Here is a 144,179-nt window from a genome sequence, read left to right on the forward strand (position 1 = left end):
AGATTTCTTAATTTAGATAAAAATGCTGGAAGATAAACAAATTTAGTAAAGTCTGAGGTTACAAAATCTGAACGCAAATCATTAGCATTTTTACACACTAATAACAATCAAGCTGAGAATCATATCAAAAACTCAATTCCATCTAAATAGCTGCATTAAAATAAAATAAAAACATCTTGGTCTACTTAGCCAAAGACAGGGAATTTCTCTACAAAAAGAAGTATAATTCCAGTATACTGGAAGAAGAAATTGTAGATGACACAGCAAATGCAAAAGCATCCCATGCTCATGAATCGGAAGAATAAATATCATATAAATGTCTTTACTTCCTAAAGCAATCTACAGAAATGCAATTCCTATTAAAAAACAATGTCATTTTTCAGAGAATTGGAAAAATCAACTCTAAAATTTGCACAGTATTCACAGCTTAATTTACAACAGCCAAAATGTGGAGAAGTCATTTTATATGAAAGGCACACACGCACACATCTATAAAACACACAGAACTCTACTCAGATATTTAAAAAAATAAAGAAACTGTCTTCTGCAGCAGGCTGGATAGAATTGGAGGACATTATTCTGAGTGAAATAACCCTTGAATAAAAAACCGAATATCAATTGTTCTCACTTATAAGTGGGAGGCAAGCAATGGGTATGCTTATACAGAATGACTTAGTGAATGCTGGACACTCAGAAAGGGGCAGGCAGCAGTGTGGGTTACCTCCTAAAATTACCTAAAGGGTACAGTTTACACTATTTAGGTGATGGATACATCAAAAACCTGTATTTCTCTACAATGCAATTCACAGATTTAACAACAACAACAACAAATTTTACCCCCTAAATCTATTTAAATAAAAAAGTGTTAGAAGTTTAATGTTATTACAGCTTGATAAGAAAAGTCAGAGCATGAAGTACACAGCTATGATTTAATAAAAAAAAGAAAAGAAAAGTCAGAACAGTATCAACTGGCCAGATTCAATTGGGGAAAGACATGGCAATGTGTCATTCTCTTCTTTAATGTAATTGTTATGACAGCCTAGAAGAAACAATATACAGATGATTTATTTTCAGGACTTGACCATGCCTCTAAAATCTTGTGCACATTTATAATGGTAGTGAGTGAAGAAGGGGAGGGATAGAAAGAAGAATATTGTTGGGCAGCGCCTGTGGCTCAAGGAGTAGGGTGTCGGCCCCATATACCAGGGGTGGTGGGTTCAAGCCTGGCCTTGGCCAAAACTGCAAAAAAAAAAATATATATATTGTTCTATATAGAAAATTTTTTAAATGTAGCAAATGGGCTATTTTATATATCCTCTTCTATTCAGTTGTACATGCCAACAAAATGGAAAGAATATGCTTCTGACCTGAAGCACTGTTTTCAGCACAAATTGGTAAATAACACCCTTGACATTTTCTTTAATTTCCTAACACAATTTTAAAGTTTCTCCAAATTATTTTAGCCTCTATATCTACAACTCAAAAATGAATTTGAAAATAAATAGAGTTATTTGGGTGGGTATTTTTTTTTTTTTTACCAAAAATTATGCCAAGTGTGGGAAACAAACCAGCCTACACAAAAATTGTAGAATGCTGCAATTTTGTACACTACATTTGATCTTATGCTTGATGAGAAAGTCTTAAAAATGTCTTCACTGGGGCAGCAACTATGGCTAAGTGAGTAGAGTGCCGGCCCCATATACCAAGGGTAGCTGGCTCAAACCCGGCCCAGCCAAACTGAAACAACCAAAAAAAAAAAAAGAAAAAAAATAGCCAGGCATTGGGCAGGAACCTGTAGTTCCAGCTCCACGGGAGGCTGAGGCAGGAGAATTGCCTAAGCTCAGAAGCTGTAGGTTGCTGTGAGCTGTGACACTACGGCCCTCTACCGAGGGTGATAAAGTGAGATTCTGTCCCTACAAAAAAAAAAAAAAAAATTTCTTCACTTTTTTTTCTTTGGTGCCAATACAAAGATTGGCAGGTAGGTCTCTAAAGTCTTTCACGTGAGTAACTTAATGAATAAATATTTCTTCAAAATAATAATGTAGATAATGCAAATCCACTGGATAAGAAAATGTTTAAATCAATGACAAATAACACCTATTAAATATGAACCTGAACATCTAATACTTAATCCATTGTTTTTTTGTTTGTTTGTTTTTGAAGTTTTTGGCCGGGGCTTGGGTTTGAACCCACCATCTCCGGCACATGGGACCAGTACCCCACACCTTGGAGTCACAGGCGTCGCCCCATTAACTACAAGTTGGGTGGTCCTTGTATCAATATTTCATTGCTGCTATAACAAATTACCACAAATTTTGTGACTTAAAACAACACAGATTTGTATTACAACTCTGGAGTTCAGAAGTCCTAAAAGAGTTACATCATCCTACCATCAAGATGTTATCAGGCATCTGAAAACTTTAGAGGGAAGTCCATTTCCTTACTTTTCCATTTTGAGAGATGGCCTACTGTCTGTGGCTCTTGGCCCTCTTCCAGGAATTGTATCATTTCAGCTTCTGCCCCTATGGTCACATCTCTTTCTCTTACTCTGAACTTCTTGCCTTTCTCTTATAACAACCCTTGTAATTACTTTTTAATGTGTTGGAAAATTCAGTATAATCTTTTCATCTCAATATTTAATTTAATCACCAGTGCAAAGCCCCTTTTGACCATGTGAGGGGATGCATCCACAGGTTCTGGAAATTGGAATGTGAACATCTTCCAGGTTTCATTACCCTCTATTAAATACCTTCTCTAAGACTTAGCGAGGGTGACCAACCAGCTTCTTAGGCCAGGTTTTACAAAATTAATGTCAAGAGTGACCATCCAACTCACTTTATCTAATTATAATATATTTTGGTTCCCAACTTCTGATGAGTGGCCCAGTAATTTAGACATAGTCTTGTACTGCTAATTCTGTTTTATCTTGATTTCTTATATGTTGGGGTTTTTATAGCTAACCAGGCACTAGAAGTATGACAAAATATCATCACATATCAGTGAATCTGTGCATAGATGTCAAAACGTAAACGTGAGACCGTATTGAGTCTATTCCGTATTGTAACCCAAAAAGATTCTAGAGAAGACAAAAGAGTCCTTGGAGGCTATTTGGTCTTTGGCTTATTTAGTGTACCTCTGATTCACTACTCTTCTCTGTCTAATCCCTCAGAGTGTCAGTCTGGCTCTATATCTTTGGTCTCCTTGATTATCATTGTCATACAGAAATATGTAGCAGATTTCAGTAAATAATCTTCCTTCCCCTGGCTGGGAACAGTGGCTTATGACTGTAATCTTAGCAAGCTGGAATGCCACGGTGAGAAGATCATTTGAGCTTAGAAGTTCAAGACTACCCTGAGAAAGAGGAAGATCCTGTCTCTACCAAAAATAGAAAAATTACCCAGGTGTTGTGACAGGTACCTGTAGACTCAACTACTTGTGAGGCTGAGACAGGAGGATTATTTGAGTCCAGGAATTTGAGGTTGCTTTGAGCAAGGCTGATGCCAAAATTCTATCCTTGGGTAACAAAGTGGGGTAACTAACTAAATAAATAAACAAACAAATAAACTACCTTCCCAGCATAGAGATAGCCATGGATCTGTAATGGCTGAAGGTTATGTTTACCCACCATTGCTTTTGTTATAAAATATATTAAGGCTGCTCTGCAGATGCTGCTTTATAAGAGTTCTCCTTCGACACTGAAACCCACCAGTGACAGTAAAGATGGCAAAAACTTTGACAGTCCATGTCCGTGCTCTGAATGACAAGTAAAACATCCACTTCCTTCAGTTATTTTTACTTTGCCAAAAAGCCTATACTTGCAGAGGAAGCCCTGGAAAGCTCCTGAAAGATTAGTGTTCAAATGTTTTAAGAATGTTTTTCTCCTGGAACAATCGAAAGTGGCTGTCTTAATGAACAATTTCGGGGGGGTGTCCACAGGAAGATAAAAATTGAGGAAAACTAAAGTCTGTACAACATGCAGGAGGGAAGATCTCATTAAAAAGAGAAGGGCAAAATCCTTTTTTTAGATTTTACAAGACATATAATCATATCAAAACTATCACATCGGCTAGGCACCTGTAGCTCAGTGGCTAAGGCGCTGGCCACATACACCTGGGTTGGCAGGTTCAAACCCAGCATGGGCCTGCCAAAACGACGACAAAGAAAAACAAACAAAACAAACAAACCAACAAACAAACAAACAAAAAATACTAATAGAACCTTTCCCAGAGAAGTTTACAGAAAACGAGGGACTGTGAAGCTTACACTCCATTAGTTTGACATAAATTTACCTTTCTGAATGTTTTTATCTATTGATTTTTTTTAATTCTCTGATTATTTGTCTACCATTTATAGACAGCTCCTTGCTTGCTTAGTACATAGTAGGAGTTGCTACATATTTACTGAGTATTTTCTGTTGTCTTCCTTCCTTTCCCTTTTTCCAGAGAACCCATCAATTGCACCTGCATGCCTTACTTCCTGAGTGTGATATTCCTTCATAGTGCTACCAGCAGCACAAGCAGTGTCTGCACTGGTCTTTTCCCAAAAGTTATATACTCCAACACAATCATCAGTGCCTGGCTGGGGTGGGGACCCTGCAACCTTGGAGCTATATGTGGCCTTCTGGATCTTTGGGTGAGGTCTTGTGACTGAATCCAAATTCTATAGAACAAGTTTGTATTTGGTTGAGAGGCTGCAACTGCGGATCTGGAGGGTCATGTACAGCCCTGAGGTTGCAGGTTCCCTGCCCCTACCGGGGCAGTTAGCGATTGGGAAGCTTTCTGGAAGGATTGATTGGTGCCTTCTCACCAACCTGCTTTAGTGTTGGCTGTAAAAAATGAGGATTAAAATGGATTAAGACATTAATGTAAAATGTTTTGAAGCAGTTTATTATATACTCATAATAAAATGAATATATACTTTTTAAAAATTGGTTTTCTGTGCATTTTAAAAAACATACTACAAAACACCTAGACATTTCAGATAACATATAATAAATATAATTTTGAACATATAGTTGTGAATGTAAGATAATAAAATAAATTCTGAAAGGAAAAAGAAAAGAGGAAAGGAAAGAAAACCAAACCACACAACTAGAAAATACTTTTTTTTTTTAAATTGGATGAGTTCCCATGTGTAAAATGGCTAAACTAAAGTAAGTTTAAAACTGAAAAAATTTAAATTGAAAGCAGCTGTGAAAGGAACTGTACTTTTAGGAACAGATTTTTTTTTTTTTCTGAAATCTATAATTTAAGATAAAGATTTCTAGTTTCTTTTAGGTTATCATTTCTTCTCTTTTATCTTTCTACCTTATAATTCTGAAGGTCTTTAAATGTAGTAATGATTATTATCACTTCTTGATTCCGGTTCTGTAGTTATTTTATAAAACCAGAAGACTCATCCCATTTACAAGACAATGGGAAATAGAAGAAAATGTCTGTATTAAGTAGGAAAGAAACATTTTTAAAAAACTGCTTCATATTTGGCTCTGCTCTACAATTAAATGCCACAGAACCTTTCAAAAGCAAAGGAAAATGATGATAAAATTGAGTCCACATGATTATGAGGACTTAGAGTGAAGAACAGGGATATTATTAAACTTTGAAAATTATCATATTCTTAACTGTTAAGTGGGGATAAAAAATGTTTACCTTGCCTCGCTCATAAAATTAATTTTGTATTTTGTAAATGAAGACATGAAAATATATGATGTTGAGTATAGTAAATAACTGTTAGGTAGCTAGTTAAATGTGAGCAGTGTGGATTACTTTGGACTGGTCTGGGTCAGGCTGACCTGCACTTTTTCGGAATGAGGCTGACCCTGTAGCTGGGTTGTTTTGAACTTTGCAGGTGGGCCATTCAGACAAAAGACTTAACAGTTGGTGTCTGGTGTTTCTCAATTTCCTTTGGCTCAAAATAATCCTTTTGCCAAAGTGTCAGTATTGGGCTGGCATGCTCCGCCCCCTTCACCACCTGAGAGCTTTGTTTTGTCCATGATGCCACAGGCAAAAAGATATACTACTTTGGAATAACAAAGATGGTCCTATATTTTCCATCTCTGAAGCACATTTGCATTTGAAAATGTTTTTATTCATACAAACACACACACATACATATATATTTTACACAAACGTCTGTGTGGTGTGTGTGTGTGTGTGTGTGTGTGAACAAAAGCATTTTCAAATGCAAATGTGCTTCAGAGATGGAAAATATAGGGAAAAAAATATATATATATATGTTTCTTTAGTGATTTCCTGTTAATATTTCAAAAATTCATCTGGGCCAGTTTTAAATGCCTGTTTTTTCTCGTGATTCTGGTTCTGGGTGAAGTCTAAAAATATTAACTTTAACAATTATTTTCTGTGATTCTGATAGCTGTATTCTGTGGACCATTCTCTGTAATGCTCTGAGAAAAATAAAGTCTTAGTTTATATTTGCTCTTCCCATAAATCAGCTGTTCTCAACCTGTGGGTCTCCTGCATATCAGATATTTACATTACAATTCATAACAGTAGCAAAATTAAAGTTATGAAGTAGCAACAAAAAAAATTTTATGGTTGAGAGTCACCACGACATGAGGAACTGTATGAAAGCATTGTGGCATTAGGAAGGTTGAGAACCATTGCCATAAATACAGGGTGGGTATGAGCTGGAGCTTCCTTCCTTGTCTTCTGCCAATTCATAGTCTGCTCCCATTCTTATGTGCTTTCAAAAAGTGTATATAAGGCCAGGCACGGTGGCTCGCCCCTATAATCCTAGCACTCTGGGAGGCCCGGGTTGGTGGATTGCTTGAGCTCAATAGTTACAGGACAGTCTAAGCAAGAGCAAGATCCCATCTCTACTAAAAATAGAAAAACTAGCTGGGTATGGTGGTGCTTGCCAGTAGTCCCAGCTATGTGAGAGGCTGAGGCAAGAGGATCTCTTGAGCTCAAGAGTTTGAGGTTGCTGTGAGATATGAGGACACCAAGGCACTGTACCCAAGGTGACAGAGTGAGACTCTGTCTCAAAAAAAAAAAAGTGTCTGTGAGCAGCACCTGTGGCTCAAGGAGTAGGGTGCTGGCCCCATATACCAGGGGTGGCGGGTTCAAGCCAGGCCCCAGTCAAAACTGCAAAAAAAAAGTGTCAAATATCTTTTTGAGGAACTTAGTAGGACAATGGGAATCAAAAGAGTGGGAAAAGAAGAAAGGAAGGAAAAAGGTATGCATAGTGTAATCACCTTTGGGATATGGGGGCTCTGTAGGCTATTCTGCTCTTCAGATAATATTTTGAATATTTACAACTGCATACTGACTCCTTTTATAATATACTTATGAAATGAAACATATTTGAAATATTCATTTTTATTAAAAGGGCACAAAACTACTGTCTGTCTACATGACTCTATTTTATATTAATAAAAATGTAGCACTTAGTATTCTGGTATGCCTGCCTTCAGATGAAATAGAGAGGTGTGGGAAGATGTATAATCACCACCCTAGAGGTTACTGATGGCAGCGCTAGATTACATTGGAAAATCAATGACAGAAGTAACGTCTTTGCTATTTCATTGGCTTTAATTGGTATAATCTCATAATTAGTCACCACTGTAATCTTTTAACTCCAATCAAATTATATTCATGGTAATTTCCAAAAGTCTCCTAAGTGTGGCATGTAATCAAATAGAAACATTCTAATCACCTAAAATAAATAGTTACTATACAACTTACAACTTGAATATTTTTAATACTTTATTATCAGGGGGACACCAAGTAAGTATATCCAAGGATCACAATAGGATGTGAATATTTTGTTTATATGTATTTTCTATTCCTTACAGGTAAGATTTAGTTAAAGCTTAATTTATTTCAGGTCCTAAAACATTAGGCAGTGTAAACGTAGATAATATATTTAGTTTCAAATGTCTGTATAAATTGACTATTACCACTTTAGCATGTTAGAATCATGTGCATGATTTCTCATAATTATCTTTTGATTGATTAAAATGAACTTAGGATAACAGGTGATAAGAAAAAGATTAGCAGTCAATTCCTGATCCATCCTGTTTCCTGGAAGCAACAAAAAAATAGAAGTAGTTAGGTAAAGACCAATCTTTTTGTTAATTGCTAGTCAACTACCAATTAACTAATAGAAAGATAATAGAAAGTCCTGATCTATGGAATGTTTTTTAGTATAGATTGAGATACATCTGGTTAGTCAAGGTTGCTGATGATTAACAAACAGAATTTAAAGAACATTGAAAATGTCTCACTAAGGAATATATAATCAGCTTTATAACTGGAGTATAAAATGTCTATATTTTATAACTGAAATATCTCTTGTTATGGAAATTACTTACTCCCTGATCATATCACTTAGAGATTTCACCCTTCAAATCTAGACCAGCCTATGTCCAATTTCTGGCAAAGGGAGAATCTGAAGGGCTTCACTCCTAGTCTCAGTTTATGTTACGCTTTGTTGGCTAATCTGTGGGTTTCACTTGAGTCTCACTATCTTTATTTCCCCTATTGATAATTTTTCTTATTTTTCTAAAAATTTCCCAACTGTTTCACCATAGACAAACAGGGTGTCTAATATGAAATGCATGTGCTTTTCCCTCTTTCTCAGTATATCTCTATTAGTTTATGTTCCATTATTTTTCACCTGACTATGGTGCTGCTTCATCAGTTCAACAACAACAAAAAAACTCATCAAACATTGAGAGTTAGAGTTATGACAAAAAAACAAACAACAACAACAACAAAACCACAGATTCTCTATCTGACAGTATGGGATTGCAGTCTAGAGAATAAACTAGGTACTAATGTCATATAATAATTTGTAAATTATTTACACTTTGTTAACCTCTAAGATAATGTAAGAAGTTATTAAAGTTTCTTAATGAAGTGTAATCTAAGGCAAGAGCTCTATATAGAACAAAGAGGGAAACAAGAGGCGGCTGAGTGTTATACATGAAGAGCAAAGGCCCTGAGGACATTTAAGAACCAAAGGAAGGTCTGTCAGAGCTGTCACCAAGGAAGCAGACCGGACAATGGATTATAAACTCTAAGCTTGCAGGAGGTGGGCCTTCCCATACCTGTCAGGGAAAAGGCCCCAAACAACCAGAGCAGCTGCTATTTATTGAGAAAATACGCCCCTCCCCGAGCCCTGCCCCCTTCACTGGAATGCCACAGCTGACCAATTTCCGACTGCCAAAGTTTGGTCATTAAAATCCAGTAACTGCCACTTTGTCTCTGCAAGCCTGCTGTCCCAGCTCCTAACACATCTTGCTGCATAGGTTTCTACATAGGTTGTTACATAGATGACTACATATGTTGTTACATAAGGGGCTACATATCCTATTACATAGGTTGCTACAAAGGCCACATGGATAAAGTTCAGGACAGGCTAGAGTGACAGTGGAGAGCCAGGTTGGTACTAGACACAGAAGGCCACGTAGCCCCTGTTCAACAACTATGGCCTTTAACCTAAGACAAATAGAATACTCTGGGTGCAGATTTGCATTGGTTTAGAATAAACAATGCAAATTAATAAATCCTTTTTTCTAGATTGAAAACATTACCTTTTTTGGTACTAATTCCCTTCCCTTACACTCGAGTTAACCATCAATCATCTCCTCTTTCACTCTCATCTTCACACCTTCTTGCCTATCAATTTCTTTCCCTCACAAATATCCCAATTGTACCGGGACCAAAGAACTGTTTTTCTTCAACATGGGTACAAATTCCCTTGTCTTTCATTGCCAAATGTCTTGAAACTATAATGGACCCTCTGCTACAGTACAACTGTTCTAAGAATTACACCTAGAAGACTCATGGATAAACCAAGTCACCCTACTATTTTATTTACGTAACATTTGTGTAGTAGTGTAAGAAGAGCTGAATGTATCTCTGAAGTGCCCCTGAAATGAAGGGTTTGGCTTCTTTGTGAATTAGCTATCCACTTCACAGTATTACCAAGATTAAACACATAATTAGCCCCTCAATAAATATCTATTGTGCAACTGTCAGGTGCAAGAATGGAAATACTGACAAGGTCTGTGCCCTTCCAGAAATACAGAGGTGATTGTGCTACAGGTAGAAAAAAGGCAATACCAATAAGAAATAAGACTTCTAATATATTCTATAGAAGTGATTTTAAATTATAAGATAGTTTCAATTATGACCATCACAATGGACCACTAGCAAGTCGACCATGAAGTTCATCTGGGCTGTACAGTGCCACCGCCTTCTCCCAGGTCACATGACACTGAGGCAATACCACCCTCTACACTGTGATACACCATCTCCCTGTGTGACTGCTGGGCGCTCCACTCTGCCGGGAGGGGAGAGGACGCACTGCCAAGTGGCACAGAGGATCCGCAGGGGTTACTCACAACCCTGCGGTACCAATCAGACAAAAGTAAAAGCCACAAACTGGAATTGTTACCTTTCAACTGAGAAATAGGACAACAAGCCATGGAAAATATTTGTTACATGTGACAAACAGCTCGTTTTCTGACTGCGTGAAGAACTCTCAAAACTCCTAATTGGGAGTATCATTTTGGGTTTTTTAAATGATTTTTTAAATTTTAGATTAATATGAGAGTACAAACAATTAGTTTATAATATTTGCATTTGGGGGGGAGTCCCTGTTGTAGTTGTGTCCTGCACCCAGAGTTGTTCCATGTACCCTTATATTGTGCCTATTATGGAAGCATAGCCAACCTCCTCCCTTCTCCCTTCTCCCCCTTCCCCATCTTGAGGTGAATTGAGTATTTCTCTTATGTGAGTGTGTATTAGATGGTAGTATTCATTTTGTTTATGGTGCTCTTCAATATATAAAAGTTACATTTTGCAAAAAAAAAAAAGATAGTTTCAATTCATTCATTCATTTATTCAACAAATATCTGTGTGCTATCTACTCTGAGAATTAACTGTATTGCATAAGCAAATGCCAGTAAGAGAGTGTCCTTTCTTTAAAGAGGTTGGATTCTCAGGAGGAATAAGTAAGTGACCCTTATAATGAGATGGGTGATAGAAAAGGGGTGGGAGCAAACTACTGGAGGACAGACTCAATGTACTTAAGAAAGGAGAGACAGGATTTTATAATGCAGATAAAATCTAGGACATTGAATTTTAAAGGATGAAGAAAAGGTTGTTAAAGATGGGCTGGGGTCTTCCATGATGAAGATTAGTATGAATAAATGGATAAATGAGGAAAAGAGTTTGATAAGTGACTGAGTCAGGTTTAAAGGCCGGGACAAAGAATGCACAAGTGCCGGGGAGAGAGGTCTGATAGATACAGGGGAAATGCACATGCTCTCACTCAGCCTCTCATTCCAAATTCATATTATTTATTATTAAATTTTATTAAGATTAAGATATTAGCCTTAATCTACCTATTCAACTCAGATAGTTTGAAAGACTGAATTAACTAGAGAAATTTATATAATAACTACTTATCCCCTTACCTTTCACAGTGAAATCAAGCCTACAATTAAACAACTAATTAAACAGGATTATTCATTTCAGGGGAGACAGAACCGTATTTTTCTTTCTCCTTGGAATGAATGAAATGTTCCATTCCATAATACACATTTCATCACCAAACTCTCAAATTCCCACTGGGCAGCAAGATATTAGCATTTGAATATTTGTGACAGTGCTGAAGAATAGTCACTGTCCGCCTTGTCTGTGATAAAAGTAATATTAGGAACAACCATTTCTTATGTATTATAAGTTTGCATCCTATTCCCAGCACCCTTAGGGGGGAAATTCCATTAAAACAAATCAAATTAATAGACATGCATCTTGCCACATGATCAGCATTTATCATTTTTAAATTATTATGTCGTTCACCTCTATGAGCGAAATGCAGTCATTTTTATAGATCATCATCACAAGATCCATGTTTCTGGCTTCAAAACTAGATGTCTCTTTGGGCTTCAAATTAATCCGCTAGCTGGAGTCTTGGTATTACTTCAGTGTATTAGTATGAAAATATGTCCATGAATATTCATTCATGAGCGTAGACTTCTTAATTTAGATAGTTAGCTTTTTAGTATAGTTTCTTTCATTTTCCTTGGGCAGCCACTATCCGTTATCACTTTGCATTTATGCAGAAGCTTTCCTCTAAGGAGCCTAAAGTGCTGTAGTTTAATTGTCCAAAAGAAACGGTGTCAGGGTAGAGGGGAGGGAAGTAGAAAAATGTGTTTCCTGATTGTCTTAGGGAATTGGGAGATACTTAATTCCAATTCTGGCTTTGAGCCCAGACAGTAAGACTGTGTCTACACCAAAGAGGTTGTGCATGAGACTTCTAAATTTTACTTCTATGAGAACAAGTACGTGGCTTTACATTTCAAGAAATTCACTGTTATTCTGTCTAAACCAGTGGTTCTCAACTTGGGGCAATTTTCTCCTTCCCTGCATCTGCCCCTTTCTAAAGCAAATGTAGCACTGTCCAGAAATATTGTGTGGGGGGGGAGGGGTTGTGATATGGCATCTAGTGCTTTCAGACAAAGGATCTGCTAAACATCTTACAGGGCAGGGAACAGCCTCCTACAAAAGAATTCCAAATGTCACTACTGCTGATATCAAGAGACTGATCTAAGCCTTAATACCAAACATTCAATTTCTCTGGTATTTACAGAAGATGTCTAATGCCCGATAATAGTGGTAGATGCCAAGTATAATTCTGATTCTAGTGAAACCTCATTAGCAATAAGGAGAATTCCCAGGTGTGGTATAACTTGTACTTTTAATTATAGAAAATAATCTTCTAAGAAATCATTGTCAAAAATAAAATCAATCTGGGCCCTAGGTTCCAACCACGAATCTAAAGTAGTAAAAGAATTCTTTTCTGGCTCAGCGCCTGTGGCTCAAGTGGCTAAGGTGCCAGCCACATACACCTGAGCTGGCAGGTTTGAATCCAGCCCTGGCCTGCCAAACAATAATGATGGCTGCAACCAAAAAATAGCCGGGGGTTGTGGCAGGCACCTGTAGTCCAAGCTCCTTGGGAGGCGGAGGCCGGAGAATAACTTGAGCCCAGGAGTTGGAGGTTGCTGTGAGCTGTGAGCTGTGATGTCAGCACTCTACCCAGGGTGACAGCTTGAGGCTCTGTCTAAAAAAAAAAAAAAAAAAAATTCTTTTCTAATTTCTACATTATCTGGAGTGTATGGTACCCACTCTTTCTGGAGTCAAGGTAAGTTTCTCCCTGAGGCTTCCATGTCAGGGTGGCAATCTGCTTTTGCTTTGGGGTATGCCTTTGGCAGAAGAGAGACCAGGAAAGTGTCAAATCCAACCTCCTGGTTCTGTTATCCTTTTACTCTGGCTCTGTAGGAGGTATCAAATCACTGGCAGGGTCAATACAACAGGGTGACCCCAGGAACAATCTCACAAAAGCAGATCTTTGTTGTAAGATGGACTGAGTCTGTCTCCAGGAGCAGGGAGAGATAGGCCCACTCCCTTATTTCCCGACCCTCTGAGGAGAGACAGACTCACTGCCTTATTCCCTGACACTCTGAGGCTGTTACCTTGCAATGGGTCAGTACAGGGAGGAGGGGCTTTTGGGAGGACTAGTTTGGTGCTAAACAGGTATCTTCAATTTAATCTCTATATAGGAGTTCCTAGGAAAGCCCACCCGGAGGCGGTGAAGGAAATTCCAGATTGATAAAGCACTCCTTCCTTTCTAGGGAGTAGCGAATGCTCAGGATAGGATTATGACAGAGTACCTGTCCTTATCCTCCTTCCCGGTTGGGGCAGTGGCTCCAAGCAGCACCAAGGCAGGGAACCCTTTCTCTCTAGAAAAGCTGGAGATCCTCGCTATTACCTAACAAGCTGAAAGCCATAAGTGGAAGAAAATTCATCTCAGCCTATGCATGCATTAGCACCAAGGTTTGACAGTATTGTTCCAAAGATAGTGGATTATTTGAAACAAATCTGTGCAGTAAAGAAACTGGGCAGAAGGTTCCTCATAAATTAAACAAGCGTCAGAAGAGCTTGTCTTGAAGCTTGCCTTTCTTTGCTGTCAAGACATAAAAGCAAACCATTTCTACACCACATTGTTAAGTTGTTGAAAAATGGATTGTTTGTGACAAGCACAAGCATTTGGCACAATGGTTGGATGTAGATGAAGTGCCAAAACACAGTCCCAAACTGAATATTCATCAAAAAGATAACAGCGCTGGTAGAGTGGTGCTGTTATTATCCACTACAGATTCATGAAACTCAGTCAGTTGGTTATATTGAACGTTTATTGACGCCGGTTGGAAAAAATGATGAGGATGCTGTGATTAAGTTGGTCAACAGAGACAGAGAATCCTTCTGCAAGACAGCATTCCACCGTGCGTCCCACGAACAACATAGCTCCGACTACGGAGGCTGGAGTTGGAAACTCTTCACCCGACCTTGTACCAATTGACTACCACTTTTTTCAGGCTTTGGATCACTTCTTGTAAGAAAATATATTCAATTCTCAACAAGCTGTGGAAAAAGCCCTTTGCAATTTCATCACCACTCACTCTCCGGTAGTCTTTGCTACTGGAATAAACAAGCTACCCTAAAGATTGCAAAATTATGTCTATAGTTTAGGTACATACTTTGATAATTTGCACTGCTTCTTGTTTAAGGTATAACAAACTAAGATTTTGACTCAAACAGGTCATTTTATACACCACACATGCACAATATGTGCTGCTCATGTATCTATACATATATACATTAATTCATGAATTGCTAGTCTTCTAGAAGGTTCTTATTGACATATGCTTCCTCCTAAAGACAAGACTTTTTTCATCTTATGGATTTAGCTTATGGTCCATAATTTTTCTTCTCTTATCTATATAATTTTAGAGTTAAAAGTCAAAATAAAGAAAACAGGTTGGCAGCAAATCCTAATCATTCCATAAATAAAATGCCTGGTTCCAAATATGACTGATTTTTTTCTTCTGTGTATTATATCTTATTCAAATGCATGCTTTTCCAGCCAGCTTTTATTTGAAGTCATTTTTTTTCAGAGAATAAATATTAAAACTATGTTTTTTAAAAATATCCATATGCTATGGATCAAACTGTGCCCCCCCACCCCCAATTTATATGTTGATGGTCTAACTCCCAATGTAACTATTTTTAGAGATAGGGTCTTTAAGGATATAATTATGATAAATAGAGTCATATAGGTGGGGTTCTAATCCAACAGGACTAGTGCCCTTGTTAGATGGAAACGACTCCATGGGTGTGCTCACACACAGGAGATCGGGTGAGAACTCAGTGAGAAGGAGTCTGTCTCCAAGCCAGAAAGAGAGGCCTTGCCAGAAAATGAACCCTGCTGCCACTGTGATCTTGGACTTCTGGCCTTTGAAACTGTGAAAAGGAAATTGCTATTGCTTAAGCTGCCCCTTCTATTATGGAAGCTGAGACAAAGTAATATGCTGTGGCAAGACTACTATTCTCTTTATCTTCAACTATATCCAAATGCTTACGCTTAATTGACTCTCAGAGAGAAAGGACGTACCTAGATGAAGATAATGGAGATTCAGCCAAAGAATATAGCCTATTTCCCTATAATAGCTAGCACAACACATCCATCAGGTGATCACCACTTTTCTTTTTTTTACAAAAAAGTACACTTGAATGTTAATGATTCTTTACCATCCCATTTTTTCACAATCCCTTTGCCATGGTTTTTAAATATTAACTTCACCTGATAAGTATAGTGTATTTTTTTTATAAGTATAGCATTATTTATCTGATATATTTCTCTAAATTGGCTTGTTCAATCAACTTTATGTGCACTTTATAACATTTAAGTTTTTTTTTTAATTGTCCTAGACAATTAACATTTTGGCAAAGCTATTGGATTCTAATAGAAACGTCTACCAGGACAATGATATCTGGCATATTTCTAAAATTATATATCTTTGGAATATGTAAGTAGATCAGTGCTTAAAATCTAACTTATTCATTTAATTATTTATTTTTAAAGGGAATACTTTACTGGGAAACTTTCTAGCATATACATTAGATCTCCATTATCTTTTCCCAGGGACAGCATTTCTCACAAATGAGTGAATTAGCTTAAGCATTTGGATTGTTCACTATCTTGCTATACAACATAGCTAATTCCTTTCTCTGGGAAAATATAGAGGCAGAAGGCTATTGTCAAATTTTTTAAGAGCAGAGAAAATTCTCTTTTTTAATTCAGGGTGGGAAAGAGCAAAAGAAAGGATTAAGGGAAAGCAAAAATGAAAAATAATCTCTCTTAGTATGATGCCCATAGCAATTGATGAAGCAGTTTTGCTAATGAGCTCCTTAGAGGTGGTGCGAATGAACCATATTAAACATTGTCAGAAGCAAACTAATCTTATGTCTTTGGCCAGAATTTCATTAGATTTTTTTTTTTGACAAGGTATAACAAATGTGTCTCTATTTGTGGTTGTGTAGACTTCAACTTCCATAGGTTTGGGCATCAGCAAGAGTAATGGAGTGAGGGATTTGTACAGTAACAATAATAATAGCTGCTATTAATTAAATGATTCGTAGGTGCCAGGTATTGTACTAGGCATTTTTATGAAATTATTTCATGAAATACTTTTACCACCCCTAGGAATTATAATACTTCTATTTTAAAGATAAATAAACCAAGGAAAAATAGGAAGTTAGTTACTGAGTTCGTTATTCCTTTTCCAATTCATTGAGGTTAACATTTGGTTGTTTCTTTAAGATCTTCTGAAGACTTAAGTAGAAAAGTCAGGATTTGAATTCACATTCACAATTCAGATTTCCAATCTGAAAATGACTTTAATTGATAGTAAGCATGTTGATCAACAACTCTAATTGAGGCTATATTTGTACACTTGTGAGCAAGTTAAAGTTCTTGGTTTCCAAAAACAATTTTCTAAATCAAAGTTTATTTCTCTAGAACTGAGAAAGTAATATTTTAAGGAATAAGAGAACTGTTGTCCTCTCTGAGTCAGAGCTATGAAAAACTTAAGGAATTCTTTGTGTCTGAAAGATAATTCTTCGTGTGTCATTGCCTCCATCATTCAGAAGGATGCTATTGAAATAATATTTAATTAGTTATTTATCTGGAATGACTCACTATTTGTCAATATCATATCTGATTTATTACATTTTTAGATTCTAGAGTTGGCCTCATAGTTAACTGAAAAAGGGAGCACAACCCTATTAAAATTGACTTAGTATGAAATCTATTTATGTCATGAAGGCCTTTTATAACTTGGAGTCTGTCTTATTATCTAACCTTATTTCCATTTATTCTCGCATAAATACCCTTTTATTCCTACAGAACTGAACTGCTTGGAGCTCCTCAAATATGCCATATTTTTTTATTATTCCTTTATTCCATACTCAATCTTCTCCCTTGTGCTGGGGCAAGCAACTCCCGTACATCAGCCTGGATACATCTCCAGCCTCATGTAATGATTTAGCTCCTATAGAACACCTTCCTTGATCCTTACACCTGCTTTGTGCTATTTTTGTTTAATTACCATCCTTGTGATCTTGCAAAACTGCATGCATACCTCTATCATAGAACAGACAGGCATGGAGTATCATTAACTTTTGCATCCTCCTCATTTAACTGTCAGATTTTAAAGGTTAACTATTGCCACGATAATGCTGCATTACAGACTATCCCCAAACTCAGGAACCTACAATAACATTTATTCTCCTGGCCAGAGATGTAGGTTATTTTGATTTTAATTTTTTTTTTTTTTTTTAGCCAAGTTTCATTCTGTTGACTAGGCTAGAGTGCTGTACCATCATTGCTCACAGCAACATCAAACTCCTAGACTCAGCAATCCTCTGGCATCAGCCTCCCCAGTATCTGGAACTGGAGGCACCTGCCACCTGGCTCACTCTATTTTTGGTAGAGATGGGGGTCTCATTATTGCTCAGGCTGGTCTCAAATTCCTGAACTCAAGTGATCCACCTGCCTTGACCTCCCAGAGTGCCATGATTACAGGCATGAGCCACCACGCTGGGCCCATTTTAACTTATTTATGAGAATCTCAGATGAACAGCCTAAGTCCAGGCAGCAATTTTGTATTTCAGGATCCTGAATTTGTTTTGGGTTCAGTTATTATATATATGTTTTCTTTTGGGTTTGAAGCTACAATAGCATATGCTACCTGAGTAGCAGAATTGGGAAATACTTATGTGGGAAGAAGTGAGACTAAAACTGAGGGGCTGAATCCCCATGGGGAGGACGAAGGTGCACAGAGGGTGGAGAAGCCATATGGCGCCTACAGTTTCAGTCAGGTCAGGTCTGTGGTAATAGGAAGCAACCCCAAGGGAATCAATAGCCTGTGCTTCATCCTCAGGAGGCTCCTAGTTCACTGGTGGCAGCAACTTTGGGGCTTGTGAGGGTAGAAGGGCTCTCCTGTAGCTGAGGACCCCAATGACTGCCAGAGATGTAGGGGAGGGAGAAATAAACCTCTCTTAAACAGTCTAGTGCCAGTGTCCTTATGTTAAAAGAATTTTTTTCTTTTCTTTCTGGGTAGATGCCCAGTTATGGGATTGAAAGATCAAATAGGAGGTATAGTTTGAGTTCTTTGAGGGTTCTCCATACTTTCTTCCAGAAAGGTATTAGTTTGCAGTCCCACCAGCAGTATAAAAGTGTTCCCTTCTCTCCACATCCATGCCAGCATCTGCAGTTTTTAGATTTTGTGATGAGCCATTTTCACTGGTGATATCTCAGTGTGGTTTTGATTTGCATTTCTCTAACGATTAGGGATGATGTATTTTTTTAATATGTTTGTTAGTCCTTCGTCTGTCTTCTTCAGAGAAGGTTCTGTTCATCTCTCTTGCCCAGGGATAGAAGGGACTGTTGGTTTTTTTCATGTTGATTAATTTGAATTTTATGTAGATCCTAGTTATTAAGCTTTTGTCCAATTCTAAATATGCAAATATCCTTTCCCATTGTGTAGGTTGTCTATGTGCTTTGTTGTTGTCTCCTTTGCTGTACAGAAGCTTTTCACTTTAACTAAGTCCCATTTGTTTATTTTTGTTTTTGTTGTAATTACCATGGAAGTCTTCTTCACAAAATCTTTCCCCAGGGCGATATCTTCAAGTGCTTTTCCCATGCTTTCTTTGAGGATTTTATCATGTCATGCCTTAAAATGTCTATACTTCCCAAAGCAATCTACAGAATCAATCCATCCGTATTAAAATACCAACATCATACCTTCAAGACTTTGAAAAGTAATTTTTCATTTTGTATGGAACTAAAAACAAAACTCTGTATAGCTAAGGCAATTCTTAGTTAAAAAAAAAAAAACAAAGTTGGGGGCATCAATACCAGACTTTAAGATGTACTACAATGCTATAGAGATCAAAACAGCATAGTACTGGCACAAAAAAGAGACATAGACATCTGGAACCAAACAGAAAACAAGGAGATGAAAATAGCATCTTACAGCCACCTAATCTTTGATAAACCAAACAAGAACATACATTGGGGAAAAGAATTCCTATTCAATAAATGGTGCTGGGAGAACTGGGTATCCACATGTAAAAGACTTAAACTGTACCTACACCTTTCTCCACTCACAAAAATTGATTCAAGATGGATATTTTGTATTTATTCTTAAGGGATGATTTTGCAGAATATATTTCAAAAGTTGTTTTCACCCACTATGGAGAAAATGTTTTCCTTCTCTCTCTGGTCAGCCACTGTGGGTTATAGACATTATTTTTTATGATTCTCAAAGGCCTTCTTCCTTCAAAATATTAAATACTAGGCTAGAGTTTATGCAATAACTAACTTTAAAAATTGCCTAACCCTTAGATAGACCTGTGAGGATATGTAAATTAAATAGTCCCTGCAATGTTTTTAATATTCTACAATGCATATGCCTCCATTTAAAATTTTGCAATATTTTAGATCGGAGCTATAGAGAAACTCAAAGTTATATTAAAATCCTCAAATTTATCAATATTGCTGAATGTTTAATTTTTTTACTCTGGATAATAAATGATAACATATTACTATTATTATAATGCTTTCATTTGTGCATTTATATACAAAAATGATTTAAGTTGGTGACTAAAATTAAAATATTGCAACACATTTTCAGATATATTGTTCCATTTTATTTTGGCAATGGTTCTATTCATTATAAAGCTGTGATGGATTGTATCTTTAAAAAATTGCAATACCTCCCACACAACATGTTCCTTTTACACAGTGACTTTGACAGTGGGGTTCATGTTCCCTCCTCATGAATTTGAGTGTGCTTGTGATCGTGAGAGATGTGACATTATATGATTTCTGAGGTTAGGACATGAATTCATTACAGCTTCTGCCTAGGTACCTGTGGATACTTTTTCTTGGATCCTAACCAGCATGCTGTGAGGAAGTTGAGCAGTCACATGGATAGGCAACATGTGGGCTGCTAAGACCCCAATAAAGTTTTCCGGGTGACATTCAATGTCAACCACCAGATTCAAGAGGGAGAGAGCCTTCAGATGCTTTCAGCAAGAGCTATTGTATCACTCCTAGCTTTTGATGTCCTGTAAAACAGAGATGAGCTGTTTTCACTGCACCTTCCCTTAATAGCAAAATAAATGTTTATTGTTTTAAATCACTAATTTGGGGGTAGTTTGTTCCACTGTCATAGATAACTAGAAGACTTGATATTTTACCAATTTAAACTCATACAGCCTGAATTTTAGAAAAATAAATTAATTGTCTTTTCAAATGTCACACAGAAACTGAGTAAAGATGTAGGACTCAAACTGTGATTACTATGTATGAAAGTTATTCCAGCCTTTTGTATATTAAAATTGTTTAAGTTCATATGGAACCCTAATCAGATACATACTGCTATTGTACCAGATTCACTGATGACAAACCTGGAATTCAGAGCAGTTGACACAATTGCCCACAATTAATACTTGGCACTTTGTGGCCGTATGCAAACCTGGTACCTCACTCTCAAACATGTTATCTTAACCATAATGTGATCTAGCTTGCTAACCTCTCCTTTTTCTACTAGTCTCTATAATCTTCTTGATAACTCTAAAATTGCAAGGGTTTGGAAGAGTAAATGAATTATACACTCCAAAATAGTGGTTCAGTGGTCAAAACAATGTCACAAGTTCTCTTTCCAGACAAACACATATACACACAAATATGTGCCCATTTCTCAGAGGATTACAGACTCCCTTGAAGTCAATATATTTAAAGATACCAGCAGATGTTAGAAACCTTGGAGTCTTCTCCTTATACAGTAAATGGAACTCTAGATTTCTAGTTACTATAGGCAACATAAGGAAATGTATACTTTAATGACTCAAAAATAAAGAAATTACAAATTATTTTAAGTAAAGGGAGGATAAGGTGAAAATCAATTTAGCTTTATCAAGATACATTAGTTTCCCAACCCATGTAATCGTTATTATAGTAATGGCTTCCTGGTTGGAATTTTGGCTATTCTCATTAATTGCCTGTGTAAATTTGGAAAATTTGTTTAATGTCTCCAAGTTTGCCATATGTAAATTGGGGACTATAGCACTGCAAATTTTATTGTGGTCTCAGAAGAATTAAAAATTCTCCTTTTTCCACAATAAGTGTATTTCAGGTATGACCTTTCATAATTTTCTAGCATTAATTCCCTCTCTTTACTAAAGAGTGTTAATTATATATCTATGGGTCTAAGTCTTGAGCCAAAGATTGATATTTATTAGAACTCAAGTAATAAACTAACAACTAATATGTTCAAATAAACACAATTAGACAAAAAAAAAAAAAAAAACTTGATGATGTAACAGCTAAGAAAACAAGTTTGAGAGTAAACTACCTGTTTGGAATCTTGGCTATTTTCACTAATTGCCTGTGTAAATTTGGAAATTTGTTTAATGTCTCCAGGTTGGCCATATGTAAATTGGGGCCCATAGAACTACACCTTTTGCTGTGGTCCCAGAAGATATATATATTTTTTTTTTGCTTTAAATTTTTTTTTATTTTTATTTTTTTATTGTTGGGGATTCATTGAGGGTACAATAAGCCAGGTTACACTGATTGCAATTGTTAGGTAAAGTCCCTCTTGCAATCATGTCTTGCCCCCATAAAGTGTGACACACACCAAGGCCCCACCCCTCTCCCTCCGTCCCTCTTTCTGCTTCCCCCCCATAACCTTAATTGTCATTAATTGTCCTCATATCAAAATTGAGTACATAGGATTCATGCTTCTCCATTCTTGTGATGCTATACTAAGAATAATGTCTTCCACTTCCATCCAGGTTAATACGAAGGATGTAAAGTCTCCTTTTTTTTTAATAGCTGAATAGTATTCCATGGTAAACATATACCACAGCTTGTTAATCCATTCCTGGGTTGGTGGGCATTTAGGCTGTTTCCACATTTTGGCGATTGTAAATTGAACTGCAATAAACAGTCTAGTACAAGTGTCCTTATGATAAAAGAATTTTTTCCCTTTGGGGTAGATGCCCAGTAAAGGGATTGCCGGATCAAATGGGAGGTCTAGCTTGAGTGCTTTGAGGTTTCTCCATACTTCCTTCCAGAAAGGTTGTACTAGTTTGCAGTCCCACCAGCAGTGTAAAAGTGTTCCCTTTTCTCCACATCCACGCCAGCATCTGCAGTTTTGAGATTTTGTGATGTGGGCCATTCTCACTGGGGTTAGATGATATCTCAGGGTTGTTTTGATTTGCATTTCTCTAATATATAGAGATGATGAACATTTTTTCGTGTGTTTGTTAGCCATTCGTCTGTCATCTTTAGACAAGGTTCTATTCATGTCTCTTGCCATTGATATATGGGATTGTTGGCTTTTTTCATGTGGATTAATTTGAGTTCTCTATAGATCCTGGTTATCAAGATATTGTCTGATTGAAAATATGCAAATATGCTTTCCCATTGTGTAGGTGGTCTCTTTGCTTTGGTTATTGTTTCCTTAGCATACAGAAGCTTTTCAGTTTAATGAAGTCCCATTTGTTTATTTTTCTTGTTGTTGCGATTGCCATGGCAGTCTTCTTCATGAAGTCTTTCCCCAGGCCAATATCTTCCAGTGTTTTTCCTATGCTTTCTTGGAGGATTTTTATGGTTTCATGCCTTAAATTTAAGTCCTTTATCCATCTTGAATCAATTTTTGTGAGTGGGGAAAGGTGTGGGTCCAGTTTCAGTCTTTTACGTGTAGACATCCAGTTCTCCCAACACCATTTATTGAATAGGGAGTCTTTCCCCCAAGGTATGTTCTTGTTTGGTTTATTGAAGATTAGGTGGTTGTAAGATGTTAGTTTCATTTCTTGGTTTTCAATTCAATTCCAAGTGTCTATGTCTCTGTTTTTGTGCCAGTACCATGCTGTCTTGACCACTATGGCTTTGTAGTACAGACTAAAATCTGGTATGCTGATGCCCCCAGCTTTATTTTTGTTACAAAGAACTGTCTTACTATACAGGGTTTTTTCTGCTTCAATACAAAATGCAGAATCATTTTCTCCAAATCTTGAAAGTACGATGTTGGTATTTTGATAGGAATGGCATTGAATAGGTAGATTGCTTTGGAAAGTATAGACATTTTAACAATGTTGATTCTTCCCATCCATGAGCATGGTATGTTCTTCCATTTGTTAATATCCTCTGCTATTTCCTTTCTGAGGATTTCATAGTTTTCTTTAAAGAGGTCCTTCACCTCCTTCGCTAGGTATATTCCTAGGTATTTCATTTTCTTTGAAACTATGGTGAAGGGAGTTGTGTCCTTAATTAGCTTCTCATCTTGACTGTTATTTGTGTATACAAAGGCTACTGACTTGTGGACATTGATTTTATATCCTGAAACATTACTGTATTTTTTGATGACTTCTAGGAGTCTTGTGGTTGAGTCTTTGGGGTTCTCTAAGTATAAGATCATGTTGTCAGCAAAGAGGGAGAGTTTGACTTCCTCTGCTCCCATTTGGATTCCCTTCATTTCCTTGTCTTGCCTAATTGTATTGGCTGGAACTTCCAGCACTATGTTGAATAGTAAAGGTGACAGAGGACAACCTTGTCTGGTTCCAGTTCTAAGAGGAAAAGCTTTCAGTTTTACTCCATTCAGTAAAATGTTGGCTGTGGGTTTGTCATAGATAGCTTCAATCAGTTTTAGAAATGTGCCACCTATGCCTATACTCTTCAATGTTCTTATTAGAAAAGGATGCTGGATTTTATCAAATGCTTTTTCTGCATCTATTGAGAGGATCATGTGATCTTTATTTTTGCCTCTGTTAATATGGTGGATAACGTTTATGGACTTGCATATGTTAAACCAGCCTTGCATCCCTGGGATGAAGCCTACTTGATCATGATGAATGACTTTTTTGATGATAAGCTGTAATCTATTGGCTAGGACTTTGTTGAGAATTTTTGCATCTATTATCATGAGTGAGATTGGTCTGAAATTCTCCTTTTTGTTTGGGTCTTTTCCTGGTTTTGGTATCAGGGTGATGTTTCCTTCATAGAATGTGTTGGGTAAGATTCCTTCTTCCTCAATTTTTTGGAATAATTTCTGCAGTACAGGAATAAGCTCTTCCTTGAAGGTTTGATAGAATTCTGGAGTGAAGCCATCTGGACCAGGGCATTTTTTGGTTGGAAGATTTTTTTATTGTTTCTTTGATCTCAGTGCTTGAAATTGGTCTGTTCAGGAGCTCTATTTCTTCCTGGCTGAGTCTAGGCAGAGGGTGTGATTCCAAATATTTATCCATTTCCTTCACATTGTCAAATTTCTGGGCATAGAGTTTCTGGTAGTATTCAGAGATGATCTCTTGTATCTCTGTGGGATCAGTTGTTATTTCCCCTTTATCATTTCTGATTGAGGTTGCTAGAGATTTTACTTTTCTATTCCTTGTTAGTCTGGCCCATGGTTTATCCATTTTATTTATTTTTTCAAAAAACCAACTCCTTGTTTCATTAATTTTCTGAATGATTCTTTTGTTTTCAATTTCATTGATCTCTGATTTGATTTTGGAGATTTCTTTCCTTCTACTGAGTTTAGGCTTAGATTGTTCTTTTTTTTCCCAATTCCATAAGATGGCTTGTGAGATTGTTGATGCATTCTCTTTCTGTTTTTCGAATGTAGGCATCTAAAGTGATAAATTTTCCTCTCAAAACTGCTTTTGCAGTATCCCACAGGTTTTGGTAGCTTGTGTCTTCATTGTTGTTATGCTCAAGGAATTTAAGGATTTCCTGTTTTATTTCTTCCTGCACCCATCTGTTTATTCAACAGAAGATTGTTTAATTTTCATGCCTTTGTGTGGGATCGAGCGTTTTTGTTAGAGTTGAGTTCCACCTTTAGTGCCTTATGGTCTGAGAAGATAAGAATCGAATAAGAGATGAACGATATGAAGACTATAAAAAGGATATAGCAGAGCTGAAGCAACTGAAACAGTCAATTAAGGAACTTAAAGATGCAATGGAAAGTATCAGCAACAGGTTAGACCATGCAGAAGAATGAATTTCAGAGGTAGAAGACAAAGTTCTTGAGATAACTCAGATAGTAAAAGAGGCAGAAAAGAAGAGAGAGAAAGAAGAATGTTCACTGTCAGAATTATGGGACTTTATGAAGCGTTCCAACATACAAGTTATAGAAATCCCAGAAGGGGAAGAAGAATGCCCGAGAGGAATGGAAGCCATACTAGAGAATATTATAAAAGAAAATTTCCCAAATATCACCAAAGATTCTGACACACTGCTTTCAGAGGAATATCGGACCGCAGGTTGCCTCAACTCTAACCCAGCTTCTCCAAGACACATTGTGATGAACCTGTCCAAAGTCAAAACAAAAGAAAAGATTCTGCAAGCTGCCAGGAGTAAGCTCCAGTTGCCCTCAGGGGCAAATCCATCAGAGTGACTGTGGACTTCTCTAATGAAACTTTTCAAACAAGAAGACAATTGTCATCTACCTTTAATCTACTTAAACAGAACAATTTCCAGCCCAGAATTCTGTACCCTGCTAAGCTAAGCTTCAAAATTGATGGAGAAATCAAATCATTTATGGATATACAAACATTGAGGAAATTCGCCACAACAAGACCAGCTCTACAGGAAATACTTCAACCTGTTCTGCACACTGACCACCACAATGGATCAGCATCAAAGTAAGAACTCAGAAATTAAAGGACAGAACCTAACCTCCACACTGATGCAAAAGATAAAACTAAGCAATGGACTCTCACCAAATAGGACGAATAGAATACTGACACACTTATCAATTATCTCAATAAATGTTAATGTCTTGAATTCCCACTGAAGAGACATAGATTGGCTGACTGGATTAAAAGACACAAGCCATCCATTTGCCGTCTGCAAGAAACACACCTGGCTTCAAAAGACAAATTAAAGCTCCAAGTCAAGGGTTGGAAGACAATTTTTCAGGCAAATGGAATTCAGAAGAAAAGAGGAGTTGCAATCTTATTTTCAGATACATGTGGATTTAAAGCAACTAAAGTAAAAAAAGACCAAGATGGTCACTTTATATTGGTCAAGGGAAAAATACAACAAGAAGACCTTTCTAATCTAAATATTTATGCACTCAATTTAAATGCTCCCAGATTCTTGAAACAGACCTTACTCAGTCTGAGCAATATGATATCTGATAATACCATAATAACAGGGGACTTTAACACTCCTCTGACAGAGCTGGACAGAGCCTCTAAACAGAAATTAAACAAAGATATAAGAGACTTAAATGAGACCCTAGAGCAATTGTGCTTGATAGACGCATATAGAACACTCCATCCCAAAGAATATACATTCTTCTCATCACCCCATGGAACATTCTCCAAAATTGATCATATCCTGGGACACAAAACAAAGGTCCCAGAAGATATTAAACAATCTTAATTTATATACAATTTCTGTTATGAAACCTAGTAGTCCTAATCTATTTGAGCTGCTATAACAAAATAAAATAAACTGGATCTTACAAACAACAGGAATTTATTTCTCACAGTTCTGGAGGTTGGGAAGACCAATACTAAAGCACTAATAGATTTTGTGTCTGGTGGAATTTTATTTCTGGTTCCAGCTGTGTCTTCTCATGGCTGAATGGAGACCTCTCATGAGGGCGCTGATCTGATTCATGAGGGCTCCACTTTCATAATTTAATCACCTCTGCAAAACTCCCCCCCTACTAATGCTATCACATCAGGGGTGAAGTTTCAACATATAAATTTGAAGGTGACACAAATTTAGGCAAGTAATAAGTTGTCAATGAACAATGAATGATAGCTAAGTCATGCACCTGTGTGCCTCGAAATAGGCTTGTAATATGTATTTATTTTCAGGCAACTTCACAAATACTGCTTTTCATTTATAAATGTGGGTTTAGTTCCTTATTTTTTAATGTTAAGATTCAGTGCACAGTTTAGGGCAGTCTTAAGAACTTACCCAAGAGAACCCTATATCTTTTGTTTTTGTCAGATCCTTTAAGTGAAGAAAAAAGAAATGGAGTTACAGTATATTATAAAGGCATCCTTCTTGTGAGGGAGACAGATCAAATTTAATGCAGAACAATTATATCAAAACTAGCAATTAATTGTTTATTAGTTATGACGATACCACTGATAAACTGTAAACTGGCAATAGGAGGTCTAAGTGGATGTGCAGATAGGGTAAGACACCAACTGTAAATCTATAACATATGTGAAATACTCTGGTAGGCGAAAAATTATCTAGAAACATAAGGCTGCGTAGGTAAACATACATATATTTGGGAAACATCTCATCTTCAACTGCCAATTCAGTCTGATACAAGTAAGAATATTATTCTAACACCTCAAAGTTAAATGCATTGCACTTGTCTTTCTTAGCTACTGGCTAATTCAATCATAGCACATCGATTTTTTTCATCAGTTTTTAATTTGCTTAATTTTTGTGAGCTGCTGGTTTAGAAAATTTCCCATTTTTCAACCTTAAGACTGTAGGAATGAGGCCATGTGCTATTCTTTCTCTGTGTCATTTTCATTTCAATATAGATTTTATAGCTCATTACCTGTCAATCAGTTGTAAATGGCACAGTATTCATTTTATCATGTTCTGTAAAACTGTTTTATGCTTCCTTCGATGTCTTACATTCATTCTAGACTGAGCCCTATTTATTTCTCTAAGAGCCGTAGCCATCTGTAGCTCTGCACATTTGAACACGTATTTATTTTAGTGAATGCAATATTTTGCTTTATGTGGTATATTCATTTGGGATATTTATTCAAGCAAGTGAATGCAGAGGAAGCAGAACTGTATAAATGCTTTGTCTGTGACAAGCCATTTTATACTCTACATGTTTACTTTTCTCTAGCATTCAGGTATACAATTTAAAATACATTTTAAAGTCCAGACACCATGGAATTTCTTTGCTCAGTTCTTCCTAATCTACTAAAATAAAGTTACATGATTAACATTCAAAGAACTGGGGCAAACAAACATAAATTTTTAGCCTCTATGTTTTCACATAAATTAACACTTAAATATGTTACAATAGGAAAATGATACTTTTTTTAAAATTAGAAGACATCTTTTTGACATAGGTTTGTTCCCCTTTATCAGTGTTGCATGGTTTATTTCATTGAAAACTTCCTCTTCACTAAATATATATCAGCTTTGTTTCTTATCTTTAAACTGTGAAATAAATAGCCTTCTGATGTTATACTAAAAGATCTAGATATAGTATAAATCAATCAAGAAAATTTAGAAAAATTTCCCTTTAGAGAGAAGTAGGACAGGTGCAGTTTTACTGAGAGAACTGTATTTTGGCTTTTTACCTAGTAAGTAATACAAGAAATAATTTAAGAAGGTCATACTTATGGCACTCTTTCTTAAAACACACCTCCAAACATATGATCCATAATTTTGTTTGGAAACTAATTTTAACTAACAATTATTATTATTTTTTTGGGGGGGGGGAGTGTGATTATAAATCCACTTTGTAGAAAAACAAACAAAATCTTGACTTGCAACTTTGGCTAATATCCTCAGTGTAAATTTTCCAAGTACTGTCACTTTAAAAAAAAAAAAAATCAACATTTAGGTAATCGATTCTTTTGTACTGAATAGCCAGCTTAGCATACCACTGCTTCATACTATCTAAGCTAAATTTATTTTGAGTGTACATTTACATTTTTTGTTTTTCTATTTGTTCATTTATTTATTTATTTTTATTAAATCATAGCTGTGTACAATAATGCATTTATGGGATATAATGTGCTGGTTTTATATACAATTAGAAATATTTACAACAAACTGGTTAACATAGCCTTCACTGTACTTTCTTAATTATTGTGTTAAGACATTTATACTCTATAATTAGTAGATTTGACATGTGCCCTTGTAAAATGCACAATTTCCATTAATTTCTTTTTCTCAATGTTTTCTCAAAGGAAATAAAACATTTTTTTCATCACTCCAGGGGTCCTTAGCCTTTTCTTCAAGAAATATGCAATTTTTTCTTCTATAATTCATATAACATATTATCTCTCAAACATCTTTGCTCTAAACATTGTAAACATATTTGCCATCATCACTTGCTTTTTCCCACTTCAAATAAATTGGATGGCCATTTTAACTTCCTAGTCCAAAATTGCCTCTATTTTGAAAGTTTATTTCCAGGTTTACTACTTCCCTGAAATCATTCCAGATAGCTACATATATTCTATTTACCAAGGCACTTCAGGAATTTGATTCCTATTACCTCTTTACCCTTTAAAAATACATAGCACTTTTATATCTGATGCAACTAGCTTATTTTCCTAACTTTTATACTTTTTATATTTATGCATAATGAAAATTGAATTGTTTGGGGGAAGCATTTGTATATAGAAAGGGTATTTTATGCTTATATGATATATGCTTATGCCTGTCTCTGTATGACTTTAGTCTATTTTTTTTTCTCTTTGAATGAAAACTTCTTAAGGCACATAGTTTATTTTGCTTTAAAAAATTCTCTATTATAAGCTATTTTTAAGTTCCCCAGTACATTAAATAAAATTTCCAAATAAAACCTTTGATTTAGCTTCTTGGAACTCTGAATATACTGTTTTCCTAATTGATTATCTTGGAATTTATTTTGATAATATACACCTAGAAGAGAAGACTGCACAATTAATACCAATGAAACAAGTAAGTAGTATCACATCACCTTTATTCCAAACATGTGAAATAGAACACATGAAATATATTTTATGGAGTTTTGTCTTGCCCAAAGTTGATTTTTTTTTTTTTACTTTTACAAACAAAATGTTTTCTCTTTGAAATGAAAGCCCTTTCTGTAAAAGCACCTTGAAAAACCACTGGCCTAAAATATGTGATTGACAGTAATTGATAATATGGTACATGCAAATGGTATTAGCATTAGGAAATGAAGTATTGAGTTAGGAGAGATGCCAAATTTATTTGGAAGCTCTTAACATAGGAGAAATTATAATCACAACCACAGAAACCAAGACATGCTCTTGTCTTTGGAATGAGCCATTCTTTTTTATTTATTTATTTATTTGGGAATGAGCCATTCTATTGGATCCATAGAAAGACAGTAGCATTGCATTTCAGCACATGGTGCAGGAATGACACCATGCCAAAAGTTTCAGGGGAAGACCCCAAGACTTAACAGTGTGAAGAAACAATCAAATGAACATTTTTTTTTTTTTTTTTTTTTTGTCCTACAAAAGAGATAATAGAGCTATGGGGACAAAAAAGTACATGGGTCCCACCAATCTGATTTCAAATTAGGGGACCATCATTAAGTAGCTGTGCGATCTAGGTAAGATTGCTAGATAAAGTTTGGGTAATCAATTTGAATTTTCAATAACCAGTGGAAAATTGTTTAGTGTAAGAATGCCTCAAATATTACCTGGAATATAATTATACTAAGAAAGTCATTGTACAAATGAAATTCAAATTTAGCTAGTTACCTTGTATTTTTATCTGACAAATCTGGCAATCCTAGAACTAGGAAAATTATGTAATATTTCTAAGTCTGACTTATCTATAATAGAGTGGCAGGAATAAAACAATGTGGGCAGAAGTTGTCAGGATAAGCACACACATGTGCACACACACGTACAAAGACTTCATGTTATATGTAAAAATATTTGGACAATACCAGACGCAGAGAAATCCTTCTAATTCTTAACCAAGCACTAATCTTAGTATGTGATCATAAAGGCACTTTATTTTTCTTCTCTTTACACCTTAAAGTTTATTCTTTCATTAAAATTTATTCTTTCCCCTAGTTTTGATAAAATTTAGGCCCATCCCATTATAGTATGGTCAATTCATGGTAGCATTTCTCCAGCCAGTGATTAAGTATCCAGTTCATCCAGTAGTTTCAACATAGATCTGGATTTAAAATTGAAATCTTTTCCCTGCTCCAAGTGGGTTCTGCCTAAGGTAGAAGCTGGATATGGTGGGCTTCTATTTTTAATCATGTATTTTTTTCCTAAGGCTTTTCTACCAGGTTATGAACATGGTTTCTGATAAAACTTAGTTACATGCCGTGGGAAGGAGGTATGAGTTACAGGGAGGAAAATTGGGGAGAGAAAAAGAGAAGGGTCAAGTAGTGAAAGAGCCACAGAATACTCAGGTCTTTTGTTCTCTTCTTAAAGGACCCTAATTTCATTATGAAGACCTCATCCTCATGACTTTATCAAAATGTAATTCTCTCTCAAGACCCCACCTCCAAATAATAAATACATTGGGAGTTATGGCTTAAATATATGAACTTGTGGGAAACACAAGTATTCAATCCCTAACAGAGGAGATTTTTAGTCAGTGACTGAGCATAAATAAAAGTAGTCAAAATTTTTAGTTTGATCTGCGCCTGTGGCTCAAAGGGGTAGGGCACCGGACCCATATGCCGGAGGTGGAGGGTTCACACCCTGCCCCGGCCAAAAAATGCAAAAAAAAAAGAAAGTCACACAGGAAATCTTGTAAAAAAGTGAATGATAGATATTACCCATTCTTTTACGGCAATCCTCTTGCAAAAAAAGAGGAAGAATGTTTCTGCTTTGTATATATTTGCTGACTAAATGCAGGCATATCAGTATGTAAGTATAAATGGGTATATGAAATAATGGATGAGTTAGGCATTTAGGCTCAAAATTAAAAAAATAAGTTAGTTAATATTTATTTAAAATACATTTTTATTTACTTGAAAGAAATTTTAAACACAACATTATATTTTTGTATACAATTTTTTTGCCATGTCTCTGCAAATGTTATCTTCTTTTCCTATATGTATGCAGTTTGTTTTTCCTTTCCAGTAAATTAGCTCTCTTTGACCTCGATACTAAAACTTACCTTGTTTGCATCCTCCTGTACTTCAACTTGTCAGGTTATTAAAATTTTACCCTATTCTCCAAGGTGCCAACAATCTCATCCAAATTAATGTTGTCAGGATTTTAATGAATAAGCTTTCTGCTCTAGAATCTCCAACTCTGAATACATTTCTTGCAAATACATCTACCTGCATAGCAGAGGAATGACCTCTAATCAATAAAACAAAATGACAATGTAGAGTCAACACCTGTAATTTACATGGCTTGATTATTTTCTCCAGCAAATGAAATAAATATAAGTTGAACCAAGCTGCATCTCACTAAGACCTCCTGTTGTCTGAGACTTTTAGCACCAATAGATTTTTGGTTCCTGCAGCAGCTGACCGTTTGAGGCTTTCCTTATTTACATTGTTAAGCATATGCGCTTTTAAGATGTTTCAGGCACTTAAACAGACAAAATAAGCCCTCAGTTTACCCAAATTTGTGAAATTATTTAAAAGACCAAGCACTTTAGAAAAAAGATGTTGTTATGTATACTACATAAGTTCACAAAATGTATTTTTTTAAATAATGTTACAATGAATTTTATCATATGGATATACAACCACTAAACCCTAGACATATTGCAGAATCACATTATAGATCAAAAGATGTTAAAAATGTGTGTACAAATTAGGAAACAGAGGCTTATCCATTACTTATTGAGCTCCAGTGTTCTGAAACTGGAGAAGAAATTTATAAAACCACATAAGGACACATTTTGATTCTGTAAGACTAATAAAAAGAAAAAAAAATACAATTCTATAATAAACTTCCTTTAGAATGCTTACAAAAAGATATGACACTGAAAAAATGTTTAGAAAAAGTTATTAGCTAATGAGCAAATGAGAATATATACTTCTGCAATTTAAAAAAAATAAAACCCATTACACATGGATATGATTGTGTGAGTGATCTTGCACCCATGAGACGAGTAGGGTAAATGAACTCCAAATTTCAACTAAGACTAACATTTTATGATTAGTAGGTAAAAGAAAGTTTAGATAGTTGAATTAATAGTCATCAACTTAAATTGTGAATTGCTGAAAGATTGTCTTCTTATTTTTTTATTGTTGGGGTATTATTTTCTTTATTTTTTATTTTTTTGCAGTTTTTTGCCGGGGCTGGGTTTGAACCCACCACCTCTGGCATATGGGGCCGGTGCCCTACTCCTTTGAGCCACAGGTGCTGCCTGGTATTTTTTATTTATTTTTTATTATTTGGGATTCATTGAAGGTACAAAGTATTAGGTTACACCAGGCATCCTCAAACTTTTTAAACAGGAGGCCAATTCACTGTCCCTCAGAACGTTGGAGGGCCGGACTATAGTTTAAAAATATATATATATGAACAAATTCCTGTGCACACTGCACATATCTTATTTTGAAGTAAAAAACAAAACGGGAACAAATACAATTCACACTGCTTCATGTGGCCCGCGGGCTGCAGTTTGAGGACGCCTGGGTTACACTGATTGCATTTGTTAGGTAAAGTCCTTCTTATAATTGTGTCCTAGTCCCAAGAGGTGTGCCATATGCTGTGAACCCCCTTCCCTTTCCCACCTCCCCTCTACCTGCCCCCTCCTTTCTCTACCCCCCCTTGTATTAGATAATCTACCGCCTTCATATTACAATTGAGTACATTGTAATCTTGCTTCTCCATTCTTGTGATGCTTTTCTAAGAAGAATGTATTCCACCTCCATCAGGTTAATACAAAAGATGTAAAGTCTCCATCTTTTTCAATGGCTGCATAGTATTCCATGGTATCATTTACCACAGCCTTGTTAATCCATTCCTGGGTTGGTGGGCATTTAGGTTGAGAGGACTGTCTTTTTAAAAATTGTTCTTCCTAATTTCCTATTGGACCTTTGAAAGTAGACTAGAAAAGATAATTAAAAAATAATTTAATTTCTAAAAACCTGTCTTCTGTAACTTTTATGAGACTTCTTATATTTTGGCTTTAACCACCAATGAATCATTTGCACAAATACGTACCATTCGCTTACTGGAGCTGTGTCAGATTATAAGTTTAAATAAACAAAAGTGGGTACTATAATGAAAATGGAAAATGATAAAAGTTGCAAAACCTGGGCAGCGCCTGTGGCTCAACAGAGTAGGGTGCCTGACCCATATGCTGGAGGTGGAGGTTCAAACCCAGCCCCGGCCAAAAACTGCAAAAAAAAAAAAAAGTTGCAAAACCTGATTCCTATACATATTTATGAAGCTTAAAATCAAGTAAATTTAGATAAATTTTGAAGTAGGTAGGAAAAAAATGAAGAATTTTTAGGACTCTAATTTATGTAGAAGAAAATATCCCATAGTCATCCAGAGCACAAAGGCAGACTGTCCGGTTCACTTTCTGGCTCACCCATTTACTGGTTGTGTGATCTCAGGCTAACTTACTTAACTTCTATGTCCCTCAATGTAGTTCATCAAGTTGGAAAGGACTCAGGACAGTGGCTGTAATCTTGAAGTATCTGTTATTATCATTAGGTATGAGCTCTTGTGATGTGTTTTATAAAGTGGTTGAAAATATATACTGTTTAAGTGGAAATGCTGAGTCTGAAAAGTCATTTGTAACTGGAGTGAAGTCTTTTTTGCAGAATGTGAATTGGGTTTATGAGAAAAACTGAAATGCTAGATGTGTAAGAGAGAAAGAATGAGAGTGAGAGAACAGCAAATTGCTGTCATATTGTTGGTTGTAATTGTGCGAACACTAGAAATTACGTTTTGTGTCTTAACAAATTTTTAAGCATACAATACAGTAGTGTTAACTATAAGTGTATTGATTTATTTTTCAGTAGTTTAATTCAAAACACCTTCAAAAATGAAGTGATAGACATACTCTATTATATGTCTATAATAGACGTACTCTTTTTTTTATTAAATCATAACTGTATACATTGATATGATCATGGGGCATCATACACTCGCTTCATAGACCATTTGACACATTTTTATCACAGTGGTTAACATAGCCTTTCCGGCGTTATCTCAGTTACTGTGCCAAAACCTTTACATTCTACATTTACCAAGTTTCGCAAATACCCCTGTAAGATGCACCACAGGTGTGATCCCACCGATCCCCCTCCCTCTACCCACCCCCCTCTTTCCCACTTCCCCCTATTGTTAAGTTGTAACTGGGTTATAGCTTTCATGTGAGAGCCCCAAATTAGTTTCATAGTAGGGCTGAGTACATTGGGTACTTTTTCTTCCATTCTTGAGATACGTTACTAAGAAGAATATGTTCCAGCTCCATCCATGTAAGTACTCTTATTTGACAATGTGAATGTTACTTTCTTTGCATTATTATTATTATTGCTTAATATTTCAATGTAGCAATTGTCTGATTCCTTTTCTGAATGTATTTATGTTCATTTGTTCTTTACGTGGTTTTTGTTTCTAGTCCTTATCTTAAACATTGTTATTGCTATTAAATTTTAAACCTTTTTAATTTTGTGAAGGGAAAAAAATGGAAACCTAATAAACACATATATATATAAAAATAAAGTAAAAAAAAGAAATGGTTTCTAAAGAAATAAAAATAATCCATATGTGTATACATAAGGCAAAACAACAATATAAAAATTTATATTGATTTTAGAATAATTATTCTTGGCACATGAGCATGTCTTTAATTAGTGCCTTAGTCACTGGAACTATGGAACTATGTCAGCAGCATTTTCTTGACGAATGCATTTTTTTAAATATGGATAGAGTATCGTTATTTTTCTGGAAAAATATTTTCTGAAACATTTTTCAAAATTTTATTTTATTGTTAATAGATTTCAAATCTCTGACACCTTCAATTAACCCTTTTTGAAAGACTATAATACTTTAATCAGATTGACATTCTCCCTATAGTAGCTGGGAAAATTCTTCTATATGAATATTTCAATTCTAAATTTACTATAAATATTTCAGCACAATTATATTTATAAATATCTGTTCACAAAATTCTTCAAATATCTTGTCTCTATTAATGGGTTTTATAACTATTGCAAGAGATATGAATGCCCCCAAATCATAGGCTTTTTCAATTTCTTTTCAATCAGATATAAGTTATAAATCTGTATAATTAAAAACAGCAGTTTCATCTTACTGCAGGATGAAATATTAAAGCTTAGTAATGTACTTTCAAAATCAGATCTTGTACATCATATGCGATCTCATTATTTATTCCTTCAGTTTTGATTTTCTTTTAAAAATACATTTCAATATATTTTTATTTATATACTTTTTCAATAGTGATAATTTCTAAAAATTCAACATCTGAAGTTTTGAACCTTCTTTTATTGAATACTTTGATTAAACATTTCCAACTGATTATAAATAATATAATCAATTATTATACTACGACCAGTATCAATGAACTCCTCAAATTTTTTTCTTTTTAGTATTGACTTTATTTATTTTTTTATTGTTAAATCATAGCTGTGTACATCTGGGCAATCAATGGGTACAATGTGCTGGTTTCATATACAATCTGAAATATTCTCATCAAACTGTTCAACGTAGCCTTCATGGCATTTTCTTAGTTATTGTATGAAGACATTTGTATTCTGCATATAGTAGATGCACCATAGGGGTGGCCCCACCCATTACACTCCCTCCACCCTGACTTCCCCCCTCCTTTCCCCTCCCTTGGCCCTTTCCCCATATTCTTGTGCTATACTTGGGTTATAGCCTTCATATGAAAGCTATAAATTAGCTTCATAGTAGGGCTGAGTACATTGGATACTTTTTCTTCCATTCTTGAGATACTTTGCTAAGAAGAATATGTTCCATTACAATCGCCAAAATGTGGAAACAGCCTAAATGCCCACCAACCCAGGAATGGATTAACAAGCTGTGGAATATGTATACCATGAAATACTATTCAGCCATTAAAAAAAATGGAGACTTTACATCCTTCGTATTAACCTGGATGGACGTGGAAGACATTATTCTTAGTAAAGCATCACAAGAATGGAGAAGCATGAATCCTATGTACTCAATTTTGATATGAGGACAATTAATGACAATTATGGTTATGGGGGGAAGCAGAAAGAGGGAAGGAGGGAGGGGGGTGGGGCCTTGGTGTGTGTCACACTTTATGGGGGCAAGACATGATTGCAAGAGGGACTTTACCTAACAATTGCAATCAGTGTAACCTGGCTTATTGTACCCTCAATGAATCTCCAACAATTAAAAAAAAAAAAAGAAAGAAAAAAAAAAAGAAGTAAAGTCTCCATCTTTCTTTAAGGCTGCATAGTATTCCATGGTATACAAGTACCACAATGTGCTAGTCCATTCGTGGGTCTATGGGCACTTGGGCTTCTTCCATGACTTAGCAATTATGAATTGGGCTGCAATAAACATTCTGGTACAGATGTCTTTGTTATATTGTGATTTTGGTCTTCTGGGTATATACCTAGTAAAGGAATTATAGGATCGAATGGCAGGTCTACTTTTAGATCTCTAAGTATTCTCCAAACATCCTTCCAAAAGGAATATATTAATGTGCATTCACACCAGCAGTGTAGAAGTGTGCCCTTTTCTCCGCATCCACGCCAACATCTCTGATTTTGGAATTTTGTTACGTAGGCTACTCTTACTGCAGTTAGGTGATGTCTCAAAGTAGTTTTGATTTGCATTTCTCTCTGACTCCCCAGGCAATTGAAGCAGTATCAAAAATACATTACTGGGACCTGATCAAACTAAAAAGCTTCTGCACAGCCAAGAACATAGTAAGTAAAGCAAGCAAACAGCCCTCAGAATGGGAGAAAATATTTGCAGGTTATACCTCGATAAAGGTTTAATAACCAGAATCCACAGAGAACTGAAACGTATTAGCAAGAAAAGAACTTGTGATCCCATCAAAGGACTTGAAGGGAAACTTCTCTAAAGAAGACAGACACACGATCTACAGACACATGAAAAAAAGCTCATCATCCTTAATCATCAGAACTTCTCAAATATTTAGTACCATTATTATGATGCTTTTGATTGAGGAAGTAGTTCTTTAAAGGATAAACATTTCTAAAATCTGTTAGGTGATAGAGAAGCAAAGAGAGAAACTACTTAGCATGTCATTGTTAAAAATTAGTATCAAGTCTATCACAAATAGGTTTGTAGTTTGCTCTATGAATTAAACTCTTAAATTATACATTTTCAATATCTCAGCTTCTGTTTCGATTTATAGAACAGTCCAAGTGAGATGGTGGAAGCCACTGATGATATGTACACCATGGACAAGTCCAAGTATATTTTTCCCCACTATCTTCTAAAGAGTTAAAAAAAAAAGTCCCAAGCTCTACCAAAATATGTATTCATAATATTAGACAAAAATATATAAATTCATGTGCAATGCTGACCTTTTAAATTGAACTTGGAACATTTACATAATATCAAATATTTCACCTTTGAAAGATTGAACTTCAAAAAGCTTCATTTGTTCACATAAATTAGATGAACAAAATCAAAACTTTATTGAATTATCTTCACTGATTTTCTGTTTAAAGTACGTAATAACACTAATATGAAACTGCTCTTTATGTTCTTCTGCTGATGGAGCCTATGCAGGGAGAGTTATTGCTCCACTTTTCATAAGTGTCAAGGAAATTGTTAATAAATGTGATAAATTTTGGACATTCTAATTGTGACCCTTCTTCATCATTTAATAAATACTCAGATACGCATAGGCATTCCATGGCATTTAAATGCTTACATAATATTTTCTATGTTCAGGCCTACAAATTTTGAAATGTTATGAAATTTAAGACTACTTGTAGATTAAAGCCCACTTAGCGTGGTCTTAAGGGTGATGCCTTTTCCTTGTGAGTGTTGATTAGTGAGAACTTACGTAGCTACTGGCTGAAAGCTGACTTAGCTGTATGTTGAAACCTCATCCCATATGAGTAAATGCCGAAAGTACTGATAGAAAGTTTCTTTCTTATTATAGGCTCTATGCTAAAAGAATCGTTTCACACATTTTTTTGAGGCCATACACTGTGTATGTATATATCTATCTATACCGCATATGTGCGTGTGTTTATATAATCTTAAACTTATTCTTCCTATAAGATAGCCACTGAAATACACTTTCCTATTTAATTTCACAGTGTCTCTGGCTGTCATCTAATCATCCTCATATCTCACTCTGAAAAAGGAAAAACACTTTTAGTCTTTGAAACAACCTGAAACCTATAATCAATTTTAAGTGGGAGATGATTCAGTTCAATTTTGATTTCTGAATGACAACCTTATTTTGTCTCTCTGTATATCCTCCTCCCTCTGAGTTGGCAATTCACTTATTTTACCTTCTGTGCTAATTTTAAATGAAGTATACAATCATCTGTGACATATTGTGTGTTCCAGCTCTGTGAAATGTTTCATTTTACTGCCTTCTTCCAAACTCGAATTACTTATTTCAGGTAGAAATGAGTGTCTCCCTCTTCCTCTCCTGCTTGGATCAATGTTTCCTGGTCATTTCTTTTGCCTGTTCAATTTGGTGTTGTATGCTGAATTTGAGATTATAGCTTCAATTTTTTTTTTTTTCAGAACTGTTGCACCTACTTTTTTGCATAGAGTTTCTTCCTATGGCTTATGAGATATCTACTTCGCAATGCCAGTGGACCCTCTTATAGGTTTTCTCGCTTGCTTCTCAGCTATATGGTAACATTGTAATTTCCTGGGTGGATCTTAGACATGCCAGACAGTGATGAGGCAAATGCAAATGGTCTCTTTTGCAAATTAATCTGTTTTCCTCTTCCCGCAATGGTTCCCTTGTTTATTCTCCATGCTACTCGTCTTTCATTTTTCTAATTTATGTTTCGAGAGAAGATAGATTAGTTGAGTCTTATATCCTATCTAGATAAAAATGAAGGAAAGAAGAAAGGAAGGAAGGAAGGAAGGAAGGAAGGAAGGAAGGAAGGAAGGACAAATGAGAAAAAATAAACCAAATTATGTAAATGTGTATTCTAAATTACTAAAATGGGAATCTATAATACATTCAAAGAACAGTACTTCTCTTAGGCCCAGGTAGTTCATGCCCTCTCTACCCCATTCAATTTTCTCAGAGGTCTTTCATCGTCCCAAGTACCATTAAAAAAGACTTCAAACCTGCTCTTACTGGGTCTTGATTGATGGAAATGCCTACCTAGAAATTATATAAGTTCTCAACCAGTGTCTGGGGATCTTGCTATCATCTGCACCATCTGAGTGGGATGCTTCAAACTCAGATTGGGACCTGGTTTAAAGCTGAGCTGCACCTCTCTCTCCCCTTTGAGGTGCTCTGTGACTTTGTACAGCCTCTTGCCCATCAGCTGATATACCCTTTTGCTGACCTGACACACATAGGAGGGCAAGGTCTAGTGTCCATCAATGTCACAGGCCCTGAAGCTGACCCTCAATTCTAGGAGGAAGCCTGGTGAGGGTCATTCCTCCTGACTAGACCAATTTTTCACTGCTAGAATGATGTTAATGGCTCGATTGAGGGTCTCTATCAGTTGGCTCACAATGAGTCAGAATGAGCCTGGCTATTCATATTTTGTCACCACTTACCAAGAAATACTTAAGCTATTGCCTTCCAGTGGCTTCACGGTGATGTTACCTCAGGTCTACAGGACCATACAATAGAACTAGTGTACCTTCTGTGCCCTCAGATGCTATTACTCAGAGTGTTCTCCCTGCCCTCTTCTACCATGTACCAGGTAGTCTTCCTGGATGTCTGTGACCCTTCCTGTGGCTTATAAGATGTTCATTTCACAATGACAATAGACCCTTGCCCATAGGTTTCCTCTTTTGCTTCTCAGCTATGTGGAAACATCACGATCTCCCAAACAAGAGTGAAACGAATGCACATGGCCTCTTTTGTAAATTGTTCTGCTTTTCTCTGACCCATGGGCCAGTGTTGATTCTCCATGCTATTGGCAATGTGTGGAAGGCAGAGATATGATCACCACTGGAAATCACATTCTATATTGAAATGATTGCAGCTTAAAATGTTTAGAGAACAAGATAAGGCTGGAGGATGTGGTGTTTATGTTAAATTCCCAGTAACAAGTTTAACATAATAAAAAATAAATTATCATTTACATTTTCCTGGACAGGCTAGGTAAGACCTTCATTTGTTGTTATAATATCACCAATGGAATATGGTTACTGTCTTTCAGAGTTTTTAGAATGGAAGCATGATGGATGAAGCAATCATAAGAAATGATGTCACCAGCATTAAATAAAACGTAGTAAAACATACTGAGACATGGAGATCTATATTGATTCAAAATAAAGTTTCCAAAAATTCATGCCATTGTGGATAATTGTACATCACCACCTTTTTCTTTTAGCCAAGATCAGAAATTAAACAGAATTTGATACATTTATTAATAAAGTAGGTAAAGACATGGTTATTCCTTCATGTCAATGTGAAGAGATGGTGCCTCTCTGTTTGTATGAAAAAGGCAAAAAAGCAAAATAGGTAATTATATCTTTACTACCCAATATTCCTTCTTATTCTAAATCCTCATTAATAAACTACCGTACTGCATATAGACTCATGCATTTTGTAATATATTTTAAAGTCAAATTGTACTTGTTGACTGGGGTCTTACATAGTGAGGCATAATGGGTTTAGCTACTATGTATACAGAACACATGATCTACCCTTATTTATGTATCTTTTGTTGGCCAGACTCTAGACTAAAATTCTAAACATGCAATTGGATTGAACATGGTCCTGAGAATTCCAGATAATCCTTATTCTTGAGAAGAATTACACTAGACATTACTAAAATATACCCTTATTATTAGAAGAAATAGAACTTGGAATTTCAATAGAAACTTCTGCCCTCATTCACTTCTGCATACCTAGATCAATATCCATGTGCACTGGGCACTCAACAAATGTTCATGAATGGTAGATACTGGGAATAAATTAAAAAGAAAACTGAACATGGGTAATGAATGAATTTTGTCTTTATTTAAACTTTCTGACTATTTGTTATAATGCACTATGTTTAGTGAAATCAGGAAAAATTCATTATTTCAATTCAGGGAATGAGTTGCACTATCTAGAATCAGAACATTTTTGTTTTTGTAATGTATAGAGACTTCTTATTAAGGGGATTCCAACTAAATACAAACTCTCTTTTTGTTGGTTCTAAATTTACCATTCATGAAAGATAAATTTTAAAAGTATTTGACTCAAAAACTATCAGAGAGGGGGAGAGAGAAAGAGAAGGTACAAGGAAATTGGAGGGTAACAGAGATTCAAAAGGATGCTGGATGTCCATGCTTGGAATATGAACAGGAATGGAACCAACGTTTTGGCAGTATAAATTACAGACTTTCGGTCATTCAGACATGTGGGTCCTTTCAAAGAAACTATCTGCCCTAATGCTGGCTTTTACTATCGGCCCTAATGCTGGCTTTTTAAAATCTGAGATGACTTTTTTACATTAATTTGATAGCCAACAGTTGTTCCTAACTCAAGCTACAATTATTTGTAGTGTGCATCTAATAATCATATTCCAATTCTCTGAAAGTATCCAAGAACAGTTAAAGGAATAGTAGCTTCCCTGAGAATCAGCTTTCATTTTAAGAGGCAATGACAAAGAGTAGCTGGAATTATTCTACTGAGAAATTAGGTAACGAAGATCTGGGATTTGAGAAGAAGTTGTGAGTGTGGACAGGGGATGAGTTTTGACCAGCCAGAAAATATGACAAACGTATGCCATAAAAGTCAACGCAGTCCAATTAACCACAAGATTTAATTTTAAGAGACTTGTGATCTATACTGCATACTGCTACTGACTTTGAAAAATTACTTCACCTTTCCAAACCTCAGTTTTGTCATTTTTGAAAAGAGAAGAGGGTGGAAAGGTTGAAATAGATGCTATAAACAATTAATTCCACTTTTAAAACAGATTCAATGTTATGTCATCCTTTCAAAATTTGCCTGTTCTTATCCAAATTAATTCTTGTTTTTTTACTTAATGCCAAAAAACAGCTGAAACTTTTTTTTTTTTTTTTTTTGTAGAGACAGAGTTTCACTTTACTGCCCTCGGTAGAGTGCCATGGCGTCACTCGGCTCACAGCAACCTCCAGCTCTTGGGCTTATGTGATTCTCTTGCCTCAGCCTCCCCAGCAGCTGGGACTACAGGTGCCCGCCACAATGCCTGGCTATTTTTGTTGTTGTTGTTGCAGTTTGGCGGGGGCTGGGTTTGAACCCACCACCCTCGGCATATGGGGCTGGTGCCCTACTCACTGAGCCACAGGCGCCACCCCAAACAGCTGAAACTTTTCATATTAGGTTATAAAGTATGAGTGAACATCAATACAACTTTAAAGGTGAAATCTTACTTATTCATTCTAACATGTAAAACGATGAAAGATTTCTTAGTCCAAGCTACAATATGTTTTACTGAAAGGGAAAAAAAAACAAAGAAAGAAATTCAACAAAGACTGTTCGCTTCATCTATGTTATTTAAAAAAAAAAAGGCAAGAAATTTTGGAACTGTAAGGAAAGATCAAGATAGTGGCAAACACTGTACTATTGGATAGCTATTGAAAACTATCTAAATATTGCTTATATTGATAGTATAATTATAGTAAATTGTATTCAGTATATTGATGTAGAATGATTGTTTTCAGTCCTAGCATATCGCTTACTTAGTATATTGAGAAACTCAATATATATATTTACAGAATAAATGAATAAATGCATTAAAAAGGATAAATCAACAAGTGGTTTAAATTTTGACTCACTCATATATTCACACAATGTAGAAAATATTTGGATAACAGATTTTAGACTTCCTCTGGATCCTTTTCATAATGTAAACTTCAGAAAGTTTGGTATGAAACTGCTGTTTTTTCATATAATCATTGAGGAAATACTTTATTCAACAAATATTTAAGAAGAATATTATACTCAATGAGGAAATAAAAATAGTAATGCTCTTTATAAGTAGAAATAGCATGAATTATATTCAGGATCTAGTCCCGATCAATTATTCCAAGATTAAAAAGCACACCAAGAGAATCATTGGCAAAGGCTGCAATTTCTTAACTGAAAAGTTTGTCATTATGGACAGACCAAGCCAAGAAGCCTGAGAGCAGATGGTGAAATTCCAACTATGAATAAATTCATGTCTCTCTCTAGCATCCTAAGCCTGAGGATTTGGATATGGACCAATATATACTATTGTGAGCCCAGTGAGGAGTAAAAATTATTCAGCAATCATCACAGTCAGGAATAGAATCCTGGAGAGTAATAGCAACACTTCAGCTCTCTCCATTACAAATCTTTCATGGTCTTGAGAAGGCCATTTGCAACACAGAGAAACTGTGGATGCACTTATGTAAGTCAGCTCTAAGTTTTTAAGAAGCCACTGGCAGAGCCATTCAGATCTTTCCTTTTCCCTTTTCAAATTATTTATTCATCAGTGGCCAAGGTTATTTTGAGAACTAAACAGAGTAATGAAATAAGATTACCCTGAAAGATGTAAAATGCTGTTCAAGAGTTATATATTTATGCTACTTTTATCACAAGTTCATTAGTTAAACCCCAATTTTTTCCTTAGAAAGTCTCCCCCAAACTACACAGTGTTTTCAAAATAAAGTAGATGAGAGTGGGATGTTGATAGAAATGTTATTTTCTCTTTCTTTTAAAGAAATAGGTTAAACTTTCAAATATGTTCTAGTATATTATACAATGTAATGTCTCACCAGACAACTTTTTTTAAGTTGATTATGTTTAGAAAATTTTGCCTTTATTATGTGAAATAACTCAGTATCTTGATTCATTAGATTCTACACATGAAGCACTTATTTTAAGAGTTAACTAGTAAATAAACTTAGAAGAATAAATGTAGCAAATAATGATTCTGTAATGAGGTTTCACCTTATGAAACTAGACCTATCAATGCAAGGTGCGCAATTTTCTAAAAATTTCCAATTGACCCAATAATCTAACCCTTAAATTGGGAGCTACCATGTAGATGGCTGAATATTAACTTATCCAGGCAGTTTTATCTAACCAGAAAAAAAAAAAAAAAAAAAAAAAAACCCCTGGGGTCAGAGACTTAAACTACTGGATTTAATGATTTTTAGCCACTTAATCAACAAATGATCTATGTTTACTATTTGTCAGAACCTATGGTAGGGGGCACTAAAGTAGTAACATAAGTGATGATTTAAAATATGGTAGAAAAACATTTGCATATATCTAAATGAATACATAAGGAAACTACAGTATATTACTTTTAATATTATAAAAATATAAAAACTTTATGAGTTAATTGAATGAAATATTTTCTTTGATTTTTAATAATCTATAACAGTTTTTCTGAATTCATTCTTTATATACTTAAATGGAAAATAATCTTGCAGGCTCATTTGGGATAATTTAGCAATATTTATTATACTCAATCAAATACAAAGTCAGATTTCTGACAATGAAAATTTCATAAATTTTTCATGATTACTTTATGTGGTTTGTGTTAAACTGCACTGATATAGGGTCAATCCATTGTACAGTGGCACATTCATGTAACAGCACTGTATAAACTATCATCCAAGTAACAAAATCCCACATTATCTCCTAAATATAGTGAAATGCAAACAAAATAAAATAAATAACAAAAACAAACAAAATAAATGTAACATATCAGGCACTGTACTGGCCATAAGCAAAGATTAAGATATTGCCTTCAAGATAGTTATAGCTAGTTGGAAGGTAATTAGTTTGATAAAGTAGCTTGAAACATCAAGTTAAGCATAGGAATTTTGGTATGTAAAAGTAGGGCAATTAATAATCGATAGTACCTCAACCTGCATTTCACTATTTAAATGGTAAAATGATCCATCAATATATGGTATCAACTAGAAATGAGGTTTGCTTAAGAGTTTTCAGAAGGAGTGCTTATGACTTTAATGTAGAAATGATTCATTCCATTCGTGGTATTCGTCCTTTGCATTTTTGTGTTGACATTAAGCTTCTTTATTTGATTTAAATTTTTCCACGATTAGAAATCCTTCCCCTGGAGTCTGGGGAGATAGGACTCCAGGCATCTCTGGCTGGTGGGAACTGCGTATCATCACTCCTATGAGGATACAGGGAGTCAGCGAGAGACTTCTGGACCCCAAGAGGAGGACTAAAACAGTGGAAAACCGGCAAGTGGTCGCGTGTGTTCAACCCGTCTAAACCCGCCCACAACTTCCACAGGCACAAGAACTTAAAGAGCAAGAGGAAGTGAAAGGAAAATTAGGGCAAGGAAACAGATAAAAGAAATCACTCATGAGGAAGAATCAGCAGAAAACTCCAGGCAACATGAAGAACCAGTCCAGAACAACCCCACCAAGGGACCATGAGGTAGCTACTGCAGAGGATTCCACCTATACAGAAATGTTAGGAATGACAGAAAGGGAATTTAGAATACACATGTTGAAAACAATGAAAGAAATGATGGAAACAATGAAGGAAACTGCTAATAAAGTGGAAAATAACCAAAAGGAAATCCAAAAACAGAATCAAATCAGAGATGAACGATATGAAGAATATAAAAAGGATATAGCAGAGCTGAAGGAAATGAAACAGTCAATCAGGGAACTTAAAGATGCAATGGAAAGTATCAGCAACAGGTTAGACCATGCAGAAGAAAGAATTTCAGAGGTAGAAGACAAAGTTTTTGAGATAACTCAGATAGTAAAAGAGGCAGAAAAGAAGAGAGAGAAAGCAGAACGTTCACTGTCAGAATTATGGGACTTTATGAAACGTTCCAACATACGAGTTATAGGAATTCCAGAAGGGGAAGAAGAATGCCCCAGAGGAATGGAAGCCATACTAGAGAATATTATAAAAGAAAATTTCCCAAACATCACCAAAGATTCTGACACACTGCTTTCAGAGGGCTATCGGACCCCAGGTCGCCTCAACTCTAACCAAGCTTCCCCAAGACACATTGTGATGAACCTGTCCAAAGTCAAGACAAAAGAAAAGATTCTGCAAGCTGCCAGGAGTAAGCGCCAGTTGACCTACAGGGGCAAATCCATCAGAGTGACCTCAGACTTCTCTAATGAAACTTTCCAAGCAAGAAGACAATGGTCATCTACCTTTAATCTACTTAAACAGAACAATTTTCAGCCCAGAATTCTGTACCCTGCTAAGCTAAGCTTCAAAATTGATGGAGAAATCAAATCATTTATGGATATACAAACATTGAGGAAATTCACCACAACAAGACCAGCTCTACAGGGAATACTTCAACCTGTTCTGCACACTGACCACCACAATGGATCAGCAGCAAAGTAAGAACTCAGAAATCAAAGGACAGAACCTAACCTCCACACTGATGCAAAAGATAAAACTAAGCAATGGACTCTCACCAAATAAGACGAATAGAATACTACCACACTTATCAATTATCTCCATAAATGTTAATGGCTTGAATTCCCCACTGAAGAGACATAGATTGGCTGACTGGATTAAAAAACACAAGCCATCCATTTGCTGTCTGCAAGAAACACACCTGGCTTCAAAAGACAAATTAAAGCTCCGAGTCAAGGGTTGGAAGACAATTTTTCAGGCAAATGGAATTCAGAAGAAAAGAGGAGTTGCAATCTTATTTTCAGATACATGTGGATTTAAAGCAACTAAAGTCAAAAAAGACAAAGATGGTCACTTTATATTGGTCAAGGGAAAACTACAACAAGAAGACATTTCAATTCTAAATATCTATGCACCAAATTTAAATGCTCCCAGATTCTTGAAACAGACCTTACTCAGTCTGAGCAATATGATATCTGATAATACCATCATAACAGGGGACTTTAACACACCTCTTACAGAGCTGGACAGATCCTCTAAACAGAAATTAAACAAAGATATAAGAGATTTAAATGAGACCCTAGAACAATTATGCTTGATAGACGCATATAGAACACTCCACCCCAAAGATAAAGAATATACATTCTTCTCATCACCCCATGGAACATTCTCCAAAATTGATCATATCCTGGGACACAAAACAAATATCAACAGAATCAAAAGAATTGAAATTTTACCTTGTATCTTTTCAGACCATAAGGCACTAAAGGTGGAACTCAACTCTAACAAAAATGCTCGACCCCATCCAAAGGCATGGAAATTAAACAATCTTCTGTTGAATAACAGATGGGTGCAGGAAGAAATCAAACAGGAAATCACTAACTTCCTTAAGCATAACAACAATGAAGACACAAGCTACCAAAACCTGTGGGATACTGCAAAAGCAGTTTTGAGAGGAAAATTCATCGCTTTAGATGCCTACATTCGAAAAACAGACAGAGAGCACATCAACAATCTCACAAGAGACCTTATGGAATTGGAAAAAGAAGAACAATCTAAGCCTAAACTCAGTAGAAGAAAAGAAATCTCCAAAATCAAATCAGAGATCAATGAAATTGAAAACAAAAGAATCATTCAGAATATTAATGAAACAAGGAGTTGGTTTTTTGAAAAAATAAATAAAATAGATAAACCATTGGCCAGACTAACTAGAAATAGAAAAGTAAAATCTCTAGTAACCTCAATCAGAAATGATAAAGGGGAAATAACAACTGATCCCACAGAGATACAAGAGATCATCTCTGAATACTACCAGAAACTGTATGCCCAGAAATTTGACAATGTGAAGGAAATGGATCAATATTTGGAATCACACCCTCTCCCTAGACTTGGCCAGGAAGAAATAGAGCTCCTCAACAGACCAATTTCAAGCACTGAGATCAAAGAAACAATAAAAAAGCTTCCAACTAAAAAATGCCCTGGTCCAGATGGCTTCACTCCAGAATTCTATCAAACCTTCAAGGAAGAGCTTATTCCTGTACTGCAGAAATTATTCCAAAAAATTGAGGAAGAAGGAATCTTCCCCAACACATTCTATGAAGCAAACATCACCCTGATACCAAAACCAGGAAAAGACCCAAACAAAAAGGAGAATTTCAGACCAATCTCACTCATGAATATAGATGGAAAAATTCTCAACAAAATCCTAGCCAATAGATTACAGCTTATCATCAAAAAAGTCATTCATCATGATCAAGCAGGCTTCATCCCAGGGATGCAAGGCTGGTTCAACATACGCAAGTCCATAAACGTTATCCACCATATTAACAGAGGCAAAAATAAAGATCACATGATCCTCTCAATAGATGCAGAAAAAGCATTTGATAAAATCCAGCATCCTTTTCTAATTAGAACACTGAAGAGTATAGGCATAGGTGGCACATTTCTAAAACTGATTGAAGCTATCTATGACAAACCCACAGCCAATATTTTACTGAATGGAGTAAAACTGAAAGCTTTTCCTCTTAGAACTGGAACCAGACAAGGTTGTCCTCTGTCACCTTTACTATTCAACATAGTGCTGGAAGTTCTAGCCAATACAATTAGGCAAGACAAGGAAATAAAGGGAATCCAAATGGGAGCAGAGGAGGTCAAACTCTCCCTCTTTGCTGACGACATGATCTTATACTTAGAGAACCCCAAAGACTCAACCACAAGACTCCTAGAAGTCATCAAAAAATACAGTAATGTTTCAGGATATAAAATCAATGTCCACAAGTCAGTAGCCTTTGTATACACCAATAACAGTCAAGAGGAGAAGCTAATTAAGGACACAACTCCCTTCACCATAGTTTCAAAGAAAATGAAATACCTAGGAATATACCTAACGAAGGAGGTGAAGGACCTCTATAAAGAAAACTATGAACTCCTCAGAAAGGAAATAGCAGAGGATATTAACAAATGGAAGAACATACCATGCTCATGGATGGGAAGAATCAACATTGTTAAAATGTCTATACTTCCCAAAGCAATCTACCTATTCAATGCCATTCCTATCAAAGTACCTACATCGTACTTTCAAGATTTGGAAAAAATGATTCTGCGTTTTGTATGGAACCGGAAAAAACCCCGTATAGCTAAGGCAGTTCTTAGTAACAAAAATAAAGCTGGGGGCATCAGCATACCAGATTTTAGTCTGTACTACAAAGCCATAGTGCTCAAGACAGCATGGTACTGGCACAAAAACAGAGACATAGACACTTGGAATCGAATTGAACACCAAGAAATGAAACTAACATCTTACAACCACCTAATCTTCGATAAACCAAACAAGAACTTACCTTGGGGGAAAGACTCCCTATTCAATAAATGGTGTTGGGAGAATTGGATGTCTGCGTGTAAAAGACTGAAACTGGACCCACACCTTTCCCCACTCACAAAAATTGACTCAAGATGGATAAAGGACTTAAATTTAAGGCACAAAACAATAAAAATCCTCAAAGAAAGCATAGGAAAAACACTGGAAGATATTGGCCTGGGGGAAGACTTCATGAAGAAGACTGCCATGGCAATTGCAACAACAACAAAAATAAACAAATGGGACTTCATTAAACTGAAAAGCTTCTGTACAGCTAAGGTGACGATAACCAAAGCAAAGAGACAACCCACACAATGGGAAAGGATATTTGCATATTTTCAATCAGACAAAAGCTTGATAACCAGGATCTATAGAGAACTCAAATTAATCCACACGAAAAAAGCCAACAATCCCTTATATCAATGGGCAAGTGACATGAATAGAACTTTCTCTAAAGACGACAGACGAATGGCTAACAAACACATGAAAAAATGTTCATCATCTCTATATATTAGAGAAATGCAAATCAAAACATCCCTGAGATATCATCTAACCCCAGAGAGAATGGCCCACATCACAAAATCTCAAAACTGCAGATGCTGGCGTGGATGTGGAGAGAAGGGAACACTTTTACACTGCTGGTGGGACTGCAAACTAGTACAACCTTTCTGGAAGGAAGTATGAGAAACCTCAAAGCACTCAACCTAGACCTCCCATTTGATCCTGCAATCCCATTACTGGGCATCTACCCAGAAGGAAAAAAATCCTTTTATCATAAGGACACTTGTACTAGACTGTTTATTGCAGCTCAATTTACAATCGCCAAAATGTGGAAACAGCCTAAATGCCCACCAACCCAGGAATGGATTAACAAGCTGTGGTATATGTATACCATGGAATACTATTCAGCCATTAAAAAAAATGGAGACTTTACATCCTTCGTATTAACCTGGATGGAAGTGGAAGACATTATTCTTAGTAAAGCATCACAAGAATGGAGAAGCATGAATCCTATGTACTCAATCTTGATATGAGGACAATTAATGACAATTAAGGTTATGGGGGGGGAAGCAGAAAGAGAGAGGGAGGGAGGGGGTGGGGCCTTAGTGTGTGTCACACTTTATGGGGGCAAGACATGATTGCAAGAGGGACTTTACCTAACAATTGCGATCAGTGTAACTGGCTTATTGTACCCTCAATGAATCCCCAACAATAAAAAAAAAAGAAAAAAAAAAAAAAAGAAATCCTTCCCCTAGGCAATGCTAAGAAATTACTATGGAATAGTCTCAATCCATAAAAAAAAAAAAGATATTACTAAATTTCTTATTACCGTGTTATTTTTCCAAAATATTTTTATTTATTTCTAGGAAGATAAATATCTATGACAATACAAATCTGCCAGTGGCCAAAGACAATTTGAGCTTGACTGAATGAATACAGAAATGTGCCATCCGATACAGTCAAAATGTGTTCTAGTTTCTTTAAAATTCACAAGACTGGGAAAATGATATAACAATATTTCTCAACATAAAATAAAGAATAAGGAAAATATTTTTATTGCTTTCTTTTTAATATCTGTTCCTAGAATAGAATTGAGGATTTTCTTACTTCTTTGTAATACTTTGACATTTAATTATAAATCCTTGTTTATGGGTGTGTATGTATTTGTTCATATGTTGGACATAATCACATAACATGTGTGACATCATATTAATTATACATATATATCATAGTACAAATTACCACACATAGGTATGCACACATTGGGCTTGATAGACATTTCAGGCAATATATTATTAACAAATTATCATATTTCTAACTCACATGAATGCAAGCATTAAGTTAGATTTTGTACAAAGATGAATAAGAATAAATTTGGCTCTCCTGGGTCATTATTTCCTTAGTTATTATAATAAATGAAGACATTATCGTGTAATTATTTTATAAAGGTTAAACTTAAGGCATAAATACCTGAGCATTTTGGAAATTTCATAGATATTTATCTGACCCATTTCTTAAATATTAACATATTTTAAATACGACGAATACCCAAAATGCATTCAGATTTAGAAGATTTGCTAAGATTGGCTCAGATTCTTTCTTTTAAGAATTTAACAATAGAGCTTGGTAGATTTTCTTCATTCTATTCTCTTCATTTTTCACCAGAGGTAACTAATCTCCTGATGTGAACAATATTTCCCCAGGGATCTTAATATTTTACTGCGCATGTATATATGCACAAACAACATATTTTATCACATTCCTCCTTGTTTTTATATTCATCTTCTGCAAATTGCTGTTCATTCAATATTATATATTTTATATATTCATATTAAAACAAGTAGACTATATTCATACATCTTAACTTATGAATCAAAATATGCTATATACCAGATTTTCTTTATCCACATGTCTAATAAGAACACTTAAAATACTCAAATACCACACTACTGTAAGTAATGATTCAATGAACATCATTTGGCATGTGTTGTTATGCACGCATTTAAACTTTTTTCTAAAACATGTATCTAGAAGTGGAATGGCTAGATTATCAGCCATCCCAGACAGTGCCAAATTGTTTCCCAATTTTAGATATCACTTAGCATTGCCCACATTTTTGACAGTCACACAGCTTTTAATGCTGCCAATCTGATAGGTTTGTAATGAAATAGTATTGTTTTAACTTGCATTTCTCTCAGTAGCAATGTGGTTGAGCAAACGGGCTTGTGTTTGTTGCCAGTCTGATTTCCTTTTCAGTAAATTATCTGTCCACATGTTCTGAAGGATTTTTTTCTATTGTCTTCCTATTCACAAGGAAAATGTTGCTTTGTGTGATACATATACATTGTCTTATGTACATAAAATGTTTATTTTTACACTTCGGTTATGATTTTCTTAACCATATAAAAACGTGCACGTATTTTAAATTACTGTCATATGTATTTCTGTTTTTTATAAGTGTTTCTGAATTTTTGAATTTGGAATACTTTTTCTTATACTGTGATGAAAATATTTTCGTCTAAATTTTCAAGTTTATTTTTTATACATAATAATTAATCTATACAGAATGTATACATTTATAAATCAGGTAAGTGTATATGTGAGAAGTAATAATCTTTTTTGTCTTGTTTTTGTCCCAACGAGGTGGCCAGTTGTTCAAAAATATTTTAAAAAGGGCAATGCCTGTGGCTCAGTGAGTAGGGCACTGGCCCCATTACTGAAGGTGGAGGGTTTGAACCCGGCCTGACCAAACTGCAACAAAAAAATAGCCAAGCTGGGTGCCTGTAGTCCCAGCTGCTCAGGAGACCGAGGCAAGAGAATCACCAATAGCTGGAGGTTGCTGTGAGCTGTGACGGTACAGAATTCTACAGAGGGCAACAAAGTGAGACTCTGTCTCTAAAATATATATACATATATTTTAAAGTAATTCATATATTCCTCTTCTGATTTGAAATGCTTATTATATTATACATCAAATTCCATATGTGCCAAGTTCTGATTTGAAAATTTCCAATACTGTTTCTTCTATCTATATTTTTCTATTCTTTTGCAAATATCACTCTGTTTCAGCTATTATGGATTTTATTTACAGATTTCAAGTGTACCTTCCCTCTTTGTTCTGAAAAATTATTTTATATTTTCCTTAGTTTTTTTTAAATAAAGAATGTTTCTTCCTTTAAACTTAGCATTATCTTGAGATTTTTATTGGAAATGAACAGTTGAGAATTGATTGAGAATTGATTGACTCATCATACTATAGAGTCTTTATATCTTTAATATTGCATCTCTTTACTTATCGGATTTTTTTTTTTTGTAGAGACAGAGTCTCACTGTAGTGTGGTGAGGTGGTCTCTCTACCGCCCTCGGGTAGAGTGCTGTGGCGTCACACGGCTCACAGCAACCTCTAACTCTTGGGCTTACACGATTCTCTTGCCTCAGCCTCCAGAGCAGCTGGGACTACAGGTGCCCGCCACAACGCCCGGCTATTTTTTTGTTGCAGTTAGGCCGGGGCTGGGTTTGAACCCGCCACCCTCGGCATATGGGGCCGGCGCCCTACTCACTGAGCCACAGGTGCCGCCATATTGGATTTTTTTTATATCCTTCAATAATGTTTACCTAATTTTTATCTAAAAGCCTTGCATATATTTTGTTAGAATTATTGCTGGGTACATATGGTGAACTAGACATTTTGATTTCTTAATCATTATTTCTAATGAGTCACAGCAGGCTTAAAGGAATAATATTATTTTACTGTATTTTTCTCTTCTTTAAAACATTATTTGCATTTTCTTTCTTTCTTTAAAAATCTTACATTTTTAAAAATTGGCTGAGCATAATGGCTCATACTTCTAATCTCAGCATTTTTGTAGGCCAAAGCAGGAACATTGCTTGAGCCCAAGACTTTAAGACTGGTTTGGGCAACATAGTGAGAAGTCTCTTCAAAATAAAATAAAATAAAATAAAATAAAATAAAATAAAATAAAATAAAATAAAATAAACAATTAGTCTAGCATAGTGATGTGCACCTGTAGTCTTAGCTACTCACGAGGATTGCTAGAAGCCAGGTGTATGAAATTGCAATGGGCTATGACCACATCACTGTGCTCCAGTCTGGGTGATGTAAGAAGGTTCTACCTCTACAATAATATTAATAATAATCAAATAAAAATTTAAAAATATTTGTTGTGATGTATATTTTTCTGTTTGAAAAGAAACATTTCATTTTGACATTTTTTAGGTCCTATACTATATGCCTAAAATTCTTTTGGACTGTGAGTTGAGATACCTCTAGTGTTTGTTTTATTTTCCTTCTCCCAAGGATCACCCCCTCTCCCTGATAACACAAAATAACACTTTTTCATATATTTTGTCTGGTTTCTCCTTTTTAGGATAGAAAAGTAAGTTTGTTTCTTGATATTCCATCATGTCTGAAGTGGATGTTCCCTTTCAATTTCTAAAAGTTTATTTATAATTCTTGTTTTCCTAGGCTTGCTAGAAGGTTCATTTCAATTTTGAACAGAATTTGTTATTGGTATTACACTTGCCATGTTTCACATCCTGAAGCAAGATGCCTAATAATAGAAGTGGATATTTGCTGAAAATGTTCAGTAGATTCTATTTATAAAGTTAGGGTAGACCCTTTTATTATAGCTTGTTAAAAGTTTTTATAATTAATGACTTAATTTTAACAAATTAGACTGTTTAACAACTATAATTTTTTAATTTTAATCTGATAATAAGCTTAACACATTTACTTTCTAATTTTGAATAATAAATATTCCTAACCCTGATGTAAATCTTTATAACCTTAAATAGTTTCCAATAGGGAATAATTTTACTTAATTATTCTTATATATGCCTTGGTATTATTTTGCTTAGGATACTAAAACTTGCCTTTATGAGTCTGCATTTGCCTGTATATTACACTATGGCTAGGTTCAAGATTGTTATTTTTAGTAGCTTTTCAATGAATCAACTTTGTTTTTGTTCTTTATTTCTGTTTAATTTGTGTATTGAAGATGTTAAATTTTTTTTCTTTAATTTCCATGTTGTAATTTCATAATATTTGGGGATATAGCTAATTGAAGGTTTTACAGTTTCTTTTAAAAAATATAATCATTTAACACCATACACTGCATTTTCTGTATTTCAGGTACATTGCATAAGTGATTTGAAGTACAGTGACTATCATTTTGCTGTCTTTTCTAGTTAACATTGTGTTTTTTTGTTGGTCTTCATCCACTGATTATTTAAATATTTGCATTAAATTATAAAATGATAAAATTATACATTTTAACTTATGTTATTATCAATTATTTGAAAGGTGCTTCTTTATAATTTTTAAATCATTATCTATATCCTTAAAAAGAACATGAATTCCTACAGGTGGTTGTGTTTTCTACAAATGCTTATTCAAACAAGTGCAAACAAGCTTGTTATTTAAATTGTTCCAATCTTCTTCGCCTCCATTTATATACATCACACATACACACACACATATATATACACACACTAGAATAGTGCTGGGCACATATTAAGTGTCTATTTTATTATTAGACACATAATTTATGTTCTTTAATTTAAAGTATAACTAAATTAAAATAAATAATACATTACTTATGATAAATTATACCTACTTTATTAATATAATAGATGTATTTACTCAATATCTAGTATGTGCTGGGCATTATATACTTGTTTGTAACAGTTAAAGAAAGATAAATATCTCTATGAGTTTTTGTTATATTAAGAAAGATTGCTAAGCATTAATTATATTAATTGAATAATTTATTATTTTTTTCCACCTTTAAAAATAGTATTGATTTTAGTATTTTTTTTCTAATACTGAAATATTTTCGTAATAAGCAATATATTTGCCTCTAAATACTCTTTAGTTCTATCTTACAAGATTTGAAATTAATTGTTATCATATCTTTAGGTTATAGGCATTTAATAATTTCTCTGATCATTTCTTTCATGATCTACGTTGAAGTTTATTTTTGTATCATTTTTATACCTATTTTAAATTTCAATGTATTTTTTTAGAGTCATAATAGGTCATATTTATGACAAATGTGTACAGTCTTCCTACCAAATAATTCATAATGGCACACAGTCTAGTTAATCATTTTTGCAACACTATGGGTGGTAAAGCTGATTTATTATAAGGAACTTGGGATTCAGAAAGTTAGGGAAAATGGTTAGCAAAAAGACTCAGACTTGAAGTCAGTTACTGTTTCTTTCTTTCTTTCTTTCTTTTTTTTTTCTTTCCTGTATAAAAAGCCTAGGTCAAGTACAGATAACCCATCCACAAGGCAATGGTTACATGCAGTCAAAAATCCATGTACAACTTTGAGTCTCCTAAAACACAACTATGAATAACCTGTTTACCAGACGCCTTATCAATAACATAAACAGTCAGTTACCACCATATACAATTAATTACAATTAATTTAATTCTTACAGTTAAACAGTGCATTTGGTAGGAAGACCGTACACATTTGTAAGCTAGAGAACAAAGGAAAATGTTGTTAAGAAAATCATATGGAAGAAAAAAATATTTACTATTCATTAAGTGGAAGTGGGTCTTTATCTTTATTGTTATTGTCTTCATATTAGTAGACTAAGGCGGAGGAGGAAAAGGAGAGAGGTTGTTCTTGTCTCCGGAGTGGCAGAGGAGAAAGAGGTGAAGAAGGTGAAAAAGGAGCAGGAGAGGCAGGCAACTCTGGTGCAACTCTGACATAAAAGGTCTTTATGAATGTGGACAAGTGCGGTTCAAATTTATTTTGTTCAAGAGTCAACTTTATTTCACTCTTACAGAGAAAATACTGTAAGTAGTTATATCTGCTAACATGTAGCATCGTGAGGCATATACATATGTGCATAAATAGACCCATATTTCTAATCTTATGCTCAGTTTTAATAAATGCCCCTCCAGCTGCCTTGTGGCCTTTTAATGTTCCTATGCAAAAGAGCATGAATCTGCATTATTAGAATCTCATGCTATATTGCACTTATTATGAATCATAGTTATTAAAGTTAACTGAAGCATGAGCAAATTTTTTATTTATAAAACTGTAATTATTTCCTACTTTATAACTGTTAAGGTACTCTAAATATCCTTCAAAGAATTTGGACATTTAAAAATGATAGACTTTCAGGTTTGTTAAGCAGACACTCTTACAGCAAAAACTTATTTTCAAGTACTTTCAAGCTCATTTCTGTGTTATTATGTGAAGTTATTATAACAGCCTTTTATCTGTTCTGTAAAGTGCTGAAAGAATTAAAGTCAAATCGTATAAGTAAGTTAAAACAGTTTTTTCATTTTTTTTTCCCCTGGGGAATATTTTGTCCTATGGATGCTGCAGGATCTTAGAAGGAGGGTGAGGGTGGTTCACGGAAATGCACACTGACTTTAGGGGCAGAAATTAGATCTAGCCCTTGGCTTCAGATTTAATTACTCTCTAGATTTAATTACTCAGAGGTGATAAAAAATAAAGTAAAAGTCTCCAAATAAATACTAAAATGAAGGCAACACCTCAATGGACATAAATGTGAATATGATTTGTTCCACACAGCTATCATGATCTTAGCATCATGAAATGCCAAAACGTCCTATAGGAGATGACAGTATATGATAGGGTATCGAGAACACCAGCAAATTTATTATTCAACTAAACACGTTCTCCGGAGGTCATCCTTGTCTAGTAATCACTGCGGTCTCATCTTTTGCCTTTATACTTTGTTCTCAAACAAAACACAGAAGACTAAATGGATGAAATAGGGAAAGACGAGCTTTTATAAGTCATTTATGTCACTCTGTGAGGCAGAAATGGAGACATTAATTGAGAGGAAACAATTGTGAGTCTTAATTTCCACAACTTAGGAAATTTGTAAGTATCAACATGTTTGGCACTAAATGCCACTGTTGGTTTTAAATTATAAAAAAATTATTAAGATAAAAATGGATAAAAATTATTACAGCAAATAATGGCTCAGTAAATTGAATTTCATCGAAAATTTGAACCTTAATAAAAAGTATTTTTCACATGAGCGTTTCTCTCTAAATACTGTTTAGCTGCATCTCATAAGATTTGAAATAAAATGGATTATCATATTTTCCAGTTCCAATTATTTCATAATTTCTCAGATTACATCTTTTCTTCCATGAAATATTTTAATGTTTATTTCATCACAGAGAATCACAGCAATATTCCTATGATGTGGGAAAGGTTCATTCCAAAGTTAAGTTTTCATATCAAAACTCATGAGTTATCTTTTAAAATGATCCAAGGAAGTTTGTTACTGACACAAGTAGGTAATCCCACTTCTAGGAGAGGCAGGAGGACTCCTTGGGAGGAAGTCTGGAAAGAGTAGATTATGAAGGAAAAATCTCACTGATGAAAGATGTTTGTGAACCTTCTGCTCAGCACTGAATTTGAAAGAGAGAACAAGAAAACATCAGTGTCTGCGCATGTTAAATGGGGAGGCAGGGAAGGTGCTTGGTCAGAATGTTGGAGAGATTATGGACACAAGTAGGAAACCGGTTTAAAGGTTGCCGGTACCAAATCACAAAGTTACTGAGGGACCCTAAAGTTTTCCTTTGGTCTTCATGTGTGTATTTTAATAATAACTGTATTACTGATTTAACAATATTAACAACTATAGTATTAGAAATTTAATGAAAGGAAAATAAATACTAAGTAAGCCACATTTGTATTATGAAACAGAACCTCGTCAATATCTTAGAAATATTCACTATGACCTTTTTCTTTCATTACCCAGTAAAGAATCATTATTCTGAATTCCATGATAAATATATCTTTGGTTTCTTTGCTATATTGAAAATGCATATATTTAAACATACTCTTTATTTTTATTGTTATGAATATCACCCAAGATACGACATTATACTAATTTTTATGTGGTTGGCTACTTTCCCTTACATTATGTTTTTGAGTTTTCACCACATTACATGCAACTGTTGTTTATTAATGTTTTCTGCTATATACGTATGTACTATTCCATCGCATGAGTGTAATTCTAAGTTTGAAAAATAAGTGCACTGCTATAATTTTTAAAGAAGGGTGTTGCAAACAATTTTGAGCTATTTCTAAGAAATGCTTTCTTTTTCATGTTTTGATATGAAGCATGTTTTGTGCAAGACTCTGTGCTATATTCCTCAGAGCAAAAGTGTTTGGCATGGTATACGCATATGTTTAATTTTATGTAAAAATTTTGTCTGAAGTGTTTTTACTCATTTCCTCGTACACACACATACCACCACCATCAGCAGCACCACACAAGTAATATATGAAGGTAGTTGTCCACAACTTCATGAAAATACATCTTTTATTTTTAAATCTTTAAAAATATTTTTAAAAAATGATATTTCAGTTAGATGGGAAGAATAATTTAGGAGATAAATTGTACAAGAGAAATGTAGTTAATAAGTATACTTGCATTTTTTTTTTGTGTGTGTGTGTGTGTGATAGAGAGATAGAGTGCCATGACATCACAGCTCACAACAACCTCAAAGTCTTGGATTCAAGTGATCCTCTTGCCTCCGCCTCTCAAGTAGCTGGGACTACAGGAGCCCTCTATAACACTTGGCTATTTTTTTTTAGAGGGGTCTCACTATTGCTCGGGCTGGTCTTGAATTTGTGAGCTCAAGACCCACCCTGGCCTCCAGGAGTGCTAGGATTAATACTTGAAAATTTTTGACACAGTAGACTTTGAATGTTCTCATCAATTACCAAACAAAATGAGAAGTATGTAAGGTTTAGATATGTTCGTTAATTTTTAAAAAGCCATTCCATAGTGCATAGCAAAGAAAAGTAAAAAATGAATTCATACAAACATTGTTTGGCTTTTGTAGAAATGGGAAAAGACAAATAAAAAAGATGAGAAAGGTGGGAGTACTTTGTCTTTCTTTTCCTTACTTCTTCTTTTTTTTTTTTTTTGAGGAAGATTTGGTAATATTCCTAATAATAGTTTGTAAAGAAAATAAAATATCAGAAAAGGATAGTTAACCACCAAAAAAAGGTCTTGAATTAATTATAGAGATACAAACTACTAAACTTATAGACAGATGAGGAAGCAGATATGCAAATCAATTTGTAAAAATGAATAATCAGTTAAAAAATGATTGTTTCTCATCATCTCTAATCACCAGAGAGATGCAAATACAAACCATCTTGAGATATCACATAACCCTTGTAAGAATCACTCAATCAGAACATCCTAAAGTGCAGATGCTGGCGTGGGTGCACAGAAAAGGGAACATTTAGACATCGTCGGTGGGACTGCAAACTAATACAGCCTTTTTGGAAAGAAGCATGAACAATCTTGATTCGTATTATAAATAAAATTAGAGCATAAGAACTTTATATACAATTCTAGGGAACTTCCCTCCTCAAAAAAGGTAATCTTCTACTTTTTATTCTCATTGACAATTTAAAAACAAATGTGAGGGGTGAGGGGGTTATAGGATGTGGTACACCTATTGGGGGTGGGCCACAACTACAGGAGGGTCTTTATCGGATGAAGGCAATCAATGTAACCTGGTTCTGTGTACCCTCAATGAATCCCTAACAATAAAAGAAAAAAAAAGAAAGAAATGTGTTTGATAATACACGTAGAATTGTTTTGTTTTTTTCTCTAAGTTAGTTTATTACAGTGCAAAGTAAATACAATTTGTTAAAAGAGAATGCGGCAATGATTTGTAGAATAACCATAACAGCCATTCCTCTTTTTATTTTTTAATCTTTTCTTTTTTTTTTTTTTTTTTTTTGTGTGTGGTTTTTGGCTGGGGCTGGGTTTGAACCCGCCACCTCTGGCATATGGGACCGGCGCCCTACTCCTTGAGCCCCAGGCACCGCCCTTTTTAATCTTCTCTTAGTAACATTCTGTATTTCACAGCTTTGCAGTAAGAGAATTCAATAGAATGGTAAGGCTCTGTTATTCTTCTTGGATTTATTTTCTCATATTATTCTATTATCATTTAGTGAATATCTCATAATATTTAAGACTGCATGCCTTGGTTTTAAAGCCTAGGAAAGCTAAAGGCATTCAGTGTAGACAATGTTTCAAGCTATCGTAATTGGTCAGAAATAGATGTATAACCAAACTGAGATAAACCAGAGAAAAAATAGAATGAAATCTCAGAACTTTGATAAGCCATAAGAAAGATGACATTTATCACTTTTCCTGCTCAAAAAGAGAGGACAATAAACTCCATGAACTGCTGGCTTTTATCTTGGGAACAAAGTGGGTAACCTTTCTGAGAATGTAGTCAACATTCAGAAAGTGGAGCAGAGTCTGGAAAACAGAGAATCTTGGTAATGGGCTCCTCATTTAAACCGTGAGTAAAGCCTTTTCTGAAGAAAATATAACATCTAACGTTTGTGTTGGATTTATAAGTGATCATGACGTGTTTCCAGGAAATTGCCCTCACTGCTGGGGAGGGCGCCGTTCACCACTCATCTGGTAGTTAATCCTGATTCTTTTATCCTCTCTCTTCATTTTGCAGTTCTAAAATACAAATTCCTGTAATTTATTCTTACAAAATAAACTTTACTTTTGTTTGTTTGAGCCTCCCTAGATAAAGCCATTACTATCTCATATTCAGACTTAATATATGTATATATATATGTAAAATATGAAATTTATATTCTTTTATGCCACTAATCCATTTTCTACACTATAGGAAACATACACTATTAAAATCTGTCCTCCCTTCTCACCCAAGCATGATTCAAGCTTTTCCCTGGATGCCTACTTCAATAGATTTATAGCTAAATTTTTTATATAAGCTTACGGATCTTAAGCGATCTCCTTCCACCCCCTCCTCCAGCTGTCTAGGACAGTTTCGGTATTCATTCACCTGTAGACAGTGCCTCCTTTCTGTGATCAAACACAATTTACTCTCTCTCCTCTCAGCCTCTTTACTTGCTATTTCCTTTGCTGGAAAATGTCTTCCCTCTTTGACTAGCTCCCTCTCACTATTATGTCTCTTTTATTTAAAAGAAAATGACCATGTAAAAAAAATTCAGAGTATTAGGAGGTACATGTGTTTTGTTTATATACTTAGTTTTTAGTTTTTTTTTTTTCACAATTTAAGTCAAGGTTGTAAGCTCGACACTTCCCCACACCCAGACAGCGTGCATCATACCCAGTAAGAGTGAACTTGCCCACCCTCTCCCTACAGGTTTTCATTGAGGTTTACTTCCATATGTGCACGTTAAGTGTTGATCAACTGGTTTTAATTAGTATTGAGTGCATGTGATGTTGATTTTCCATTCTTGTGATATTTCACTTAGAAGAATTGTCTCCAATTACATCTAGGTCGCCACAAGATACTAGCTCACCATTTCCCTTATAGCTGAGTAGTACTGTACAGTATGCATATACCACATCTTATTAATTCATTCATGTATTGATGGGAACTTGGGTTGTTTTCACATCTTTGCGATTGTGAATTGCACTACTATAAACATTGGTGTTTATTGTCCTTTTGATAAAATAACCTTTTTTTCCTTTGGCTATAGACCCAGATGGGAGATTGCTAGGTCACATTGTATATCTACTTTAAGTTCTCTGAGATATCGCCACATTATTTTCCATAGAGTGTGTACTAGATTTTAGTCCCACCAACAGGGAATAAGCCCTTTTTCTCTGCATCCATACCAGCATCTGTTGTTTTGGGACTTCTCAAATGAGCCATTCTCATTGGAGTTAGGTGATTATATTATTGTGGCTTTGATTTGCATTTCCCTAATGATTGAAAATGATGAGCATTTTTTCATGAGTTTGTTGGGTATTAGTCTATCTTCATTTGAAAAGTTTCTGCTCACGTCTTTTCCCCCTTTTTGATGGGGTTGTTTGGTTGTTTCTTGCTGATTTGCTGAATTCTTTGTAGATTCTGTTTATCATTCCTTTATCAGATATATAGTGTGTAAATATTTTTCCCCATTCTGTGAGTTATCTATTTGCTCTTTTGATTGTGTCCTAGGCTGTGCATAAGCTTCTCAATTTTATCAGGTCTCAATTATTTATTTTTGTTGTTCCTGTTATTTCTTTCTTTTTAATTGTTGGGGATTCATCGAAGGTACAATAAACCAGGTTACATTGATTGCATTTGTTAGGCAAAGTCCCTCTTGCAATCCTGTCTTGCCCCCAAAAGGTGTGGTACACACCAAGGCCCTACCCCCCTCTCTCCTTCCCTCTCTCTGCTCTTCCTTTCTCCACCCCTCACTCCTTCTTTCTCTCTCTGCTCTCCCCTTCCCCCACTATGACCTTAATTGTCATTAATTGTCATTAATTGTCCTCATATCAAAATTGAGTACATAGGATTCATGCTTCTCCATTCTTGTGAAGCTTTACTAAGAATAATGTCCTCCACTTCCATCCAGGTTAATACAAAAAATGTAAAGTCTCCATTTTGTTAATGGCTGAATAGTATTCCACAGTGTACATATACCACAGCTTGTTAATCCATTCCTGGGTTGGGGGGCATTTAGGCTGTTTCCACATTTTGGCGATTGTAAATTGAGCTGCAATAAATAGTCTAGTGCAAGTGTCCTTATGATAAAAGGACTTTTTTCCTTCTGAGTAGCTGACAAGTAATGGGATTGCAGGATCAAATGGGAGGTCTAGCTTGAGTGCTTTGAGGTTTCTCCATACTTCCTTCCAAAAAGGTTGTACTAGTTTGCAGTCCCACCAGCAGTGTAGAAGTGTTCCCTTCTCTCCACATCCATGCCACATCTGCAGTTTTGAGATTTTGTGATGTGGGCCATTCTCGGTGGAGTTAGATGGTATCTCAGGGTGGTTTTGATTTTTTTCATGAACATTTTTTCATATGTTTGTTAGCCATTCGTCTGTCATCTTTAGAGAAGGTTCTATTCATGTCTCTTGCCCATTGATATATGGGATTGTTGGCTTTTTTCATGTGGATTAATTTGAGTTCTCTATAGATTCTAGTAATCAAGCTTTTGTCTGATTCAAAATATGCAAATATCCTTTCCCATTGTGTAGGTTGTCTCTTTGCTTTGGTTGTTGTCTCCTTAGCTAACAGAAGCTTTTTAGTTTAATTAAGTCTCTTTTGTTTATTTTTGTTTTGTTGCAATTGCCATGGCAGTCTTCTTTGTGAAGTCTTTCGCCAGGCCAATATCTTCCAGTGTTTTTCCTATGCTTTCTTTGAGGATTTTTATTATTTCATGCCTTAAATTTAAGTCCTTCGTCCATCTTGAATCAATTTTTTGTGAGTGGAGAAAGCTGTGTGTCCACTTTCAGTCATTTACATGTGGATATCCAATTCTCCAACACCATTTATTGAATAGAGAGTCTTTCCCCCAAGGTATGTTGTTGTTTGGTTTATCAAAGATTAGGTGGTTGCAAGATGTTAGTTTCATTTCCTGGTTTTCTATTCTATTCCAAGTATCTATGTCTCTATTTTTGTGCCAGTTCCATGCTGTCTTGACCACTATGGCTTGGTAGTACAGCCTAAAGTCTGGTATGGTAATGCCCCCAGCTTTATTTTTATTACTAAGAACTGCCTTAGCTATACAGATTTCTTTCTGGTTCCATACAAAATGCAGAATCATTTTTTCCAATTCTTGAAAGTAGAATTTTGATATTTTAATAGGAATGGCATTGAATAGGTAGATTGTTTTGGGAAGTAGAGACATTTTAACAATGTTGATTCTTCCCATCCATGAGCATGGTATGTTCTTCCATTTGTTAATATCCTCTGCTATTTCCTTTCTGAGGATTTCATAATTTTCTTTATAGAGGTTCTTCACCGCCTTAGTTAGGTACATTCCTAGGTATTTCATTTTGTTTGAAACTATGGTGAAGGGAGTTGTGTTCTTAATTAGCTTCTCATCTTGTATAATGACTGTTATTGGCATATACAAAGGCTACTGACTTGTGGACATTGATTTTATATCCTGAGACATTACTGTATTTTTTGATGACTTCCAGGAGTCTTGTGGTTGAGTCTTTCGATTCTGTAAGTATAAGATCATGTCATCAGCAAAAAGGGTGAGTTTGATCTCCTCTGCTCCCATTTGGATGCCCTTTATTACCTTGTCTTGCCTAATTGTATTGGCTAGAACTTCCAGCACTATGTTAAATAGTAAAGGCAACAGAGGACAACCTTGTCTGGTTCCAGTTCTAAGAGGAAAGCTTTGAGTTTTACTCCATTCAGTAAAATATTAGCTGTGGGTTTGTCATAGATAGCTTCAATCAATTTCAGAAATGTGCCACCTATGCCTATATGCTTCTAGTGTTCTAATTAGAAGAGGATGATGGATTTTATAGAATGCTTTTTCTGCATCTATTGAGAGGATCATTTGGTCTTTATTTTTGCTTCTGTTAATATGGTAGATAACGTTTATGGACTTGCGTATGTTAAACCAGACTTGCATCCCTGGGATGAAACCTCCTTGATCATGTTGTATGACTTTTTTGATGATAAGTGTAATCTATTGGCGAGGATTTTGCTGAGAGTTTTTGCACCTATGTTCATGAGTGAAATTGGTCTGAAATTCTCCTCTTTAGTTTGGTCTTTTCCTGGTTTTAGTATCAGGGTGATGTTTGCTTCATAGAACATGTTGGGGGAAGATTCCTTTCTTTTCAATTTTTTGGAATAATTTCTGCAGTACAGGAATAAGCTCTTTCCCGAGGGTTTGATAGAATTCTGGTGTGGAGCCATCTTGACCAGGGCATTTTTTTTGGTGAAGTTTTTTATTGTTTCTTTAATCTCAGTGTTTGAAATTGGTCTGTTCAGAAGCTCTATTTCTTCCTGACTAAGTCTAGGGAGAGGGTGCAATTCCAAACATTGATCCATTTTCTTCACATTGTCGAATTTCTGGGCATAGGGTTTCTGGTAGTATTCAGAAATGATCTCTTGTATCTCTTTGGCATCAGTTGTTATTTCCCCTTTATCTTTCTGATTGAGGTTTCTAGAGATTTTACTTTTATATTTCTAGTTATTCTGGCCAAATGTTATCTATTTTATTTAATTTTTCAAAAAACCAACTCCTTGTTTCATTAATTTTCTGAATGATTTTTTTGTTTTAAATTTCATTGATCTGATTTGATTTTGGATATTTCTTTTCTTCTACTGGGTCTAGTCTTAGATTGCTTTCTTTCTCCAATTCCATAAGATGGCTTGTGAATTTGTTTATTTGCTCTCTTTCTGTTTTTCAAATGTAGGCATCTAAAGTGGTAAATGTTCCTCTCATAACAGCTTTTGCAGTGTCCCACAGGTTTTGGCAGCTTGTGTCTTCATTGTTGTTATGCTCAAGGAAGTTAATGATTTCCTGTTTTATTTATTCCTGAATCCAACTGTCATTCAACAGAAAGTTGTTTAATTTCCATGCCTTTGTGTGGGGTTGAATGTTTTTGTCAGAGTTGAGTGCCACCTTTAGTGTCTCAGTGAGAAGATACAAGGTTAAATTTGAATTTTTTTGATTCTCTCGAGGTTTGTTTTCTTTTTGTGTGTGTGGCCTAGGATATGATCAATTTTGGAATATATTCCATGGGGTAATGAGAAGAATGTATATTCTTTATCTTTGGGATGGAGCGTTCTATATGCATCTATCAAGCACAGTTGTTCTAGGGTCTCATTTAAATCTCTTATATCTTTGTTTAATGTCTGTTTAGAGGATCTGTCCAGCTCTGTAAGAGAAGGGTTAAAGTTCCCTGTTATTATGGTATTACTGGATATCATATTGCTCATACTGAGTAATGTCAGTTTCAAGAATCTTGGAGCACTTAAATTGGGTGAATAAATATTTAGAATTGAAACATCTTCTTGTATTTTTCCCTTGACCAATATAAAGTGACCATCTTTGTCTTTTTTGACTTTAGTTGCTTTAAATTCACATGTATCTGCAAAGAAGATTGTAACTCCTCTTTTTGTCTGAATTCCATTAGCCTGAAAAATTGTCTTCCAACCCTTGACTCAGAGTTATAATTTGTCTTTTGAAGCCAGGTGTTTTTCCTGCAGACAGCAAATGGATGGCTTGTGTTTTTTAATCCAATCAGCCAATCTATGCCTATTCAGTGAGGAATTCAAGCCATTAACATTTATTGAGATAATTGATAAGTGTGGTAGTATTCTATTCATCTTATTTTGTGAGAGTCCATTGCTTCGTTTTATCTTTTGCATCAATGTGGAAGTTAGATTCTGTCCTTTAATTTCTGAATTCTTACTTTGCTGCTATTCCATTGTGCTGGTCAGTGTGTAGAACAGGTTGAAGTATTACCTGTAGAGCTGGTCTTGTTGTGGCAAATTTCCTCAATGTTTGTATATCAGTAAATGATTTGATTTCTCTGTCAATTTTAAAGCTTAGCTTATCAGGATGTAGAATTCTGGGATGGATATCATCTGTTTAAGTAGATTAAGGTAGATGACCATTGTCTTCTTGCTTGGAAAGTTTCACTAGAGAAGTCTGAAGTCACCCTGATGGATTGCCCCTGTAGGTCAACTGGCACTTACTCCTGGTAGCTTGCAGAATCTTTTCTTTTGTCTTGACTTTGGACAGGTTCATCACAATGTGTCTTGGAGAAGCTGGGTCAGAGTTGAGGTGACCTGGGGTCCGATATCCCTCTGAAAGGATTGTGTCAGAATCTTTGGTGATATTTGGGAAATTTTCATTTATAATATTTTCTAGTATGGCTTCCATTTCCCTTGGGCATTCTTCTTTCCCTTCTGGGATTCCTATAACTCATATGTTTGAAGACTTCATAAAGTCCCATAATTCTGTCTGTGAACGTTCTGCTTTCTCTCTCTTCTTTTCTGCCTCTTTAACTATCTGAGTTATCTCAAGAACTTTGTCCTCTACCTCCACAATTCTTTCTTCTGCATGGTCTAATCTGTTGCTGATACTTTCCATTGCATCTTTAAGTTCCCTAATTGACTGCTTCAGTTCCTTTCGCTCTGCTATGTCCTTTCTGTATTCTTCATATCGTTCATCTCTTATTTGATTCTGTTTTTGGATTACCTTTTGTTTATTTTCCACTTTATCAGCAGTTTCCTTCATTGTTTCCATCATTTCCATCATTGTTTTCATGATGTGTATTCTAAATTCCCTTTCTGTCACTTCTAACATTTCTTTATAGGTGGAATCCTCTGCAATAGCTACCTTATGGTCCCTTGGAGGGGTTCTTCATGTTGCCAGGAGTTTTCTGCTGATTCTTCCTCATGAATGATTTCTGTTATCTGTTTCCTCACTCTAATTTCCCTTTAACTTCCTCTTGCTCTTTAAGATGCCATGCCTGTGGACTAGGGTTTTGATGAGTCCTTTTTGTGTATGATCAGAAGGATGAGAAGGTTGAAGAGCAAGAAAGGATAAAAGAAAAGAAAAAAAAAAGAAAGAAAGAACAAAAAGAAAAAAAGAAATAAGAGGGGGTTGGTAAAGGGAATATTGACAAAAAGAAGAGAGGCACAGAAAGAGGACAGAGCAGGTGTACAGTAGGGTACTTTGACCTAACCTTAAATAACCCCCAGCCTCTTGGGGTGCCAGGTTGGGTGGTTCCCTTGAGGTCAGCAGCTCTTTGCTAGCCTGATCAGACACAGTATCCCACCTCCACCAAGTAGAGAGGAAAGACAAAAATACTATAAATCAAACCCAAATAAGCAAACAGAAAACTTTACAGGATAAAATTGGGTAAAAACCAAATAATAGGGGTAGAAACACTAGCAAAAATGAAGTTCTAATTATTGAAAAAGGCAGCAATGGGAAATTGTATTTAAACTAGAAAAATGGAGAAAGAAAAAAGAACAGAAAAGAAAAGAAAAATCTATAGGGAAAAGGTTGAAATTAAAAAACAAAACAACAACAACACACACAAAACAACCCCAAAACAAAAACAAAGCAGTATATATATATCTTGTTGAACATTGTCTGGGCAACAGGTGGTCTTCTGGGGCATGAAATGTTAATCACAATGCTGATACGACTGGAGGCCTCTGCTGATTTCTCAAACCCCACATGGTGGAGACCCTAAATCTCTCCTCAGCTCTCTTAAAAGGCACTTCACACTTCTAAACTTGGCTAAGCAGAAACTTTCCCAGGAAAGCACTTGTCACTGAGATCACTGTTGAAGTGGCTATCCACTTACCCAGTGTGCCAAAAAAGCGGTCTTACTCTGCCCCTGAGGGTTAAGTCTGGCTCAGTCCCTGCCTTTAGGCTGCTTAGTCACTAGACTACTAGCTCCCTGATTCTTGCTCTGCAACCCTGCAGACAGAGTTTGCTGGGGCAGTTCTCTCACAATGGCTCCACGAGGCCCAAAGCCGAGAGCACTATTAGCTCCATCTAGCTCAGCGGCTCAGTCTGGGGCCCTAGACAATGCCCAAAGTTCTCCACACTCTTGCCCAAGCTTTCCCAAGGCAGTTCAACTGAGGACCAAGTCCAAAAACACCAAAACAGCTCACAGGTAAGGCTTTTCTAGTTTGCAGTCTCACTGCTGCTGCACTTACAGCTGTCAGCAGGATTAGACCAAAGGAACACAAGCAACCACTTGCCAATTTTCCACTGCTTTTTTCCTCCTGTTAGGGTCCAGAAGTCTCTTACTGACTCTGTGCCCAGTTGCAAGGAAGCTGTTACTTGGCTACCATCTTGCTCCTGTTCCTTTTATTTCTTTTGGGGTTTTCTTTATGAATTCTTTGCCTAAGCTGATAGCAATAAGAATTTTTCCAATATTTTCTTCTAGGTTTCTTATGTAAGTTCATGTCTCTTAATAAATGTTGATTTCCCAGAGGGTCCTCTCTTTACCAAATATATCTTAAGGAAACTTAAGTCCCCAACCAGACTCTGTCATCATTCTTTCATAGCAATTATTTTTTATAGACTCTTACACACTTTTTTTCTTTTTTGAGAAACAGAATCTCACTTTGTTGCCCCAGGTTGGAGTGCTATAGAGTCACAGCTCACATCAACCTCAAACTCCTCCGCTCCAGGATCCTCTTCCCTCAGCCGCCTGAGTAGCTGGGACTACAGACACATGCTAAGATGCCCAGCTAGTTTTTCTTTTCTATTTTTAGTAGAGATAGGGTCTTACTCTTGCTCAGTCTGGTCTCAAATTCCTGTGTTGAATGAATCCACCCTCCTCCACTTCCCAAATGGCTAGGATTAGAAGCAGGAGCCACTGCACCTAGCCAACTCTCATATACTTATCCAAAGGGTAGAATTTTGTTGGCTATATATTCACATTTCAAATAACTCTTCCATCTCAGTAGATGCTTAATTGGTCATGTCTAATTAGATAGAGGTATTTTTAAATCAGCCTTGGCTAGGCAGAATTCTTTCTTTATTGAGAATTTTCATTGAGAAACAGAAATGTAAAGTTGTAACCTGAGTTATCTTCATAATATTGAGAAAGACAAGAAAATTTTTGTTCAGAAGTGTGCCCAGTGCCACACTGTGGAAAAGGGAGGCAAGAGCAAGCCTGGGCCAAATCTCCATGGTGTCTTTGGGCCGAAGACCAGTCGGGCAGCTGGCTTCTCTTACACACATGCCAGTAAGAACAAAGGCGTAACAGAGGGACAGTATACACTGACAGAGTATTTGGGGAATCCCAAGAAGTACATCTACATCCCAGGGAAAAAAAAAAGATCTTCACGTGCATTAAGAAGAAGGAAGGAAGGGCAGACTTGATAGCTTATCTTAAAAAAACTACTAATGACTAATAGTTAGCCCCTGCCTTATTTATCACAAAGAAAGAAATATCTTACAGCTTTTGTGTGTGTGTGTGTGTAGACAGAGTCTCACTTTATCGCCCTCAGTAGAGTGCTGTGGCGTCACACAGCTCACAGCAACCTCCAACTCCTGAACTTAGGCAATTCTCTTGCCTCAGCCTCCCCAGTAGCTGGGACTACAGGTGCTCGCCACAATGCCTGGCTATTTTTTGTTGCAGTTTAGCCGGGGGCCGGGTTTGAACCTGCCACCCTTGGTACATGGGGCCGGAGCCCTACTCACTGAGCCACAGGCACTGCCCACTCTCACAGCTTTTTTTGTGTGAACCATAATTTGCTTGATCTCATATACCAGAATTCAGATCATGAATGAGTGACAGAATATTTTTGTAGGACAGTCCTAATTTAACTAAGACTGACTTGTGGTTTACATTATTATCGTGTGTTTTTTTTTTTTTTTTTAATTTTGATAATGATTCCAGTTCATTAAATGTTATCACTGTTTTCCCTTTATGGAGATATGGTTGGTTTAATTAGTGATGTTCAACTTTTCACAAAGATACTATATTGCCATCCCAAAAGCTATTGAAGATTGATTTTATATTAAGATTTATATAACTGGTTATTTGAATGTATTTAAATACTGGGGAAATCCCTTCACTGTCTCAGAACCAAACAAGACTCACTGGTGTTTTAACTGGTACTCATTAGTCTGTTAAAGATGAGGGCTGCAGAGAAGGCAGTAATGTTTATTTACCTTTTATTTTCCATCTTCACTATGCCAATCTAATTTCACTGGGTCTACTAAAATGGTGCCTTTTATTTATTGAAAGGCATTTTAGCGTAATTTTATGTGTAATGTCAAATAAGGAATATTTAACATTTCTCTTATTTTATAGACAATCTATAAGGTCAAATGCTTTTAAAAGTCAATACTTCAAGATAGCAAATAAAAATTTTGAATTATTTACTACCCACGTCAGGCTAAGTTATAATTTGGGATGTCTATAAAGAACTCTTCAGAAACACATAAAACTATAGAACAACTGTATTTGTCTGACTGTTAATGGTGCTTTTATGAATTCATTATGTGTATTAAATTAGAAGAGATATACACAAATTTTAAAATTAAGTGTGATCATAATGTACAATAATTAAAAACTAAATCATAGATCATGAAAAAAATGTTTTCTTAGATATTTTATAAGCTATCTCTAATATCTTCCAATAAAATTTCATTTTTTCCTGAAAGTTATATTGAAATGGGTTTGTGTTGCCTTCAAATGAGGAACCTCTATAAAACAGAATGAATAGAAAAATCTTTATAAAAATTTTATATAAGTTTTAATATGAATAATGTTTCAAAGTAAAATAGATTTAACTAAGTGGCCCAAATAGGAGATGGTATCTCAATATTTATAAATATTTATTATTGTTCTAGACATATCCAGTTATGTGTGAATAAAAATATCAAAGGGGATCAGCTAAATGAATTTATAATGGTATCTATATCTCATTTGGAAATACAGTAAGTCTTTTAGTTTGATGTTACTTAATTTTTTGAATTTTTATTAATTGTTTAAATGTTGCCAATGTTATTTCATTGGGAGTTATTGCAAAGAAATCTGGATATCTAATAATATGAACATACTGAGGAAAATTAGATTAACTTGTACAAATACAAGTTAATTTGTCTAGGGCATTATAATGTGAAATAGTTATATGAGATGGAATTGTTTGGAAAACAGTAGTGCCAAAAAAATTTCCCTCAAGGATGATATGTAATAAGATCTTTTAGACACAAATGCATTGTAATATTGTGCCAGCTATAGCCATTAGTTGGAAAAATAGCAAGACAAATCATATCATGGAGTGCAAAGATACAGGTTGTTTTCATGAAACAGGCAAGCAAAGGTAAAAAATAATAAGATATCTGGGCGGCGCCTGTGGCTCAAAGGGGTAAGGCGCTGGCCCCATTTGCCAGAGGTGGCGGGTTCAAACCCAGCCCTGGCCAAAAACTGCAAAAAAAAAAAAAAAAAGATATCACTTATTTGAGTTTATATACCATCATTCCTTTGAAGGCATAATACAACAACATACATAGTCAAAAATAATCAAGTTCATTAATAATAGGGAATTTGAATTATAAAATAAAAACCTGAAGGTGTCCTCTTGACACACTGCTACTGATCCCTAAATGTTGCCTCCTTTGACAATATGACTGATTCTTCCCAATGACAAAGATAAAATGGAAACAAAAAAAAAAAGCTTCACTGATGACACTAAAATCACAGGATCATCCTTTATTAGTACATTATGAAGATTCGAGAATATAATTCAATAATAATCAGAATCTAACTTTTATATTGCTTAAGATTTATCTTAAGTGAATCAGCCCTTTGTTACTTTCATACTTTAAGAATACTTACAGAGAAAAAAGATTCTACACAAATAAATTGTTATGATATTTTATAAAAGATCAGCACAGATAGTGAAAAAGAAGGGGAAGTTTTATTAAACTACTGAAGTAGCACAAGGAAACTTGTAATAAAACGTGTTTACCAGAAGACCCTAAAGCTTTATATGTAGAGACGATATACATGAGTCATGAATCTAATTTATAAATGGGAGGCAAGGGGAATTAATTTAAAGAATTGGAAATGTTATTTCTGCTTGAAAAGTAGAAGTTTAAATGTAAGCTACAACCTTTGTATGTTAAATCCGATTTTTAACAACTTGGTGCTTTGTAGCTACAAACAACAGGAAGCATTTCTGAAATGTAGACAAAGATACAGATAAACATCGATCATCTTTCTCGCTTTCATCCCATAATGTTGACCTTGACTGCTTCCATGTCTGTTATCCATGGGTTTATGCTATAAAACGAGACATGTATCTTCTCTTTTCCACTAAAATGTTAGAGAAGATGTCTGCACACAGAATAGGGTCCAATAATTGCAAGTGTCCTGAATGAATATCATTTTCTTCCTTCATAACTAATTTTATCCTTCCATATATTTCCATTCTTTAGTGCTATGTTTCAATGGACTCTGCACTCAGAGAGCTATTTTCCCACCAAAATCATGATGTTAATTTCATTTCCCTCTTTTTTCTATATTATTTAATTTCTTTACTCCATTTATAATTTATTTTGTAGTAGGGAGTTAAATCCTCATTATTTTCTTTTTTTCATAACTGATACTATTAAAGAAGGATGTCATACTTCTAAAATAGTTTTCCTGATCCATTCCCCTTAAGTCATATCACAGTAAAGTAAAACAAAAAATAAAGAAAGTAACAAGGGGAAATGACAAAACTACAGTTTCCTTAATAAAAATCATTGTCCCTTTTTTATATGACCTTCTCTGCATGTGTCCTCCGATCTGTAGATTGACACCTACTGTTCACATACAGTTTAGTAGCAATTATCTTTAATCTATAAAGAAAATCCATGGGTTTATGAAGAGGATAAAATAGGGAAGTTATTTTAAAAAATGAAGTGCCATTCTGGTTGTAGATTTTTTACTTGAATAAAAAGTTACGAGACTATATATTAAGTGGTTTTGTTTTAAGCACCTAAGTTTTAGGAACTGGCCTGAGGTAATGTAACTGTGAAATCTATTATTCAAAGGGGAACACCACTGTAAGAGTGAAAAGTGCAATTTAAACTTGGGAGGTTTCCACAGGGGAAAGTGAAATGTTTGATTACTGTTGCTTTGGTTGTTGGTCTTGACCTTGCAAGGCAAGAGGAGTCAGAGATCAATTTGAAAGGCAGTTGTTTGAGATGAATTTTGAAAAGATGTATAGACAAATTGAAGGCTGAAAAGTGTGGAAAGGACAAAAAAAAGAATCCAAGGATAAGGTGCTTTCTTGCTCATTGTTTTATCTCGTACATGGCACAATGCCTGTTGCACAATAGGCACTTAAAATTGTTGGGAAAAAAAATGAATGAATGAATGTTGCCATATGCTCCAGCAAGTGCACTTTGGAGATTGTATATGTATATACACACACTCAGAAGAAACAAATGCAGAAAGTCAAATAGATATCCATTCACTAACGTTTATAGCAGCCTTATTTACAATAACCCAAAGGTGGAAGCCCTAACCTTCAATGTGGCTGAAATTAGAAATGGGGCCTCTAAGGGAGTAATTTAAGGTAAAGTATGGTCAGGTAGGGCCCTGACTTTATAAGAAGAAATGCTAGAGATCTTGTTTTCTTTCTTTCTCTCATTCTTTCAATCTCTCTCAGCATACATGCACCAAGGAAAGACCATGGGAAGATGTATCAAGAAGGCAGCTATTTGCAAGCCTAGGAAGAGAGCCCTCACTAAAAACTAAATTAGCTGGAACCTTGATATCAAACTTCTAGCCCCCACAACTGAATAAATATCTTTTAACAAATTTCTAAAACTGTGGAAGTGGATTTAAACTGGAAGATGGGTAGAAGCTGTAAGAGTTTTGAGATTTATGCTAGAAAAAGCCTAGATTGCCATCATGGGACTGTTGAGGATTGAGAAAGAAAATAAGAATGTTGTAGAGAAAGCCTATGTCATCTTCAGGAAGACATACAATATCATGAAGGGACTATCTGTAGAAATATGAACTTTATAAGCCATTCCAGTGAGCTCTCATGAAATGAAAACTAGGTTATTGGGAAATCAAGAAAAGGTTATCCTTTATAAAGTGACAAAATGTTTGGCTGAATTGTTTTCTACTGTTTTGCAGAAGGTAGAATTTGAAAGTGATTAAATGTGTTATTTAGCTAAGATTTCTAAGCAAAGTGTGGAAAGAGTAATTTGCTTTCTCCTTTACAGCTTGTAACGAAATATGAGAGGAGAGAAATAAATTGAAAGAACCAGAACTTGAAGAGATGGACAATTTTCAGTAGATCCATATTATTAAACTATGAATAAGCTTGTTTTGAAGCGAACACTAGGAGTCTGGATAAACAACCATTTGATAAAAGATGGTGGGTGTGACTAATGAATATAATCAGCTATCTCAGCAGAAGCCAGGAATAGAGAAGAGATTACTCACAAAGAGGCACCCTCAGTTCAAAGTAAAAGGTGCAGAGAAAGAAGGGTGGGAAGAAGAAAGGCTTTTAGACTTCTGGAATTGTACAGAATGGGATGATAAAGTTACTTACCTGTGAACATGCTTGAAGAATATTCCAAGAAAAGGGGACAGTGATCCTGAAGTTGATTCAGAGATCATCAGAGCTGTCACTTCTCTCACAGGGCTCTGGAGACAATGTTTTTTCCTACAGTTTCAGAGGATCAGAGGCCCTTCTCAGTTTCTGCTGTTGAGACAGAGTAGACTCACTGAGTCAAAGGATTGAGACCAAGATCTGTGGGGATGACTCTGCCATCCCTCTGGGTATGGAGTGCAGAGTAGTAAGAATTATTTAAGTTTAATGGAATTTGCCTTGATAGGATTTGAACTTGCTTGGAACTCATCACCCCTTTCTTCCTTATGATTTCTCCCTTTTAAAATGAGAGTCTATATTGTATGCCTGATTGCATTTTGGAAGCACAAATTGTCTGGTTTCACCTGTTCACAGCTGCAGAGGAATTTTGCCATCGGATGAATAAGTCCCTAAGCCTCCTGATTATGATAATATTTTTATTAATCTTTGGACTTTAGAGTTTATGCTGGATTGAGTTAAAACTTTGTAGCTGTGGAGATGGAATGAATGCATTTTGCAGTGAGAAGGGCATGAATGTGGGGTGACAGAGCCAGATTGCTATGAATTGCACTCCTCACACACAAATTCATATAGTGAAGCCTTATCTCCCAAAGTGACTCTATTTTAGATAGGCCCTTTATAAGATAATTAAGTTTAAATGAAGCCTGAAAGTGGGACCTTAAGGATACAGGATGGAACACCTTTTAAGAAGAGGAAGAGAAAGAGATCTTTCTCCAAGCGCACAGAAAGGAAAGTTTCTATTTACATAGCCCTTTCTGTGGTGTTTTGTTGTGGCAGCCTGAGTACACTGGGATGCCGCTTTATACACAGACATCCATAACCTAAAACGTGTTGCAGTTTTACTACTATTTGATTTTGGGTAAGTAATCACTAGAGCCCATTATAGGACAAACGCTTTACCTATGACCTCCAAGTGTTTGTTCCTCTGGTTTCATTATTCATGCTTGGCCTTTTTCTGCCTCTTTAATCATTCTGCCTCCGGGAAAGTGCAGTGATTTCTCTGATTTGTAAATTTAGGGACAATGAACTGAGCATGCTCAGTTCAATTTCTAAGTTTTTCTATTTGGGTGCTAACTGTTGTGGGAGGACTAGCTCTCTGCTTCACTTTGCTGTCAGGCATATGTGCACAAGTGCCTTTGCCCCATAAAGTGGAGAGGCTTGCTCAAATCTAGCATTCTAGCATGCTTAAATTGGGACTGCCTGCTTGTTTAAGAGCCTCAGTTAGCAGGACATCGACTCCCAAGTTTGTCTCAGGGCCTCCAACATAGCCTTTTGAAATAATAACATCAGATCACAAATGATTATACTGCCACTCAATATCCAGAACTTTAAAAAAAATGGTGAGAGAGAAAGTTGAACCTATTGGTTAATGTAGTAAAGAAGAGATTTATTGACCAGGCACTGCTCTGGGGTGGAGCAGAGTGCTGATCTTAGAGTCACTGAGGCAGCATGGAGTTACTGAATTTTCAAAGGCTACAGGAATGATGTCAGCGTTACCAGGGGTTTACATAGATGAGGCTGTTGTACCTGGTATTTAGAAAGACTCTTTTCCTGATTGGCTGATTTTCAGAAGGGAGTGCCTAACAGTGACTGGTTGGTTGCAAGACCCAGTTCATTGTTGTAAATTATTATGGAAATATTGAAAGGTTGTGAACCTGCTTTGATGAAAGTGTTCTGACAGCTACTTTTACCGCAACTACAGAACAATCTGAATTTTCATGATTTGTGCAAACTTATTTATTAATCCATCAGGTAATATTTTGATCTACCATTTATTTTTGTTCTTTTGTTTGTTTGTTAAGTTGTTCAGAATCTGGTCTGGGAGGAGGGGTATTATTCATTGGTATCCTGTAGACCACCAGCCAGCCTCATTAATGCATTTTAAATGATTTCCAAATAACTACAAAGGCCAAAGAAAAGTTATGAAGAAAAAACTTTTTGGTATACCAAGTACCCTTCAAAAATAGGTTTTTGCATGGAAATTAATCGCTAACTTTTTCAACTTTCTGTATTACTAATTTCTCAGAACTGTTTCTTGGGCTTCTAGTGAGGCTTTTTATCTTTTCTTCTTACTCTGTCAGTCTTTGTAAAGTTAAACCAAGAGTTTCTCTTTCATATTCTTTCTATCTTTGCTCTGGCATAATTGTTTTCTTTATGAGGAAAACAATTTTTTTTTAGGAATCTTGCAGTTTGCTCTGTTGCTTAGAAGTGTTAAGTTTTCCTTCTTACTTTTTGATAACATTGTTGTTTTAACTTAGCATTCAATTTCTTCACAGTTGTTTTCCTTTTGTTTTTGTTTCTGTTTTTAGGCTTTTACAGCCAAAGAAACACATTTGAAAGCCATAGTTCCTTGGGCAGCTCCTGTGGCTCAAAGGAGTAGGGCACCAGCTCCATATGCCAGAGGTGCTGGGTTCAAACCCAGCCCTGGCCAAAAACTGCAAAAAAAAAAAAAAAAGAAAAGAAAAAGAAAGCCATAGTTCCAAATGCAGCATATCAGTGGAACCCCATTTTTTATCTTTCATGAGGTATGCCCTTTTTATATCCTTGGACCCATATTTATAATCCTCATATCCGATATTGGAATTATATATTTTTTAAATTTATAGTTTCTCTCACTTTGAAATTTATCCACCACCCACCCAGGAGCTTCTCTGGGCTTCTTTCATCTTTTAAATGCCATCACACCTTTCAAAAGTCAATTCAAGATTGACTACCACTTTGGCATCTTTCTTCAGCCTTTCCTGACACTCTTCTCTCTCCAAGTAATGAAGTGGAATTTATAGTAGTTACACTGTGAACTCTGGCTTAGTCACATGAGACTTTTGGACAAGTTGCTTAACATCTCTTTGCCTCAGTTTTCTTGTTTTTCAGTGACAATGTATCCTTATATTCATGTTACAAGAATTATTTGCATAAATATAAAGTATTTGAAAATTGCATAATACAAAGTAGCTAACAAATGCTAATTTTTGTTACAAATGCCCTCACAGTAAGCTGTGCATCATTTATTGCAATTCTTATATTTTGGCATATTTTTAAATTTATTATTGATGTTCTTAAATGTGTATCCCCTGAATACCAAATTCTTTGGATGTCAGAGGACATCTTATAATTATCGTATCCCCTGTCCTACATATTAGGCTTAATGCATGGGTTCAGGACAAGTTTATGGATATGATAAATATATATGTAAGTTTTTTTTATTATTATTAAATTATAGCTGTGTACATTAGTGCAGTCAAGAGGTACAATGTGTTGGTTTCATGTACAATCTGAAATATTCTCATCAAACTGTTTAACATAGCCTTCATGGCATTTTCTTAGTTATTGTATGAAGGCATTTGTATTCTGCATTTAGTAAGTTTTGCCTGTACCCATTCTAAGATGCCCTGTTTGTATGACCCCACCAATTACTCTCCCTTCACCCCAACCTCCCCTGGCCCTTCCCCTCCCTTGGCCCGTACTCCGTATTCTTGTGCTATAGTTGAGTTATAGCCTTCATATGAAAGCTATAAATTAGCTTCATAGTAGGGCTGAGTACATTGGATACTTTTTCTTCCATTCTTGAGATACTTTGCTAAGAAGAATATGTTCCAGCTCATCCATGTAAACATGAAAGAGGTAAAGTCTCCATCTTCCTTTAAGACTGAATAATATTCCATGGTATACATGTACCACAATTTATTAATCCATTCGTGGGTTGACGGGCACTTGGGCTTCCTCCATGACTTAGCAATTATGAATTGGGCTGCAATAAGCATTCTGGTACCGATGTCTCTGTTATATTGTGATTTTTGGTCTTCTGGGTATATACCTAGTAAAGGAATTATAGGATCAAATGGCAGGTCTATTTTTAGATCTCTGAGTATTCTCCAAACATCCTTCCAAAAGGAATGTATTAATTTGCATTCCCACCAGCAGAGTAGAAGTGTTCCCTTTTCTCCACATCCACGCCAACATCTCTGGTCTTGGGATTTTGTGATATGGGCTAACCTTACTGGAGTTAGATGGTATCTCAAGGTAGTTTTAAGTTGCATTTCTCTGATGATTAAGGATGATGAGTATTTTTTCATATGTCTGTAGGCCATGCACCTGTCTTCTTCAGAGAAGTTTCTCTTCAAGACCTTTGACCAGCCTTCAATGGGATCACATGTTCTTTACTTGCTAATATGTTTAAGTTCTCTGTGGATTCTGGTTATTAAACCTTTGTCGGAGGTATAGTCTGCAAATATCTTCTCCCATTCTGAGGGCTACCTGCTTGCTATACTTATGTTCTTGGCTGTGCAGAAGCTTTTTAGTTTGATCAGGTCCCAGTAGTGTATTTTTGATACTGCTTCAATTGCCTGGGGAGTCCTCCTCATAAAATATTCACCCAGGCTGATTACTTCAAGAGTTTTCCCTGCACTTTCTTCTAGTATTTTTATAGTTTCATGTCTTAAGTTTAAATCTTTAATCCAGTGAGAGTCTATCTTAGTCAATGGTGAGAGGTGTGGGTCCAGTTTCAGTCTTCTACAGGTCACCAGCCAGTTCACCCAGCACCATTTGTTAAATAGGGAATCTTTTCTCCACTGAATGTTTTTAATTGGCTTGTCAAAGATCAAATAATGGTAAGTAGCTGGATTCATCTCTTGGTTCTCTATTCTGTTCCAGACATCTACCTCTCTGTTTTTGTGCCAGTCCCATGCTGTTTTGATCACTATGGATTTATAGTACAGTGTCAGGTCTGGTAGCATGATTCCTCCTGCTTTGTTTTTATTTCTGAGTAATGTCTTGGCTATTCGAGGTTTTATCCGATTCCATATAAATTGAAGTATTATTTTTTGGAGATCTTTAAAATATGACAATGGAGCTTTCATAGGAATTACATTAAAATCGTATATTGCTTTGGGTAGTATAGACATTTTAACAATGTTGAGTCTTCTCAGCCATGAGCATGGTATATTTTTTCCATTTGTTAACATCTTCAGCTATTTCTTTTCTTAATATATGTAAATTTGATCAATTTTCATTGTACTGAAATTCAAATCAGTATAAATCGATAAACATTTTTTAAACGTTCATGCAAAATGTTTACATCCTGGGCTAGAATTAAAAATAAAAACAGACACCTAAACTTCTAATAAATTGTCTGAAGGTCTGGAAACACAGTCAACATACTTGCAGTGTAATTAATAGGAGGTAAGTAACACCTGCTCCCTCCAACTGGCTCATGCTGGTACATCATCCCTTCTTTTCTGACATTAGAAAGAGTTTCAGTACGGCATTTCATCATCATGCTTGCTTTTATATCAGGTTGCTTTGCTCTTTAATTTTTATTCCTGGAAGTAGTGATAATATGACCCTAGAGTGTAGAATGTGATTAGTAGAAGAAGAATTTCAAAGGTCTATTAAGGACCTGAATTTCCTTCTTTACCTGTCATATGTCATGAAAATATTAGCAATGCTGTCCTCTTTTAAGGGAACTTCACTATTTATTAAATACATATATGTTTATTTGTATCAATTTTAAAAGAACAATATATTTTCTGTGAATTTAAAATTTTTTAAATCATTCAAGAATATTTAATTTTATGACATTTATAATTTTTCATGGTCAAATTTTAATCTCTTTTTAATGATAGTACTAACTATAAGGAATGATGATATAAACACCTTTGCAAAGCTTAAATGAATTAAAACAATAAGGTGGTAGAAAAAAACAAGAATTGAAATAAAATTTATCTTATTCTTTTTAATATTTAAAGCAATAAAGTATGTAAAGTGATAAAGTAATTCATTCTTTCATTAATAGAAATACTAAAGAGAAAGAATTGATCAATAATATTTATACTTTTTTGTTTTTAGACAGAGCCTTACTCTTGTCTTGGGTAAAGTGTTGGGGCATCATAGCTCACAGCAATCTCAAACTCCTGGGCTTGAGCAATCCTCTAGCCTCAGCCTCTCAAGTATCTGGGACCGCAGGCATGTGCCACTGTGCTAGGATAGTTTTTATGTTCTTAGTAGAAAAGAGGTCCTGCTCTTGCTCAGCCTGGTCTCAAACTCCTGAGCTCAAACAATCCACCTGCCTCGGCCTCCCAAAGTGCTAACATTACAAAAATCATAATTGTAACACATAAATATAAATACAGCCTATTTTTCTTAAAGTCCAAGTAGAAGCTTAAATATCTTATAACTTACCTTGTGCAGACTTTATATTTTTCTTAGCTTCCATTTCCTGATTAAATGAAAGAAATGTGTATGTTACTTTTTCTGTTATTTTAGAGAATGTTTAAATTGAGAATGTTAAAAAAAATTGTCCAAGGAAAGAAAGTTAAGGAATAGTAGTACAATACTTAGAAAATATTTGCTTTTTAAATTATACATATTTCCTTATTTCTAAAATTAATATATAATTACACAAATATTGTTTGAAAATAATCTCCTTATTAAGAAATTTAACATTATAAATAAAGATCCTATTTGACTACTACCATATTACAGATTTCTTCTTTTAAAAACCAGAAAGTCATTAATCGTATATTTTTCAGAACTTTATTGTACATATTTACATACATATATATGTGCCCATAAAAATAAATATTTTTTCTATAATTAATATCACTTGTTTAATTATTCTGAAACTTTATTTCCATGTAAGGACAAAATAACATTTTATTGTTTTCATTTGTATCTTGCTAATTCCCTTCAATATGAATATCTTTTATTTTTTCCACTGACTCCGTTACATTAGCTTAAAATAACTCTAAAACTTCTTTATTTTAATGTATTTTATAGTATACTTGTGATTTGTGTTCCAAAATTTTGCTTGTAATTTTGGAAAACGTTTACCCTTTGTATAAGAGGTTTTATACTAAAAAATTCCTCCTTTGTCCCACAGCTGCCTTTTCAGCTTCATGTTCAGTTTCACTTCTCTGTTTCCTGGTCTTTCTTTGCCCCTTAAGCATTCATGCATTCTAGTAATATGGAGGATTTACATGTGTGGTTCGTGTGCTCAGGCAGTGCTCTCTGCCTCGTCTTCCTTTGCTCAGTTACCTCCTCATCCTTCAAATCTGATGTCACTGGTGGCTTTCTTAGGGTCTCATTTGAATGTCCCCCCTGTTGAGCTCAAATTTCATTTCATTGTATAACAATGGTACATGAGAATAGAATACATAGACTGTTTTGTGCTTTTTCATACAATATGCATTATGTCCTTATTAGATATTTATTTTTCTCATGGACTAGACAGTAATCTATGGAAATGGGACTATAAATGTTTATGACCAATCTACCACTAGTCTGTAAGGTGCTGCCTAACATATAGAAGGTACTCAATAATCTTTTGTTGAATGAATAAATGACTCAGAAAGACAAAGTATGTTTAGAAGTTTATTAGTATACCCTATCTGGTACGGAATCCTACTCAAGAAGAATAAAAATAAAAGCACTGATAAAAAGGGTTTCATCAATGTCATAATAAAATTTGGAATAAAAATATCACATTTATTGTTTTATAGTCTTATTAGTTTATATATAATTAATTATAGTTTCAAATTAATAGTTTATTATTTTATATTTTTAATCTATTCTCATGTACCATTGTTATACAATCTGTATGAGCAAGATACCTTCTAATTTTCATGAAATAATAGCTTAATTTCTAGGGTACGTGAATATAATTTTTTGGACAAGAGAATCCTTATATTACATAACATACTTTATTAACTGATCGGTTTACATTTGTGGTGTACTTAAAAGAAATTAGAGTTGAAATTGTGCTCTTTTTTTACATGGAATCTTGAAGTGCATCATAGAATGTTCATAAATGGCTTCAATGTTCAAAATAGCTGCCTACAACCTTTATGGAAAGAAGTATGGCGAATTCTCAAAGAACTAAAAGTTAACCTTCCTTTTGATCCCATAATCCCATTACTGAGTACCCAGAAGAACAAAAATCATTTTACCACAAGGACATTTGTGCCAGAATGTTTATTGCAACTCAATTCATATTGCCTGCACATGGAAGCAACCCAAGTGCCCATCAACCCATTAATGGATTAGCAAACTGTGGCACATGTATACTATGGAGTACGATTAGGCCATAAGAAACGATGGAGACTTTACATCTTTTATGTTTACCTGGATGGAGTTGAAACACATTCTTCTTAGTAAAGTACCTCAAGAAAGGAAAAAAGTAACCTATGTACTCAATACTAATATGAAAGCAATATATAAACAACTACATGCTCATATCAATGATAAAACACAAGTCTAGTCTTGCAAGAGGGATGGATGTGGAGGGAGAAGATAGAATGGAGGAGGGAGGGTGATAGAAAGGATCTCACTTAACACACACAGTGTAAGGGTGTTCAGCTACCCCGTGGGTCTCAAATACAACTTGAACTTTACCTTAGTATGGAAAACAAGGTAACCTAAATATTTGTACCCTTATATTAACCTTAAATTGGTTTAAAAGCTGCCTATAAAAAATAAAAGTGGTGACAGAAGTTTGTTTTATTTTATTCTTGTTTTTATTAATTATTTTGCTTAACAGTTTTTTTGTTTTCGTTTTTGAGACAGAGTCTCACTATGTCAACCTTGGTAGAGTACTGTGGTGTCACAGCTCACAGCAACTTCAAACTCTTGGACTTAAGCGATTCTCTTGCCTCAGCCTCCCAAGTAGCTGGGACTACAGGCGCCGGCCACAATGCCGGGTTATTTTTTGGTTGTAGTTGTCATTGTTGTTTGGTGGGCCTGGGCTGTGTTGGAAAGCGCCAGCTCTGGTGCCTGCAGCTGGTGCCCTGGCTGCTGAGCTCCAGGCGCCGAGCCTGCATACCAATTTCTTATTAATATTTCCATTCCCTCCTTAGTTTAAGCATAATGAAGGACAGGTTTCTTTTTGATAATGGGGCATCCCCCCCTGCAGAATAAAGAATAATAGTTTTTAAAAAAGAAAGAAAACTAATTTCTTCAAAAGGCCAGAATATACAACACTATTCACTTGTTTTGTAACAAAAAGAGATTGTTTTTTAAAAACTGAAATATGGTGGCTAATGGTAAGATTACAGCCGTATAGTTTCAAATCTGGAAACAAAATATTTTACCTATTTGAAAATGTGTCATTTCTATGATGAACTTATGTTAGTTCAAAATGTTAGGTCAGTAGCTCTAGGGTGTGAGGTCCTGTTCATCCACCTACTTTGCATCCTGTTTTTAAACTTTGAAAATAAACTAAAGTGATATGTGTGTGTTATGATACCATGTTCCCCTTGTGTACATGTCTCAACAATAGAAGAATAACACAAAAGAAAAACTTCTTTTCATTATTGGCACTATCAGTACCACTGCAAATACTGTGGGGAAGAAAAATAAAAAAATAAAAAAATCTGGACTTCTCACACAAAGCCCTTATTTCCCAGACATTTACATTTTCTTCTGCTTTGCCTAGAGAGAACAGATGGCAGGGTGGTGATTTGGGATGCTAATTAGGCTGCCATGTTTTTCAGCTAACCTTAGGTAGACATAGTCCTTTGAGGGCTGATTACTGTTATGCCATTTTAAAATGCTAGCAGATAACCATTAAACACCCTTTAGTAATGAACTTTTTATAAGCAATAAAACTATGATTAACTGTAGTATAATAAAAAAAAACTCTATACCAGCAAGACAGTAATTAAATGCACTGTGGCATTTTAAAATAAAGTTTTATACTGAGTTCCAGAACTAGTAGGCATACAACAAATGAAAACTAGTAGTATTTGTGTGTGATTTATTGAACTCTCTATAATAAGGTGACATGGAAACGGACAAACTCTCTATAGGTAGAGTTAAGAGATTGGAAGTCTAACTCAGGCACTCTGAAAACTGGAAGAAAAGAAACTATACTACCTTCTACGGAAGGTATATTGGAAAAAAATTATAATTAGAGTCATGTTATTCTGTATAAAGAAATAGTTTTGTCCAGTTAGAGTATGCATATTTTTAAACTGTCACAGGATTACAAATGTTACTTATGTCAATCTATAATGCATAACATGTTAAATTTATTAATTAACAAAAATGATTCATGCATGTGGAAAACACACTTGGATTTTAAAAATGCCGTGTGTTAAAATGTAATACTTTCTTCTGAGCCTAAAATATATTTTTGTTTTTTAAATTAGATCATAACTGTGTACATTACTGCATATTTTTGAGATGTGGACAATTTTTTTTCAAGAATCAAGATGAAATTATTGAAAAGTTTTAAGTCTAATGTCTAAAACTTAAACTTAATGTTTCATTGTAGCATAAAATAATCTTAAGTGTTCTAAAAAATGTGTCTTATCTTTCAGAGGAAGGAGCACAGTGAAGAAGTTAAAAGCATGGGCAATGCCTATGGCTCAAGGAGCGGGGTGCCAGCCCCATATACTGGAGGTGGTGGGTTCAAACCTGTCCCTGGCCAAAAACTGCAAATAAAAAAAAAAAAAAAAAAAGAAGTTAAAAGCAAACATTCTGGAGTTAAACTCCCTGGTCAAATGGTGTTCTTATTTATTATTCTTATGAAATTTGGGTGAATTCCTTAACTTTCTTTAGTTTCAGGTTCTTCAAGGCACTTAACAAGATTTCTGTGAAAATCAAATAAGATAATTCACATTAAATATTTAGCCAACAGCTTCGGTAACAATAAATGCTCTGCAGATGACACTAGATATTATTGTTGTCATCATTGTTTTTGAAAGGATATGAGAGAGACAAAACTATGTATAAACATAATGTCTATGGTAGTAGTAATTATTGTTAGAAAAAATATTTCCTAAAAAAATTGTTAAAAAATTATGAACTAGCATAACTTCAATTTTTGTGTTTGATATTGGTGTTCAATTAGACCCCCCCCAAAGTAAAACTATTTAAAAATATATTAGCTATATTTGTTTTAGTAAAATCTGGTCTTTGTTTCAGGTCTACTATAAGACTGATCTAATTCGGAGCAGAGCTTTACTGAACATACTGAGATGCACTTCCAACATACGGAGGTATCTATGTTAACATGCTTTTCCTTCTAAGCATTTAAGCCTTTCTATAAAACATAGTTTGGGGCGGCGCCTGTGGCTCAGTGAGTAGGGCGCTGGCCCCATATCCCGAGGGTGGCGGGTTCAAACCCAGCCCCGGACAAATCGCAACAAAAAAATAGCCGGGTGTTGTGGCGGGTGCCTGTAGTCCCAGCTGCTTGGGAGGCTGAGACAAGAGAATCGTGTAAGCCCAAGAGTTAGAGGTTGCTGTGAGCTGTGTGACGTCATGGCACTCTACCCCAGGGCGGTACAGTGAGACTCTGTCTCTACACAAAAAAAAAAACAAAACAAAAGCATAGTTTGAGCAACATCCACCAAAGTGAAGCCTATGGAATTTAGTAGTATCAATGAATATTTGGAATAAATTCATGAAAATTAGAGAATCGGAAATTCAGTGATGCATTGGCACCAGTATTTGGTCTGCAGAAGGTATACAAGGGAGTTTGTAAATTAAATTAGTTTATGTTAACACATAATTTTGTGATTTTGAATAAAATTTCATGTGGTATTTCATTTTATTTTCTAGAGGACTATGATCTCTGTTTGAAGGTGGGATTCATTTGAGAAATTCGACCTCTACTTTAGAAATTTTATATCTCTCAAAAAATAACATATAATCTTCACTTCTACAGTTGGTTAAGCTCAGAGGAGTTGAAAGACTATCTTAAAAAAAACAAAACACAGTAATTAGGGGAAGATCCACAATAATAATCTATATATTTTTACTTTACATTTATATTTTATATTTATATTTTTATACCACATGTCGCTTCTTCATTGTGTGCGTGCGTGTGCATGTGTGCATGTGTGTGCCTGTGTGTACGTGTGTGCCTGTGTTCATGCATGTGCTTTTGTGTACATGTGTGTGCATGTACATGTGTGTGCTTGTGCGTCTGTGTGTTCCTGTGTGTCTGTGCATATGTGCATGTGTACATGTGTGTGCATGTGTTAGTGTCTGCATGTGTTTGCGTGTGTGTGTGTGCAACCTAATGGGTCGCATTTTTGAGGCCTCTTGTTCTCATTTCTCATGTTATTATTTTTAATCTTGTTATACTTTAGAACATGAAAATACTATTTTCCTCCTTATGTGACTGGATGATGACTCTTGTTGCCCCCTCCACTCTTCTTGATATTTTCCAACTATTTGGAAATTTTGGTGACAGTGAAACATAAAAAAAATACCAATTTAATTGTTGTTTGGAGATGTGAAAGAACAGCAGCTTTGCCGTGGGTATAAGCTCGCTTCTGCAATTATTAAGGGTAAACAAGAAACAGACTACACCGCATGGGATGGCGTGTAGCAAAACATCTTTATTCTTGATCACCTTATATACACTGGTGGTCACGTACACACGTAATCTATGATCTCTAACTCTTTCTATCTAACCTTAACTTGTGAGGAGACATCAAGTCTACAAATCAGCACAATTTTTCCTCTGCTTTTTTCTTTCTTCTCAGACATGGGTTAATTCTTGAGCAAGGTATCCAAATAAAAATCACAAAGAACTCCTAGGGAAGAAGGGGAAACAAAATCCCTCAAGCACACACTTAGTTTGCCTCATAATGGAGTAATGACTTTGTTCTTCCACAAGGCAGAGACCTTTAGGCTCCAAAGACAATGTGTTTTTTAACACCTGTCAACCTCTGGCCCTTATCTCCAGTGGAGAGATTGTTAGTCTCTGACCACCTGGGCTTCATGGGAGCATAACATCAGAGAAACTGTTCTGAAACAGGCTCTGAGTATGCCTCAGAGGGGAGCACAGTTCTTTTTGCCTTTGTGTTAGCAAAAGCCATTTTTAACTCATTACAGACTTGCCTTGTGTGGCTTATGCGGGACGGTTTAACCCACATTTAATTCTCTTAAAAAAAGAGAGAGAAAATTAAAGAAAAATAAACTTTGACTGATATTTCATTAGGTACCAGACTCTGAGCTTGACAATACTATTAACAGGCAACCTATAGAACAATACTCTATTTTTCTGTGAAGTTAATATCCAAATCTTTTTAACTTTAATTGTTTATTTTACTTTGGCACTATACAAATGTATCATTTTTCTCTGGTCCTTTGTATTCTTTTTGCATTTGTCTTACAAATGTAAAACATGCCTATCAGGAAATGATGGCTTGCTTTATGTGGCTTCTAGTCAAATCATCATCATTTTAACAAATTGTATTGCCAGTTAGTTAAGGGTTTCAGTTCTGGTGTGTGTGACAAGTTGCAAAAGTCCATCCCTAATTTAGGCACTTAACTCTAGTGCCAGTGTGAGAAGACAAGCACATATTTCTGTAACACAACGACTTAGGACCATTGATGGGGAGTGGAGTAGATTTGGCAGCAGGAATACCACTTAGGAGCCTGCTGCTGCATCCATGCAGACAAGGTATCAGGATTCAGAAAAATAAAGAATACTGAGGGTCATTTCATACAAATTGTAATCAGTGTCACTTTGTTTTAGTCACTCCCGCCTTGCTTTCTGTCTGTCTGTTCCCTGAGGTGAACGTACATTCTACCTTGTTATTTTTCTCTCCCTACATCATCAAAAAATAACCTCTAACTATGAAAGGAAAAAAAAAAAAAGAACAATTGGCTAATTTACAATTGTTTTGCTTTACCTGTGGCTTTTAACTCTTGATTTCGGTAAGTCCAGACTTATAGTAAAATGCAATCCTAGTAAAGAGAAATCAGATTGTCTAATCATTTACATTTGTCACATATATACTGACATGTTCACATATACACACACTCAAGCACACATACATTTCTTTAAATTTTTTTCTGAACTCCTTGAGCATACATTGCAGATATGGTGTCCCTATCATCCTCAATCCTTTTGTGTGTATTCCCTTAAAAGTAGAACTTTATCCTACAAAACTATTACAATTTTTAAAACCTCTGATTTGTTTCCTGGTTGCATGACCGGAGACGTGAAAGAACAGCAGCTTTGCCGTGGGTATAAACTCACTCCTGCAATTATTAAGTCAAGAAACTACACAGTATGGGATAGTGTGTAGCAAAGTTCTTTATTCAGGGTTTTGATTTTATACCTTTCTAGTCACATACACGCTTAATCTATCATCTGTTAGTTTCACCATTACCTCATTTTACCTATCTGAAATTAACTTGTAAGGAAATATTCTGTTACCATATCAACACAATCACTTCTGCAGTAAACATCTTCTTCTAGACACTGACTAATCTATGGGCAGGTATCTAAATAAAGATCACAAAGAAGAAAGTAGCCACAGGGGAACAGAGTTAATGGAAGAGTACCTTCAAGCATTCACTCAGTTTACTCAGTATGAAGTAACGACTGTCTTTCCACAGGGCAGAGGACCTATAGACCTCTGACAATATGTTTTTAACCTACGTCAACCCTCTGGCCCGTATCTCTGAGGAAAGGTGGCATGCCCTTTGATCTGAGGCTTCACAGGGTGCACAACTTCAGAGAATTGGCTTGTAGAATTTTACCTCCAGGCAAGCTAACTCTGCTTGTGTCCCAGGGGGGCCCAGGTCCCTTAAGCCTCTGGAAGAATAGCAAGTCATTTTAAACTCACACTGAGTTCACTTTGTGTGCTTGATGTAGGATATATTTATTTCTAAATATTATCCTACATTCCTTGTCTCCAAACTCCTCTTTAGCCACTTAATTGTCATTTTCAGGATAAGCTCCTTTTTTTCCTCATCTTTTATCCTTCTATTTATCTGTTGTATAAATTTAGAGTTTTGTGTACAAGGCTTAACTAATTTCCAGTGATACCTGGGCCTAGAAATGTGATTACACTTACACATCCTATAGAAAAATCTGCCCCTTTAGGAAGAGATCCTGAGCTGTCTATGCAAGACTGTGAAATGGTGTTAGTAATCATCTCACCGGAAACAATCCCTTAGTCTCACAGAGTTAGCCTCAGGAGGAAACTTATTTCCCACAGCAATGTTCATGAGGTTGAATTATGCAAAAGCCTATGGGTTGAGCCTAAATAAAGATGATTTACTCAATACAGTATCAACTTCGGACATAGGAAAATGTACTCTCTCTCTACCTCCATGCTTTCCTCAGAATTTCTCAAAAATAAAGCCAAAAATATTACAAACGAAAGCAGTAATTCTCTTTTAAAGAAATTCTGTTAAAGTGCAAGGGCAAAATATAATTACATATTTATACAGCATACAATAGCATGAATAATTATACTTTAAACATGTACATTATATAAATGTATTTTTTCAATAGTAAGACATATCTTTCTCTACTTAAACATAGTCTAACTATTCCTGTATTACTCATATTCTAAACATTGTGTAATTCAAATAATTGTTCTTTAAGCATGTATTTACATGAATGTTTTCCATTTGCAAAACGTACCTTTCATATATAAAAATAAATTTAATGAATTTTCTCATAAAGCCAAGCAAGTTTTTTTCTTTAGGTAGAAAAAGAACACCTATGAAAATTATTATAACTAGAAATGAGTTTACATACAACGTCCACCATCAAATTAATTTGATTTTATTATCCGACCTAGTATATCTTAGAAACTGGTCTTCTCACTCCTGATCTGTTTTGCAACGAATTGGGGCGGGGTGGGGGGGATTGCATTTCATTGCATGAAGCAAAGACGTCGAGTTTGTCATGCTCTTTCATATGTTCCTACTTTGTGAGTTTAGATAACTTTCATTCGCTTATTTCCTTCTAGTCATTTATTTTCATGGGCAGATAAAATATTTTATATATTTTAAATTTAAAAATACTTCACATACGTGGGGTTTAAATTGTCCAGTATCTTGACTGCGATGGTGAATAAAATTCTAAAGCACCTAAGAGGGACAACCACACAGACAGAAAATGAGTACAACTAAAACTGAGTAAATACGAGTAAGACCATCATATTGAACCAATTCAATACGGTCATTGTAATATACTGTAGCATTCCATTTGGGAGAAACTGTATAAAGTCTGAAAGGCACCTCTCTGTATTGTAATAACTATATGTAAATCTATAATTACCCTAACAAAAATTTCTATTAAAGAAAACTCCCCATGTTACCTTTAAATAATCTTATCCCTGCTAAATATAATTAAGAAAAGAATTGACATCACATGTATATTCATTCTGCTTTACTTTGAAGTTCATTTGGAGGAATGATAGTGAACTCAGTGTATGGTGAGACTATAGGCAAGTGAGTATCATAAAATGATTATGTTTAATATCTGATTATTTAAAATGAGGTGTGACTGTTATTTATTCCATATTAATAAAAGGTGAAAATATTCATTTGCCTTTGGCAAACAAGGGCTTCGTTATGGGATAGCTTGTCTATTTTTTTGGAAAAGAAGCCAGTCAAAAACTAAACAAGAAAACCAACAGCACGATTTTAAAAATGGGCCAAAGGCTTTGATTTCCATGGGTGTGGAGGTCTTGGAGGGATGAATAGGCAGAGTACAGGGAATTTTTAGGGCAGTGAAAATGTTCTGCACGATACCATAATGGTGGATACGTGTCCTTACACATTTGTGTAAATCCACAGGCTGTACAACCTTAAGGTGTCCACCCTCAGGCAAACTACAGTCTTTGGGTGATTATAACATGTTAGTGTAAGTTCATCAATTTTGTTGTAGCAAGGGATATTTTGATAATGGGGGGCTATCTAGATGTGGGAATAGAATGTAAGTGGGAAATCTTTGTACCCTTTTCTGATTTTGTGGTGAACTTAAAACTTCTCTTAAAAATAAAGCCTTAATGGTATTCTTAAAAAGATAAATAGATACTGTCTTTCACATGTTTTAACCTCATTTGTATTGCTTTGCTTTCCTTTGGGTGCTCCCTGACCTCCATTCTCCAGGACACAGCCCGAGGAGCAATCCTTCCTTCCTCTCCATACTGACCAAATTCATCATCACGTCTTAGGGTGAGAGGCGGATTCACCGTGAAGCAAAAGTTTAAGCTGAAGGGTCCCGCACATGCGCAGACGCCACCCAAGGGTTTGTGCTTATTTTTGTGTTTGTAATGTTCTGTTATTTTATTAAAAAGAGAAGTGTGATCAAATTTCATCATCCATGAAGCTGATACCGACGCTAAGGGTCTTGAAAGTGATGAACAATTTCTGAGTTTTCACTTTTCCTATTATTCTCTGAAACTTACTCCCTAAATCATAAACAACCTTCTTTCTGCTAAATTTAATGGTTTCTTATCAGTCCTAGTGGGCTTGTTGTTCCCTGTCCTGTGATGCTCTGGTTTAAACGCGGTTGGCTTTTCCCTGCGGGTTCACGGTGAAGTTTGTTCAGCGCTGTGAGTGGAAGCAGAGTGAGGCACCACCAGAGTCAACTGCGCCATCTGCAACCCTCCAGTCCCTAGAATCGAGAGCCAAACAGACTGCTCTTCTTTATAAATTGCCCAACCTTTGGTGTGCAGCTACAGCTCCGTTAATGGCCCAGGACGTGAGGCCTGACTCTTACTCTTTCCTCACAGCGCCCTTGCTGTGTGTCTGTGACTCAGCCATCCTGGTTTCTTTCCGTTGACCTGAGTGTTCCTCTGGGTTCCAGTTGCCGTGTGTCCCTGACACGCTCCCACACTATGCTTGTTCCACGCAAATTCTCAACAAACGAACAGGCGCACGGTAGACAGCAGGTCGTATCCACGGGCTTTCTCATGCCTCTCGCTTTATGAGAGGCATTGTGTTTAACACAGGGGGTAACCTTTAATCAAATAATCATAAAAGTAAATTGCTAAACACAATCTGTGGTCATGATGATTTAGGAAAGAATGTACTTCATGCAATGAGTGAACAAAAGTTGGACCTCGTACGGTAAGACCTTACATTTGACTTGTGAGCAGTTATGAAAACAGGAATTAAATTAACTTACTGACTGATTAAAAGTATTCCGCATTGTGTCGGCAGCAATTAACGATTCTGAGGCAAGATCCAGGCCTTTAAAATTTTGGATATCTATCATAAATGTCAGATTCTTTTGTACCAGTCTCTTCATTTTAATCATTATAAAATTGTTATCTCTCTTTTATGGGAGTGTGTTAGGTGTGCTGTTGATCAAGGTTACCTGCCTTTCTCTTGCCAAGAAATGTGTATGTAATCCATGCCAGTCCCTGTACTGTAAATTATTAACAGAATGAAATAATAAAATTAGAATCCAAATTGGAGTTCCTTCATTGTTGTATGGCTGCTGACATGGAATTTTTAAACGGATACTGCTGTCAATATCTTAGACAAAACTTTCTCTCTCTCCCTATTTCTCTGGTCTTATTGTCAGTACTGTGAGCTCTCAGGGGAGCCATTATTACAAAATATTTAAGCAGATGGTTTACATGACCAGATTCATATTTGTGAAACACAGCTCTGGATTTTTTTTTTTTTTAAAGAAAATACAATGTAAGCAAAAACGAGTAATTGTGGGACCATTTAGGAAGCAATTACATTAGGAAAGTGAACAGTAATAGGGAAAAACAGATGGATTTTAAAAGAATGTAGATAGAAAAACTGATAGATCAGTCTCTGATGGTAGCAGAAAGAAGAGGACCTTCTCAGGGTAACCTTGGGTTTCTTAACCCCACTGCAATCTCAAACTTGGCATTGTGGAAAGTGTTGCTTAAAGTTCTGTCTTGTAGAATGTGATGTGTACAAATGGCATTTAGTAATGAAACAGGAAATGATGGATGATAGATTTAGATAGAGGCATATTTTCAACCTACTGAATTATTAATAATTTTGTGACATCCTAGGAAAGATAAGCAGTAGGCATTTGCTATTCATGTCTGAATGCTGGATAATAATTTGGGAGTCATATCCAACATAGACACTTTTTTTAACTTATTTTTTTAATTTGTTTATTTATTTTGATCTCAAAATATTAAGGGGATGCAAATGTTTTGGGTTACATGGAACACTTTTGCAATGCTTGAGTGGCAACTGTAAGTTTGTACATCACCCAAATCATGTTCATTGTACTCAAGAGGTAGATTTCCATCCATCCTTTCCTGCCCCTTTCCCCCTCTTTCTGCTTGATGGCCAATGAGTTTTACTTCCCTCTGTGCACAGGTGATCTCATTGTTTAGTTCCAATTTAATAGTGAGTACATGTCTTCTTTTTTTGTTGTTGTTGTTTGTTTTTTCTTTTTCTTTCTTTTTTTTTGGAACATAGTCTCACTATGTCACCCTGGGTAGAGTGCTATGGCATCACAGCTCACAGCAACTTCAAACTCTTGGGCTTAAATGATATTCTTGCCTCAGCCTCCCAAGTAGCTGGGACTACAGATGCCCACCCCAACGCCCAGCTATTTTTTTTTGTTGCAGTTGTCATCATTATTTAGCAGGCCCAGGCCAAATTCTAACCCGCCAGCCTTGGTGCATGTGGCTGGTGCCATAACCACTGTGCTATGGGTGCTGAGCCTGTTTTTTCATTCTTTAGATACTTCACTTAGAATAATAGTCTCCCAGTTCTGTCCAAATTGTTGCAAAAGGCATTAGTTTATCCTTTTTAGGTTGAAGTCGTACTCCATGGTACACGTACAACACATTTTGTTAATCCACTCATGCTTTGATGGGCATTTTGGTTGATTCCATATCTTTGCAATTGTGCTGCAATAAACATTCAACTGCAGATGCCTTTTTGAGAAACAAAAAGGACTTAGTTTTTGTTGGAACAGATATCTAGCAGTAGGATTGCTGAATTGAGTGGTAGGTCTATTTTTAATTCTTTGAGGACTCGCTATGCTGTTTTCCATAGAGTTTGTATGAGTTTTCAGTCTGACCAAGTGTGTGTTAAGTGTCCCTGCCCTCTGCATTCACAGCAGTATGTATCTATTGTTTTTGAACTTTTTAATAAGAGCCATTCTAACAGAGGTAAGGAGATATCTCATTGTGGTTTTAATTGCATTTCCCCAATGATTAGTAGTGTTGAACATTTTTTTTTTTTTTTTTTAATTCAGCACAGTCATTTTTGGTCTCCAGATCTTTCTTTTTTTCTTTTTTTGGCCGCCACCTCCGGCATATGGGGCCAGTGCCCTACTCCTTTGAGCCACAGGTGCCGCCCAGGGTCTCCAGATCCTTATAGCTAACTTCCTACTCTGCTTCTCTACTGGGAGGCCTCCAAGGCACTTCCAGCACCAGAAGTGAGCTCGGCTTGCATTATCCTTGAAAATCACACCCTCTTCCTCTTCCTTCACTACTCATCTCAATGAAGTTCATCACTATTCACCTGGTTGCCACTGTCATTAACCTACAGATCTTACTTCTATACTTTGCATTTGAAAAATTATCAACAAGATCTATTTACACTGAACATTTCTCTCACATTAAGTTTGATTTGTTTGTATCTTCATGTCCCTTCATAATCCTCTGCATTTATTATGCAATTGTGAATATTAAACTTTACATTTCATCTGGAAGTTAAATATGCTCCAAAGAGTGATACGTGGGCTGCTTTAACATTAATCATTATTCTTTGGGGTTTTACTATTTTTATTAGGTTGCTATATTTAAATTTAGTGAAGCATTTATTCTCAATCAAGAAGACCATTGAGATGATACAATTCTGTAAGTCTGTGGTGTGAAATCACAGTAATAAACTTTATTTGGTGTGAGATGAAAAATGATTGAATATACTTTCAATTTATTAATATCCTTTTACTTCTCTTCTGTGATATTTATTAATGTAAGTGAAGTAAATAGTGAAAGATATTAAACTCGTTTCCTAATCTTTTCTGTGGACTTCAATTTTTCACAAATAAAGCGTTAAAGCATAAACTCGGTAGGTAAACAGAACCTGCTCTTTTTTAGATATTCACTTCTGAAACACCGCAGTAAAATCAATCTTCAGAGCAGATTTTTAAACAGATACAATTAGATAGATAAATTCAGCTTTTGCCATACTATAATGACTTGATTTTGACAAGCCGAATAATTTATTTGAGATTAGATTATATACTGTATGTTGTATCAAGGCATATAGACGGAAACCTTAATATATCACTGAAAATCAAATTGAGAAATATGGCATTACATAGCAAGAAAACAATGCGGTGGACCTACTTTCCTCATTCTTTGAAAAAATATGTGATATTTGTGGTGGAAAAAAGTATTCAGTGTTTTTCTTTCCCTTTTATTTGATAATTAAACTACTTCAAGAAAATTGCTTATGAAGTATTTCCTTTTTAGTCAATACTTGCCACTCATATTCTAGGAGAAGTTATAGCAACTATGACCAAAGGGCCAAATCCAGTTGGCTCCTATTTTTGTAATTAAAATTTTATTATAAAGCAGTCACAACTATTTGTGCACTGTCTATGGCCAGTTTCAACTACAAATCCAGAATAGAGTCATTGTCAGAGAAGATATAGTTTATAAGCCCTAAAATATTTGAAATCTGGCCCTTTTTAGAAAAAATTTGCCATATCAGTATATTAGAAACTAGAGTTACCCAATTTATATTTCTTCCTATGATGGCAAATGTATATTTAATAATAAGTGAAATGAATGGAAAATATTGACAAGAAAAGACATGCAACCAGAAAAAACAATTCTATTTTTCAACTTTACATTCAGCCAGTGGGAAAATAAATATAAAAATAAAAATAGTAGTCCCAGCTACTTGGGAGGCTGAGGCAAGAGAATTGCTTAAGCCCAAAGAGTTTGAAATTTCTATGAGCTGTGACACCATGGCACTCTACTGAAGGCAACATAGTGAGGATCTGTCTCAATAAATAAAATAAAAATAATGTTATAACACCAAAAAAGAAAAGAGTAACCCTTTAATTCTTTACATTCTATTTTTTTTATTGGGAAAATATATACTTGCAATTTTTCCATTACAGTCAGCGACAGTGCTTTTACAGTTAACTCAAAAGTGAATTTTAATAAGCCTGGAATGTCTGTGGACAATATATTTTAGGCAACTAGCAAATTTACAACTTAGACAGTTACATTTTCTTAGCTTAAACAAAGAGGAAAGCCAAAATTTTAATTTTAAAGATATTATTAAAATACCTTTTAGCAAAGCCAAAGATTACACCCATCGTTTTCACTGCTGCTTTAAATTTTAAATACAAGTAAAATCCGCAAGTGCTCTCTGAATAAAAATGAAATAAGACAAATTTTGTTTCTTGTCTTTACAATCGCTGTATGATGTCTAATCTATTATTTAAACAGAGGAATGTGAAGTTCCACAGGAGCTGGAGCAACCTGAATGATTCTCAAGGTTGTGAGTTTAACCCTGCAGCAGTGTGTGTATTCTTCCAGGTAGAATACAAAGTTTATGAAAATATAAGCAATAAAAATATGCTAGCTTGAAGGTTACGTACATTTTGAAACTCAAAAATAACCACAGCAATTATGTAGCAATTATTTTCCCAATGATTATTATTTTTTATGTTCTCTGCACCCTGCAACTTTATGTTACCCACACTGAGGAAGATACCTAATGCCCGGCGCTTCTTACACACTGTCTAGTCTCTATTGAATCCTTCCAAGTGTATTTATTTCTCTGCAATGTACCTTTTTAAATTCTATAATATTTATTCTTCTTTTCTTTACCTACAAAATCGATAAATTTGCCACAAAGCCTAAATGTCATCCTTTTATATACCACTTGTAAAAAATTCCTTTTCAGGTTTTAAGTCTCAACATATTTTTTTATTCTTTTCTTTTCTTTTTTTTCTTTTCATATCCTCACAGGCAGAACTGACAGCTTTTTCTTCTTGTATTCCTCCAAAACTTCATTAATATTGCAATCGTGATGCAAACCTAATATTTGTCATATTGATACTCTTTCTCTCTCCCTCTCTTCTTTCTTACTCTGGATCTTTCTCTCTCTATCCCTCTATCTATATATTTGAATTGGTCTTCTGAAGCCAGATAATTTTATGGTCACAGTCATCCTCACATCACCAGAACAAATGCACTACTGAGACTATATAGTAGGCATTTGAAAAAACATTCTAGAGAATAATAAAACCATTCAATGTAAGGATTACAAGTAGATCTTATGATGACAATTGCACTTTTGTAATTTGCACCATTGAATCTTCAGTTTCATAAAAATAAAAGTTGCTGTACATTTAAAAAAATAATGTACTACTTAATTTGTTTCCAGAATAAAGTAAAGGAACAAACAGGAATGTCCTACCTTCTATATCTCATTCAAAACCAAAAAATTTTCTTTATTCCACTAACTGAGGCTTTTGCAGTGGACTTGGGTATTAGACTGTTCATTGATAACCTCTAGTACTTATTTAAAAGAATTTTGCTACTATTATTTTTATTATGTGTTTAAGTGGCTGCAGTAATTTTTGAAATCATTTTACTCATAACTTTAACTGGTGCCTACCTAAGCATTTTTTTAGTAAACAAATAGGGAAACATAACTATTTGGTGTAAGAAATTATAGATCTATGTTGTGTATTAAGGATCATGGAATAAAAGGGATGCTCATTCTGGCCAAAAATTAAAAAAAAAAAAGGATTCTTGGTATGTTTTAGAAGATATAATTTAGTTGACATTGTTCTGAAATTTATTTGGTCAAATTATCTTTTCTTATTTCCTGTGCAATAGTTTATTGTACTTGGAGGAAAGGACACTATATTTTCTTTTAGACAGAAAAAGTACAGAAAAAGAGAAACAATTTTTTTTTTCTCATTTGGAAACTCATACCCAAATCTAATTATGAAAACCACTATAATAACATATTATGATGTGATTAAAATGTATTTTCTCTTTCTGTAATGTACCTTTGTCTATTTAATCTGGAGAATGCAGAAACCACAAGACAACTGTGTCTTTGGGTTATACCATTTTTTTTCTTTTTAAATTATCACTTTGGTGTTCAAAACAATTGCTTTTCCTGCATCATGCTTTGGCGTTTTGTGACAGTTCACATTGAAGAAAGTTTGTTTCTCTCTTTCACTTTAAGAATATGCTGGAAGACATAGTTAAATTTTAATGTTTCCTTTTTATGAATAGCCACCCACAGAAGATGTTTCTTTCTATCTTGGGTAGTATGGAGAGACAGATTCTGTTGAACATTGAATTTTGTCTTATAACACAGTAAACGATGTGGCAAAATCATCTCTTTGTTTATTGATAGTTAGAAACATTTTGCGATACAACTCATTCAAACACATAATCATTAATTTTACAGACCAATTTCAGCCTATTATGCCACCCTGATTTTTGCTGTTCATGTTTTTCTAAGTCTTACGTTTTAATTTTACTATTAGGTTTTCATTTCCCCCACAAACTTTTAAGTACTATTTGAAATCGTGAAAGTACTATTTATATGAGTAAATATATAACCTACAGGTTAAGGGCCATGTCTAGAACACCAGAACAAATGAATTACTGAGACTAGACTGTGGGCATTTGAAAAATATTCTAAAGGTAAATAAAACTATCCAATGCACGAATCACAAGTGGATCTTATGCAACTCCAGACACCAACAGAAGGTTTTGAGGTTCTTGTAACTGTGGAGGAAATAAATTATTTGAAAGAAAGGTTATTATTTTTTGTTTGTGGAAAATGAGAAGAATCAGTGGGAAGTAGGAATTCATCTTAAGAAACTTGTACATGTTCCTGAATACATTCTTAATTACTTAAGATGCTTACGTGCATAGAGTAGAAGGAATTTGTATAAAAAATATATCCGTTGAAAAATAATAATGATAGCAACCATTACTTAGTGAGTACCATTTATTTTTCTTTTCTCTCTCTCTCTTTTTTAATAGGCTGTTGAAAGTACTTTATAACGAGTACTATTTTGTGACAGGACTATGAGAAGTGCTTCCTGTGAGGTTTTATATGAATAGATTAAAGATAAAGATAAGAGATTTCAGAGTTCACATTTGAGGTTAAGGTGCACAGACTTAGTTTTAACACCTTTTTGCACTACTGTAACATGAAAAAATCATAATTTTATATTATAAAGAAGGAAGTGCCCCTGGTATAGAAAGAATTGAGTGCACATAGTTTTCCTGAAAGTGTTATGCTTGTTTTAGATCATTTCCATTAAAATACATTTCTTAACATATAAATCTTCATATGAATTTCAATTCATTTATCATGCTATGTTATTATTTAAACATATTTTTCCTACCAAGATACACGTGCCACTCAGAAAATAAACATCAGAAGCAATCTTTGCCCTCACATACAACATATTTCTCCAGAAAGTAGTATGTGAGTAATTGAAAAAATAGAAAAAAACAAGTGAACAACAAAAATAAATATTGCCTCTAATTTGTTTTGAATTCCTTTTGAATAAATGATAATGTTTCGTTTAATGTTGTTTAACAACCTTTATAAATAATTTCACTTTGATAAGACATTGTCATAATTTTAGTATTAATTCATATATCTTTTCTTGTTAATGCAAAACTAAATATTCAACCCAAATTGATGCATTTTGTTGATAAAATAAAATTTTTTGTATCCATAAAAGTTGGCAGAGTAAGGATTATTAGAAGGATGTTTGTGTTTGCCGTCTTTCTGCATTAGTGTTTAAAGGTATTGTGGAACTGACAAAAATGATTCCAACACTTTTTCTAATAGTGAAATGTGCATAACACACTTCATGGGGTAATTAGATGCCTACGGAAATAATTTTCTAAACCCTAAAATGATAAGGTTCATTAGTGTCAAAAGTCAAATATTTCTTTGTTTTCTACTCCTTCTTTCACAGAAATAAAGCTTGTTTAGCATTAAAAAAATTACTGTTTAAATGCAGTAATACTTTAAATTTGTAAAACTTTATGTTGCTCTGTGTCACATTATTGCCTTCCATCAACCAACCTGAATCAAGAACACTGGAAATGGGTGGCGCCTGTGGCTCAAAGGGTAGGGTGCCGGCACCATATGCCAGAGGTGGTAGGTTCAAACCCACCCCTGGCCAAAAACCGCAAAAAAACAAAACAAAACAAAACAAAAACAACCACTGGAAAAATGTATTGGAAAAAAAGAAAAAGAAAAAGAAAAGAAGAACTAATTGAAGGTGAAAATGGCCAATTAAAAAAATAGCAATGACTTGGGGGTGGCTATGGCTCAAAGGAGTAGGGTGCCAGCCCCATATGCCAGAGGTAGAGGGTTCAAACCCAGCCCTGGCCAAAAAAAAACTGCAAAAAATAAATAAATAAATAAATAAAAATAGCAATGACTAAAATAAATGAGGAGATGTCATTTATCTCTTTAAAACTTATTCTTTTAAAAAAATAAATCTTTAATAAAATAATGAATGCACTGGTCTTTTTAAAATTTCAGATTACTATCAGGGTACAAATGATTAGGTTACATTGTTTGCTTCTATTAGGTAAAGTGGGTGTTGTAGTTGAGCCCTTCACCTGTGGGTGTGCTCTATACCCCTACATTGTTGCCATTAGGTGAGAGCTTACCTACCATTTTCTACCCTTCTCACCTCTTTCCCTTCCCTCCTCCCTACTTTGAATTAAATTGTTTTGTCTCCTGCAGGCTTATAGTGATCTATCCATTGGTTTTATATTAGTATTACATACATTGGATAATTGTTTTTCCTTTCTTATGATACTTTACTAAGAAAAATGTTCTTCAACTCCATCCAGGTGAATACTAAAAAATTAAAAATCTCCATCTTTTTGTGGCTGAATAGTATTCCATGGTGTACATATACCACAGTTTATTATCTATTCATGAGTTGATGGGCACTTGTTTTGGCTATTGTAAACTGAGCTGTGATGAACATTCTAGTGTAAATATCCTTACGGTAAAATGGTTTTATTTCTTCTGGGTAGCTACCTAGTCATAATGGGATTGTGGGATAAAATGGAAGGTTTATTTTTAGCTCATTGAGGATTCTCTATATTTCTTTCCATAAAAGCCGTATTAATTTACAATCCCACCAGCAGTGTAAAAGTGTTCCCTTTCCTTCTCTCCACATCCACACCAACATCTGTAGCTTTGGGATTTTGTGATTTGGGCTGTTCTTACTGTGGTTAGGAGATATCTCAGGGTGGTTTTGATTTGTGTTTCCATGATGATTATGAATGATGGGCATTTTTTCATGTGTTTCTTGGCCATTTGTCTGGGCTAGTTTAAGTGTTTTGCAAACGGATGACACTGGCTCACAGAGCAGACTTCTATAACTAGAACTTCTGTAACTATAACCTGATTTTGTCTGTCTGCTTTCCTTGTTGTTAGAGAAATAAGTATTTAATAATTGAGTGTTCACATGCACACATACCTACAATTTTTTATTATATGCGTTTTAAAGCTGGAAGATACTTTGCTAAACAAATTGTAAAGAAGTCCTCTTGAAACAAGTAGATAATTTTAATAACAAAATAATTTCTGCAGAGTCTGAGTATACAAATGAATTTGTGTGTGCATTTATTTGTGCTTTTAAAATCTCTGTGCATGATATAATTTTCCAAACCTAAAATCCTTTTTTCCACAATGGAATTTGCAAAATGGACAAACAATCCTTTTTGCCTGGAAGCTTCATGCTGATCTTCCAGCTTCACGCCTTTCCTTCCTCACCCTAGCCACAATCAGAATCTTCTCTCAGTGCTACGATTGGCTTGAGAACAATTTGGATTCAAATCAGATGAACAACACAGATGGTATCTAATATTGCATCTCAGATTTTGGCTTGACTCTATATGCTGCTTATTCAGAGGCAGAGGAGAAGGAAAGAGCTGCTGACAGATGAGACTATTAGGACCATCGCAGCCAAGATAGACTGTCACCATTAGAGTGTTCAACAATCTGTTTTATGTCTCCATGTTACTAAGTCTGTATTATTAAACAAAGGTGTCCTTTGAACATGCAGTATCACACCTGGAACAAAGGCCGTATATAAAACCCACATTTTACTCTTTAAAGGGTGTATTAAGCAGAATGGTTTTCACAGGTATCTGTCAAATGTGAAATTTGGATCATAGAGGTTAACTGTATGGAGTAGTAATATATTGACTTCTATTAACTCATTTCAGTCTATAAAAAATAATTATTTTACATATTTTGAAGGCAGAACTCTTATAGTGCATGGTAGTCTCAAGCAAGTTAAGAAGGTGTATATAACATTAGTTTATATTAATCACTGATGACTTAACAGTTATGAATCACCATGTTAGGAAAATGACAGCCATTTCATTTCAAAGGGGAAGTGTTCCATTCAAATAAATTTTAAGGTGACAATAAGTAGAACATCTTTTTTCTGTTTATAAGTTGTATGTATGTGCCTTGCAGATATTTTCTAGAAACTATCAAAAGAACAAAAAAAGAAAATGCAAATCAAACGCAATTCTTTCACAGTGATGATTGTTAAGTTATTTGTACAGACCTTTTTTTACTTTTTAAAAAATGTTTGTGTCTCAAGATAGATGGCACACTATGTATGTTATTTCTTTGGGAAAATATTACTATTTTATTTTTAAGATATAGTGAAATATGATAAAAAATTTGTTAAAGAACAGAAATTTACATATAATATACATACAATGATAGTTCCGACCAGAGTTGAAAATAAAAAAGTAAAATATTAATATTTTGTAAGCTCTTTCTTATGTTCCCTGAATTGGATTTTTACAGTAAATCTCTTATGGTAGGCATCTTATTTTGTATTATTCATTTGAGAAAACTGTTTTTTAAGATAAAATCTTTAACCAAGTCCACATAGCTTGTGAATAATGACACGTGATGCTAATTTCTCCAAATCCAGACACTTTGTGGGTTTTTTATTCATTTGCAAAGAGGAGACAGCAATAAAAACGTGTGTAGTTGGGAGAAAGCGTCAGTAAATTTTATCAGAGAATGAATTAAGGAAAAAAATTGAATTTCTTTAATTTTTGAGTCTGAAAACTGTACCATTCAGAAGCCAATCTGAAAAGGCTACATACCATGTGATTCCAACTCTTAAATATGATGTGTTGAAAAAGGAAAAATTATGAATACAGCAGAAAGATCTGTAATTTTCAGTGGATCAGCAGAAGCTACGGAGAGATGAATATGAGGAGCCCAAGGGATTTTTAGGGCACTGAACCTATTTTGTATGAAGTTTTAATCATAGACATGTGATTATTATATATTTATCAAAGCCCACAAAATGTATAACACAAAGAGTTAACTCTGATGCAAACTGCAGACCTTATTTAAGAATAATGTATAAATATCGGCTCATCAATGGTAACAATCATTCCACACTAAAGAAAAAATTAGTAATACGGGAACCTGTAAGGTGGAGGGGTGTTGGAGGTAGAAGGGTATACAGAAACTCCATATATCTGCTTAGTTTTCTGTAAATATAAAACTTCTCCAAAAAATAAGGTCTATAATTTTTAAAAATTAGGAGAAACTTAGAAGTTTGTTTTAGCGATTGAGAATACGTTCAGTGACTTTCAAATTCTATAGTCTCTCTTGACTCTCTATATGCTCTTTTGTCTACTGCTAAAGACTGTCAAAGAGTCATCAATAGTCACCAACTCCATTCTTCCTCTTTTTCTGTCTTTACCCAATATTATTCCTAACACTCAACCAATCTGTTTATATCAAAGTCATTGCATAGACCTATAATGTTGCTAAATTATTTGATTAATTTCAGTCCTCTTCTGAAGTATTTGACACAGACCATCACCCCCCATTCTTTGACACTTTCTTTACCTGCTTCCACTAACTTCTGTTTCTCCTCCTTCCTCTCTAGGCTGTTCTTCTCAGTCCAGTTTCGCTGGTGTTTCTTCATTTTTTCAAACTCTTAGTGTTGAGTGTCCTGTAGGTCTCCTTCTAGACTTCTTTCCTTCCTTCCACATCCTCTCGTAAAGTCTCACACATACACCCCCCAAAAAAAAAAATCAAAAAGAGCAACAACAACAACAAAAATGCACAATATGGTTCTCACTTCTGAAATATAGATTTTCTTGACCAAAATATTTCTCAATGTTTCCATTCTTATGAATCCTTCTTACCCCACACCTCCTCTGCCTTATGTCCTCATCATTTCTATTATTGACCCATATTCTTTTGGTTGCCTGGATCCAAATTAAAGTCACATTCTTGATTCTTGTTTTATTTCATTGCCCACATCAAATATATCAGCAAATATCAATTGGTTCTATCTTGAAATATTTCCTAAAATCTCTATTTGTGAATTTCATTGTGTTCCAAGTCCCCTCCCTCTTTTCTAGCTGACATTAATGAAACATTTCCAAAACCAATCTTTCTGATTCTGCAACTGCCTCCTTACAAACTATTCTCAATGATGAGTTATCTCACTCAGAGCAAATGTCACAGTCCTGACACTGAATTATTAAACTCCGCAGCAGACCAGTGCAATGGAAATGGTATGTGAGCCTTCGATGGAATTTTATATGTTCTAGTAGCCACATGTTTTAAAAGTACAAAGAAAAAGTAAAATTAATTTTAATATAATCTATTTGATCCATTATATATAAAACAATCATTTCAACATGAAATCATTATAAAAATCAAGATATTAATGTTATTTTTTATACTAAGTCTTCAAAACCCAGTGTGTATGTTATATTTACATGACATCTCACATTGGACTAGCTGTATCCAAGTGTAAGGTAATGGTCAGCATGATTAGACAGTCCATCGCCACCCCCTTGTTACCTCTGATCCTCATTCACTCTGACATTGTCGTTTTACCATTGTTTGAACAGACCCTGTTGTTCGAGCCCTTTTCCACTTTAAGACCATTGCTCTCCCATTCCTTCTTCATAAGATTGTCTTCATCTAAATACCTACAAGGTTTCTCATATTGTATTCTAGTATTTACTCAAAGAACAGCAGTTACGTTACCTTCCCATTTCTCCCTACACTACCTCAATTGCACCTGTCACCCTCTGGAATAGCATTGTTTTCCATCACACGAAGTTATTAACATTTGATTATTTTATCTTTCGAAATAGTGATTTTACATAGTTCAAATTACATATATGCACATATATCTGTCTATGTGTATGTATAAGTGAGGTCTGTGCGTATTTGGTCTTCCTCTATGTCCTACAATATAGGATTGTTGTCTGATTGTAATCTTTAATATTGCCAGCATTTAGAGTAGTGATGGTTTGTATTGGACATTAAACAATTAAATATTTGCTTAAAATAATTGTAAAAAATCAGGTCTAGACATTTTCACAACTTAAAAATAACAATATGGTGTGATACTGTATTTAACAAGAGTGAACAGTACTAAAAATATTTTGGTAGATATAGATGTTTACCTATTCCTGGCTAACAATCCACCTAGAATGTAGTAGTTTAAAAGAGGGGAAGGGCAATTTACTCTGGGAATGACCACAGGATAATTATTTCAGTCTTTGCAGGTCATAAGTTGTCCATTGCACCTAGTGACTCTACTATTGTGGCTTGAAAACAGCCACAGGTAATATGTCTACTGTAGGTGATGCTATGTTGGAATAAAAATTCACTTACAAAACAGGAAGCTATACTATGGGCCCTCATTTTCTAAGGCTTGAAACAACAGCTACTACTATAATCATGAGTCTGTGGGTCAAGTGCTTGGCTCTGCTGATGCAGGTCAGGCTTGGTTGATCTCACTTAGGTTCTCTTATGTGTCTGAGGTCTCTGCTGGGTTAACTGAGTTGATTGTCTAATCTAATTCACTCAGAGGGCTGGTGCGTGACTGGCTGTTGGCTGAGGATGCATGAGTAACGGGCCAAGTGGCTTTCATCATCCAAATGGCCAGATTAGGAATATTCACTTGGAGAATTGGCAATATTCCAGGAAAGAGAGCAAAAGCATGCAAGTCTTCTTGAGGCCACTTCTACGGGCCAAAAAAATCACAGGGCCATCCCAGATTTAACAAGTTATGCATCTAATTTACTCTTTTGGGGAGGAGTTGCTGAGTCACAACTCAAAGAGGCCGAGATAGAGAGAAGAGAAAAATGACTACCGGTTTTGCAAGCACTCTACCATACTATATATTTCATATGTTAAACAAAATCTACTAGCTCTAGTAAATGGCTGATTACTAGAAATGCTATATATATGTTCAGTAAAGAAATATGAAGCCACTTTTTTTGCTAAACAGTTACTGTTATTTTAGCTTATGGGATTATTTGAATTTAGTGAATGGTAATCTTTTTTTTTTTTTTTTTTTTTTTGCAGTTTTTGGCCGGGGCTGGGTTTGAACCCATCACCTTTGGCATAATATGGGGCCAGCACCCTACTCCTTTGAGCTACAGGCACCACCCAGTGAATGGTAATCTTTGCCAGTACCAGTAGGTATTTGTAATGCTTCTAACTGTACTTGTTCCAGTCTATTATTGGTCTCATTATTTTCACCTGGACCTGTACTGTGCCTTTCAATTTGTAATTTCTGCTAAAGATTCTTATGATTTCTATTTTATTATTTACATAACGATGCCAGAAATATGTTTATGATTGAGTTATTTTAATAAATGCTCTTCTTTTTGGTTAAAAAAATGCTGAAACTTTAACTCGTGAAAATAAGCAATTCTAGATTTTAATCTCTAGTGTTAAATATCACCATGATGCCTTTCATATTGGTGGTATCCTGCAGGTAGTGATTCAGTCAAATATTTTATTACCTGCTTATCTCTGTTTTCTGCACCAAGCTGTTTGGAAATTGAAGGCAGATGGATCTGGACAGAAATGAAGTTCATAGAGGCAGTTATTTACTCATTAAAGTTTGTGATAGATATAACCAGGCAGTGAGAAAGAACTTGTTTTTTATGGTAGCAATTGATTTTTTTTCTTTCATACACTGCCTTATTCAATAGGAAAGAAATTACTCTAAAATTAATATTTTAGAATATTTTATTCTTCCGAAAACAGATGTAAAATTAATAACATTTAGGTTATGTTCTAATATACTTACATTGCATTCATTGGGAAAAAAATCATTAAATATTTTTTAAAGAAAGGCATTAAATTAATTAATAGACTGTTATCCATACTATTCACTGAAGCCACTTAGGAAATAGTAAGATGAAATAGAATTATAAATAATGATGCAAATAATTTCATCTCATCAAGGTGTGTTTTCTATGTTATCTAAATGTTTTAAATAACTTTTCCAGAAAACTGTCATGTTTCCAGTTATGGTTTTATTTGAGATAAATTTCAATCACACCACTGGATGAATTAACATTAACATGAAATGTACTTCAGCATTATTTTCTGAATGTCTTTAAATAGAATGATGAGTATTACAGCTATTCATTGAAACCTATGAAATTAATTTCCTCTGCAGACATTTCTGGTTAAAGGAAGCCACTTTAGGGAAATTTATTGATTAGAATTGAATATACCATGAAAATGCTTACAATACAATGAAAGAGTTTCTTCATGTTATTCTAGAAGTATGTACAACACTGTATCACTCAAAATTTTTTAAATATGAGATGCATTATTATTAATAGGATAAATTTCATACTAGAAAATTTGCTGGAGGGATAAATGGTTAAAAACATTTGATAACATCCAGTTATTCTTCATTCAGCTACAATGCCTATCGCTTCAAAAAGCCTCAAGCACTCTTAAGTTCACACACAATCCACCCACACACACACCCTATGAAGCCAAGAAAAACTTGCATATTCTGTATTCATAACGTTTTCAGTTTGGGATTTGAAAGGATAATGTTCCTTAGGCTGCATATTTTCTTCTGGGTATTTGGGTTATAATTAATTTATATGACACAAGAGTTGTGATTCTAGTATTTTTATTTTCTCACCCTGTGCAAATTAAAAATATGACTCTATTGAAAAAGTTAATTGATGTATTTGAAGTGGATGCATAGTATTATAATAGACCTAAAAAAGTACTATCATAAGGGTTCACTGCTCCATTATAATATTCACTTTCTTTTACTTAATTTCTTATTCCTTCTTATATTTTAAAAAAGCAACTTTAATTTCTCTCACCCAATTATTATTTTTGTGTTAAAAACCCCTCTTGGCTTTGGATAGCTCCATAGAGTTCACTGGTTTTATCTTCTTTAGCTTGGGATAGCCACTACTCCCTGACTTCGTTGAAACTAATAAAACAACACACCACATGGAAAACCCAGGTCAAATTAGAGAGGCAAACAAAAGGGAAACGTTCTCCCCAAGATCTCATCCTCCTCCTCACCTTTCTTGAATCCTGATAGTCGTAAACCAAATGAGAAGATTACAGCCATACATTATTTCTTATCAGTTATTGGAATCCCTAAGGTAGAAATTCCCACATTTCAATTCACGATGTAGAAAACTTCCAATTCTCCGTAGATTTCTCTCTCTTCCTTTTTAACTTGGTGTTAACTGTTACCAATTAAACTGTAAAAACTCTACGTTTTCAGAATAGGACCTATTGACAGAAAATAAGACATATTCTGTAATATAATTTAAGGAAGTTTATTCTGAGTCAAATTTGAGGACCATGACCCAGAGCCCCTCCCAAAAAGCCTTGAGGAAGTGGGCTTGCGGTGGTGGGGTTACAGTTTGGTTTTATTCACTTCAGGGAGACACGAATTACAGGTAAAGTCATAAATCAATACGTGGGAAGCATACATCAGTTTGGCCTAAAAAAGGTGGGGCATCTCAAAGGGAGTAGTTTTCAGGTTATAGGTGGTTTTAAAGATTTGTTAGCTGACAATTGACAAAGATTTGGCTTTGTCTAATAGAGTAGGAGTCAGCAAAAGGGAATGCTAAGATAAGGGTCTTTTTAATCAGAGACAAACTACTGAATATATTCCCAAACCCAAGTGGTTTGTTATGTAGGGTGTCCATAAAGTTCGTTTAAAATAGGCAACTATTTTAAATTGCACATGAACCTTATGGACACCCTGTATAGTTTGAGAACCTGCAGGTATGCCCTGCATAGCTGTAGGCCCATTAATGAGTCACAAAGAACATCTCTAAAAAGGCACAGGGACATGATGAGGCACATCTAATCTCCTTTCTCAAGACTAGCAACTAAGTTTTAGGGTATCCCCTGGGCCAAGAGACGTCTCGGTCAGTTAGCTGCTGGTGCTGCGCCTTAAGGTTTTATTTTAGTTGACAATTTTTCACAGGCCTTTGAAGCTTACTTATTCAAAGTGCTCACATCTCTTCAACAGAATGAATTTAACATTAAAAAGTGAAAAAAAAAAAACTTCCTATGCTAAAATTAAATATGCATTCTACGTTTTATTAGCCCTTATAAAGAAGTATCCTGTGCGCAATCCCATACGTGATCATACAAGCAATCTTTTATGGTTTGAACAATCATAAACTACACTTTGAGTATCTTTTTTTTTCTTGTCCTGCCTTTACATGATTTCCATTCATTTGCATGTCTTTTGAAGTCAATTAAACTTCAAGGTTAAAGGCTGTAAACTACTACACTATTATTGACATTGTAGATGTCCAAAATCGAGTAACACCATAGGATAAAGTAGTCTTTTTACACACGTTTTAAGGCAAATAATGCCATTGAAGAGATAAAGACACCAGAAAAGTGAGCAGGCAGGAATCATAGGGAAACGGTGTCTTTAGTCACCACAGTCCTGGAGTGGCCTGCCAATGGCAAACAGACACCCTGTTGTCATTTATAACTCCCTCAGCAGGAAGTCGTGATGCTTGGTGGGTGTTCCATGAATGTTGGGAGACTGCTGAGCCCTGAATTAGTTTCATCCTTTTTCAGAAAAAAGAAAAACAAATGAGTACATAACATGGAGGAAAGAGAAAGAGAGAGGACAGAGAGAGAGGCTGTGGACGCTAGTGATCCTTGGACGCTGGTTTGTATGCGCGCATTTCTTTACATAGGTACCTTATTTTATAGACACAATGCATGTTGCTATTTTGTTATTTATATGTTATTATCTTATGATAGATTATAAAGGGCATTTAGGACTAAAGCCTTCTACTTGATAAGGAAGACAACACCATTTTAGATTATGATGCTATAAACATAAAACTTTTTCTTTCCGGGTGGTGCCTGTGGCTCAGTGGGTAGGGCACCAGCCCCATATAAGGAGGGTGGCGGGTTCAAACCCGGCCCCAGCCAAACTGCAACAAAAAACTAGCCGGGCATTGTGGCAGGTGCCTGTAGTCCCAGCTACCCGGGAGGCTGAGGCAGGAGAATCCCCTAAGCCCAAGAGCTGGAGGTTGTGACACCACAGCACTCTACTGAAGACAATAAAGTGAGACTCTGTCTCTTAAAAAAAAGAAAATACATGTTTTTCTTTCCATTAAAGTGGAATATTATTAACTTGACAAACTAGACTTGAAGAAATATAGAATGAGAGAAGACAGCTGTCGGGCAGAAGAAATAGTGTCCAGTGCCTTCTGATTAACCCAAATGAAGGTGAGCCAACTTACTACTCTTCCCATCCCATTTTGCCTACAGAAAATACAGAAAAGCCAGTCAGTAAAATAGACAAATAGGTGGGAAGGGCTGGGGTCTGGTCTGAGGAAAGTCTGCTTTCCTCCCTACAAATGCGACATAAATATATTAGTTCTTTTCTGTTTCCTTTTTCCATACTGAAATTAGTAATTTTTTCCTTTTTATTTTCTGTTATTTATTTATTATTGAGAAAGAGTCTCGCTTTGTCATCCATGGTAGAGTGTCCTGGGATCACAGCTCACAGCATCCTCAAACTCTTGGGCTCAAATGATCCTCTTGCCTCAGCCACCTGTGTTGCTGGGACTACCAGTGCCTGTCACAATGCCCTGCTAATTTTAAAGACAGGGTCTTGCTCTAGCTCAGGATGATCTCCAACTCCAGAGCTCAAGCAGTTCACCCGCCTCGGCCTCCCACAGTACTAGGATTACCGGTGTGAGCCACTTCACCTGGCGTATTTCTGTCCATTGTACATCATCTATTGAGTGCCTTTGCTGACTTTCAATTCAGAAGGATTTTTTTTTTATTCCATTTCCATAAATGATGTACCTACATTGGTTCTCCACCTTAAAATATCATCAGTTGTTTTTTTTACATTTCTCATCAAAATAGCAAAGTCTGTGTTTTATAAAATTTTCCCATATCATGGGGAAATAATTTTATTTAAAAGGGATTGCAGATATGTGGGATGAACGAGTCTAGAGCTCTAAGTCACACCTTAAGGATGATGGCTAATAAAGTTTAATTTGATTTAGGGATTTTTCTTTACACTTACATTCACAAAGTAGATTTTAGCTGCTTTTCTCAAAAAAGTACCTATGTGAGATGATAGATCTGTTAATTTACTTCACTATAATAACATTTTAGTGTCTACATATGTATCCTATAACATTATGTTGTAAATCTCAAATATGCATAATATTTCTTTCAAAAATGAAAAGCAAAAGGCTTGCTAAGTTTTACTTCACAATTTTATATTATAATGCATATTATGAGATTCAATATATAGTATTTGAAACTATAAGTTGGTAAGGACTGCTCAGAAAGGACATGCCTCTTCAACATGGAATTTTATTTTGTCAATGTGTAGCTATAACATACCACCATTTAGAATAGAGTAATGAAAGAAATTGTTTCTATGATTTAATATTTCTATATTTCTTCTTATAACCTATACATTCTCATAGTAATAACAGAATTAAATAGTTTTGCCTTTTTTTTTTTTGCGAGACAAGGTCTGACTCTGTTGCTCTGGGTAGAGTGCTCTGGTGTCACAGCTCACAGCAATCTCAAACTCTTGGGCTTGAGTAATTCTCTTGCCTCAGATTCCAAAGAAGCTGGGACTACAGGCACCTGCTACAACACCCGGCTAATATTTCTATTTTTAGAGATGGGATCTTGCTCTTGCTCAGGCTTGTCTCAAACTCCTGAGCTCAAGCAATCCACCCAACTCAGTCTCCCAGAGTGCTAGGATTACAAGCATGAGCCACTGCATCCAGCTCAATTACATCTGTAATAAAGAAAATATACATCTACGCCAGTTTTCTTACATAATAATCACTGTCTTGCTGACTCTAGATAATATAAATATCATTTTTTTGTGTGCTAAATTTTATCCCTTCATTTTCTTTGGATATAATTATCAGCATGTGTAGAGGACACCAAGAGCCAGACGACCTCTGAGCAAGATGATTTGCAGCTGGGGAACAGACCCTCTGGTGATTCATCCACAGGTGCTCCTTGAAGAGAGAGAGCTTGAGCCCTTGGTGATCCTTAGGCATGCAGTCATTGTCTAACACTTCCCTCACCTATCTTGTGCTGTGTCAATAAAAGGCTACTTGCTGGGGGCTATCCTGCAAACAAGGTTAGTTTGCCTCCTACAAGCTTGTACTTCTTTTTTTTTACTTGGCGGCTCAGAAGCCTCTTTTTTTTTTTATTGTTGGGGATTCATTGAGGGTACAATAAGCCAGTTACACTGATTACAATTGTTAGGTAAAGTCCCTCTTGCAATCATGTCTTGCCCCCATAAAGTGTGACACACACTAAGGCCCCACCCCCCTCCCTCCATCCCTCTTTCTGCTTCCCCCCCCCATAACCTTAATTGTCATTAATTGTCCTCATATTAAGATCGAGTACATAGGATTCATGCTTCTCCATTCTTGTGATGCTTTACTAAGACAAGCTTGTACTTCTAATCCTTGTCACGCCTGGTTCCTTCCTGCGGGGATGGAGTTCAGGGCCATAGGGGCCACTAGGGGCTGCAACAAGCATGAAAATTTCAAGTTACTATATTTTATGGTGTTTCCTAAGATGGTTTATAATATAAGATGGAACGTCCAATAAAAAAATAAAAAATAATTATCAAAAAGAAAAAAGGAAATAATTTGACATAGAATTAAGTTCATGTACATATCAAGGGCTGAGTAAATACATCTAACATATTTAACACACAATTGAACTCCACAAATGTTGGCTAATAATAATAGTTATGAATGCAAAGTTATAATGTTAGTGATCAATGACACATCCATAATGTTGAAGTTAATCACCCCCAAATTGGTAAAAGCTACTTAAGTGACAAAATAAGTTTTGTTAGGTGGAAGTTACATTCTAAATAAAAGACATACCTTGTAAAATGAAATAGTATCAGTAAGTTTGAGAATTTAATATATTCCTGAGTTACATTTTTTGTTGCTATTTTTCATATGCTAAGTGTAGTGCTTTGCTTTTAAAATTTGCTATAATTTCAAGTTAGGTATATGTATCTATATCTATGTTTTTTGCTCATGTGTTCAATGAATCTTTAGTTAGATTTTATTTTTCCCATTGATTTGGGAAAGTTAAGTTACCAAAATATAAGACTGGATTTTTTTTCAACATTATAATGGTGTTATAAATTTTACTATTAAAACAAAAGACTGGATGTTTAAAAGTTTTAAACAACTGCTTAACTTAATATAAGAAAAGGAAGGACAGGAAATATTGTTAATCATCATGTTTTCATGTAAGCCAAGAGCCCTAATGCTCGTGAAGCATTGTAACTAGAGAATTCTCTACTGTTTCTCTCTCCATATAAAAGATACCCAATTTTATTCTGCTCCATACACTAACATCTTGTCTATTTTCTGAAATAAGGAGACCAAAGAGATGTCTATTTCTATTGACCTATTTATATAATTTATTACTGAGTAAATTGGTATTATTTACCATTTTTATAATTACCCTTAATACACTAATAGCCAGAAAAATATATTTATGTGGATATGTAAAGTCAAATTTATATAGTGGCGTAATAAACCTTTGATTAACACTATACAATGCCGGGGCGGCGCCTGTGGCTCAGTGAGTAGGGCGCCGGCCCCATATGCCGAGGGTGGCAGGTTCAAACCCAGCCCTGGCCAAACTGCAACCAAAAAATAGCCGGGCGTTGTGGCGGGTGCCTGTAGTTCCAGCTGCTCGGGAGACTGAGGCAAGAGAATCGTGTAAGCCCAAGAGTTAGAGGTTGCTGTGAGCCATGTGACACCACGGAACTCTACCCGAGGGCGGTACAGTGACACTCTGTCTCTACAAAAAAAAAAAAAAAAAAAACACTATACAATGCCACAAAATTAAAATTATATTCTGGTATGAATAGTTCAAAATCATGGCCTTCTTTGAAGCTATTATTTCAAGTAGAATAATATGTCTGATTGATCATGATAAGTTATATTATGTGGTAATATAATAATGCTTTTAAACAATGCTAAGAAAATTTGCATTTATTTTGTTATGGAATCCATCTTTTTAATTAACTTTCCAAATTTAAATGTGTGGCTTAAATCCTAGACCATAAAATGAAAACCAGACTGCTGGTATTTCTGGAATATTCTGATTATATCATTAAAAAAATAAAAGACTACTTTAGATTCAGGTTGTATTCTTTTAAATTTTAAAGGCATTTTCAGATTCATTATGTCAAATACTAGCATTAAACATGTATTCAACAGATGTCTCCGGGAGAGCATTTACTAAGTATAAAACTACAGTCACATCTAAACATCAAGAATAGCGTGTTATCACTGCTTGGTTCCTGAGCTATGCCACACACATTCCAGTGCACATTCACTGTTGTCTCCCAGGTAAGCTTATCCCCTCAACTACCAGTGTTCATATTAGTTTTTGTTTGATTTTCTTCCCTGAAGTTAACTACTTCTCTTATTCTGCATCTATAAAACCTTGTACTTTAGCTCTATTATGACATATTACACAAGGCATTATACTATTTCTTAAATATTTGTCTCCCCAAAACACTTCATATTTCATGAAGAGAAAATCAAATGTTGATCAATTTTGTGCCCCCAGCACAAAGCATATGATTTGACCCACTTCTGTTACCTAACACATATATGCTTAAGGGTGAATACAAGACAAGCCCAGAGATTCTTTCAATCCTAGAATTGAAGCCAGAATGAATGACCGTACTGCAACCTAGAAAGATTGTTCAGCTCGGTACTAGCAAAACCACACTGGACTGTGTTGCTGTGGTGGTTCTGATGTGGCTTTGGGGGTATGTTGTCTCTGTGCACCGATTCACGTGAACTTCACATAAAGTTAATGCTTTGGCTTTCATCACCTCCCTGTGCTGCCTGAAAAGCACTCTGAAATATCAGCCGTGACACTTTTCTCTAAGTTAACAAAGATAATTCAACTCATAGAATCATGCATTTTACATCTCTAAGGTCATTGATTTAATACCAAGTGTAAAACTACAGTTACAACTGTAACTTGCCTAGCACATGGCCATCCATATGAGGCCCATTGGTATAAACATAGCAGAGAAGTCTGTCAAATGCATAAGCTACTTTATGAGTGTAAGTCCTTCCCCAAGGTGTTTTGACTTGTATAGGTCTCCGGGAGAGCATTTACTAAATTAATATAAATGTTCTTGTGGTCTGATGCATCTATCAATGTGTTCACTAGATTCCAACACTTTTTTTAAAACCAGTGTATATGGATCTTAAATATTCTTTCCCTGATAGCTTTATTTTTTATTTATTTATTTATTTTTTTTTTTTTGCTGATAGCTTTATTTTATTTGAACGGCACTGAATTAAGTCAAGAACACCCTCACAAAGTTACTTGGATTTAATGCCTAAGGTTTTATATTTCTGGTAGAGTTACCAAGTAGCTTCAGATCAGTCATTTAGCTTCTCTATACCTACATGTATTCTTTATAGTGTAGTATAAAAATGTCTTTGGATTCACAAAATACAAGTTTTTGCAGAGTAAAACCTTCTTAACTTACTCACATACAACAGAAAGATAAGGTCAGCTAATAAGATTGTGAGTGGCATTTTCATGACGGCAATTTCAAACTAGGACTCTCCAGGTGGGCCCCTGGCTGGCTGAGCTTGTTGTGTTTCAGTTCATAATCTCAACTTCCATCTCGAGCAAAGAGCAGATAACAAAGATTTTCTGACTTGTAGTAATTAATTCATGACCCATCCATTCATTCAGAAGATATTTATCAAGTGCCAAACATCAGCCCATTGATACCAAAGTCCTGATTTCATTAGCTCTGAGGGCTATTTTTTCTCACTGTTTTAAAATGCAAATTAATAAGTGGTTTTCAGCTAATTTTGAATACTGACTGACAAGCACCTTTGAGAAAATGATATCCTGATTTCCAAAAAGATGAAAAATAACAGCAGCAAAATAACAATAACGCATGTATTTATCACTTACAAGTAGAATCGAGTCTTCTTAGTGAATAATTTAAAGGTATCTCTCCAGAAATATTATTAATATCTGGTAATTACAGATAAAGGAGTGAGGGCCAGAGGACTTAGGTGCATAATCCTGGAAGGTATTAGAACTGGAAAACAGGTGTTTTAGATTACAGATTTCAATATCTCAGCAATCACAGATTTTGGAAATGTTCATTTGCATATAAATAATCATGATAAATTCTTTCCCCAAACGCTGATAAATTGCCAGATAATTAACAGAATATACTTCAATGTGAACAAGTTAATAGACCAAAGCTTTTTCTGTTAGCCAACCTCTTCAAACTTTACCCTTTAGAAGGGCGCTTATAATTAAAAGTTTAATTTTTCCAGACTGGAAAAGAAGGATTTAATAAAGCATTACTTTTTTTCAAGTTAAGTAAAGAAATGAGGCACTATTAAAGGTCCAATTAACCAAAGAATTTGGGGGGACCAGAATGGAATGTTTTCATTTTTTATTAAAACTTTACATTGAAATTTCCAAATTTTATATCATATGAAACAAAAAAAAGAAACAAAAAGGAAATTGTGCTTTTCTTCCATTTGGCTAATACAGAGACAGTGTCAAACAGTACAAACAAATCCTAAAGTCCTATAATTAATAGGGCATATCAGTCAGAAGGGGTAGCTCATGCTATTTCAATAAAAATTCTCCAGGTTTTATAGTTCATCACAATAGTAATAATGGTAAAAATACAGATTTATTTCTGGTTCAGTGTGTGCGTCCATTGCTGGTCAGCTGTGGTGTCTGTTTTTTCCTGTCTTGGCTTGAGCATTCAAGATGAAGGAAGCTCTGTCTCAATCTTTCTTTTATTGCTTAGGCAGGAGACACAAAATGAGCAAATCATACATCTGGCTTTTATAGTCTCTTCTGAGAAAGAGCATATGTTATTTCAAATCATATTCTATGGCCCAAAACAAGAAATATTGCCTTTATAAACTTTAAAGGGTGTGGATAAGAGAAATCCTACCATATCCTTAGAAGACAGACAACTGGGCATGTCTGGGGACAAATGACAACTTCATAGTGTTGATTCTAGAGAGCAAGAGGGAATAAAAGAGTCGGCTGAAATGAGGCCTCAGTGTCAACTGAGGGAATAGAGTTCCTTTAGCCAAAATATTTAGGCTATCTCTACTATACCTGTATTTAGGTATAGTACTGGAAATCCTTCTTTCCCTGTATTTTACCTGTATTTTACATACTTTTTTCTTTCCCTTGATTTTTATTTATTACAGGTATGTAATAGTTGTAAATCTTGCTCGGGAACTTGGTGTGTTTTCACATAGATATACGTTGTGAGTTAATCAGATCAAGGTAATTGGTATATCCATCATCTCAGGCGTTTGTTAGGAATATGTTGAACCACTAAAAGATACTTTGCTATTAGTTTCTAAAAATTCCCACTGAGAAGTAAACTTTTTAATAAAAAACTGTTATAATTCAATTTCCTAAAATAATTGTCATTTTTTTAATTTTGTTCAAAATTGTTTCCAAAACTTCCTTCCCCTCGCCTCAGGAACAAATGCATTCTTGTTATGCATATTTTTATTATTGAGAAGTGGATGCTTTAAGATGGTTTTCAAATTACATATAATTTCAAGGCAGCAGTTTTGATTATCACATGTATTTTACAACTGATGAATGTATATTGGGCTTTTCTTGCTCAAGAACTGCTGGCCAGTGAAGTTCCCCCAAAGATAGATTTTCTATATTTTAATAGTTATGTCAAATAATTAATAACTATTGAGAAATATTTTCTCCCTGTCAGAGAGGTGTCCTTAATTCTCTTAACAGTGTTTTTTGTAGAACAGAAGTGCAACATAATTTTCAGCAGAAAAATATCCCTGTTGTTTCTTTTCTCTTAAAAATTCACCTGGTTAGGTCAAGACAATTTTTCTTATAATTAATTTAATGTCAACTAATTAAGGATCTCAACTAGCTCTTCAGGATTTCTTCATCTCATAACATAATCACAGGATAGATCTACTGTTATTTTTACAAGTCACATTCACACATAAGGGGAGAATATTATGCAGGGTTTGAACACAGTGGGGTAATCATGGGGACTCTAATAGAATTTTGCCTACCACAGTCTACTCTCTGGCCATCAACTGCTCAGATCATTTTCAGATGCAAAATACATTTACCTATTTCAAGATTTCCAAGAGTCTCATCCATTATGACATCTCTCAAAGTACAAAGTCTTTTTATCTAAATTTAAATCTTATAAACTCAAAATGTCAAAGTTCAAAATTTCATTGCTAAGTGAAGTGTGAATGAATCTCTTGAGTAAAATCTATTAAGTACAGGAATTTGGAGGACAATTCCTTTCTGTCTATAAACCTGTGAAATAAAAGAGGTAAGTTTTCTCACAGATATTCAAATTGAATTCCAACTGATAAGACTTTCAAACTAGCAGAAGATATCTATGAATGTATAATCAATTGTAGAATATTGTTGAGTTTTGTAGAATAAAATGATAGTCAACAAAATAAAAATTCAACTTATATCTTTAAACAAAAATAACAAATTATGAGTTGGCAAATATTTTAAAACATACGATAGAAACAATTCAAAATAACTTACATATAAAATGTCTTTTTAAAAAATCTTACTCCAGAATGAGAGGAAAAAATGATTCAGAAATGTAGACATTAAAGTAAGCGGTATTTGTATTAAAAAAAAACCTAATTTTGTGTGTCAATTGTGTTGCCCCTCAGCTCACTAACCAAGAAAAAGCCAATATCTAGAGGCAGCAGGGTCTACAGCAGCAGGAAAAGTTTTTATTCCATATAATGCTAAGTAGGGAGACAGGAGAAATTTCTCAAGTCCACCTTCATGAGAACTGGGGAGTTGTGTTTTTAAGGACAGTTTGATGGGTATAGGATTAAGCAAAGAGGGTCTGTTAATTGTCTGGTTTCAGGGCAGAATCATCAGTCTGTTGGCATGGGCCACTGTCGAGGTGAGTCAGTTACCAGAATGCACGGCCTTGGGTGAAGGGTCCAAGACCAGTTGAGTCAGTTTCTGGCCTGAGTGGGTCAGTCAGTCCCCTGGAATGCAGGACCTGGGAGATACCTAGAAAAAAACCCCGAGGTTCTGAACAGGTGATGTTATTTACAGAGAAGAGTCAAGAATCTTTACAACTACCAGCTGTGACCTCTGGAGGAGCAATTGTAGAGAAACAAACAAGAACAGAGTTAGCAAGCAAATGAGGGGACAGTGGCAAATTATTATCATTATTTTAGTTAGGCCTGTTCTGTCACAGAGTTTGGGGGCTCTTGCCCTAGTTCTCGCCTTATACCCCTTTATCAATCTATAAAGGTGCTGGAATTTGACTGGACTATAGGGATACCTAAATGCTGGTAAAAACAATATTTCTGCCTGTGTATGTAAGAGTATATTGGAAGAGATCAGCATTTGGATCAGCAGACTGAGTAAAGAAGGTCTACCCTCACCCATGTGGGTGCATCATCCAGTCTGTGGAGAGCCTGAATAGAGCAGCAAGGCAGAGGAAGGGCTAACTTGCCCTCTCTTCCTGAGCTGGGGCACCCGTCTTCTCCTGCCCTTGGACATCAGAACTCCTATTTATTAGGCCTTTGGATGCCACTTGCTCCCGTGGCACCCTCTGCCTCCTAACCTCATTCTCAGGTGTTTGGATTCTTCTGTTAGTCCCTTTTGCATTGCTAAAAAGGAGACACCTGAGACTGAGTCATTTATAGAGCAAAGAGGTTTATTTGTCTCACCCTTCTGCAATAGAAGGAGCCTGGCCCCAGCCTCTGCTTCTGGTCAGGGTTTCAGGTGTCTTCCAAGCAAGATGGAAGGTGAGGGGGAGCAGGTGTGTCACACAGTGAGCAAAGAAACAAAAGAGAGAAGGTAGCACCAGGCTCTTTTAAACAACTAGTTCTCACCTGAACTGATAATGTATAAAGTCACTTGTTATGATAGGGAGGGCACCAAGCCATTCATGAGAGATCTAACATAGTGACCCAAACACCTCCCACTCAGCCCCACCTCCAACACTGGGGATCAAATTTCAAGGTGAGACAGAATTAATTACATCACCTGCAGACAGCATATCCAATGAGATCTCTTGTCCTCCCTATCATCCGAGTCCGTTCTCCTAATGGATTTATGTCTGTCTATATCCTAGTGCTTCTGTTTCTCTGGAGAACTCTGATACATGGCTTACTTACAAGTGAAATTTGTGGCCTTACTTTAATATGTTAATATTACTTCTATTGCTGTACCTTATGCTATAAAAATGTATACTGTCATATGTACATTATCAGTGAGATTATGTTAGTTCAGATTTTCAGAACTATACTTCAGTTATATGTATCAAGCATCTATGACAATATTTTAGCATATGCTTTGATCAAACTTCATGGTTTTTTAGAAATTTAGAAATTTATTTTTAAAATGACAAGAGATGGAGACATTTATTTATAATTTGATTTTTATTTTTATAATAATTCACAAATATCCAATATTTGAGAATTTATAACAATAAAACTTTTGTCAATACAGTGACATAACTCTAAGTTTTTTTTTTTGTTTGTTTGTTTTTGAGATAAAGTCTCACCCTATCATCCTGGCTAGAGTGCTGTAGTATCATAGCTCACAGTAACCTCAAACTCTTGGGCTCAAGAGATCCTTTTGCTTCATCTTTCCAAGTTGTGGGGACTACAGGTGTCAGCTACAGAGCCTGGCTAGTTTTTCTATTTTTAGGAGAGACGGGGTCTCGCTATTGCTTTAAGCTGGGTCATGAACTCAAGCAATCTTCCTGCCTTAGACTCCCAGAGTGCTAGGATTATAGGCATGAGCCACCGTGACTGGCTTCCTTTAATTATGTTTGATGAAGTTAATATCAAATTGCTCAAGAATAAAATGTTCAATTTATAAAATAAAGAATAATAGAGGGAAAAACTGGATAAGCAGTGTGACCTTATTTAAATGTTATATTTATAAAATAATGTTTGAACAAAGTCAATTAAATATATACCTTAAATGCAATCTGATAATATAAAAATAGAAATACAAAGACCTGAAAATACACAAAAATGTTAAGTATGGTTCCCTTTGGGTGGTGAAATTACTGTTGTTTGGATTTTTTTCTCTTCGTAATTTATATTTTTCCCTTTAAATTTTATATAACTAATATATATATATATATATTTTTTTTTTTTTGTAGAGACAGAGTCTCACTGTACCGCCCTCGGGTAGAGTGCTGTGGTGTCACACGGCTCACAGCAACCTCTAACTCTTGGGCTTACATGATTCTCTTGCCTCAGCCTCCCGAGCAGCTGGGACTACCGGCGCCCGCCACAGCGCCCGGCTATTTTTTTGTTGCAGTTTGGCTGGGGCTGGGTTTGAACCCGCCACCCTTGGCATATGGGGCCAGCGCCCTACTCACTGAGCCACAGGCGCCGCCCTTAAATTTTATATAACTAATATTATAGCATTAAGGTATATTTTACATTACTCTGAAAGGAAATAAGTTACAAAAACCCTTTTGTCTTTTTTAGTTTCTGGACCCTGACTAATTAAATTATTTCAGAAACTATATAATCTTTTGTTAGTCTTTTATATATCACCAATGCCTAAAATATTTAAATTAATTATTGTTATGGGAATATTTATAATATTATCATTGCTGTGTATATAATACTACCCATAGATAGACTTGATATAATTAAAAATGTAAATGTATTAACATTGCAAAATATTCAATGATATGAACTTCATGGCAATTAAATTCAAATATAAATCTTCTTATTCATCTATGAGAGTATAGTAGAAAGGCTCTTGTGTCTGATAGACATTGTGTCAAATTCTAGAATTGTCTATTGCTCCCTATGTAGTTTTGGAAAATATATAGAAGTTCTCCAGTGTAAAATGAGGATAACACTCCCTTAATTCAGAGTTCTGATATGAAGCCATCTGAAATGTAGAAGCCCTATGCTTTCGAATTAAAGTAGACATTTAAATGTCCATTCATTTCTCTTTATATGGAAACTCCTCTTTCAAAAAAAAAAAAAAACAGAGAACGTACTTTTAAGAGGTCATAACTGTATTCATGAAAAAATACTTGAATCTTCATAACAACAAAAATATGGGGAAAAACAAAACAAAAGAAAGAAAAAGAAAATGAATTGGCATTTGAATTATTTGTTAAGTAAAGTTTAGCTAGAATTCCTTTAAGAGATTCTAGATCTGCTCAATTTTTAAAGTTAGCACTTTGACTTTCTAATCCATTTTTTGGTTTGTTAATTTTTTCTGCTTGGATCAGTTTCATTCATTCATCTTTTGTAAATGAAAAAAAAATTCCATTTGTCTAAGTCTTCATTAAATTGTTTACACCCTGTACTCAATCTAACATTTTAATTTAAAATTGTGCATTGTTAAAATTTAATTTAAAAATGTATACATTTTGGTTATGATTCTTATACTGTCACAAGATTTCCAAAAGCATCAATAAAATCTTTTTTTTTTTTTTTTTTTTTTATTGTTGGGGATTCACAATACTGGCAAATCAGTCTACTGTCCCTACATTGTAATACAATATCATGAGTGTTTTCTTTGCTAAATAAGCCCCCAAATCCACAAAGGAATCATTTTGTCTCTTGACAAAAGTCTAAACATATTTTCTCCTGCTCATTCATTGCATGTTTTAAAAACAAATTTTATGTAAGATAAAAACAAACAAAAAAAAGACAGAAAAATAGTCTCCATGCCTTGACTTGTTCATACGTGTTTACATATAATTATGTAACATTTAATAGAGATGCTGTCACCTATAGTACTATGAAATACATTTTAATGTCTCTTCAAAATTTCATAATCCCCAGTGTGATGTTGATGTGGGAGGCATTTGGAGGTAATTTAGGTCACAAACTTGGATTCCTCATAAATACAGTTAGCGCCCTTGTCAGAGCGCTCTCTCACCTTCTTTCTGCCACGTGAAAATACAAGATGATGTTAGGATACAACCCAGAAGAGCACCCTCACCAGACTCCAAACACATTAGCAACCAGATGTCAGATTTCCAGCCTCCAGATCTAGGAGAAGTACATTTTTGTTTTTCATACACCACCTGCTCTATGGTACTTGTTAAAACAATTCAAACCAAGAAAATCAGTTATTCTTGCTCACTATAAGTTAAACATATGAGCATGTTTTCCATTTCTCTTCTTATTATAAGCTATTTATGTCATTCAACCATAGAAATATGGGTTCTCATATATTTGGTTTCATAAAACATTAGCACAGAAATTCAATAATAAGTTGGAATGCTTCTGAATTAGAACATCTGCCTTAATGGAAAACCCATTTGAAAATATTGATTCATAGAAATAGAAACTCCACCCTAATGAAAACCTTTGAAAAAATGTTGACAGAAGGAATATCTCATAAATATCAGTGTAGCTTGCATATCCTTTTTGAAAAAAGGAAGGCTCTATTTTGCTACATAATTTGATATTATTAGAAATAATCGAGCCATTTATATGTGGATGAAAATTGTGTCATTTAGTTAAATGTGTGATTTGTATGAGGTTTTTTTTTTTGTATGAGGTTTTTTAACAAAGCATTGTTCTTAGGAAATAGGCATTTGTTCTTATACCTTGATTAAAGGTGCATTTTATTTTTTTTTCCTTTTCTTTTCTTTTTTAATTTTTTTTTTTTGAGACAGAGTCTCACTATGTTGCCCTCAGTAGAGTGCTGTGGTGTCACAGCTCACAACAACCTCAGATCTTGGGCTTAAGTGATTCCCTTGCTTCAGCCTCCCAAGTAGCTGGGACCTCAGGCACCCGCCACAACGCCCGGCTAGTTTTTGGTTGCAGTTGTCATTGTTGTTTAGCAGGCCCTGGACAGGCTTGAACTCATCAGCCTTGGTGTTTGTGGCTGGAGCCCTACACTTTGAGCTATGGGCGCTGAGCCTAAAGGTTCATTTTCATTTTGATGCCAAAGTTCTATGTATAGGTATTATATTCTTTTATTCTGAGAAGTCCTCAGCAAGGATTGCTGTGTTAGAGACTGATGCCTTTTCATAAAAATTGCAGTGTAAGGCATTTTCATCAGATGACGTTCCTTTTATTCTAGTTTATTTAGTTTCTTCAGCATTATATTATATGCCCACATGATTTTAAAGTCCAGTAGGTAAGAAGATGACATTAAAAACAATAGAAAAGATGCCCTTCTCCACTCCCCAGTGTTATTCTCAGTGACACACATTTACACGAATTCATTGGTTTACACATTCTGGGTAACTCTTGACTTCCAATTCTTAACCCTACTAAACCCAGGTTGTTTTTAGAACATCTGATTTTACTGTATCACATGCTCATATTATATTTACATGATCAGTTTCATAAGACTGTGTAACTGGATCTTTGGTATAAAATACATTCTAAAATTTTCCCCCCGGTTGGTAAGTAATCTGGTAAAATTATTTTAATTGCTATATAGTATTCCAACATACTGGATGTTTCATGATTTATTTAAACAATAACTTGGTGTTAGGAATTCATGCTTCGCTTTACTAATTTATTTTTATTAAATTAAAGTGACGCGCCTCTTATCTGTAGATCAGTAGTCTAGAAAATTTAATAATGAGGCAATTGCTGAGAAACTGAGCCTGGTTGGCAAGGTCTTATCAAACACACACATACCCACACACACACACACACATACACACACACACACACCCCCTTTATAAAATCTGTGTTAGAACAACTGTCATCTTTTTATAAGGGACAGCCCAGCAGAGCCCCCACAGAGACTAATTACTGTTATAAATTACATGACCTTTGGAAACATGTATTCAGAAAATGAAGTCCCCCAAAATTAGAAACAGACAACTGAAATTAGCAACTAGGACCCTGAAATTTAGGAAGAAAAAGAAGAGGAAGTCAGCAAATTAGACATCAGAACGTAACATTCCCGCGGTCCTGAATAGCCCATCTGCGCGTGACTATGTCGTAACATGTAGCATAGAACTTGTTCTTTTTCCCCCAATGAGGACCTTAAGTCATCAACATAGGATTGATTTTGATCTCAAGTGTTTGAGATTAAAAGACATTACATAATTCAGATATGGTTTTGTGTTCAAAAATTCAGATTCTATACTATTTTTGAATATTAAAAGTAACATTAGTTATCTGAATATTTGATAGATAACATCTGCAAACAATAGCATGGAGTTTTGAATAAGCCAGATCTGCATTTGAATCAAAGGTCAAATGATTGGCTATAGGGCATTGTACAAATAAATGAATGTCTCTAAATTTGTATCTTTTCATCATTACAAATAACATATTATATTGAGAAATATGGTTATTGTACAAAAGTCCTGAGATCTAATGAACAGGTAGTACATGATTTCTATTATAATTGTTCACTAAAATAAAATTCTTCACAGTGTGATAACAATGGAATGTGAAGTTACTATGTGAAAACATTGTTCAATTTTTATTTATTTATTTTTATTTTGTAATTAAATCATAGCTGTGTACATTAATGTGATCATGGGGCACCATACACTAGTTTCATAGACCATTTGACACATTTTCATTATACTGGTTAACATAGCCTTCCTGGCATTTTCTTAGTTATTGTGCTAAGACCTTTACATTCCACATTTACTAAGTTTCACATATACCCTTGTAAGATGCACCGCAGGTGTAAACTTTAAACTGATGTATAAAGGTGAACATCATTGGTTCTGTCTATCATAACTCTCTCTTACCTCTAGGACCCAAGTTAGACTGAAAACCCACGGTCAGGGAAAAGCCCCATATGTGGGAAAATACCAGTTTTGTTCTGCCAAAATTGCAACACTAGTGAATTTTGGAAAAAATGATGATTACCATAAACTTCAGTGCTACCTAATTGGTTCGGGGCCACTAGCTGTATTAAACTTTACCATTATTATTATTATTTTTTTATTTTCTCTATACATGTACATGTGTTTATTTGGTTTCCACTTTTTGCCTTCACAAAATTAAAGAGGCTTAAAATTTAATAACAATTAAAATTAAAGAGGCTTAAAATTTAATAACAATAACAATGTTTAAGATAAGGACGAAAAACAAAAACTTTGTAAAGAATGAACAAAGATAAATATAATTGGAAAAGAAATCGGATGATTGCTGTAATGAAATATTTAGCAATAATAAAAATAATGCAAAAAAAGTAACATTCACATTGTCAGATAAAAGTATGTCTATCATAGAATGCTTTGACTCTAAGGTTCAGTATGGAGTCATCAGTTAAGTTTTTTTTTTTTTTTTCCAAAGTCTCAAAAAATAGAGAATATTTATTTTTATAAATAAAAATAGAAAATAATTTCAAAAATAGATTAAATTTTTCTTATACACCTCAACAAAGTGCATAAGAGTTTTAGAATACATCTTTATAAATATTTTTCACTAATACATACTTAAAAATATTAATAAAAAATACCATCGATCCACAAATGGATTAATAAATTGTGGTATATGTACACCATGGCATATTATGCAGCCTTAAAGAAAGATGGAGACTTTACCTCTTTCGTGTTTACATGGATGGAGCTGGAACATATTCTTCTTAGTAAAGTATCTCAAGAATGGAAGAAAAAGTGTCCAGTGTACTCAGCCCTACTATGAAACTAATTTAGGGCTTTCACATGAAAGCTATAACCCAGTTACAACCTAAGAATAGGGGGATGGGGGAAAGGGAGGGGAGGGAGGGAGGAGGTGGGTACAGGGAGGGGGATTGGTGGGATTACACGTGCAGTGCATCTTACAAGGGTATATGTGAAACTTGGTAAATGTGGAATGTAAGTGTCTTGGCACAGTAACTGAGAGAATGCCAGGAAGGCTATGTTAACCATTGTGATGAAAGTGTGTCAAACGGTCTGTGAAGCTAATGTATTATGCCCCATGATCATATCAATGTACACAGCTATGATTTAATAATAAAAAAAAATACTTACACATGGAGCTAGATGTCTTTATCCTCCAAACTAAAGTCTGTAACTATATTTGATTATGTCTTTAGCAATTACAAAAGTCTGGAAAAGTCTCATTGATGCCTAGCATTTTGTCCTCTACCTCAGACAACCTCCTCTTTGGTAGTGCAACCTTAACAGTGAAGTCACAGGCAAATTTACAGTGCATTAGGGTTTGACACTTGACGTCAGTGAATGCCCACGTGGGTACTCTGCCCAACCAGCACATGTGCAAATGCAGATCATGTGTCCAAGAAATGGGATCAGGAAGCTTGTGGTTTAATTGTACCTAGGATAAAACTTGAGCCATTCTCTAATTTATTATGATGACACATCACTTTAATGGGATTTCAATGAACTGGGCACCAAAGGCATGGCGTTAAAAGCAAAAATATGTTGCTTTTTACTTCCCTCTGCAAAAGCCCATGATTAAGTACTATGTGAAGACTATTTTTCATAAGCATAAGTCCATTTTATATTTTTGTTTAATTGTAAATAAACCATGTGCCAAGGCAGTACTTTTTGGCTAAATACCGACATACATTAAATGTAAGTATAGTCTCAGTAAATGAAATGATAAATGTAGGGAGTGTGTGTGTGTGTTTCAGCTATTTTCATCCAGGAGTTTTGCATGACCTAATGTCTATTTTGTCTGTCACTGAATAATTTCTGTAGCTTTATGAATATGTGTACTGGATAGAAAATTTAAATCATTCATTGTTTAAACTTTATTCAACTTTTAAGGCCCTAGTACTGTACTAATAGATGCAGATACCATGTGGGCAGATCTATACACAGGTAGGTCTATCTTCCTGGAATTGGATTTTGTAAGAGAAATGGACATTATCAAATGATCACACTCTCTGTTTTGTTTTGTTTTATAACACTGTAATATGTGTTATAAAGTGAACTTGATGCTATAAAAGAATATGATTGGAAGGTGTGTTGAGTCGCAGAGACTAACATTTCAGCTAAAGGAAAATAGCAGTTAACCAAGTGGTAGAATATAAGTGTCTACATTCTGGTAACTCCATTTTACTACTTTGTGGGAAAAATAAGACTTCAGATATGATCACCCATGAAAGAAGGATTTATTTTTTAAGTAACAGGAAGATCTTCCCTAATTTGCCTTTCCTGGTATTTTTCATTCACGTGTTGGGATAGATAATTTACTTAAAAATATGGAAATAGGGCAGTGCCTGTGGCTCAAAGGAGTAGGGCGCCGGCCCCATATGCCAGAGGTGGTGGGTTCAAGTTCAGCTCTGGCCAAAAACTACAAAAAAGAAAAAGGAAATAAATTTGTGAAACTCTTAGGAAACAGTTGCTATTTAAATCCACAAGTAATAATATTAAACTGTCCTCTCAAGGTTTAGCTTCATGTCGTGCCTCTAAACTTCTGGGCAAGCAGGGATATAGAACAACACCTGGAAGGAGTCATATCTTCGAATAGCGTAACAAGGCAATTTTCTCTCACAGATGTTTATTGTTAACTGAAGCTTCAGAAAAAAATATCTTTTTTACAACTTTCTCAACTGGGTTTAAATTAAATTTGTAAGTCCAGGAAGTTAAGAATATAATTTCAATGAATTTTATAATTTTCTCTCACTATTTACCCCTAAATGTTACATTCAGATAGTCTAAAGATCATGAAGATTTATAATTACACCCTATAATTACCCCCTATAAATCAAAGCACATTTTTTTTCTGTTAAATAATGCACATGAATTGAGACGTCATTGGGAGAACATTGGGAATAATTTGTACTAATAATACCTTTTCATTTTTACAAAACTAAATATTGCCTGATTCTGTGCATGGCCTTCATCATATGTTTGCCTTGCAAGAACAAGTTCAAAATAACAACTTTTCGATCTGTTTCAATCTAAGGAGTAGGGCGCTGGCCCCATATACCGGAGGTGGTAGGTTTAAACCTGACCCCAGCCAAAATCTGCAAAAAAAAAAAAAAAAATGGTATCCAGAAAATTGGCTTATTGTTCACCTCCCTCCCAACTTCTGTTATCCACAATCTGGGCTTAGCTTTTAGTTTCCGATTTATTATTCTCAACCATATCTAATGCTGATTTAACTTCCTCAAGGAAATGTGAGCTCTACATCTTTTCAACAATGCTAGTGAAATTGTGTAAATGATATTGACCTAGATATTCAAACATAAATGAAATTCTGCATAATAACATTCAGGTACAATCACATTTTAAGAAAATAGAATTTTAGACTGATTTACTTGTGGATTGCTTTTTACAAGTGTTTCTTATTTAACCCACTAATTTATCTGTATAAAAAATTAGAGAGCAATTATAGTTTGCAAATCTCCAATTACCTTCATTAATTATTTAGGATGTGTTATTCTAGAGGCATAATTACACTGAAATAATCTTTCAATGTCCAAACTTGTATAGTAGTGAAAGTTTTAAGTTACAACTTTTGAACTTTTATACATACCTATTTTACTGGAAGTTGCTTGCTCTATATTCTATTTTATTGCTCTTAAAACTTGATTATATTTTACTACAAACTATTAAGAAGGCTGAGATATTCGTGAGATCTATGGTGGTTGAAATAGACATTTCTAGATTCATGGGTTCATGTAACTGCATATAAAAATTTTATTTCTGATAATTTTTCAGCATATATACATATATATCAGTATATATTTACAGTAAAGTATCATTGATTGCTGGCATTTTAAAAGAAAGCAAAAATGCATTTTTCTCCTAATTCCAAATTTATAACTAGTTATATACTTTTTAATGTTAAGCACAAAGTCATGTTAGAAAATAAGTTCTATCTTGAAATTCATTACAATACATAATATAAAAATTGCAAACCTTAGAGTGATTTCTGCCACTACAAAAAGGACAAGTTCAAATATAATTAGATAACTTTTATTCTAATGCTTTCTAGTTAGAGCTGCAGTGAGCATTTTGTGAGAGGCCAAGTGTTAAACAGGATTCTAATCCTGAATTTTCAAGGAAAATAATCATCTAAAAATTACCTGCTATAAATAGCACACAACTACTCAAGTCAAAGACTATTGAATTGGTTTTGGACTATTTCCCCTTTGATTGGTTAGAAAAGCTCTGGCTTATTCACAACATGTTATAAAGGAGTATTGCCACCCTGTAAGCATGAGGCCGGGAATCACAGTTAACATTTATTGAGGTCCATGTGCTGCAGAGAACACATAATTAGGCACAGTTTCTGACCAGGATATTAACAGCTTACGTGAAAGGAAAAATGTCTAGGCACTAAAACAATTTATTCTTCTCATCTTTGCTAACCTTAAGGCATATCAAATTAGATTTCCTATGAGAAATAAATCTTGTGGAAAGGTTTTTAAGAGTCCTGTGGGGTTGAGAACCAGTTCATAGAATGACCTTAATCTTCCCTGTCAAATGTCATTAAAATTAAATTATTGAATTCTCTAGATTAATGTTGATTCCATTTTAACTATTGGGTATATATTTCTTCATTGGTTAGTCTTCCTAAGAAGTTCAAGATTTCCCTTGGGCATTTATCAGTCAATATATCTGCTTCAACTTTAAATTTTTGAGAAATAAGTAATATATATTAGCTAACCATTGTGGACCATCTATGTTTTTCTGGTGTAGACAAATGTAATAGAATGTATTACTTTATATAGTAATAGGAGGGGACAGAATAGTACATGTATTACTTTCTATGGTAATTCTATAGTAATGGAAAGTAAGGTTAACAATGAACTGTCATTGGAAAAAAGGGGGGGCATTTTTCAAGCCACAGAAAGAGTAACTATACAGATATGTGGGAAGGAAAGAATGCAAAAACATGTACACATTCTTTAATGAAAATTATATATTTAGTAGTCCATACTTTTATGCTATGGTATAAATGCTAGTGGCCCTTAAAATTCATATTGAAATCTTAACACCCAAGATTATGATGTTAAGTGGTGGCAGCTTTGGGGAGATGCTTAGGCAGTGAGAGCAGAGCCCTCTTGATGGGATTAGTAGCTTTACAAAAGTGTTACAGGGGGGCTTGTTTGCCCTCCTACCCTATGAGGATAGAGCTAAAATGGGTCCTCATCTACTACCTAGTAACACTGATGCCTTGATTTTGAAATTCTCAACCTCCAAAACTATTGAAAATTGAAAACAAATACATTGTTTGTTAATTAATCAGTACATATATTTAGTGGTAGCAGCTAAATGGACTAAAGCACAATATAACTTTGAAGATATAAAACTATGAATAAAATTAATTAAGGATTTTTAACATCAATTTTCTTCTTTAACCTACTATAACTGGCAAGAGTGTGTGTGTGTGTGTACATACACACATGCAAATATATTCCAGAGAAATATATATAACTTCATGTTAAATTTTTATAGATTGTTATATATTTTATTATATATTACATAAATTATAATTTTCTTGGAAAATATGCATAAAAATTCCTATATGTATTAGCCATGTTGTAGAGGCATATTTAACTTTTTGCCATTTTTTTCTAGCTTGAAATTTTACCTAATACATTTTACATAATTTATTACTGATGATAGTGCAACAATGCCAAATAACAGTTTTGGAGTACTTTTTCCTTTAGAATTAGGAATATAAATTCCAATAGCAATAGAGTAGCAGACATAATACAAACTTACATAAATGAAAACAAGTTTTTGACACTTAAATAATAGTTTTTTTCTGCCTGTAATTGGAGCTCATTTGGTTCTTCCATTACACAAAAGTTAACTTAAATTCTTAAAAAGAATGGATATATTTTGTCAAGCTTAATTTTGATGAACAGGAACAATTATCTGTAACAGGCAGGAATGATTAAATAGAATTTTAGATATAAACTTTTATAACACAGTCTCCATTTATTTTAACAATGAAGATTGAACCAGAAATGAATTTAGAAAATCCCTATCAGGAAGACATCCTTACAGTTATAAAAGGTAAAACAAAGATTTGAAACACTTAAATATCAGAGTCATTACAATAAAGTGAATTCTTAGTTTAATTAAACATACTATAAAAAGAAATTTCCTCTGAAGAAGGAGAAAATATCTCTTTAAAAAAATGTTTCTTGGGCGGCGCCTGTGGCTCAGTCGGTAAGGCACTGGCCCCATATACCGAGGGTGGTGGGTTCAAACCCGGCCCCGGCTGAACTGCAACCAAAAAATAGCCGGGCGTGTAGCCAGGCGTTGTGGCAGGCGCCTGTAGTCCCAGCTACTCGGGAGGCTGAGGCAAGAGAATCGCTTAAGCCCAGGAGTTGGAGGTTGCTGTGAGCTGTATGATGCCATGGCACTCTACCAAGGGCCATAAAGTGAAACTCTGTCTCTACAAAAAAACAAAAGAAAAAACAAAAAAAAATGTTTCTCAAGTATCAATGTGGAATAGGTGGGAAGATATTAGAAAACATAAAAATATGTAAAAGAACAGATTGTCAATATGGCACACAAATTACGTCACAGTTGCCTGTTCTTTCTTACTTTCTAGAAGTTAGAGAATAACTAATGCTTATAAAAATTTACTATTTTCCAGGCCAGGCATGGTGGCTCACACCTGTAATCCCAGCACAATAGGAGGCTGAGGCAGGTGGATTGCCTGAACTCACAGGTTTGAGACCAGGCTGAGCCAGAGCGAGACACCATCTCTAAAAATAGATAGGCTTTGTGGCAGGTACATGTGGTCCCACCTACTCGGGATGCTGAGGCAAGAAAATTGCCTGAGCCCAAGAGTTTGAGGTTACTGTGAGCTGTGATGCCATAACACTCTACCGAGGGCAACAAAGTGAGACTCTTTCTCAATAAAAGAAAAAAATTACTATTTTCCAAATAATGTGCTTTACAAATATCTTTGGGGTTACTATGATTGCCTCCCTTTTAAACATAGAATTATAACTGGTTGTGATAATATAGCTAATTAATTATCAGATTTCCTTTGTTTTAGACAGATGACTTGATGGAAGGGTTAGGTTTCCCTGGGAAAGAAAGGAGGGGACAGAATAGTAGGTGCATTCAGAAAAATTTTGAGTTTAAATGTCACAGGTTAAGTGGCTATGAATCTAGTCTTCTCTGTCAATGAGAAAGATTTTATGTAAACTTTCTCATGAAAGTTTAGATGAAGGATGAAGGATGGATTGTGAAGGATGTTCATTTCTTCCTGCTATCGCTTTATGAACATCTTACTCATGGTTTTCTTCTATCATTGTTAGAATTTTGTACATTCTTTTCATGGTTACCATCTTGGAAGGGGTTGAATTGTACAATAATTATGTTTTAGAAGCTTGAATCTTACCCAGCAAAATGCATCATTGTTACTAAATTCCCCAAATAAGAAAACTCCAGAATTAAGTCTATCTATGTTCATTGACGGACATAGGAGGAACAATGAAACACTTCTACATGGGCATATTTAAGAGGCTAAATAAATCAAAGCACATATGTCTGTGGTTCCCTAAAGTTTTAAGTAGATTCTAGGCAATGACTAGCAGGTGGATTTGAGGTTCCCCTTATAAAACACTATCAACTTTGTTCATTCTCTGTATTGTTAAAAGCAAAGCCAGAAAGCAAGTTGGCTTTGTGATTCTTTCAATTGCTAAAAATGTCTTTATGTTCAAATTTTTAATCTGATACCAAATAAATGTTCAGTCATGGGAAGATTATTAAGCTACTCTAAAAAAAGCAATTATTATTCTGTAAAATCATGATGTATCACTTAATTTTTTATATAAGTGCTTATAAAGTGTCTCACTTAGGGTCTAGAAAAGTAATTACATGTTATTTGTTGTTATTAAGTTACATAATAGATTATTCTATTCCATATAATTTAGTATAGTACTATAATCAGACCTAATTTATATAACAAAACTTTATTCCAGGCATCATCATCTCAGATATATTTAGTCTACGTTACTTTTACGAGCAATTTAAATGTAATGTTTTTGCTCTCTTTGCTAAGGTTTCCATATGGTTTGTTTGTCCCCACCAAGTCACATGTTGAAATTTGATCCTCAATGTTGGAGTGGAGTCATGGGGCCAAGTTTTTGGTTGGTGGGGACAGCTTCCTCTTCAATAACTTGGTGTCATTCTCTTGGTGAATGAGTGAGTTCTCACTCTTGGTTCGAGACCTGGTTGTTGAAAAGAACCCAGTATCTATCTTCTCTTTCTCTCTTACTTCCTCTCTCTTCCTGTGATCTACACACACCACCAGCCCCCCTTTGACTTTTGCCGTGAATGGAAACTGCCTAAAGTCCTCCCCTGAAGCAGGTGTTGTAGTCATGCTTCTCAAACTGCTCAGAAACCTTGGCCAGGAAAATCTCTCTGTATAATAAATTACCCAGCCCTAGGTCTTCTTTGACAGGAACACACATAGACTAAGTCACTTTCCAAATAACAGGTCTGATTTTTCCTCTTCTCCTTTTTAAAGTAATGCACTCAAGTAGATATTTATATAACTACTAATGGGCTTCAATGGATATAACAGAAAAAGGAAGATTGCAGAGATTGGGTTATGTGGAACTGTGGGCTCGTAGATATTTCACCAAAACATTCATAAGTTTGTATTAGGCACTTCCCTAAGCAAACAACATGTGTATGAGTATATCATTCACTAACCAACTTCTGCCAAACAACAGTATTGAAAAACCAGTCTTGAGAGAAAGGAAGAGAGGGAAAAAAAAAGACTTACATGATTTATTCTAGTAAATAGATCAATATAGAGCTGTAATCTCTATGTGAAGGCTGGTGGTTGGCCAGAAAACAAAGCAAACATTCTGACTACTTATTATGGAAAGTGGTTGAAAATTGCAGATCCCCTGAATTTATAGCGTCTGCTTTTTCTATATCATTTTGCAATTCACAGCTTGAGATAAAACATTGTTCCTTAATGACAGAGTTAGTTGCATCTGGGTTGCATATCCCTCTATGAAACAAAATTAGCGCTTAGAAAATGTGAAATTGTGTTTGTCTAAAACAAGCAACTTAAAAAACACATCAAAATATACAACATTAATGTATATAGGAAAAGTAATCTGAGAAAAATAATGGGTTTGTCAATAAGTTAACCTTTACAAGCATTAGATGTCAATTTATTTATTTATTTTATTTTATTTTTTTGCAGTTTTTGGCCAGGGCTGGGTTTGAACCCGCTACCTCCGGCATATGGGGCCGGTTCCCTACCCCTTTGAGCCACAGGCGCCACACTAGATGTCAATTTAAAGACAAAAACAATGTATTTTTATAAATCTATGAAGTACATTTGTTTAATAAGCTGCTTCCACAATCTCTTCATCTAGATGAAAGTTTTTGAAAGCTAACTATTAATGTGTTTAAAAATCAAACCTGATTTGCTGAAGAACTTCTTTCTGAGCCCTCATGTTAGTCGTATTTTACATCTGTGTGTTAGATGTTCATTTCCTGACATTCCTATTGTAAATTTCATTAGCAATGTTATATATACTTTTCCTTAATGATCTGTTTTTTAATCATTCAATTTTAGAATAACAATTTTCTCAATGAAAAATGTAGGTTCATTTTTCATTCACAAAATTTGAACAAAATGCTAAAATTATAATGAAGATATCTTTTGTGTTTATCTGGATGGAGTTGAAACACATTCTTCTTAGTAAAGTATTTCAAGAATGGGGAAAAAAGTCTTTGATGTACTCAATACTAATATGAAACCCATATAGAAATAACTACATGCCCACATGAAAAAAAACACATATATGATCTAGAAAGGAGAAGGGGAGAGGAAGGAGAGGTGAAGGGGGAGGGAAATTGGCATGATGTGAGGATGTTCAGCATGCCCCCTGGGTGAAGGGTTCAACTACAACTCAAATTCTACCTTAGAATTGAAAACAGTGTCACTTTAACATTTGTACTTACATATTAATTTGAAAGAAATAAATAATATATAATAAAGAAAATGAAAATAATCTTCAAGACTTTTCACAATATTTACTACTTTGTCCCTGCAATTTAAGAATATCCATAATCTATTGAAGAAGTTGGCAAAATTTTTCTGTAAAAGTCAGAGATTAAATATTTTAGAATTCTTTTGTGCAATATGGTTTGTCCCACTATTAAACTCTGCTACAGTAGTACAAAAACATTCATAGACAATGTTAAATGATTGGTACAGTTCTGTTTCAATAAAAAAGTCATAATTTTCTTTAATCTATAAAATAAAGTATTTGTCTTAGGTATCGGAACCTGCCTCACTGACTTTTTTGCTACTTACTTTAAATACCCTTTCTATGAATAGGGATCTGTCAATACCATTCATTTTTTTGTTGCCCTACTTATGGCCTTTTTTCCTGTTTGGATTATTCTCCACTTACGAGTATTGGTGATATTCATCGCCAACTATAGTAAAATGATAACCTCATTTTCCTAGATTGTCTTGTGGTTAAAACAATAGTTTTTTAAATTAAGGATAACTCTCATTGAAATTGAATATAAATTGAAGCAATAATAAAATATCTTCTGACAAACGTGTCCTAGACCAGATGGTTTCACACCAGAATTCTACCAAAGAAGGCGTGCTCATATTGCAGAAACTGTTCCATAATAATGAGAAGGAAGGGGCCCACCCCAACTCATTTCATGAAGCAAATATCACCTTGATACCAAAGCCATGAAAGGATATAAGAACAGAAAACCACAAATATGTCTAATCAATATAGCTTCAAATATGTTCAACAAAATCTTAGAAAACAGAATTCAACTAAACATCAAAAATATAATTTATCATGACCAGGCTGGCTTTTACTCCAAGGATGCACTTTTGGTTTAACATATATGAATCCATAAATGTAATTTTCTACATAAATAGAAGTAAAGACAAAGACTATATAATCCTCTCAATAATGAAGAAAAAGCATTTGACAAAATTTAATACCCTTTTTTATAAGAACGCTTAAGAAAAATGGCATGGATGGGACATTCCTAAAATGATACAAGCCACCTATGACAAACCAAGAGTCAACTTTATATTGAACAGAGAAAAATTGAAAGCATTTCTGTTTATAACTGAACTCAGACAATGATGCTGACTATGGCTATTACTATTCACCATAGTGCTGGAAGTCCTAACTAAAATAATCAGATAAGAGAAGGATATAAAATGTATCCAGATGGGGAAATAAGTGGTCAAACTATCTCTCTTGGCTTATGAGATGATCTTATACCTAGAAAACCTCCAGGACTCAATCAAGAGATTCCTGGAACTGATAAATGATTACGGCAATGTCTCAAGTTACAAAATCAGTGTAGCTTTCAAAAACACCAGCAATAGTAGCTTTCATAAATTCCAAAAACACTCAAACTGAGAATCAAATTAAAGTCACAGTTCCTTTCACGGTACCATCAAAGAAAATGAACTACCTTGGAATATATTTAAAAAGGGAGGTGAAGGATTTCTATAGGTAGAACTTTGAAACACTGAGAAAGAAATTGCAGATGTAAACAGATGGAAAAAACATGTCATGCTCATGGCTTGGTAGGATCAACACTGTTCAAATGTCTATCCTGCCCAAAGTGATTTGCAAATTTAATGCAATTCCCATTTAAATACCAGTGTATTTTGCACATCTTGAAAAAATAGGTCTATGTTTCACATGAATCAGAAAAGATTCCAAAATCTCATGAAATAAGGACAAATCGGAAGGCATCACTTTATCAGACACTCAGTTATATTATAAGGCTATAGTAAAACAGGATGGCATTGGCATAAAAATAGAAACATAGACTTATGGATCAGGAGAATATAAATATGAAACCACCTTCGTATTTCCATCTGATATTTGACAAAAGAAACAAAAGCATACAATGGGGAAAAGAATCTTTATTCAATAAATGGCACTGGGAGAACTGGATAGCCACATGTAAAAGACCAAAACAAGATCTGCACCTCTTACCGCTCACAAAAATTAACTCCTGAAGCATAAACAACTTGACCTAAGACATGAAAGTATAAGTATTCTAGAAGAAAGTGTTGGAAAAATTCTTATAGGTATCAGCTTAGGGAAAGAATTTTTGAAGACACCAATTGCAATCACAGCAATAGCAAAAATAAGTAAAATGGCCTGATCAAGTAAAAAAGTTTCTGTACAGTCAACAATACAATCAACAAAGGAAGTAAATAATCTACAGAATTGGAGAAGATATTTTCATGCTACAAATCTGATAAAGGACTGATAATAAGAATCTGCAAAGAACTCAAGCAAATTTACAAGAAAAGATGAAAAAAATTAAAATTGGGCAAGAGACAGGAACAAAACATTTCTAGAATGATAGACTCGTGGCCAAAAAACACATGAAAAAATGCTCAGAGTCACTAACTAACAGAGAAATGCAAATCAAAACCACTCAGATACGTTTTGGGGACTGCAAACTTGTTCAACCTCCATGGAAACTAGTATGAAGATTCCTCAAAGAACTTGAAGTAGACCTACCACTTGTTCCTGGGTATTCACCCAAAGGAAAGGAAAGCATTTTATAATAAAGAAACTTGCATGCAAATGTTCATACCAGTAAAATTCACAATTACAATGATGTGGAAACAACTGAAGTGCCCATAAATACACAAATGGATTAATAAAATGAAGTATGTATATACCACGGAATACAACTCGGCTATAAGAACAATGGTCACCTAGTATCTTTCATAACAACCTGGATGGAAATGGAAACCATTCTCCTGAGTGAAGTTTTGCAAGAATTGAAAAACATATACTCAATACTAAATTGGAATTAGTTGATCAACACCACATGTTCATATGTACGCAAAACTCAACAAATTTCAAGTATGGTCTAGGGGAGAAGGGGATGAGTAAATTCCCATACTATGGGTACCTGGCACGGACGGGTACTTTGAAAATCTTCTTGATTAAGGGAACATCTATAACGTTGACATAAAATATACAAAAGTAAGATATGGAACTAAATTGTTTTAATTCTGAAATTTTAAAAAGAAATTGAATATAAAATTAAAACATAAAGAATTAGGATTCAAAAAGCATCCATTCTGGCCTGAGAAGGGGAGCAGAGACTGCAGAAAACAAGAGTTTCCAGCTATGGAAGTTGTTGCAGTAAGACAGTTACTTGGAGAGGCAAGGGTTGTCATAGTAAGCAATATAACTGGAGTTGTGCATTATTAAGCACAGAAAACATAATTGTGTTCATCACACTGGTTTCATGGCATTTCCTTGCCTGTTTCTGCCCGTTTTTAAAATCTCATACTATAGTTTTCCTTAGGATATTAGATTGGTTGGCTGGAGCTTAAGGCAGTAAAAATCTTGCTAACAAACTGAGAAACTGATTTCTGGAACCTGAGCTTTCAAAAAATTATAATTGGTTAAATGATTAACCTATTATGACCTAAAATTAATGGACCATTGAGAAAGGCTTAGCAAAAAGCCTTGGCTGGTGTCTCAGAACAAAATTAACCAGGAAATGAAACTGACATCTTACAGCCATCTAATCTTCAATAAACCAAAAAAGAATATATACTAGGGAAAAGAATCCCTATTCAATAAATGGTGCTGGGAGAACTAGATATCCACATGTGAAAGACTGAAACTGGACCCACACCTTTCTCCACTCATAAAAATTGATTCAAGATGGTTAAAAGGCCTAAATTTAAGGCAAGGAATGATAAAAATCCTCAATGAAAACATGGGGAAAAACACTTGAAGATATCGGCCTGGTGAAGGCTGTATGAAGAAGACTTCTGTGGCAATTGCAATAAAAAATAAACAATTGAGACTTAAATAAACTGAAAAGCTTCTGTACAGCTGAGGAGACAACAACCAAAGCAAATAGACAATCTACACAATGGGAAAGGATATTTGCATATTTTGAACCAGACAAAAGCTTGATAACTAGGATCTATGGAGAACTCAAATTAATCAACATGAAAAAAGCCAACAATCCCTTATATCAATAGGCACGAGAGATGAATAGAAATTTCTCTAAAGAAGATGGCTGAATATTTAACAAATTTACAAAAAAAAATGCTCATCATCCCTAATTACTAGAGAAATGCAAATCATAACCAGCTGAGATATCATCTAACTCCAGCGAGAATGGCACACATCAAAAAATCTCAAAACTACAGATGCTGGCGTGGATGTGGAGAGAAGGGAACACTTTTACACTGCTGGTGGGACTGCAAACTAATGCAAACTTTTTGGAAGGAAGTATGGAGAACCCTCAAAGAATTCAAACTAGACCTCCCATTTGATCCTGCAATCCCATTACTGGACATCTACCCAGAAGGAAAAAAAAAAAATCTTTTACCATAAGGACACTTGCATTAGACTGTTTATTGCAGCTCAATTTACAATTGCCAAAATGTGGAAACAGCCTAAATGCCCACCAACCCAGGAATGGATTAACAAGCTATGGTATATGTATACCATGGAATACTATTCAGACATTAAAAAAGACGGAGACTTTATATCTTTTTGTATTAACCTGGATGGAAGTGGAACACATTATTCTTAGTAAAGCATCACAAGAATGGAGAAGCAAGAATCCCATGTACTCAATTATGATATGAGGGCAATCAATGACCTCGTACATGGTGGAGTGTGGGGGAAGGGGAAAGCAGAGAGAGGCAGGGAGGGAGGAAGTGGGGGTCATGGTGTATAACACAACTTTTGGGCACAGGACACAATTGTAACAGGGACTTTACCTAACAAATGCAGTTAATGTAACCTGGTTCTTTGTACCCTCAATGAATCCCCACAATAAAAAAAAAGAAAGTATAACTCAGCCTCTATAGAGTGGGCGGTGCTGTATAATATGAACAAAGAGAATGATAACTTTAGGTTTCTGTTAAATATTTTCAATATTTTCATCTCATGCCACATACTTTCTCTTATTATATTTGATAATCTTTTATAAATGAATCTGGAGCACCACGACAGCCAAAAACCAAAAACAGTTTGATTCTGTAAGCTTATAAATTATAATATTATTCAAATTCACAATCTCAAGTAACTTATATAAAATCCAGGATGTTACTGGAGAAAGGATGGGACTCAAATAAAAGGAATGGGAATATAGGGTAGGATTAAAAGACTCTAGTTTTTCTGACTCCCCAAACCTAGTAAGCTTTCCTTGATAGTGTATAAGTTGCTACATCTCTGGCTCACCTTCCTTAAAATGCC

General features: G+C 35.0%; 1 pseudogene; it reads left to right on the top strand.

Moving 5' to 3' along the window:
• Nucleotides 1-10,188: 10,188 nt before the first annotated feature.
• Nucleotides 10,189-71,660, top strand: LOC128580898 (cytochrome c-like; annotated as a pseudogene).
• The last annotated feature ends 72,519 nt before the right edge of the window (nt 71,661-144,179 follow it).

This window comes from Nycticebus coucang, chromosome 3 (assembly GCF_027406575.1).
Source record: "Nycticebus coucang isolate mNycCou1 chromosome 3, mNycCou1.pri, whole genome shotgun sequence".
NCBI classification, from domain to species: domain Eukaryota; kingdom Metazoa; phylum Chordata; class Mammalia; order Primates; family Lorisidae; genus Nycticebus; species Nycticebus coucang.